Source organism: Peromyscus maniculatus, chromosome 4 (assembly GCF_049852395.1).
Source record: "Peromyscus maniculatus bairdii isolate BWxNUB_F1_BW_parent chromosome 4, HU_Pman_BW_mat_3.1, whole genome shotgun sequence".
Classification (NCBI taxonomy): Eukaryota; Metazoa; Chordata; class Mammalia; order Rodentia; family Cricetidae; genus Peromyscus; species Peromyscus maniculatus.
The window spans coordinates 142,547,059-142,650,968 of NC_134855.1; the positions used below are offsets into that span (position 1 = coordinate 142,547,059).

General features: G+C 50.5%; 9 protein-coding genes across 12 annotated transcripts; 5 read left to right on the plus strand and 4 right to left on the minus strand.

Annotated features, from left to right (window-relative positions):
• Positions 1 to 17,762: 17,762 nt before the first annotated feature.
• Positions 17,763 to 35,292, plus strand: Pltp (phospholipid transfer protein). The gene is made up of 16 exons (XM_006970976.4): positions 17,763 to 17,915; positions 18,516 to 18,626; positions 18,710 to 18,809; positions 20,667 to 20,795; positions 21,322 to 21,477; positions 22,584 to 22,647; positions 22,728 to 22,791; positions 23,759 to 23,850; positions 27,258 to 27,434; positions 27,522 to 27,581; positions 30,035 to 30,199; positions 30,294 to 30,361; positions 34,324 to 34,366; positions 34,465 to 34,528; positions 34,612 to 34,688; positions 34,988 to 35,292. Exons 2-16 carry the CDS (start codon positions 18,527 to 18,529, stop codon positions 35,108 to 35,110), a joined length of 1,482 nt encoding a protein of 493 aa, XP_006971038.1. The 5' UTR covers positions 17,763 to 17,915; positions 18,516 to 18,526; the 3' UTR covers positions 35,111 to 35,292.
• Ctsa (cathepsin A) lies at positions 35,226 to 41,207 on the minus strand. Its single transcript, XM_006970975.4, has 15 exons — positions 41,055 to 41,207; positions 40,702 to 40,880; positions 40,477 to 40,588; positions 39,985 to 40,035; positions 39,811 to 39,897; positions 39,428 to 39,583; positions 39,023 to 39,114; positions 38,474 to 38,558; positions 37,878 to 37,969; positions 37,718 to 37,793; positions 37,495 to 37,637; positions 36,833 to 36,908; positions 36,142 to 36,231; positions 35,884 to 35,988; positions 35,226 to 35,663 (listed from the first exon to the last, which is right to left on the minus strand). Exons 1-15 carry the CDS (start codon positions 41,106 to 41,108, stop codon positions 35,580 to 35,582), a joined length of 1,482 nt encoding a protein of 493 aa, XP_006971037.3. The 5' UTR covers positions 41,109 to 41,207; the 3' UTR covers positions 35,226 to 35,579.
• A 12-nt stretch (positions 41,208 to 41,219) lies between these two features.
• Positions 41,220 to 43,799, plus strand: Neurl2 (neuralized E3 ubiquitin protein ligase 2). Its single transcript, XM_006970977.4, has 2 exons — positions 41,220 to 42,207; positions 43,339 to 43,799. The coding sequence occupies exons 1-2, from the start codon at positions 41,466 to 41,468 to the stop codon at positions 43,452 to 43,454; spliced, it is 858 nt and encodes a 285-aa protein (XP_006971039.2). The 5' UTR covers positions 41,220 to 41,465; the 3' UTR covers positions 43,455 to 43,799.
• Positions 43,800 to 44,976: 1,177 nt separating this feature from the next.
• Positions 44,977 to 46,164, plus strand: Spata25 (spermatogenesis associated 25). The gene is made up of 2 exons (XM_006970978.4): positions 44,977 to 45,143; positions 45,516 to 46,164. Exons 1-2 carry the CDS (start codon positions 45,089 to 45,091, stop codon positions 46,136 to 46,138), a joined length of 678 nt encoding a protein of 225 aa, XP_006971040.1. The 5' UTR covers positions 44,977 to 45,088; the 3' UTR covers positions 46,139 to 46,164.
• Positions 46,165 to 46,745: 581 nt separating this feature from the next.
• On the minus strand, positions 46,746 to 50,719 carry Zswim1 (zinc finger SWIM-type containing 1). Its single transcript, XM_006970979.4, has 2 exons — positions 50,486 to 50,719; positions 46,746 to 49,272 (listed from the first exon to the last, which is right to left on the minus strand). Exon 2 carries the CDS (start codon positions 49,123 to 49,125, stop codon positions 47,755 to 47,757), a length of 1,371 nt encoding a protein of 456 aa, XP_006971041.2. The 5' UTR covers positions 49,126 to 49,272; positions 50,486 to 50,719; the 3' UTR covers positions 46,746 to 47,754.
• Positions 50,720 to 51,589: 870 nt separating this feature from the next.
• On the minus strand, positions 51,590 to 69,889 carry Zswim3 (zinc finger SWIM-type containing 3). The gene is made up of 2 exons (XM_006970980.4): positions 69,516 to 69,889; positions 51,590 to 53,969 (listed from the first exon to the last, which is right to left on the minus strand). Exons 1-2 carry the CDS (start codon positions 69,668 to 69,670, stop codon positions 52,040 to 52,042), a joined length of 2,085 nt encoding a protein of 694 aa, XP_006971042.1. The 5' UTR covers positions 69,671 to 69,889; the 3' UTR covers positions 51,590 to 52,039.
• Positions 69,890 to 70,052: 163 nt separating this feature from the next.
• Acot8 (acyl-CoA thioesterase 8) lies at positions 70,053 to 83,766 on the plus strand. The gene is made up of 6 exons (XM_006970983.4): positions 70,053 to 70,273; positions 71,762 to 71,898; positions 77,076 to 77,301; positions 80,987 to 81,144; positions 81,687 to 81,881; positions 83,526 to 83,766. The coding sequence occupies exons 1-6, from the start codon at positions 70,146 to 70,148 to the stop codon at positions 83,642 to 83,644; spliced, it is 963 nt and encodes a 320-aa protein (XP_006971045.3). The 5' UTR covers positions 70,053 to 70,145; the 3' UTR covers positions 83,645 to 83,766.
• On the minus strand, positions 82,797 to 91,750 carry Snx21 (sorting nexin family member 21). Of its 4 annotated transcripts, none has more exons than XM_006970982.4 (3): positions 91,169 to 91,750; positions 90,624 to 90,781; positions 82,797 to 84,838 (listed from the first exon to the last, which is right to left on the minus strand). In XM_006970982.4, exons 1-3 carry the CDS (start codon positions 91,425 to 91,427, stop codon positions 84,164 to 84,166), a joined length of 1,092 nt encoding a protein of 363 aa, XP_006971044.2. In that variant the 5' UTR covers positions 91,428 to 91,750; the 3' UTR covers positions 82,797 to 84,163. The 4 variants fall into 4 exon arrangements, with proteins under 4 accessions (XP_006971044.2, XP_076427288.1, XP_076427287.1 ...); XM_076571173.1 differs by having other exon boundaries at positions 90,631 to 90,781; positions 91,169 to 91,744; XM_076571172.1 differs by lacking the exon at positions 91,169 to 91,750 and having other exon boundaries at positions 90,631 to 90,771.
• Positions 91,751 to 97,259: 5,509 nt separating this feature from the next.
• Tnnc2 (troponin C2, fast skeletal type) lies at positions 97,260 to 100,062 on the plus strand. The gene is made up of 6 exons (XM_006970984.4): positions 97,260 to 97,372; positions 98,931 to 98,982; positions 99,069 to 99,212; positions 99,309 to 99,423; positions 99,592 to 99,728; positions 99,889 to 100,062. The coding sequence occupies exons 1-6, from the start codon at positions 97,370 to 97,372 to the stop codon at positions 99,918 to 99,920; spliced, it is 483 nt and encodes a 160-aa protein (XP_006971046.1). The 5' UTR covers positions 97,260 to 97,369; the 3' UTR covers positions 99,921 to 100,062.
• The last annotated feature ends 3,848 nt before the right edge of the window (positions 100,063 to 103,910 follow it).

Below are 103,910 nucleotides of genomic sequence, written 5' to 3' on the forward strand. Positions count from 1 at the left end.
TGGAGTAAGGGTAACCCTTGTATGCATCTTTCTCAGGAGGAGTTTACCAACAGCCCATTAGACTGTTGAAGGATGCTGACCCTTACTCCTTAGCGGCCTCCATACCCAGCGCTGGCTGACAGTGTTCGTTTGATGACCACGAACAGGCCATACAGTGTGGAAAGCCGAGTGTCTGGTTTAGGCATTCCTGTTTCTAATCCAGGCTCTGGTTTCTGCAAAGGAAACATGGAAGTGGTTCCCTTGGGGAAACTTAGCAAAAAATGAGCTGTATGCTAAGGCCCTGTGGTTGGTTTAATGTTCTATCACTATGCCCCCCTCCTCTCCAGATGCTGGGGATCAAACCTAGGGCTCTCATACTCTTGGGAGAAACACTCACTGAATTACACTCAGCCACTGAGACAGGAGTGCTTTTCTAGAGGATCTGAGTTTGGTTCCCTGCACCCAGGTCTGGTTGCTCACAAATACCTGTACCTCCGGCTCCCGGGGAACTGATGCCCTCTTCTGGCTTCTGCAGTCCACACACACACACACAGAATTAAATAAATCTTTCAAAAAGCCAGTTTTGTTGACACAGTTTCAAAAGCCTGGAAAGATCATGCCTGTGAACCCAGCACTCAGGAAGTAGAGGTAGGAGGATCAGGAGTTCAAGGTCAGTCTAGGGCACCAGAGCAATTTCAAGACCAGCCTGGGCAACTAAGACCTTGTCTCAAAAAAAGACCAGTGAGATGGATCAACCCCTAAAACCAGCTTTAAAAATTCTTACAAGCCAGGTGTTGTGGCACATGTCTTTAAATCCCGCCACTGGGTAGGCAATGGTAGGTAGATATGAGATCAACCTCGTTTACATAGTTCCATGACAGCCAGGGGCTGTGTAGAGAAACCCTGTCTCACCAAAAAAAAAAAAAAAAAAAAAAAAAATTAAAAAGCCCTATATGAAAGGGACTTGCTCTGTAGTTAAAGTCACTTGCTATTCTTAGAGGACCCAGGTTGGGTTCCCAGTAGCAACACAGTAGTCACAGCTACCTGTGACTCTGGGTCCAGGGGATTTAATCACCTCTTCTGACCACCATGGGCATTAGGCACGCATGTGGTGCACAGATCTACATGGAAGCAAAACACAAAAATTTAAAAATGGACTAGCCAGACAGAGTGGCGCATGCCTTTAATCCCAGCACTGAGCTCGAGGTCAGCCTGGTCTACAGATTGCCAGGACAGCTGGGTCTACACAGAAAAACCCTGTCTTGAAAAACAAATGAGCTGGGGCTAGGGAGATGGCTCATCAGTTAAGAGCACTGGCTGCTCTTCCAGGGGACCAGGGTTCAATTGCTAGTATCCCCTAGTAATGGCAGCTCACAACTGTAACTCCTTTTTCAGGGGATCACATACCCTCGCACAGACAATGCATGCCATGCATGCAGGCAAAACACAAATGCATGTTTAAAAAAAAAAAACAACTGGGCCTGGAGAGACAGCTCAGAGGTTAAAAGCACAGTGCTCTTCCAGAGGTCCTGAGTTCAATTCTCAGTAACCACGTGGTGGGGCACAACCATCTCAGAAGGATCTAATGCCCTCTTCTGGCATAAAGGGATATATGCAGATAGAGCACTCATACATAAATATTAAAAAACAAAAAAACTGTATGAAAGGCCCGGTGTTGTGGAATATTTAACCATGTAAACCGGTGTTGTGGAATATTACTTTAACCATGTAAAGGTGTGTTGCATTTGTTTAACTATGTAAAGATGTGTTGCTGTTTTACCTTGCCCGCCTAAGGCACCTGATGGTCTAATAAAAACCTGAATGGCCAATAGCTAGGCAGGAGAGGGATAGGCAGGGCTGATGGGCAGAGAGAATAAGGAGGAGGAGGAGTCTAGGCTCCAGAGGCGAGAACGAGGGAGACACCCAGGGACAGCCAGCCAGACACGGAGAAAGCAGGAAAGTAGGAAAAAAGGCCCCAAAGTAAAGCATGGATGAAGAGAAATGGGTTAAAATAGGTTATAAGAGCTAGTGGGACAAGCCTAAACTAAGACTGAGCATTCTTAACTAATAAGTCTCCACGTCATGATTTGGGAGCTGGTTGGTTGCTACATCCTGGTGAGGTGGTACCTTTAATCCCAGCATTTGGAGGCAAAGCCAGGCAAATCTCTGAGTTCCAGGCTGGAGACATCATAAAAATAAAAAGTGACACCTGTAATCCCAGCAGGTGACCAGAAGAGGAACTGGAGTACCGGGACTCGAACCTGGGCCCTCTGGAAGAGCAGCAAGTGATTTTTAACTGCCGAGTTAGCCCCTTTCATAGAGGTTTTCTTTTTTCTTTTTTGGTTTTATGAGACAGGGTCTCTCTACATAGCCCCTGGCCATCCTGGAACTCACTATGTAAACCAAGTTGGCCTTAAACACACACACACACCACACACGGCAGGTGAGATTGAAAACACACACACAAGTGCATGCAGCAGATTAGATGGTAAAAGTCTTGTTACACAAGCCTGAGGACCTGAGTTCATTTCCCAGAACCCATGGAAAATGTGGAAGGAGAGAGCTGACCTGACAGAGTGGTCCTCTCACCTTGTATGTGGGCTCACACACACATCATACAAGAGTATAATAAAAATAATATCAGCTTGTATGAAGAAAGCTGTGCCTGCTCAGGCTCCCATGCATTTTAACCTTGTTCTCTCTCCCTGTAGCAAGAGCCCCTGAGAGGGAACAAGATTTCGTCCTGCCTCCCAGGTCCTGGCCATAGCGGCAGGGAGACTCCAGCAGGATCCTACTCTGGGCTGGCTGCAGCTGCCCCGGCCCCCGTTCCGTGGTTTCAGTTACACTAAGGCGGTTTCCAAAGCAAGTGGAGGGCAGGCTCCTCCTGCCCTGGAGTGCGGTTGCTAAGGGAGTGGCTCTCTGGCCATTCTGGGATCACATAAGAGAAGTCCTTTCAGCCAAGAATAGACCAGGGACAGGAGTGTCTCCCTGGGTCTTCCTGCCCCTGTGTGATGTGGTGGGAGGGTCCCTTCGTTTCTTCACTGGGCTAGGCAGGATACGTGTTGAGGTTTGTACTAGGGCCTTGGGAACAAGCAATAAATAAGTCAGGCTTTGTGTGCAGGGAGCCCCCAGAGAGCCGTGGGGGAAGCAGACGCATAAACAATCCCTCTGTGCAGGGAGATAAAGCTGCAAGGGGATACCAGGCCAGGGAGTGTGCCAAGGAGCCTTAAAAAGAAATGACAAAGGAGAAGTCTCCAGGTAGCCAAGGGAGGGGACAGCCTGTACCGGGGCTGAGAGGTATGGCAGGGATGGTGAGCTTGGAGAACAGGCCAGGCTCAGCGCAGAAGAGCCAAGGGAGAGGTGCAGGCCTTAGCAGGGCCTGGTTTGTAATAAGGTTGCAGGTTAGCCTCAGCATACCTGGAGGGCACCAGTGGCAACCCTCCACCCTCCACTGGATCCGGTCCAAGGCCCGTTTTTCTACTCCAGTCAAAAGCCAGCATATTTACACCCAGAGGGGCTGAGCCTGCAGATTTAAACTCCAAACTTCTCCAAAAGAGGAGACCCAAAACAGCTAGTAGCTCCTGAACTCTGAGATCACTGAAAACTGGGTGCTAGAGAAGAGGGAGGGAGGCCACCGGCTGAGTGTTCATAGCTGAAGGATTCCTAGGACACTTGAGTTCTGAAACCAGAGGGCTCAACATTAGTCGGACACACTTTTTTAAATGTTTTTTAACTGCCCTTTAAAGGAGCCTGACTTACACTGAGACTCGCTGGTTTCAAACACACCTATATATTTACCTGTTTCCAACATGCACTCCAATGCTTTCAGCAAATTAGCATCATGCAACCATCACAACTCAGGTTTCTGTGTGTGCACACAAGTGTGTGGAGACCAGAGCACAGCCTCCAAGTCAGCATTCCTCAGGTGCTGTCCTGCTTTTTTGTTTTTTGTTTTTTCTTTCTTTTTTTTTCTTTTTCTTTTTCTTTTTGCCACAGGTTCCCTTACTGGCCTGCAGCTTAACATTTAGGTTGGGCTGGGTAGCAGTGAGCCTCAGGGCTTACCTGTCTCTGCCTTCTGAATGCTGGGATTACAGATTCATTCTAGGGATCAAACTTATACTTTCAAGGGCAGAACTTTACCAACTGAGTGATCTTCCCAGGCCCCTAGGGTTTTTATCTATCTATCTATCTGTCTGTCTGTCTGTCTGTCTGTCTGTCTGTCTGCCTGTCTAGTTAGTTATTGGTACAAGTGTAGTGCGTTGAGCACATCCTCCGTGTTTCCTTGTGTCAACTAGATCCTTCCCTTAAGTCCCCTTTGTCCTTAGAGACAGTTTCAATTCTACTCCCCCTCCCCCTTGGAGACAGGGTTTCTCTGTGTAGCTCTGGCTGTCCTGGAACTCATGCTGAACCAGACTGGCCTTGAACTCAGAGATCTATCTGCCTCTTGCTTCCCAAGTGCTGGGATCAGAGGCTTGCGCCACCGCCACCACCACCACCACCTGGCTTCAATTCCGCCTTCTTTCTCCCCTTCCCCCATTACATTCATTAGCCGTCTTGTAGGCCTTACTTCCACGTCACATACACAAGCATGATTTTGTGTAGCCGTATACAATCTAGACCAGGCCAGCTTCTAGCTTACTACCTCCGTTCTCCAGTGCAAGGATTAGAGGCTTGCCCTCCACACAAGTAAGAGAAAACACGGTATCTCTTTGCTCGGTATCTCCAGGTGTATCCACTTTCCTGCAGACGACATAACTTCTTTATAGCTAAAAATAAAGTCCATTGTGAGCTGCACGTTTATCTATTCCTCTGTTCACAGACACCCAGGCTCGTTCCTCCCTGTTTGCTTTCCTGCTGTGTTCAACAGCATGGCTGAAAGCAGTCTGGGGAGGAAAGGGTCGTTTGGTGTACAGGTTATATCCCAGGACGAGGGAAGCCATGGCAGGCGCTGGAAGCTGCAGAGGACTCTGCTCGCTGCCTGGATCTCCATGCCTGTTCAGCCTGCGTTTGTGCACCTGCTCCTGGGGCTGAGGGCTAAACTCATGGCCTCATGCTTGCTGGACAAGCATTCTGCCCCAGAGTAAATCCCCAATCCCTCAGCTGTCTTTTTTTTTTTTTTTTTTTTTTTTTAAGATTATTTTATTTTGGGGACACGCCTGGATCAAACCTTCTAGAGAGTCTGATGCCAGGCAGCTTATTCCCAACAAATTTAAACACAGTATAATTTGGAAAAAAGTTTCCTAGCATAATGCAGTTCCCAGTGCAGAAGGAAGAATATTGAAACTCGACTCAGGGTACATGTCATTTCTTCCAAAAAGATGGGTTCTAGAGATAGGCTACCTGTACTAGCTTAAGGGCCTAAGGAAGGTCTGGTCTCTGTCATATAAATAGCATAGAGGTCATCTGGGATGTTAGCCACCTCTGGTCCTGGTTGTGGGAGTTTGGGAAAGCCCCTGGCTATACAGATAACATAGGATCACTTAGACTACTGGGTGTCTCTTGTCCTGGTTGTGGGGGCTTGGGGAGCCCATGGCTGTAAGGGTCATTTAGATTACTAGCCATCTCCGGTCCTGATTGTAGGAGCTTGATATGGCCTGGCCCAACAGAGAACACAGACCACCAGGCTATTAATCACTTCCAATTCCCAGATTTCTGGATGGAAGAACAGGTTTTACATCTTTCCCATTGGAAAGACAATCCTGCCGACTTAACATTCCTGGTTTCTGTGTGCAAGACCTTCCTCTGCACTCCCAACACTATATAAAGGTTCTCCTTTGTTGCTAGCTCTAGTTCCCGATATCCATCCCTCCCTCCCTCCCTCCCTCCCTCCCTCCCTCCCTCCCTCCCTCCCTCCCTCCCTCCACTCTCTCTTTGGGTGTATGTGTTTGTCTGCGTATTCACATGTGTGTGGATGCATACCTGCGTGTGAATGTGGAAATCAGAGGTTGATATTGGGTGTCACTTGATTCCTGAGGCAGGGTCTCTTGCTGAACTGGAGCCGATGGATCTGACTGACTCAGCCAGTCTAGCAAGCCAGCTGGCCCTGGGATCCCCTGTCTCAGCCTGCACCCGCCAAGCACTGGGGGCATAGGTGGTTGCTATGTCCACTAAACTTTCACATGGGTTCTGGGATCCAAACTTCTGAAGTCTGGTCCTCTTCACTTAGGAAGCAAGCGTTTTATTCACTGAGCCATCTCCAGCCTCTGTTTTTTTGTTCATTTGTTATTGTTTCTTTTCTTTTCTTGTTTCTTTTTTTCTTTTTCTTTTTTTTTTTTTTTTTTTTTTTTTTTTGGTTTTTTCAAGACAGGGTTTCTATGTGTAGCTTTGCGCCTTTCCTGGAACTCACTTGGTAGCCCAGGCTGGCCTTGAACTCACAGAGATCCGCCTGGCTCTGCCTCCCGAGTGCTGGGATTAAAGGCGTGTGCCACCACCACCCGGCTTGTTATTGTTTCTTGAGACAGGATCTCACTATAGTGCTCTGGCTGGCCTGAAACTCACTGTGTATACACTAAGCTGGCCTCTTACACAACTCTCTGTCTCTGCCTCTTGAGTGCTCAGATTAAAGACTGAGTACCACCACAGCCAGCTGACTTTGATTTTCTAATCCTCCTGCCTCAGCCTCCTAAATACCAGGAGTATACTACTGCAGCGGCTTTTTTTTTTTTTTTTTTTTTGTCAACTTGACACAAGCTAGAGTCATCAGAGAGGAAGAAGCCTATAAGATCCTATAGGGCATTTTTGCCAGGCGGTGGTGGCGCACGCCTTTAATCCCAGCACTTGGAAGACAGAGCCAGGCGGATCTCTGTGAGTTTGAGGTCAGCCTATTCTACAAAGTGAGAACCAGGAAAAGCGCAAAGCTACACAGAGAAACCCTGTCGTGGGAAAACAAAAAACAAAAAAGATACTATAGGACATTTTCTTAATTAGTGATTGGTGTGGGAGGGCCCAGACTAGTGGGAGGGGTGCCACTCTGGGCTGGTGGTCCTGGGTTCCATAAGAAAGCAGGCTGAAATTGATGTGAGAGAGATTCTGCAGGTGAGGAACGTCGAGATCATGATGGGAGGACGTGCAGAGATGACCACCACACTAGTGGACGCCCATGAACTGTAGTCTGGTGGCTGTGGAGCCCCCACGGGACTGGACTAGGCCCTCTGGACATGGAAGATGGTTGTTTGGCTCGAACTGTTTGGGGGGCACACAGACAGGGGGATTGGGATCTGTCCCTGGTGCATGGGCAGGCTTCTGGGAACCCAGTGCCTGTGGTGTGACACCTTGCACAGCCTTGGTGCAGTAGGAAGGGGCTTGGACCTGCCTAGGCTCAGTGTGTCAGGCTCTGCTGACTCCCCATGGGAGACCTCGATTTGGGGGATGTGAGGATGTGGGGTGGCTTGAGAGAGAGGGGTGGGGAGTGGGAGGAGGGAGGAGGGGGGATCTGTGGGTGGTATGTGGAGTGAGTAGAAAATTTCTTAATAAAAAAGATGAAAAAAGAAAGAAAAGCAGGCTGAGCAAGCCTTGAAGAGCAAACCAGTTAGCAGCACCCCCTCCACGGCCTCTGCATCAGCTCCTGCCTTCTGTTTGAATTCCTGTTCTGGCTTCTTTTGATGATGAACAATGATATGGAAGTGTAAACCAAATAAACCCTTTCCTACACAACTTGCTTTTTGGTTATGGTGTTTCGTGGCAGCAATAGAAACCCTAAGACAATTGCCTTGTTTTCCAGTTCCTTTCCCCTCCCCCCTCTTTCTCTGGGACAGGATCTTTCTGTGTAGCCCTGGCTGCCCTTGAATGCCCCAGGTAGACCAGGCCAGCATTAAGTCCTTCTGCCTCTGCCTCCCAAGTGCTAGGACTGCAGGCTTGCACACTGCGCCCAGCTTCTCCACTTTGGGATAATGAATGCTATGAACATCTACACACAAGCATTTGAGCACACATTTCCCTTTGTTGGTGAGTAAGGCTTAGGAGTAGACATCTCTGTTTACTAAATACACCTTAACTTCAGGAAACTGCAGAGCTGACCCCTGAAAGCAGTCGCACTGTTTATATCCTGCCAACCCTTAGATCTAGTCAGTTGAAGGTCTGTAATCCCTCCAGGCAGGAAAATCAGATTCTCAAGGACATCCTTGATGACAAGTTGAGTTCGAGGCCAGCTGAGTCATTTAAGACCCTCTCCAACAAATGTCTACCTCTGTTCTAACCCAGTCAAGACAGGATCTTGGTCTTGGTTTGGACAAAAACTGTATCAGCCTTCCTCCCTTCCTTCTTTCCTTGTTTATGTTTGGTTTTGGCTGGGCTGTTTTGTTGTTTGTTTTGTTTTGTTGAGACAAAGTGTCACGAATCCCCAAAAATCACTATGTAACCAAGGGGACTTTGAACTTCTGATCTTCCTGCCACCACCATCTCCAGTGTGCTGGGACAAGTGTGTGCCACCACCACCTCCAGTGTGCTGGGACAAGTGTGTGCCACCACCACCTCCAGCGTGCCACTATACCTGGTTTATAAGCCACGGAGAATGAAATCTACAGCTTTGTGCATGCCCGGCAAGCGCTGCACTGCTAACAGCCCCTTGTTCTTTCTGAGACAAAGTCTCATTGTGTAGGACAGGTTGTCCCAGAACTCATGGCAATCCTTTGGACTCAAGCTCCCAAATGCTGGGATTACAAGGATGAGCCACCACACCTAATTTAATTAAAATCTACCTATTTTAAAAACTATTGAAGCCGGGCGGTGGTGGCGCACGCCTTTAATCCCAGCACTCGGGAGGCAGAGGCAGGCGGATCGCTGTGAGTTCGAGGCCAGCCTGGGCTACCAAGTGAGCTCCAGGAAAGGCGCAAAACTACGCAGAGAAACCCTGTCTCGAAAAAACCAAAAAAAAAAAAAAAAAAAAAACTATTGAGATGGCAGGTAAAAGTGTTTGTTATACAAGCCTGAGGACATGAGTTCAATCCCTGGAGTCCACACAAAGACAGAAAAAGAGACTACACTCCTCAGAGTTGTTCTCTGGCCTTCACATACATGACACAGCACACCCATGCCCCCATACGCATGGCACAAACATAATGATAAATAAATTGGCTGTTTCTTTTGAAATCAAAGGAAGGAAGGGAGAAAGGAAGAGGGGAAGAGAGAGAGAGGAGAGAAACTGCTGTTGGGTCTGGAAAGATGGCTCAATGGTTACGAGCATGTACCGCTCATTCAGGGAACTAGTATTTGGTTCCCAGCACTCATGTTAAGCAGCTCAACTGCCTGTAACTCCAGCTCTGTGGTACCTGTTGCCCTCTTCTGGCCTCCACAGGGACTGCACTCACATGAGCATATACACATAGATACACATAAATAACAAAACTTTATAAAGAAAGAAAGAAAAACTGCTATATTACAAATTGTTTGGGAACTAAATTGGTCTAAGGTCAGGCCTGAAGTTCTGCCCTAGAAGATTGCAAGCAAGCTCAACAAGGCCAGCAGCCTCTCCCACACCAGGAAACATTTGAGTTTTGAGCAGAAGACAAGTTACTTCCCTCACAAAGAAGGCAGACATGCTGTTCCAGGGCAGCTTAATGTGTGGAAAGGGATGGGAGTGGGTTGGATCAAGAAGTCCAGATTTGTGTGCAGCCAACTGAGATCCCAAGGGGACACCTCCCATGACCATAGGGATCTGTGGGCCTCAGAGGAGATTAGGAAAGTATGACATTCCTGGCTGCAGACCAGCTCCACATAACCCTGGAGAAATTCAAGGAGATGGATGGTGCCAGCAGGAAGCAGAAAAGAGCTTAGAGTCTCAGCAGGAAATTAGGGCAAGGCCCACACAGCCAGCTACTGATTCTCCTCCCTTTGAGGGGTTGCTGGTAGTTAACATCCACCCATCCTTGGATTCAGCAAGTGTTTATGGAGTTAGTGTAAACATGGGCATCAGTCCTGCCTGGCCTGAGGTCGAGTTTAGAGTGTGTTGGAAGACATAGGCAGTGAAGAACCCAAAAAACAACTGGGTGTGGTCACCACACCAGTGACCCTAGCCGTCCGGAGGGTGGGGGCAGGAGGAGGGAAGCTCAAAGTCATCTTCAGCTACATAATGAATTCAAGGTCAGCCCGGCCTTAATGGGACTGTCTCAAAAGGGGGGGCAAAAAAAAAAGAAACCAAGTCAACACAATGACAGTTGGTGTCGGAAGGGACTCTCTCACAGAGCTCTGAATGGCAGGGAAAAGTCACGAAAAGCCTGAGGTTATCAAGCTTGTTGTGCAGCCCAAATAGCGGCAGATTGATGGAATTCCAGGAGGAGGTAATCAAGAACGAAGACCCTTCGTGTGTGTGGGGAGTCAGGATGTTGCTTTAGTCATGTGTGTGTAATGGGGGACCAGTAGAGAGTTTGGAAAGGGTAGAAAACCACTCCCCATTATTTTGAGGCACACTGGCTTTGAATTTTGATCCTCCTGTCTCAGACTTCCACACACTAGGATTATAGGCAGGTGCCACCATGCCTAGCATCCTTATTTTCCTCTTTCTCTCTCTTCCGCTTTATTTATTTCTTCTGTTTTAATTTTTAGAGACAGAGATTGAAAAAGCCCAGGTTGACTCCAAAGTCACTATATAACCAAGGATGACCTTGAACTCTGGTCCTCTTGTCTGCGCTCCCCTGGGACTGTAGGCATTTGCCACCATAACTCTCATCTTCTCTTCCACTCTCTGAAAGGAACTTTAGTTGCTACCGAGAGTCTAGACCTTTAGGGAAGAGGGTGAAGTCCAGGCAGACTACGAAGGTAGTTTGATGTTGGTACTGACAAAGACGGGTCTAGTATGGAACATCTTTTGGAAACACCAGGATTTGCTGATGTGGGTGAGGATGATGGACTCCAACTTGGATAAAGGAGGGTGTCATGATCTGAGATGGAGAAGATGGAGAGGGGAGCAGAGCTGGGTACCAGTCAGGTAGGGGTTGACAACTTAGATCTAGAGAGGAGGAGGGCTGGAAGCTGTGAGTTGGTGTCCTTGTTAGATCAAAGCCTAGGTTGTCTGGCCCCAGAGATGTTGAGATTAGTACATCCTGGAAATCTTCAGTAGTTGGAATGTGTTGAGTGTTTTTGTTTTTGTTTTTTTAACCTCCAGGAAGGCCCCGAAAAAGATACAAGAAGCTTAGGCTGGCGATGGCAGCCCAACTAGAGAGAAAGTCCCTCCCTCTGCTGCCCCTTCCTTCCTCCAGTTGCTTAGCTATTTTACCACCAGACACCCAAACTGCCCTGCTACAGATGCCCCACCCGCTTGTCCCGAACGGTTAAGGCTAGAAAGTCCGTGTGGGGAGTAATGAATCCCAGAGAGTCAAAAGACCCAGGACCAGGGAGGGCGGAGGCTCGGGTGAGTCAGCGTCAGGCCCACGAAAGAGGCCCAGAAATGGGAAAAGAAAGCAGAGCACTCGGAGTCCGGGAAGGCGGGATGGAAGCTGGCTCACCCCCTGAAGACCTCAGGCTGCACCCCAGAACACCTTTGAAAATGCTGGGCAGGCATGGCGGCAAGACTTGTTAATGCTGGGAAATGGAGACTACAGAAATCTTGAGGCTTGCTTGATGTGTAGACAGCCACTAGTGAGATCCTGGTCAAGTGAGAGACCTTGTCTCAGAAGGAGACAAACAAAAAAGCAAGGTTGAGGCACCTGATACAGAAAACCTGAAGTTGATCCCTCCCTTCCACACTTACACACACACACACACACACACACACACACTCTCCCTCTCTCTGTGTGTGTCTCTTTTTCACCTTACACACACACACACACACACACACACACACACACACACACACACACACACACACGAAGGGTCAAGTGGCATGGTGGCCCACACCCTTTAATCTCAGTAGTTAGGAGGCAGATCTCTGTGAATAGGAAGCCAGCCTGGTCTACACAACAAGTTTCAGGATAGCCAGGGCTACATAGAGAGATCTTGTCTCAAAAATAAATAAATAAGGGGGTGGAGAGATGGCTCAGTGGTTAAGAGCATCCGCTGCTCTCCCAGAGGACCTGGGTTCAATTCCCAGCACCCACAAGACAGCTCACAACTGCGTGTGATTCTAGTTCCAGGGAATTCAACGCCCTTTTCTGATCTTCTTTGGATACCAGTCAAGCAAGTGGTGTGCATATATACATGCTGGGAAAACACTCATTCCCACTAAATAAACAAATATTTAAATGAGGAGAGGAAGAGAGCTGGAGATCAAAGCTCTGTGTAGAGTGCCTGCCTAGTACAGACAAGGCCCAGCACCACCATAAGAAAACAGCAAAATTAATGACCGAAATAAGGAAGTGAGGGGCCGCTCAAGGTCAACACCCAGGTCAAGACAGAGAGGCCCGGGTGAGCAGGTAGAATGACTATGATCTGAGGAAACAGCACCTTGAAAGAGAGTTTCAAACCTGGAAAGGCCTCTGGAACCAGGCACACGGCTCTTTCCCCCAGAAAAAGGAACTGGCTCAAGGAGGAAATGGGAGAGAAAAGAGGAACACAACACTCTATCTGCAAGCGTTAATAGCCACAGAGATTCAGTCAACACTTCTTCCCGGCTGAACTCAGAAAGCCCTTGCCCTGTGTTTCCCTTTTCCCTATTTGGTAAACATCCAGACTCCATGGGGACTGTTTTGTCCAACTGCATTCTGGAAACAGATGTAAATCATGGTCTTTAAGGTCAAAAGGCTGCCCTTTCCTGGGTTCCCCACCCTGGGTCTCCTGTCTTGTGCTCCCAGGCCAGCCTGTGGTGACCCACACAGGCACATGAGCTGCAGCTCGTGCTGGGGATGGGGTTATTTCCTGCGGAGCAACTTGGGTGGGCACTGGGGTGGGGGTGGGCAGGAGGGGAGATGGCTGATTCAGCTTCCCCAAGCTGGGCTACAATCCAAAGAAAACACAGCTGGAGATGACGAGAGGCAAGCGTCAGGCGAAGACCGTACATGCTAACTTCTTGGGCAGAAATCCAGCTTGTCAGCCCGTGGCCAATGGAGCTGGTGTTTCTCTGCTTGGACCAGATCTCCACCCCTCCCTCACCTTGTACCTCAGTTGCTCAATCTGTTTAACGGAGAGGCAGTAAGATGGGCATGGTGGCACTCCCCCGTCATCCTACCTACTCAAGAGGCAGAGGCAGGAGGCGCACAAACTCACAGCCTCCTGGATTACAGCGTGCGTGCAAGGTCGGCCTGGAAAACTTAGGAAGACCCTGTCTCCAAGTAGAAAGAGGGCTGGGGAGGCCGGTGGGATGGCTCAGTGGGTAGACACTTGCCGCCTTGATGTCCTGAGTTCAATCCCTCGGACCGTGTGTGGGAAGACGAGAAAGGACTCGAGCAAGCTGTCCTGCAGCCTCTGCACACTCGCTGTGACACACACTACCCCGTCCTAATCAAGACGAAAATGTGCTTGTAAGAAGACTGGGGGCGTAACTCAGGGCATGAGGGCTTGCCTGGCATGAGCAATACCACCCATCAACACCAAAAGAACAAAAAGGAGAGAAGGTGGACAGTGTGAGCATGTGCTCTGGATCAGACTGGCTTGAACTAATTCCTAACCACCTTGGGATCGATGATGTCTATTTTATAGCAGACCACATTAAAGTTGTGTTGTGTGAATTCACATTTTCAGGGCAGTCTGAAATAGTTAATACTAATTATCAGCTCAATTTTTGAGTCTTTGGCCTGCATTGGTAGTTTTAGCACTTTGTATACTTTATCATAATAGCCCTCATTGCCACTTAAACCACCCCCATTTTGTAGATGTGGAGACTGAGGTTCAGGATCAGATTTGCTATTTCCTCTAGAACAGTGGTTCTCAACCTTCCTAATGCTATGACTCTTCAATACAGTTCCTCGTGTTGTGACCCCCAACCATAACATTATTTTCATTGCTACTTCATAACTGTAATTTTGCTGCTGTTATGAATCATAATTAAATATCTGTGTTTTCAATGGTCTTAAGCAACCCCTGTAAAAGGTTGTTCATCTGTGAAAGGGGTCAAGACCCCCAGGTTGAGGACTGCTGCTCTGGAGCAATGGCCCCCATCCTCTTAGGCGTCGGTCGTGTCTGTACATGCTGCAGTGGTAGCGATGAGCAAATCCTAAACGTGTTCCCTCTGGCCCATTCCCAGAAAAACTGGCTGATGGGCTCCAGCAAAAGCCTGGAACCAGGTCTGTGTGGACACAGAGCACGTGACTAAAGGGCTAGCCTGGTGTTAGTGACATGGCCGGGATGGCCACGCACAAAGGATTTCCTTTGAGTTCCAGGAGGCCTCCAGTTTCCTCAAAGCCACGGGCAAAGGCAGAGCTGTGACACTCGGGGAGACTGCCAAAGCCCTCCCTGGGCAGCATGACCGAGGGGTGAGACTACAACACACTGTGAGGGAAAGAGGGAACCCACACACCCGAAAGGGGAGGCTGAGCCTGCCAGTCCCCAGAGTCAGGGTGAGGGCGGCACCTTCTCCTGTCCCACCAGGTCACACCCATGCCTGGGTTAGTGAGTTCAAGGCCAGCCAGGGTTACAGATCAAGACCTTTTCTCAGAACAAAAACAAAAGAAAAGGAAAAGAAAATCAACCGGGCTGTGTGGTTGGGGGTAAGGGTTAAGTAGACAGGGAAGGAAGGAAGTTACTAAAAAAAAATGTCCCCATTTAACTAGAAAAGAGTTGACGAGAGCCAGCCTTAGGAGGTGGAAGAGCATTCTAGGCAGAGGGGACTGCAGATGCAAAGACCCTGAGCAAGGAAAAGGTGTGTGTTCAAGGACTAGAAGGGACAGTGTGTAGAGGTGGGATGGAGGACGAGTGACGAGACCAGAGAGCATGGCGGCAGGAGCCACTGGTGGCCGAAATGTTAGCGACTGTACTTAACACTTTCAAGCAACACAGTGGCTAAAAAAGAAGATGGCAGGAGAGGATGTGGCTGGAAGAGATGAGAGGAAAGCCAGAAGAACAGAAAGAGAGTCTCTTCTTTTTGGAGGGCACTGGGAACTGGGCCCACGGCCTAGGGTATGTGAGGAAAACCTCACAGCACTGAGCTGCGCACCAGAGCCGGGTTTTGTTTCTTCTTGTTTTTTTTTTTTTTTTTTTTTTTTTTTTTTCTTTTTTTTCCGAGACAGGGTTTCTCTGTGTAGCTTTGGAGCCTGTCCTGGATCTCACTCTGTAGACCAGGCTGGCCTCGAACTCACAGAGATCCGACTGCCTCTGCCTCTGTCTCCAGAGTGCTGGGATTAAAGGCGTGCGCCACCACGGCCTGGCTTCTTCTATCTATCTATCTATCTATCTATCTATCTATCTATCTATCTATCTATCTATCTATCTAATGTTTTATAAAATCTTTATTGACAAATAATTCACATAGTATACAATTTGCCTGTTTGCACAATTTGATAGACTTTAGTCCAGCATCCTCATAGGCCCATGACACCATCACCACTTGCTATTTTAGAACAATGCTGTCTTCAATTTCATACACACATATAATGTATGGTGATTACACTCCACCTTATTTTTTTAATGAACATATTTGCAATTGTAACCATTTTTAAGTTCACAATTCAGTGGCATGAATTATATTCAAGATATTAATTACACTCATGATATTCATTAATTACACTCATATCAATTACATTTGTGGTATTCATTGATTATATTTGCAGTATTTATTCAATAACTATATTTTATTCATTAATTACATTAATTGTATTCATTTATTACATTCATGATATTATGTCCTGATACTACTGTCCATTTGTGGGGCTTTTCCATCACACAAAACAGAAACTCGGGGCTGGAGAGAAGGCTCAGCAGTTAAGAGCACTGACTGCTCTTCCAGAGGATCTGGGTTCAATTCCCAGCACCCACATGGCAGCTCATAATTGTCTGTAACTCCAAGATCTGACACCCTCACACAGACATACATGCAGGCAAAACACCAATGCACATAAAATAATAAATAAAAAGACCCTTTTAAAAAAAACCAGAAACTCTGTACTTAGGGAATCATTGCTCTATATTCCTTTCTTCTCCATCTTGAGATAACATCTAATCTTTCTGTCTGTATGAATTTGTGTATTCTATGTATTTCATGTAATATATATGTATCATGTAATTCTATGGTATTTTTAATTATGTGTATGTGCCTTTGTGTGGGGGTGGGGGTGTGACTACCGTGCCTGCCAAGGCCAGAGGTGTCAGATCCCCTGGAGCTGGAGTTTCAGGCTATGAGCCACTGGATGTGGGTGCTGGGAATTGAACTCAGGTCCTCTTCAAGGGCAGTGGGTGCTTAACCTCTGAGCCATCTTTCCAGACCCCAGGTTTGTGTCTTGAGTCAGAATCCAGGAAGACTACTTGCCTCAACTCAAAGCCTTGCAGGCCTGTAATCCTCTGGATGGCCTCCGTACTCTGCTCCCTTTCTCTGCTCACTCACAGTGTGTGCCCTTAATCATAATGGCATTCATTCCTTGCTGATGGTATGGCATAGGCTGTGCCCAGCACTTGCAATAGACCCATTTATATTTACAATAACCTTCAATTAAGGTAGGGGATGTAGTTCACTTGGTAGAGTATTGCTTAGCATGCACAAGGCTCTGTGTGTACCATCCCAGCACCACATAGACCAGGAGTGATGGTGTACACCAGAATCCCAGCACTCTGGAGCCAGAGGAAGGAGGATCCAAAGTTTAAGGCCATCTTTAGTTGCATAGAGATTTCCGGGCCAGCCTGGGCTACATGAGAACCTGTCTCAAAAACCCAAAACCACTCCTCCTCTCTAACTTCTAACTTAACTGTTGCCATTTTAGGAGGAGCAAATAACCTGAGTGATTAAATAAGGGACCGAAGACTGATATCCTAGCATGTAAACTCTGGTCCCTCAGACAGAATGTTCTGGGCCTCTTCTTGAGCTAACCTCACCCATCTCGCACTGTTTACGAACAATCCCTGAATTCTCCAGTAACAGTCACAGAATTTGCCTCAACCTCCAGTTTCCTGCCAGAGAGAATTCCTAAGAGAGCCAGCCTCACAGACTATAAGAAGGTAAAACCAGATCTAGGGTGGTGATTAGTCACTCTGGTTTGTCTGAGAATGAGTGGATCCCCATGCAGCTCTGAACCCAGGAAGGTCCCGGACAAAACAAGACTGCTTGGTCAGCTGAGCGGGCTGAGTGCTCAGGAAGCATCATCCTCAGTTTCCGCTTTCTCTTTGGCCCACCCACAAGGCTATAAAAACGTAGCATCTGCTCCTCTACCTTCCACGTTGGTCCTTGGAACTATGGGGGCACTGCATGGGGTGCAGAGACACTGTGCGGAGCAGCCAGCCCCAAGGGTTCACGAAAGAATTCACAGTTCCCCAGGAAGGAACCTCCCTCTGGGGTGATTCTAGTTGTCCCTGTGCTGTCCTCCTGGGCTTTAAATTCTTGCTAGGACTTGCTTCCCCAAGAGAAGGTCCCAGGGCCCTAAAATTCTCTGATAGATTGGGGTCCCATAACAAAGCCAGCGAGGAGATGGTTATGAGGGAAAGGAAAGGGAAACTAGGCTCGGGCCTTGCGTGGATGCCGAAGCGGGAGTTCCCATAATGATTCTGTGCTGGATGAGGAAACTGAGGCTCCGCAGTCAAGTGAAGGGGTTTGCCGAAGAGCGCGCAGGAAGAGCTGCTTTTGACAGCTGTGGCTTGGCAAGCCGCCTTCGGCACTTTTCTCGCTCTTTTAGGAGCAAGTCCCCCCACTTGTCCGGGCTTGTCACAAGCTCGGTATTGCTCTCTCCACCCTCCCGGCTGCCAGCGTCCCGCCCCGTCCTCTCCCAGCCCCCAAGGAGGAGGGGAGAACAGCAGCCAGGAGGGGGGTCGGGAGGCCCAGGCTTATAAAGGCTGCTGGACCCGCGCTGCCCGCCAGACCCCGCCGCCCGGATCCCCTGCACTGCCTGCCGTCCCGCGTGACCGCGCCGTCCCCCCAGCTCCAACACTAAGTGAGTTGGGGCGCGTCCCCATCGCACCCCTAGACCCTCCTGAGCCGCGTGGCCCACAGAACCCAGGTGGAGAGGAGAGCGGATGTCCTTAAGGAGGGCGTTGGGATGGGGCACCAGGCCGAACGGGAGAGATTTAGGACCTGGGAGAGCCAGGGGAGACGGGGAACCCAGGAGATAGCGGTCAGCCGGGCCACCCCTGCGCGCGGCCTGGGAGACCGCAAGCACTCAGCAGGAATGCGCGTGTGGTGGTTGCCATACCAACATACAAGCCAGCACACGCCCTCCTTTTACGGAAAAGGGAAAGTGGTGGTGGGGGGATGGGGGGTTTCATCCTCCTGAGGTCCAAACTCGTCACGCGGATGTTGCACGAGGGAACGGATCCCCAAGTCCTCTGACTGCGGAGGCAGAGCGCAAGTCGCATCGCGCTTCGGAGCCTCGGTTTCTGCATCTAGCAAACGAAGACAAGATTATTGGTTCCGAGTGCCCCCGAACAGTTTTATGGAGAGTAACGGTCCGGGCCAGCACCCCGTTCTAGTTGCCCGTCCAAGGAGTGGTTTTGAGCCCCCCCAGATGACACCTGCGACCCCACCCCGCCCCCAGGCCTGGTCGCCATGGCCCTGCTCCCGGCCCTCTTCTTAGCGCTCCTGGCAGGTGCCCATGCCGAGCTCCCGGGCTGCAAGATCCGCGTCACCTCCGCGGCGCTGGAGCTGGGTAAGGCACGCAGCGGGCAGCGTGGACCGGGTGGGGCGCTCTGGCTGTGGGCGCAGAAGCTGAGGGTCTCCGTACTACCTCAGTGAAGCAGGAGGGGCTGCGCTTTCTGGAGCAAGAGCTGGAGACCATCACCATCCCGGACCTGCACGGCAAAAAGGGCAATTTCTACTACAACATCTCGGAGTAAGTAGAGCCTTGAGGCGGGGCCTCAAAGGTGGGCGGGATGACCTTGGAGACCCCGGGGGCTGGGCAGGTCGAGGCGTGGCCAATTAGACTGGGTGGGACTCTAAGGAACCCCTGGGGCTGCTAGGTAATGGATAGAGGTAGGCGGGCCCAAGAAAGGGGAATATGAACCAGTAGAATTGAAGCTTGGATCAATGAACTCTGTAGAGATGCGCTGGAAGAATTTGCCAGTGGATGCGAGTGGAGTCTCAGCATAGGGTGGCGCTAACGGGGAGGAAGTTTAGGATGGGAGATCTGTGCTGTGTGAGGAGTTAAGGTGTTGGAGGCAGGGTCAAAGGACCAGGTGGAAAGCTAAGTGTGGCACACGCTTGTGGTCCGTGTATTCGGGGAGAGGGGAGGGGGTTGGGGCAGAGTCACAAGTTAAATGCCAAATTGGGCTTTAAAACTCAAAACAAAGCCGGGCGGTAGTGGCGCACACCTTTAATCCCAGCACTCGGGAAGCATAGATGAAGTGAATCTCTGAGTTCGAGGCCAATCCGGTCTACAGAGGGACTATGCAGAGAAACCCTGTCTCAAAAAACATAAAACAACAACAACAAAAAAAAAAAAAAAAAAAAAAAAAAAAAAAAAACACAACGAAAACAGGTCTAGCAATCACAGTTTGGGCAGAGGATGAGCTGCAAGCAATAAGATTATAGATCTTTTATTTTACTTGTTTTTTTAAAGATTTAATTATTTTATGTGCATTGTTTTGTCATTATTCATGTTTGCATGAGGGTGTTGGATTCCCTGGAGCTGTAGTTACAGAATTGTGAGCTGCTATGCGGGTGCTGAGAATTAAACCCAAGTCCTCTGGAATAGCAGTCAGTGCTCCTAACCACTGAACCATCTCTCCAGGCCCTATTTATTTATTCTTGGGCAGTGTCTTATCATGTATCCCTGGCTGACCAGGAACTCACTCTGTAGACCAGACTGGCCTTCAACCCACATTGGCTGGTCTGCGTCTGTTTTCTGAGTGCTGGAATTAAAGGCGTGTGCTACTATGCCCGGCTTTTTTTTTCTTTTTTTCTTTTTTTGGTTTTCCAGACAGGGTTTCTCTGTGTAGCTTTGGCGCCTGTCCTGGAACTCGTTTTGTAGACCAGGCGGGCCTCAAACTCACAGAGATCCGCCTGCCTCTGCCTCCCAAGTGCTGAGATTAAAGGTGTGCGCCATTTTTTTTTTAACCAAATCCTCTGTGTGTGTTTATATGTGTGTGTGTGTGAGTGTAATTTAATATAAATACATATGTAGTTCCTGAAAAGGATCCCTTGGGCTCACAAATTCAAGATCAGTCTGAGTAACAAATGGAGACTCCCTGTCTTTTGTTTTTTGTTTTTTTTTTTCAAGACAGGGTTTCTCTGTGTAGGCCTGGCAGTCTTGGAACTCACTCCATACAGCAGGCTGGCCTCAAGCTCGGAGATGGCCTACCTCTGCCTCCCGAGTGCTGGGGTTAAAGGAGTGTACCACCACATCTGGTGACTCCTTGCCTTTTAAACATAAATAAATACGTAAGAAAAGAAGGCTGTTTTAGCCCCTGGGTCCAGAGAGCAGATCTCTGAGTTACCCAGTGCAGGGGCAAAGGAAAACTCCATCCCTCCCACCCAGCTTCCCAGCTGGCAGCTAGAATCCCACCCACCAGCTTCCCCAGCCTGAAGCGGGAAGAGGAGGGAGGAGTCCCCGTGTTGGGCGACTGAGTCCCCGTGTTGGGTGACTGAGTCCCCGTGTTGGGCGACTGAGTCCCCGTGTTGGGCGACTGAGTCCCCGTGTTGGGTGACCAACCCGACACCCGCCCGACACCGCCCTCCCGCCCTCCCGCAGTGTGAAGGTCACACAGCTGCAGCTGATCTCCTCGGAGCTCCACTTCCAGCCGGACCAGGAGCTGTTGCTGCACATCTCCAACGCATCCCTGGGGCTGCACTTCCGGAGGCAGCTTCTCTACTGGTTCTTGTGAGGACCCTGCGCGCTGAGGGGCGGGGTTGGTGCCTGGGGCCCAGTATCCAGGAGCCTTCCCAGGTTTCCGTTTCCCCAGTCAAGAGAGGGGTGTGGGTGGGGTGTCTGGTGAAGACAAGAAGGACATATGAGGAGGATTTATGAGTCTCCACCCCTAGCTGAGGAGCTGTGGGCAGCGAATGGCTCTGTGTGTGTGGGTAGGTGGGGGAGTCATTTTTTCTAAAGTGTTGTAGATGCTGGTACTTTGAGCATACTCCAGTTAGTAGCTCCGAATCCATGCTTATGCAAACAACACTAATTAAACTCATTGGATCATAAAAAAACGTCCTGAATGTCAGGGCGGTTCATGCTGGGGTGAAGGGTTCAGGCACCGAGTGGGATGAGAGGCAATGGGGACATATATGATCAGAAACAGTTTGTACACATGTGAAAAAAGAGGTGTCATGTTGTATGGGGTAAAGAGAAGGGTAGGGACACGTCGGTTAATCTCCCAAAGGGGTGAACACGAACCCCCCTTTGGCAGCTATGATGGGGGCTACATCAATGCCTCGGCCGAGGGTGTGTCCATCCGCACGGGTCTGCAGCTCTCCCAGGATCCCACGGGTCGGATTAAAGTGGCCAATGTCTCCTGTGAGGCCTCTGTCTCTAGAATGGATATGGCCTTCGGGGGAACCTTCAGGTAAGTCCGAGCCCCGGTACCTGCCCACCTTTGGAGCCCCACAGGCTCAGGAAAGGAAAAATGCAAAGCTTGGGGGATCCCACTGAATGTGTCCAACCCTTGTCCCCCGACTTCCTGGCTGTGTGAACTTGGGCAAGTCGCCAAAGCTCAGTGCGTCAACGTCTTCTGGAAGATGGGGAGAAGAATGGGAAGCTATTTTGCTGGATCATCACGAGCAATTGTTAGGATTAGTATGCCTTGGTCTGGAGCTGGCTAACATTCACACAGCCCTGGGTCCCGTCACCAGCACCTGAATTTAGACAATATAAACTGGAGCCAGGCATGGTGGCGCACGCCTTTAATTCCAACACTCAGGAGGCAGAGGCAGGAGGGTCTGTGGGTTGGAGACCAGTCTGGACTAGGCCATGAGTTCTAGGCCAGTCAGGGTCATATAATGAGAACTTGTGTCAAGCAAAACCCAGAACATCCTGAAACTGACAGGATCAGTGTGCACAGCTGGGCCTGTACTTCATTCTCAACAATAATAACACAGAGTGACATCTGGGGGGTCTGGGGTCCTTGGTGCTGATTTTTTGACGGGAAATGGGTTAGATTTGTCACCTGGTGTTTGTTCCCTGTCAGGTTTTGTTTCTTCAACAAGTGTCGTGGATCCCGGACCTTGAAGGTTTAGAAAGTTAGAGCTCAGGGAGAAGGATTTAAATAGTTGTTGTGAGGACCCAGGAAGTGGAATCAAGACAGTGTTCCGGGCGGTGGGATTTTGATGGAGGGTGATCTGAGAAGGCTGCCTGGAAGAGGAGGCAGTTGAGCCCAGTCAGGAGGCCACAGAGGGTGGGAGCACTGGGGAGGGCATTGGGAGTGTACAGGTTAGACATGGGGGGTCTCTGAGCGGCTGTGAGGATGTGGGGCATGTGGCAGAGGAGAGAGTCTTGAGGGTCAAGCTGGAGAGGGGCCCCCGGGGCTTGGGTCTTGGAGAATTCTGCTGAGGAGCTGGCTGGGGCTAAGGAGTACCTGCTGTAACTGTTTCTTTGGGGCCCTGTCATTTTTCTGGGGCCTGGCTTGTGGTCGGGGCAGAGGCTGGGCTGACCCAGGCTCTCTTCTCCTTGCAGGGGGATATACAACTTCTTCTCCACGTTCATCACCTCTGGGATGCGGTTCCTCCTCAATCAGCAGGTGTGGATGGTGGCAGACCCGGGTAACAAAGTAGGGGTGGCCTGGCTCTGAGAAGCCCTGACTCCGGCCTTGTCCCCCAGATTTGCCCTGTGCTCTATCACGCCGGGACAGTGCTGCTCAACTCTCTCCTGGACACGGTGCCCGGTGAGTCAGTGCGGTGGGCCCAGGAGACTGGGCCCGGGGTTGAACCTGGGGCTAGGGCTAGAAGGGAGCTGTGTGCTGCCGTCATACAGCCTTGTAGAACAGGTCCCTCCCTGTCCAGCCATGCAACAGTCCTGGGTTCAAATGTGTCACTGACCTGTGGTCTAACCTTAGCTAAGAAAACTTCTCTCTGGGCTTTCGGTTTCCTGGCTTGACTGGCAATACCTCCCCCAGGAGTTGTCAAGGTCTTTAGTATGTGCTTGCTGGTCACGGGGCCCCATTTGTCTCCAGCTTCCATTTCATGGGTGCTCAATTAACATAAATCCCTCCTTCCAAAGTCACCGTGTCTGTCACTGTGGATCAGCCATTTTGTCCCGTCAGGCTCACTGGGTAAAGGGCATGGAAAAGGGAGGAAGCAGAAATGACTCCTTTGCCATCTTAAGCATTTTAAAACATTATTATTATTAACTCTGCGTGTGTGTGTGTGTGTGTGTGTGTGTGTGTGTGTGTGTGTGTGGGCGGGCGCGCTTGTGCATGTGCGTGTGCGCTCATGGGTGTGTGTGTGTGTGTACCCATGTCATGGTGTATGTGTGGAGGTCAGAGGACAACACTGTGGAGTTGATTGTCTCCCTGCCTTTGTGTGGGTTCTGGCGATTGAACTCAGGTCGCCAGGCTTTGGCGGCAAGCTCCTGTACCTGATGAGCCATTTCACTGGCCCCTCCTTTTCAATCTTGCTTAATGATTTGATGCAACCTTTCCAGTAGTCACGGTAGCAGGGGGAAGGAGCACTCGCTTCATTGCTGCGTGTGTCCACCACCCCAGGCTCTCGCTGTTTCCCACTTTAAGCCAATCTGATCCTCATAAGAACCTTGTGAGGGGAGGAGTGTCACTGTTGATGAAGGAAAGACGGAGAGGTTGAGCACCAGACCGGGGTCACCCAGCCTGGAGTGACTTGAGGCCCTTTCTGCAGTGCGGAGTCCTGTGGATGAGCTTGTCGGCATTGATTATTCCCTCGTGAAGGATCCTGTGGTCTCCAACGGCAATCTGGATATGGAGTTCCGGGTGAGCTGCCTGGGTTGGTTGCTTGTGACCTCTGACCTCCAACCAGCTTCCTTTCTCTCTGTGGCTGAGCAGGGCTCTGCAGGGCTAACTCTACTCTGTTGTGGCTCCCTGCTGCTGCTGCTGCTGCTGCTGCTGCAGGCTTGGGTTCAGCCTCCTGGATCTGGAGATCGAGCCCCACTTTTCGAACTGCATTCTGGGTCTCTATAGCTCTTGCCCAGCTGTGCCTCTCAAAGGTCCTTGCTTCAGGGACTTGCTGATGCCCTGCCCATCCCCTGCCTCTCCCAACCCTGTGAATCAGGTGCCGACAGTCTTCTTCTGGCTTCTGAGGGGGACTGAGTCCAAGTCCTCCATGGGTACCATGGTCTGAGGATGTTCAAGTTCATCATTTAAAATGGTGTCATATTTGAGTGACACATAGCCTGTACATGTCCATTGATAGATACAATTGTGTGTGTGTGTGTGTGTGTGTGTGTGTGCGCGTGCAAACACACGCCATGGCACACATGGGGAGGTCAGAAGACAACTTGTGGGAGTTGGTTCTCTCCTTCCACCTGGGGTCCTGGGGATCAGACTTAGGTCCTTAGGGCTGTCGGTAAAAGCTCTCTTACCAGATGAGCAGTCATGCCAGCCAGACAGTGCTGTTTGTTTGTTTGAGACAGGGTTTCTCTGTGTAGCTCTGGCTGGCCTGGAACTTGCTCTGTAGACCAGGCTGGCCTCAAACTTAAGAGATCCACCTGCCTCTGTCTTCTGAGTGCTGGGATTAAAGGTATGCATCACCATGCTCAGCAACCATGTTTTGTTTTAAGATTTATTTTTATGTTTTGTATATAAGTGCTTTGGCTATCTGCATGCGTGTGCACTGCATGTGTGAAGAGACTGTTAATACCTTAGACCAAGACCTACAGATAGCTGTGAGCTGCCACATGGTTGCTGGGAACTGAGCCCACATCCTCTAGAAGAACAGCTGGTGTTCTTAACCACTGAGCCATCTCTCCTTCCCCTAACTGCTGCTTTTAATTAGAGTTGAATTTGTGGGTGTGAAAGTCTAGCTGTATTATTAAAACATTTTTTTTAATTTTAGAAATATGTATTTTATTATAGAGAACTTAAGAGATGAAGTGAAGAGTTCCTGGGTAGCAGGGGGGGTCCCTGGAGGTAGGGTAACACTTAGTGGCTAGTCCGGGGCCTTTTTTGAGGACTGATGGTGGGAACTGGGGGTGGGGTGGGGAGGGGGTGAGCTGCTCAGTCCAGTTGGCCTGCCCACCGTGTCCAGGTGTTTCAGTCACTTCTGTAGCCATGGCCTCCCTGGAAGCAACAGTGACTGAAAACCAGGAAGCTGGGAGCAGAGCACACTCCTTGGGTCTCTCCTCCAGCCAGGACATTCTCGTAACTGCGGCTTTGGGGTCCCTGCCCTGCTTGGCCTGTTCCTACCTCCTATTCTCATCCCCGCACCCCAAGGGGGGACTTAACTGCCTTTAGGGAGTTTGGGTAGCTATCAATCTGGTTTCTTTGAGCTGAGTGGATTGTCAGGTGGGCAGTTGGAGTACCCCTCCAGTGGGCCCTATCTAAGGGAACTTGAGAGTTCCTCAGTAGCTCCACTTGTTCCACAGGTGGATTAGTGAGGGTCCTTGACTGGTACCTGGATAGAAACGTGATGGGGGGTAAAGGATTGGGGAGAAATGGATCAGGGGCACTTGCACGAGGAAACAATCCCCTTCCGGTGGGAACAGGCAGGAATTTCTATAGCTCAGCATTACAAGCTCTCGGCAGAGGACCAGGACAGGGCTGAAAAGAAGGGCATGTTAAAATGTTTGAATCAAAACCCATTAGCATCTTTAAAAGGTTCAGGCTGCATCCATTTGTGACTGGCTCGGTGGACTTTTTTCCCTCCGGCCTTCAAGGCTTGATTGGAGAGTGATGAACCCAGACTCAACCTTCCAGCCTTTCTGACAGCTGGAATGGCTGGAATAACAATGGGAGGTCTCTTCCCGATGGGTTCTCCCTTAGGTTCCTGCTCAGGAAATCATCAAGACACAGGAAATACTGGGGCGTCTCTGAATTTGATGGAGGCCTTTCTTTTGCCCAAGGTGGGCTTAGATAGGGGGCTAGAGAGAAACTGGACAGCCACCAAAGCCACCCTGAGCCAGCAGGTTTCAAGGTCTGTTTGTTTGTTTTTAGACTATGTAGCCCTAGCTGGCCTGGAACTCCTTTGAAGATCAGGCTGACCTTTAACTCACAGACATCCGCCTGCTTTTGCCTCTTGAGTTCCGGGATTCAAAGTGGGCCCCACAGTGCCTGACGACTTTCAGGTTATCTCACAAATTTGAAGAATGAAATGTGTGGACCACAGGAGGCGACTTTTATAAGTTTAAGTCTTTTATTATAGGGAGGGGAGAGCAGGCAGGGCTCCTGTTGAGCAGAAGGTCCCAGGAAATAGGGCACCCCAGCCGGGTTCATTTGATGGACGTGAAGACTTGTTGCTGTGTGACCACCTTTGCTCCTTCCTTTCTGTGGTCGGTGGCACAATATTCTAAAGCCTCTGAAGCTCAACTGGCGTAAGTTCAAATCCCGATCCCACCCTGGGCCAGCAGCATGACCTCAGGCAAATTGCATCACCCATCTGAGCCTGTTTCCTAATAAGTGCAAAGAGCACAGTGAGATAACATGCCTTCCAGGGCTGTGGTGTGGACCAAAGGGGCCTTCTGTTAGACAGACCGAAGGAAGCACCATGGTGGCCCACGCGGGGATATTCCAACACACAAAAGACTGAGGCAGAAGGATTGCCATGATGAGGGCAGCCAGGGCTACAGAGGAAGACCACATCTCAAAATTATACAAGCAGAGGAGGGCCCTGAGTACCTGGAACTGGGTGGCCATGATGGATATGTAAATGCAGCTGTGATTACTTCTGGCTAGTATTCAAGACCACTCAGACCTGTTCTGTGTCATGTTATATAAAGATCCTCTCTGCCTTTCTTTGCTCTTTGTTTCTCTGCTTCTTTCTGGGCTTATTTGTGTGTATGAATGTTTTGCCCACTCACATGTAAGTGCAGCGATGTGTATGCAGTGCCTGTGGAGGACAGAGGAGGGACTCAGATCCTCTGGAACTGACAGACTGTTGAGCGACCGTGTGGGTGCTGGGAATTGAACCCCAGTCCTCTGGGAGAGCAGTACATGCTCTTAACATCCGAGCCATCTCTCCAGCTCCATGCCTTGCTTCTTGTGCTCCCTGCCACACCCCTCCTGTGTCCCTAGCCTCTTTGCGATGCTTTTTGAGATGGGCCCGTGACCCCCAACCCCACCACCACCACCCAGAACAGTCACACAGTCCAGTTCTCCATGGCTCCTGACTACGCCTGGCACAAATCCAATCTGCCTTGCCCCTGACCCTGAACTCCCAACCCCAGGGAACATTCTTCCCCCTGACTGAGGGGAACTGGAGCCTCTTCAACAGGGCAGTTGAGCCACAGTTGGAGGAGGAGGAGCGGATGGTGTACGTGGCCTTCTCTGAGTTCTTCTTTGACTCTGCCATGGAGAGCTACTTCCAGGCGGGAGCCCTGCAGCTGACGCTTGTCGGCGACAAGGTATACCAGGCTTGTCTGCGGCTGGGTAAGGAGGGCCCATGAGGGAGAGGCCGACAACCCTGTCTCATTCCTAATTCCCTGGTACAGGTGCCAAGTGACCTGGACATGCTTCTGAGGGCCACCTACTTTGGGAGCATTGTTCTCCTGGTGAGTATTGGCTAGAGGCAGGGTGTGGCTGGGGTTGGAGGTCACTTCACCTACACAACAGTGAGGTGGTAGGTGGAGGGTGCATTGGAGATCTCCAGTGCTGGCCATAGAGGAAACGGAAGGCCTGACCTTTTGCCTGTGGCCGAGTCCCCTCACCTTGCCAAGCCTGTTTCCCACTCTGTGAAGCAGGGTTGGCACTTCTGTCCTGTCGCCTTCACAGAGCAGCTGTGAGGTTGGGAGAGAACCCAAGCCTTCCGAGTGTAGGGGCCTTCAGGGTGGTTAGCACACTCCTTTACTTGCTTTTATTTAATGGGGCAGGAGAGAGGGAATGAAAACCCTTAAAAACAGGTTTAGGGATACAGCTCAGTTGGTAGGATGCTTGCCTCTGAGTTCTATCCCCAGTCTACAAACATTTTTAAAAATATGTTTATCTCTGTGGGGCTGGAGAGACGGCTCAGTGGCTCGGGGTACTTACTGCTCTCAAAGAGAAGCCAGGGTTTGGTTTCCAGCACCTACACAGTAGCTAACTGTCTGTAACTCTAATTCAAGAGGACCAATGCCCTCTTCTGGTCTCTGAGGGTACTGCATGCATATGATACACAGACCTACAATTTTCTAAGTGACAGCAATTTGAGGCCCCGTGACTCCAGGTCACGTTGGCCTGCTCTACACACATAACTGTAGCTGGAAGTTTTCCTGTGTCCTGCCTGGCCCTGAGGTCCCACAGCTGCTTATAAAATAATCTCTCAGAGGCTTAATATTAATGACCAACTGTATGGCCTGTGGCAGGCCTCTCGCTAGCTAGCTCTTTCATCTTAAATGAACCCATTTCTATTAATCTATGTATCGCTACGTGTTCCTTGGCTTGACCTGCGTCCCATTACATGCTGCTCCTTGGATGGCGGTTCGGCGGCGTCTCCCCTTACTCACCTTTCTCCTTTCACTCTGTCTTGGATTTTCCCGCCTGAGGCCATCTTGCCCTGCCATAGGCCAGTGCAGATTATTTATCAACCAATCAGAGCAACACATATTCACAGCGCATAGAAAGACATCCCACAGATAGTCATGAGTTTTCTTTTTTGTTTGTTTGTTTTATGAGACAGGGTTTCTCTTGTGTGACAGCCAGGGCTATCCTGGAACCTGGAACTCACTCTGTAGACCAGGCTGGTCTTGAACTCAGAGATCTGCCTGCCTCTGCCTCCCCAGTGCTGGGATTCAAGGCGTGCGCCGCCACCGCCTGTCTGGTCATGAGTTTTCAATGAAGTAACACCATGTAATTAGAACAGCACTTGCTATGGAGCACATGTTCAACAAAACAGCTGTGGTCATCGTCATGGTCAATGCAATGGCTGAGTAGTTTACAGGCAAGACTGTATTTCCAGACTGTCTGTCAGCTCTGCAGCTGAATAACCACACAGCCTTGCACAACCTTGGTCTGTCTGCCTCAATTCCCTGGAGGGAATGGTTCAGTTAGCAAAGTGCTTGCCTTAAACCTGAGGACCCGAGCTTGGATCCCCAGCACCCATGTTAAAAGCTGGGAGCAGCATCCAGTCACAGCTCTGGGGAGGACACAGGAGGACCCCTGGGCCTTGCTAGGCAGCCAATCCAGCTGAATCAAGTCCAGTGGGAGGCCCTGTCTCAAAAAATAAGGTTGGAAGTGATAAAGAAAGACACCAAAGTTGACCTGTAGCAAGAACATATGTTCATGCACACACGTATGTGCGTGTGCACACACACACACACACCACAGGCACATACACAAATTAAGGATAATAATACCTGGCTCATTTGGTTGAGACTTAAGTGAGCTACTGTGTATGTATGCTGTGGTCAGAATTATACGTAAGGGAATGTTTGTTTTTGAGACTGGATCTCATGTAGCCCAGGCTGGCCTCAAATTTGATATATATATATATATATATAAATGTGAACCCCTGAGCCTCCGGCCTCTACCTCCCAAAGACTGGGATTACAGGTTTTGCTACCACACCTGGCTCAGAATCACGTTTAGCAATGAGTAAGCACACACACTTAATAGTGTTACGTGGCCTGTAGAGCAGCTCAGAGATGAGGAGGCAGGGGTTGGCATGCTTAAGCAAAAAGGTCATCCCTGGGGCGTCCCGACTGGGACTTGATTCTGGATTAAATGTAGAGGAGGAAGGAAGGGGGAGTCAGGTGTGGATACTATAACTTCAGCACTTGAAGGCTGGAGTCGGAGGAGCTCTGGAGTCCAGGGTTTGAAGCCCAGCCCGGCAACATAGCGAGAGCCCGTGTCAAAAGAGAAGGAAGGAAGGACACTATTTTGCCCAACTCATGGGGGCTGGGTGTAGGTCAGAAGGGCGTGGGGTGATGCCACACAGGTCTGTACGTGCCATGCCTTGCTTCTCACCCTCCCCAGCGCTCACCAGGTAACAGTCTGGGGCAGTGACCTGCCTTCCTTGCTCTGTCCCCAGAGCCCCTCGGTGATTAACTCCCCACTGAAGCTGAAGCTGCAGGCCATGAGCCCTCCGCGTTGCACCATCAAGCCCTCGGGCACCACCATCGCCGTCACGGCCAGTGTCACCATCACCCTGGCCCCGCCCATGCTGCCGGAAGTCGAGCTGTCTAAGATGATCATGGTATGGGCCCCGGAATGAGGGCGCCTGGGGGGGTCGGCGGGAAGTGGGCCGTGAACCTTTCCAGTCCGTCATGTCTCCTCGGGCCCTTCTTCAGGAAGCCCGTCTCAGTGCTAAGATGACCCTCCGAGGCAAGGCGCTGCGAACGAAGCTGGACCTTCGCAGGTATGCAGTCGATAAGGAGCCCGGTGGGCCTCCTGGGTCTTAACATCTCCAGGGTAGTGACACCCGCCCTACAGAGCCATGGGGCTAAAACTGAGCTGTTCCTGTAAGCCTCCTACCAGCTGGGGGCTGACCTTGTTAGTACGTACAAAATTGAACTCGAGTCTGGGTGTACACGCCTTTAAACAGAACATAGGCAGGAGGATCTCTGTGAGTTTAAGGTCACTCTGGTCTACACAGTGAGTTCCAGGCTAGCTAGAGTAACATAGTGAGACCCTGTCTCAAAATGAATGAATGAATAAAGAAGATTTTAACTTGGGGCTGGAGAGATGGCTCAGTGGTTAAGAGCACTGGCTGATTTTTCAGAGGACCCAGGTTCAATTCCCAGCACCTACACGGCAGCTCACAACTGTCATAGCTTCAGTTCCAGATGGTCTGGTACTTTCATAGACATGCAGGTAAAACACCAATGCACATAAAACAAAAATAGATAAATCTTAAAAACAAAAGATTTAAACTCAAGGATGCAGAGATGGTTCATGTGGTAAAGTACTTGCCTTGCAAGCACAAGGACCCGAGTTTGAATCCCCAGGATCCCTGGGAAAAGCTGAACACGGTGGCACATGCCTAATCCCAGTGATGACCAGACATAGGTGGACCCTTGTGAGCTCACAGGAGAGCTAGCCTGGCCTATGTGATGAGATTCCAGGCCAATGAAAGACCCTGTCTCAAATAAGAGTTGGGAGGCACCTGAGGACCAAGACCCTGGAGGCTGTCCTTAGGACCTCCCCATGCATGCCATGTACACACATACGCACACCTACACATCCACCATCTACCTTACTATGTAGCCGATGATGATCCTGCTTTCATCTCGGAGTGCTGGGATCACAGGCACACACCACCATGTCCTGTTTATGCAGAGCTCAGGAACTGAACCCAAGGCCTAGGGCATGCGAGAGGACAGCACTATACCAACTGAACTACATCTCCCCCACCCCCAAAGTGCTTCGATCTTTTTTTTTTTTCTTTTGAGACAAGGTCTCACTATGTAGTACTGGGTGGAACTGGCACTCGGTGTATATATACCAGGCTGACCTCAAAGTCAAAGAGATCAGCCTCCCGAGTGCGAGGATTACAGGCATGTGTCACCATTCCTGGCTAACAGTGATTTCTTCAGGCAGTTCCTCTGCACTCTCCGGGCATCTGGAAACAGGCAAAGCAGGTATTGTTAGAGATGAGCAAATTGGTTCAGTAAGGTCGGGTGACACAGCGCAGTCACACAGCGAAGAGGGGAAACACTGGCTAGGGCCTCCACCTCTGCTCAGCGAGCGCCGCTGAGACCTTGGAGCAAGTCATTTTATCCTTCCAAGGCTCATTTCCTGCTGTGCCACATACGGGGAAATACCGTCTACTCTCTAGGGCTGCGTATTTAGCGTCGTTCCCCTGGCCATGTGCGACTCTGCATGTGGAGCGTCATAATGAAACAGCACTTGGGCTGCAGTCACAGTTCATTAACTGGTTAGTGGCTGTACTGTAGACAGTGCAGAGCCAGGGCACTCCTCAGGTTGAACGACCTTAGGCTCCGAGGCTGCAGTGAGTCCAAGGCTGGGTAGCGGGGAAGTGGGGCCTTGGAATCTAGAGGCGGGGTCTAGTCCACACAGCCACGTGACTTCAGGTGACTTATGTCACCTCTCCAGCTTCGGTTTCCTCATCGGCGACAAGCAGTTTCTGAAAGTCCCAGATTCTCAGGGCTGTGAGTGAGGACTGAGTCACCCTGTGAGGACAGTGTTGCCGCTTGGCCGGGTAATTCTAGCACCTGGGAGGCTGAGGTAGGAAAACTGCAGAGGGTTTGAGGCCAGCCAAGGCTAACTAACCTACATAGCAAGACCCTGTCTCAAAACATCATCGACAACAAAAAATCCCAAGGACTGGAGAGAGAGCTCAGCTGAATGAATTCAGGGATGGGGACCTCAGTTTGATGCCTAAAAGCCTGGGTTTAGAGACAATGGCTTGTAGCCCCAGCACTGGGGAGAACGCAGAAGGAGCCTGGAGATCCCCAGCCACCTGGCCTAACCCAGGAGCTTCAGGCCAATGAGAGATTCTGTCTCAAAACAAGACGGTGGATGGTGTATGTGGAAAAAGGACCTGAGTTTGACCGCCAGCCTCCACGTGCACATGTGCATACACACCCCTACACACATGTGCACCTTTACCCATGCAAACACACACACACACCACACATGTGTGCCCCAGCAGCATATATATATATGTATATTTATATGTGACGTTGGGAATGGAACTGGGCTTTATACATGCTAGGAAAGGGCTCTGCATCTCCAGCCCAGCATTTCAGCGTTTTGTTTTTTTTTCTTCCTTTTTTTTTTTTTAACCCCCTTCTTGAGACAGGATTTCTCTGTGTAGTCCTGGCTGTCCTGGAACTCACTCTGTGGATCAGACTGGCTTTGAGCTCAGAGATCTGCCTGCCTCTGCCTCCCAAGTACTGAGATTAAAGGCAGGGTGTTGGGAGTAAAGGCCTGTGCCTCTGTGGCGGCCCCCAGCTTTATTTTTTAAGGTTTATTTTAGTCATAGTTTGTTTTTATTTATTTATTTTGGTTTTTCGAGACAGGGTTTTTCTGTGTGGCTTTGCACCTTTCCTGGGACTCACTTGGTAGCCCAGGCTGGCCTTGAACTCACAGAGATCCACCTGCCTCTGCCTCCCAAGTGCTGGGATTAAAGGCATGCGCCACCACCGCCCGGCCTCATAGTTTGTTTTTAATTACACATATGTGTGAGAGAGTGTGGGTACATGCATGGGAGTGGGGTGCCCAGAGGCCAGGAGCACTGCCCCCCTTGGAGCTAGAGTTCCAGGCAGGTGTAATCTGAGGTGGGTGCTGGTTCCCTAGAGCACTATGTGCTCTTAAGTGCTGAAGCCTCTCTCCAGCCCCCTGGTTTTTATTTGTATATGTGTTGTGAGTGTATGCCATGTGTGCGTGGATGTCTGAAGAGGTCCAAAGAGAGCTTCAGATAGATGTCCTGAAGCTAGAGTTACAAGCCACGCGAGCTGCTAGACATGGTTGCTGGGAATTGAACTGAGATCCTCTGGAAGAGTAGGAAACACTCTTAACCCGAGCCACCTCCCAGTGTTGTGCCCCCAGCCCCTTTTTGATAGAAGGTCTCACGATGTAGACTAGGCTGGTCTGATACTCCAAGAAAACTTCCTGCCTCTGCCTCCTGAGTGCTGGCGTTAAAAGAGCGAGACACCAGCCTGACTAGCTTTTCTTTTTAAAATTAATTTGCATATGTGTGCTCCTATGTGCACATGCACTTCTGTGTGTGGGTCGTCGAGTGCATGGAGTGCATCGATGTGGTCAACAGACAATCTGTGGGAATCCATTGTCTCCTCTATCACGTGTCCCTAGGGCTCAGACTCAGGCAGTCAGGCTTGGTGGCAGGCATCCTTACCCACATGTGCCCTTTTGCAAGTCCTATTTTTTTTTTTTTTCCAGACAGGGTTTCTCTGTGTAGTTTTGGTGCCTGTCCTGGACTAGCTCTGTAGACCAGGCTGGCCTCGAACTCACAGAGATCCGCCTGGCTCTGCCTCCCGAGTGCTGGGATTACAGGCGTGCGCCACCACCGCCCGGCGCTGCAAGTCCTATTTTAATCTTTTGAATAAGCTTAGTATCTATCTGACAGGGAGTCAACATTGTTGAATGTCATTGGATAAAACAAACCGTACTTGCTGACCTAGTCTGACAAGTAGGCCTTCTTGATAAATGATAAGTAGCAGACTTAATGAAAAGGGGCTCCAAGGAGTCCCTCAGGGATGCACCCCTGGGCAATGGCAGCCACAAGATGACTCTGTGGGACCTGGAAGGCTGACACCTGGGGCCATCTCTTAGGTAGGGACGAAGGAAAGGATGTTCCCAGGTTACATGGACACAGGGCACGTTTCTCTCCTACAGGTTTCAAATCTACTCGAATCAGTCTGCGCTGGAGTCTCTGGCCGTGAGTTGGGAATGGCGGTGGGTGGGTCCGGGCCCTGGTCTGGGCTGGCAGCTCACACAAACCCACCACCCATTCCCGTCTGTGCCTTTTCCCCTCAGCTGATCCCACTGCAGGCCCCGCTGAAGACACTGCTGCAAATTGGAGTGATGCCCATGCTCAATGGTGAGGGCTGGAGGGTGTGAGGAAGGATGGGGGCAGAGGCTTGGCTGGGGGGACCCCGCTGAGCTTGCCTCTCCCACCCACAGAGCGGACCTGGCGTGGGGTGCAGATCCCTCTCCCTGAGGGCATCAACTTTGTGCGTGAGGTGGTGACGAACCACGCTGTAAGTAGACTGTGTGGGAGGGAGGATGCACACCTGGGCCTCCCCCCACCCCCCCACCCCCCGCAGCACCCCAGTGCTATCTGCCCCCAAAGCCCCTTCTCCACAAGTTGCTCCTTCCTATTTTTTTTTTTTTTTTGAAGTAGTAAGGGATTTTATTCAGAAGCAAAGCCCAGGTATGGAGGAGACACACTGCAGAGGAGCTGGGGCCCCTGAGATGTGCCGAGTCTCTTTGTGTTTGTTTGGAAAGGCTGCCTCCAAACTACTGAGGGAATGAGTGAGACTCCCTGTCCCCTTCCCAGGGCTTCCTCACCGTTGGGGCCGACCTCCACTTTGCCAAAGGGCTTCGAGAAGTGATCAACAAGAGCCGCCCCGCCATCGCTGGGGACTCCAGCGTCCCTCCACCCTCTACAGCAGCTGCCTGAGTCCTTCGTCCCACCCGGGAGCTGGCGTTGAGGAACTGAGTCTTCTCAGCAGCAGCCCTTCCCCCCTTCCCATCCACGGCCAGTAGTGTCCCCAGTGCCACAGAGAAGAATTCGGTTTGAAGCTGTACCCGATTTAATTTCATGATCAGCCAACCGACAATTACAATCCATCCACCCCTCTCCATGGGCTGCCCTAGAGCTCTGTTGGGGTCCTGGGACGGGGCATTCATTAAAGCAGGTTGGGGGAGGCCAGGCCACTGCACTGTGGCGGGGGACAGAGTGCTCACTGCTCCGAGGCTGTCTCTGTGAAGCCCTGAGGCCCAGGCTGGGAGGCACAGGGCTGTGGGAAGTCAGAGACAATGTTAGAGCAGGACCTGCCCCACGGGGGCATTTTCCATAAAGGACGACCTCTCCATTGAGAGAGGCTGGGAGGGGCTGAGTGAGGTTCGGAGGACTCCCGAGGGTCTCTTCAGTACGGTTCCTTGTTCAGGAAACGAGAGAACATGGTGAAGGCAGCTCGGGGTTTGTCCGTGGGAACCATGTGTCCAGCACCCTGGGGAGCAACGCTTTGTGAGATCTGGATCCCCAATATTTATCACCCTTCACCCCTGGTATTTCATCCCAAGACCTTTCTTCTTCTCCTCTTCACCCTGAAAGCCTGCCCTGATGCGCTAATTAGTGACCCAGAAAAAACAAAAGCCAGAGGGTAAAGATGGGAGGCCCCGCCACATTCCCTCTGGCCTCAGCGTCCCTCACGAGGCTCAGAGTCCTACCTTGATGGTGAGGAAGGTGATGTGGGAGAATTCCTTCACAAAGCCGGCTACCTGCTCTCCGCTCTCCCCGTAGTCCACTAGCCAGGGCCGGCGCTGTACCTCCATCTGTCCCATCGGGGAGACATCAGCCAGTGGCTCCCGCCATCCTTGTTCACAGCTGCCCTCAAGACCTCAGGACTGGAGAGTCCTCCAGGTTTGCCCTCTGCAGACTACAGTCCCTCCCGGCATACCCGCCCCCACCACCCAGCACAAACTTACCTTCTGGTTGAGGGAATCCACAAACCACTCATCCCCCATGAAATTGCAGGCCATGTCCACATCGCCATTGTATAGTAGGATCTGGTATTTCTGGAGCAGAAGGGGAAAACAGAAGTGTGGTTTAGGCCCAGGCCCTCAGCCCCTCCCTGGTTTAAGCCCTACCTTCCTGGGAATTCGGAAGCCCAGCTAATAACAGGAACCTGAAATTCTGATTGCATACTACATGTCCAGTAAGCACCAACCAGACACTTTTACTATATTGGGAGGAAGATATCCCCATACCCCAAATGAGACAGTCTCATCATGAGCCCAGACTGTCTTAGAACTTGAGGTTTCTCCTCAGTCTCCCCAGGGCTGGGCTTACACGCATGACTCACCACGCCCAGCTTATTAGGCTCATTTTTACAGACAGAAAACGCATCTGAGAACACCTATGACACTTTCCCAGAGCTGGGCGTGCTGGCTGGCACACACCTCTAATCCCGGTACTGAGAGAGGATTGCTGTGTTCAAAGCTAGCCTGGGCTACATAGCAAGACAGAGTCTCGGAATAACGACATAAAACAACAGCGGGGTGGGGGTGGGGTGGGGGCAAGATCTAACGGGGCGCCCCATTTGACACGTTGCCCTAGAGCTTACGGCTACCATGACGTAAAGCCGTGGCTGGCTCCTGCCATGCTGCGCCCACATACCTGTGAGCTGAGCAGCTTCAGGTACTGGGAGTTCATGCTCTGGTAGAGACGATGGTACTGTAAGTTCACCACGAGGCTGCGGGGAGCACGAGCACAGGACACGGAAAAAAAAACAAGAACAGAGGAGGACAGTCAACAGTCGCCCCTTTCCAGTTCCCAACTGTGGGCAGACCACCTCTCTTGGACTTATCTGAACGGAGCTGGCATTCAGAGATTCTCAGCCCACCCAACTTGGAGATGTGAGGGAGCATCCTTTGGAGGTTACAATGGCTGGGATACAGCTGGCATTTGGTGTGTAGGGCCCAGCAGGTGTGACAGAAACACCAGGCAATGACAGATTAGAGCATGGGCACTGGCCGGTCAGGAAAGACCCCATGAGGCTCTGATGAGCTAGGGTTATCACTTGAAGGGGGGGTCACAGAATGAACTGAGCAGCTCTGGGTGGCAATGGAGGTCAGACAAGGCTCATCTGATATTAACCAGTGTGGCTACGTCCAAGTTAATTGAATGCCAGTCAAGATGGAGGTCAAGGCCCTTAAACACCCTGCACCACCAATTTTCACCCTGAATGTCCACACCCCCCGCTGGAGGAGCCCTGGCTGTGAACCCCGCGAACCCTGCTGATGCCACCTCCTGCACCGCGCGTGGCCACGGGAGCTCACTTGCACATGTCCCAGCGGGGCAGCTTCTCAGGGATGTGGAGGGCCTTCCGGACATACGGGTTGTTGAGGTAGGTGGAGGGGGCGGTGGTGTTGGTGCAGGGGGGATCCAGGCGGACCTTGTTCCCAGAGCGCAGCAGCAGTGCCTGGGGGCGCGGGCACAGGGTGAGGGCCTTTACTCATCTGCCACCCCCACTCCCTGGGGAAAGCCCATGCCCCTGCATACCTGATGAAACGTCTTCTTGAGTGGCAGGCGAGTGAAGAGGTTGCCAAAATCCTGGATCACAAGCGTGTCTCCATACCTGGGGGGGGGGGGGTAGGGAAGATGGGTGCTGGGCCTCTAGAGGCTGGTGGGATTGGCCCAAGGCATAACCAGCAGCACCTACCTATCACTGCCGGGCACCCCACCAGCACACGGGGCGTAGAGATTGTATATGTTGAGGCCAGATCTGCTCACAATTTGAGACACTTCCTGGAGCTGTGACAACAAACCATTATGTTTTTTGGACCTCATGGTTCTCCATGACCTTACCCACTCCCCCTCAAGATTAACTGCTCTCCTACCTCATCTGCTGTCTCCACCCTTCACCCATTTCTTTTTTTTTTTTCAACAGAGAGAGAGCCCAAAGCTCACTGGAAGCAATCTTCCAGGCCTGGGTCCAATCCTAGCACCACTGTTCCCTGCCACGTGACTTAGAGTAAGTGGCTTAAGCATCCTTGGCTTCAGCTTCCTTGCTGGATCTGGCAGAGACCACCACAGTGTCGGGAGGTCTGAGACAGAAGGGCTGGGGGATGGGCTGGAGCTACAGCCCAGTTGGTAGAGTGCTTGTCTCACATGCATGAGGCCCTGGGTTCAATCCCCAGTACCACCACAGAGAGCGGCAATGGAGCTGGAGAGATACGGGGTTCCCCAGAAGAGGAGTGAGCGGTGTCTCAGGACCAGAGAGGAAGGGCTGACGCCCAGGAAGGGGCGGGGCCTCACATTGTTGATGCATTCCTGGTCTCTGTTGTCGTAGAAGTTACACTTGTTCTGAGAGCAGCAGTGAGTCTGCAGCTGAGTCCAGAGCCTGTGGGTCGGAAAGGGTGCAGGGTGCTGGGAGATCCCTCCAACCTCTCATCAGACCCTGACCCCAGGGGAGAAGAAAGATAAGACAGAGGGTATGGTGTGCAGGCTAGCAAACCCAACCCCCAAGAACCTGCCCCCTCGTCCACACAGAGAGCCCTCCTCAGGGCCTTTTTAGAAAGAAAAAAAAAAATAAATGTTTTTGAGACCAGGTTTTTCTAGGTAGTCTGGGTTCAAGTAAGTCCAACACTCACAGCTGCCCGTGTCCAAGTGCTGGCTTACGGGTGTTTATCACCATGCCCAGCCTCCTTACTGCCTGTGAATCTTCGTCTCTATTCCTGGCCTTTAACCATCAAACCGTTTGGCCAACCCTACCTACTCATAAACCAGAGCAGGAATGTCATGTGCCGGAGGACAGTGCTGAGATCTTATGACCTGCCCCACCCTTGACATTGCCCTCTCCCATACCTGTTCCCCAGAAGACCATGGTAGTAGGCAAAGTAGACCAGGGAGTTGTCATTCTGTTCATAGGAGGCAAGTCCATTGCCCACAGCCAGCCCCTGCGAAACACCCAGGGTTCTCAGTTCTTCCGAAGGATGAGAATGAGGGGGACCCTCCCTTGACCTACACCCAGACCTGCAATCTAGAAGCTGAAATCCGGAGTGGTGTGTGGGGGTGGCGGGCGGGGGAGGTCAGTCAATTGAAAGAACGTAAGTGGTAGCCTGACAGAAAGCTTCCGGTGGTAGGAGGCATGCAAGCTGACAGAGTAGTCAAGGGCCAACTAGTAGGCTATGAGGGAGCACCTGGGCTGACCTGACTAGTCCAAGGTCACGGCCCCAAGGTGCCTCCCTTCCCTCCCTTCCCGCCTTGCACCTGGAGGTTCATGCTGGGATCTTGCATGACCAGTACAGCCAATGTGGGGATGTAGATGCCAGCATAGCTCTCTCCCGTCAGGAAAAGTTTGTTGTTCTTGTACTCCGGGAAGAGACGGAAGAAATCTTTAAGAGCTTCAAAATTGTTCTGAGCCACCTGGGGATGGGGAGATGGAGGAGTCAGGAGACCTGATGTTTACTCTGTAAAGGTCTTCAGAGATGAGTCCAACCCACTTTATTTTGTGCAAGAGGAAGTGACTTTGTTATGAGCCTACCACAGAGCATATGACAGAGCCAAAAGTGGACTGTGAGGCCATACCCTCCCCCGCCCCCATTGTGCCACCTTTGGGGAAATGGGGAGAAGGGTGCAGGCACCAGACTCACCTCCGTGTCATTGGTCACATACGTCTTGTCATCTGAGTAGGAAAAGCCCACTCCCGCTGGGGACTCGATATACAGCATGTTGGCAATCTAGAGGGAGGAGGGAGTGAGCAGAGGAGGGTCCCCACCCCTTCACGTACCCAGACACCCCCACAAGACCCACAGCTGCAGATGTACCAGGTTCCAAGAATAGGGGTTGTACTCCAGGGTGATGCCATCTGGCTGGATCTAGGAGGAAACACAACTGTGTGAGTCCCAGTCAGCAGCTGGGTGGAAAGAGCCACACTGCTAGGTTCTTTACAGCTTGCCACACTCGTCGAGAGGTACAGAAAGGTAGTCAAGGGTCAGAGAAAACAAAACAAAATAGAATGTGGGTTTTTCTTGTTGTTGTTGTTATTGAGACAGTTTCTCTGTGTAACAGAGCAGTCCTGGAACTCGCTTTGTAGACCAGGCTGACCTTGAATTCAGAGATCCGCCTGCCTCTGCCTCTTGAGTGCTGGGATTAAAGGTGTGCGCCATTACCGCCCGGCTCAAAAGTGTTAAGAAAGAAAACACACTTGGGAAGCCACAGGTCCCTTCTTCCTCCCTCTTCCTGCGCTTTCCTTGTTCCCTGCCTCTCCCGAGTCTCCCGCCCTCTCTCACAGCGGGAGAGAACAGAGGTCAACTCACCAGGAAGGGGCCGTGCTCTGTAAGGAACCCATCTAGGGAGCTGCAGCCAGGACCCCCGTTGAGCCAAAGCACTACGGGGCTGTTCTTTGGGTCTTTCTGCGACTCCACAAACCTAGGAAGGGTACAGGGCAGGATTGATGCAAGTAAGAGACCCTGTCCTGCCTGGGGTCATCAGAATTCGCCCGCCCAGTTACCATGCCCTCCTCGGTAGGCAGGGCCGCATACCAGTAATGGAAGTGCTTGGAATCCGAGGCTCTGAGGTAGCCGGAGTACTGCTCGAAAGCGGGCTGCTTGGCCAGGCCGGGGAGGCAATCGATTTTATCCTGATCCGGGGCTGCTTCGCCCCGGGACACCCAGGACACGAGCAGCAGCAAGAGCGGTGGCGACAGCGCGGCTCGCAGCATCTGCGGGAGGAAGCATCGGCAGAGGATGTTTACCGGTCACCCCGCTCCTCGGCGCTTTGGTGCAGCAGTCCCAGGGGGGGAGCTGGTGCGCATCTCCCCGGGCAGCCCTCACCCGGGTTCAGCCCCCTGCCCCAGAACCTCGTTCACTGCCCATCAGCCCGGGAATCTCCTTACCTCTGCTTCCTTGCGTCCTTGCTCTCCAGGAGGCGCCGGTGGACTGGAAGTCATGTGTAGGCCTAGTCACGTGAACTTCTGCATCACGTGACAGTTTGCTCATGTCCACTTTTTTTTGTCAGCGGGCCTGAGGGTCGGGAGCGGTCAGTTACCAGGTCAAAGTGCACTGCCCCGCGGATTAGTAGCTAGGGTGTCAGAGATCAGATGATCTTGGTGTTGACAGCAAGGTTTCCCGGGCTCCTGGGGACATGCTACTGGCGAGATGCCAAGAAAGCGGCGCTAGGACCCCCGGGCCGAGCAAGGGTTAGGTAGGCAAGGGGGAAATGCCTTACATGGTCCCCCGAGGTCACCATCTGAGCCTGCTGCCCAAAATAGCCCTTGGCATGAGCTCGCTTGCCTCATGGCGGCGAGATGGCTGCTGTCTCCGAACTCGTAGGGTTGGGTGGCCCACGGGACCCTGTGCGCCCGGAGCCCCCTCCCACCCGCTTCCATCATGTGCACGGAGCCAACATCCGCGTGGACCCGTCGGGGACGCGAGCCACACGCGTGGAGAGCTTCGCCCACGGTGTGTGCTTCAGTCGCGAGCCCCTGGTCCCGGGCCAGGTATTCCTAGTGGAGATAGAGGAAAAAGAACTGGGCTGGTGCGGGCATCTGCGTCTTGGCCTGACCGCTCTGGATCCGGCCACTCTGGCCGCTGTGCCCGAGTTTTCACTGCCTGACCTGGTCAGCCTTGGCCACAGCTGGGTCTTTGCCATCACACGCCACCACAACCGCGTGCCCCGGGAGGGTCAAGCAGATGCAGAGTCGGCGGCCCCCAGCCGCCCCCAAGCCCTCTTGGTTGAACCCTACCTGCGCATCGAGCAGTTCCGAATACCCCGGGACCGCCTGGTGGGCCGCAGCCGGCCAGGCCTCTATAGCCACCTCTTGGACCAGCTCTATGAACAAAACGTGCTGCCTCCTACAGCGCGTCGTAGCCGCCTGGGTGTTCTCTTCTGCCCGCGTGAGGATGGGACCGCCGACATGCACATCGTCATCAACGGGGAAGACATGGGCCCCAGTGCCCGGGGGCTGCCCACTGCCCGGCCCCTCTACGCTGTGGTAGATGTGTTTGCCTCCACCAAGAGTGTGCGCCTGGTCCAACTGGAGTATGGCTGTACGTATTCCATCCCTCTAGCTCAGTGTAGGACCAGGCACCTGCTAGGACTCCACAGCCAGCTAGTAAGGCCTTAGATTGTCCAGCACTAGTTTTGAAGATGGAGAATCTGGCTTCGCTTAGGGCGTCTGCTTGTGATTTTGCTCACATTACTCTCTGGCTGTCGGCCTACCTCAGTACACTCATCTCAACTGCTCAGCTAAGACCCTACAGGTCCCCTTTAGTTTGGACGATGTTTCAATAGGGATTTTGTTTGTTTGATGTTTTCGTCCTGGAAACCGAGTCAGGGTCTCATGCATGCTAGGCAAACATTCTTGCTGTGTTGCACACACCAGCGCCTAAGACAGGGATTCTAAAACCAACTTTAGACCTGGGGCTTCTTGAGAATTTTGTACATTTTTATTTTTCGTTTTCTGAGACCAATTCACTCTGTACCTCAGGCTGGTCTGGAACCTGGTAGTTCAGTCAGGCCTCAAACTTCCATGACAATCCTTTCTGTCTCAGCCTGCTGGGGGTTGGGATTAGAGTCATGAGTCACCACATTCAGCTAGGAGTTGTGTCTTTCTTTTCTTTTCTTTTTTCTTTTTCTTTTTTCCAAGACAGGGTTTCTCTGTGTAGCTTTGCGCCTTTCCTGGATCTCGCTCAGTAGACCAGGCTGGCCTCGAACTCACAGAGATCTGCCTGGCTCTGCCTCCCGAGTGCTGGGACTAAAGGCGTGTGCCACCACCACCTGGCGAGTTGTGTCTTTCTTAGATGTTCACAGATTTAGGACCTATCGGTGTAGAGCCGTCCCAGAGCCCAGACTGAGAACTTTTAAATTCTGAGGTCTGGCTCATTGCAGCCCAGGAAACCTTTCACATATACCTCTGGTCATGTGTCATGAATTTGTTGAGCTGGAACCTGCTCTGTACTGAGCTGTGAGTAAAGGCAGGAGTTGGGCTGTGTTATAATGGAAGCAGGTGTGGTCAGAGTCTCAGGGAGAGGTGTATGTCAGCTGTACAAGCAGCCCCACCAGGCAGGCTGAGCCTGAGTAGAAAGTCATTCCCAGGCTGATGGCAAATAAGGCACTGAGACGTAGATCTTCCCAGTCCCAGTGTTAACTCCCCCAGATTGACAGACATCTTTCCACAGTGCCGTCCCTGCAAACCCTGTGCCGTCTGGTGATCCAGAAGAGTGTGGTGCACAGGGTGGCCATTGATGGGCTCCAGCTGCCCAAAGGACTGAAGGATTTCTGCAAGTATGAATGAAGACCTGTGGCCACGGGAGCAAAGCCACAGAAGTGCATCCTGCTTCCAGAGCCGTGGCTCATCTGAAGCTGGCCACACGGCTAACGATCAGGGCCGGAAATAAATAACTGGTGTTGATGTTCTGAGCACTGGAGGTCTCCTTGCCTCTGCAGCCTTGGAAGAGGCCCTTCTGGAGCCACCAGGTCAGAGAAAGTGTTTTAGAACCCATCTAGATCAGGGCTCCCTGGTGTGTACGCCCCTTTGAATTGTCTGGGGCACTTGGTGAGTGCCAATGCACCGCACACGCCCCTCCATATTCTCCTTTGGTTTGTGGTTTGTCAGGGAATTAAACCCAGTCATCATGGCTTTTTGTGTTGTCTTGTTTTAGACTAGGTCTTACCTGCAGCCTAGGCTGGCCGTAGACTTCTGAGATTAAAGGCGTGAGCCTTCATGCCTGACTTGACACTGTTTTTTTGTAAAGGAGTCTCTTCAGAGAGTCTAATACATGGTTAGAGTGGAGAGGCATTTCTCTAGATCAGAGGTTTCACCTTTGAAAGACTATGTATTGTTTTTGGAGTGTTTGAGACAGGGTCTTACTCTGTAGCACAGGCTGGTCTTGAACTGTGGCAGCCCTGCTATCTCCACCTGAGGGCACAGGCATGACCTCCTGGTTCTGGCTTCTGCCTTTTGCGGTACTAGGGATTGAGTTTAGTGCATTCATATATATAAATAAATAAATCTTGGGAAAAAAACCAGGAGGGTCACCTGTGATCCAGTTTGCCTTCCAACTTGCCATAAATGGAGGATGATCTTAGATTTCTGATCCTCCTGCCTCTACCACCTGAATGCTGAGATCACAGGCATGTGCCCTATGCTCGGTTTATGTGGTAGTGAATGATTGGATACCTTGACTCATACCGTAAGGCACAGAGCACCGGGCTCATTTATTTGTATCTCTGGTTATTAAGCTTCCTTAGGGACAATCTCATCTCACCTCACAACTCCTGGTGGGGTTGGAGGCAGTATCACCCCCACTTTGTAGATGAGGATATTGAGGAACAAAACTCTAGGTGAAGCCATGTGTGGGGGCACACACCTACATTCCCAACACCTAGAAGGCTGAGGCAGGAAGATCAAGGGTTTGAGGCCAGTCACACAAAAGCAAAGACAGGCTGGCCATGGTGGTTCACGCCTTTAATCCCAGCAAGCTAACAGGAGATAGGCCCGGGACAGGAAGTAGATCACAGGGAGCCCAGGCCAGCCAGGGTCATGTAGCTTGATCCTGTCGCAAAAACAAAAACAAAAACAAAAAAAAAACAATAAAAAGCAAAAAACTAGAATGTAGTTCTGAGGCAGGGCTCACTCCTAACATTTGCAAAGGCCTGGTTTCTATCCCTAGCACCAGAAAAAAGCAAAACAAGACCACCTGTCCAAGTTGATCTTGACCAAGATAGCGCCAAGAGCCCAGAACATCCTGGTCCCGGCCAGGCGCCCGTTCAACGCTCCCATTGTGACCTATATGTTCTATAATGAACAGGTGAGTATTGTGAGGTAGGGTCCGGGGTAAAGGGACTATGAGGTGACATTGCAGAAAACTGGAGACAGGGCAGGAGGGATAGGGCTGTTCCCTCACACACAGGGACTTTGGGGCAGCCATGTCCTACTTCATGTCTCCACAAACTCATCTGGGGCTTCTGCCTTCTGGCCAAGGTGAGAGGGGGTCCTGGAACTGGAGGGCACCACAGCTTCCCATGTGGAGTTGCTTCCTGGCTTTGGGGAGGAGGTTCTGCTGGATGCTTTGGGGCTGACCATGGAATCCATTTTCTTGGAAGAGAAGATTTCCAAAAGGCCTTGCCAATTACTAATTACCCACTTACTCACTTATTTAACAAACACTTTTCCATCACCTGCAGTATGGGAGTCCCATGGCTGGAGTTATAGAGATGAGTAATGCTTACATTCCCAACCTCTGACAGTCCTCTTGGGCTGCTTCTGACTGCCCCTGCTCCCAGGCCCTGCCCCTCAGGGCCTCTTCCTCCGAGAGACCAAGAATAACACTCCGTCTCATTCCTGTCTCTGCAGGTGGGGCCGCTGCTTCGGGTCCGTCCCTTGGCCTCTATAGTGCTGCAGAGCCAGTGGTGGTGGCGTCTGGTGGATTAGGTCCACTCGGCCAGAAAGCCGAGCAGGTGGTACCTGCTGCTGCCCAGGCCTGGGGCCCTACCTTGGCAGTGCCCGAAGCCAGGGGCTGCTCTGGGGGTGCTAGCTGGGAGACACCGCGGAGGAAGGAATACAACCGATACTGCCCCAAATTGCCCCCCATGAGGCAGCTGGAGACCTTGGGCTGGCCAGACCCCTGCTCCCGAAGCAGAGCTCCTCACCTGGGTGGCCCTAACAGGCCCAGGCCCGTGCTGCTGTGTGGGCTGTCACCAGGGGTTCTGACGATGTCCTCCGAGGCAGGTGGGAAGGAGGCTGGCTCCCAACCTGACATCTGCATCCTTACCTTAGCCATGATGATCGCTGGCATCCCCACAGTACCTGTTCCAGGCCTGCGGGAAGAGGACCTGATCCGGGCAGCTCAAGCTTTCATGATGGCCCATCCAGAGCCAGAGGGAGCTGTGGAGGGGATGCAGTGGGAGCAGGCACATGCCCACATGGCCTCTGGACAGATGCCTCTAGTGAGATCCAGGAGGGGCTCCTGCTTGTAGCCAGATGAAATAGCATGAGATACATAGGGTGGCTTCTCCGTATGGTTTTTGGGCAGATAAGGTTCGGGATGGCTATGGCAGGGATGGGAAGAGGGTGTGGGTAACTGAGCCATCCTGATAAATTGCACTGCTTTGTTAGGACCACCCCCAGAAAGCTCTTGATACCATTAAGAGATCTGACAAGGTTAAATCAAGTTACCTAGGTGGGAAGCTCTGTTGAGAGAGTATAGAGGCTTACTTTGTACTGAGGAACCTGAGAAATTGTTGTCTAAAGTTCTAGACGACATGGATTTTCCTCCTGCCTTGTGTCCCAGCTAGGACTGTAGGCAAATGATGGGAGACACGTGGCTGAGCAAACGCTACGAATCCAGACAAATAGAAACTCATTCTTTTATATGACCAACCCTGTGAGGATGCCCATTTTACAGATCAACTGAGGCCTAGAGAGCTGCGTGCTGGGAGTCTCACAGCTAGAAAAACCAGAACCAGGCCTAAAAACTATGGCAGGTCAACAAAGAACAGAGGCAACGCCGCCACGTACACCACCCCACCTGTTCTCTTCCCGCACTGCTCCCAAGGACCACGTATAAACCAGACAAGACAACCGTGGGGTACAACATTCACTTTACTGACCCCATGGTGGGGTGGGAAACACTGGGAAGCCTGGCCGGGCCAGCACAGCAGCCTCTTCCTCTGTGGGAAGGCTCCAGGGCTAGCATCAGGAGAATCATCTCATGACTGGGGCAGTAGTTACCAACACTGAACCTTCAACCTCATCACCCACCATCTCCCTCAAGGAATCCCTTGTTTTCAGAAATTTCTTGAGCTGTACCCCTTTCCCTTACGAAAAAGTTGTCAAAACCTAAGCCAGAATGTATGACAGAGACCATATTCGACCAAAGCCCACAATATTTACTACTGAGCTCTTAACAGAAAACATTGTTTTATGGAGCTTGACACATTCTAGATAGAAGGCTGGGGTAGGGCAAGAGACTTCTGAAGGAAGCATAACTGTGTGGGTAGTGGAGCAGATATGAATGAACATATGTACATGAACATTTCAGGGTGTCAACATAATCAGAAGTTGGGCCTGTGACCCAGGCCTATAATCCCACATACTCAGGAGGCTAGTTAGGAGGCTTACAAGTTTAAAGCCAGCCTGTCAATAGAATGAGTTCAAGACTAGATATAGATGGGCAACCTAGTGAGAGTATCTGAAAAAGAGGCAGTGGAGCCGGGCGGCGGCGGCGCACGCCTTTAATCCCAGCACTCGGGAGGCAGAGCCAGGCGGATCTCTGTGAGTTCGAGGCCAGCCTGGTGTACGGAGCGAGATCCAGGACAGGCACCAAAACTACACAGAGAAACCCTGTCTCCAAAAACCAAAAACCAAAACCAAAACAAAAAAAAGAGGCAGTGGTCAGCGAGAGAGAGAGAGAGAGAGAGAGAGAGAGAGAGAGAGAGAGAGAGAGAGAGAGAGAGAGGATCAGTCTCAGCTATGTGGTGAGTTGAGAGGCTGTCTCAGAATAAGAGATTAAAAAAAGAGGCAGTGGCAGAGTGTCTGCCTGACGTATGGACTGCTCTGGGTTCAGTTCCCAGTCCTGGGTCTGTATGGGTGGTCAGAGCTGTACCTGCTCGTAAGGGCCGATCCAGCTGTCGGCCAGCTCCCTAAGGGTGCTATAGCGGCGCTCGAACTCCTCCTTGCTACAGTGCTGCAGGAGCTGACCTACCTCCTCAGTGAGGAGGGTCACGGCCAGGTGCTTATCCAGGGCGGCACTCCACTTGCTCCCCAGGATGCTGTCGAGACTGGTGGCGCAGCCCGAGGCCCACTGAGCCTGAAGCATGTCAGGCTGGAGGACCTGGTGGCGGGCGCTGAGCATGGCCAGGATGTGGCGGCAGGGCAGGTGGAAGGCTTGGTTAAAGTAGCAGCTGCAGCTGGCCGGGGACTGGGGCTGGACATTGTGCGTATCCTCCAGAATCTGTATGTTCACTTTTTCTGAGCCGGAGCCAATGAGGTGCATGGATTTCTGGACCACAGCAAGCTCACCTAGGCAGAGTTGGGCAGCCGGCCCCGTGCAGATGGCATTGAGGGAGTGCTGGATACGGGCTTCCACCAACTGCTCTGTGCTGGGGTTTTCAAGGCTGGCATCTGGAGGAGTGTGAGTGTTCTCGGGAGTCACAGCCAGGCTGAAGCTTGCTTTGTCAGAAGGGTTCTGCTGCATGTATCGGAACACGGATGCCATGCCTTGTTTCTCAAATGGGGTGGTGCCAAAAAACTGACTGAGGATGTGGGCTGTGACCTCCAGGCTCTGGAAGTATCGGTTGCTCTGGGCTCGGCTTCTCCAGCGGTGGGCCAGCCAGATGCGGTCATTGAGCAACCAGTGTGAGTGGAGCTCAGGCAGCCTGCTGGAGGGGATGCAGTTGCTCAGGAGTGTGTACAGCTTCCGCAGGTTGCCAGCTGTGGCCGAGCACATGGTGCTCTGCAGGGAGGACAGGAGGACACTTTGTACCGGCTGCTCTAGGGACAGCTGATAGAACTTACCCTGGAGGAACTTACAGATGTGGAAGGCTGAGAGCAAGACCTCAGCCGCGGGGAACTCCATGGTCAGGGTGGGCAGCAGGAGGAAGTGGGGATCCACCAGGATGGTACAGACTCTTTCCCATGCTGGGTTAAACTTTTTGAACACCTGGAGCATCTGGGCCAGGCCTCTGGCATCTTCATTGGTAGGGATAGCAAAATACACTGCTCGGGCAAGAGGACCCTCAAGCTGTACCCGGGGTCCGTCTACCAGGAAGGTGTATAACACCTTGCCTCTTGGGTTATAGGTCCGGTGGATAAATAAGACCTCGGGGAAATGAGCAAAGAGATCTTGCATGAAGCAGCTTTGGTAGTTGAAGGCATCTAGCTGAGGGTTCTTGCCAACCTCGTGCAGAAGCGTAGAAGGGCTTGAGTCCTCAATAAGAAGTCCATTCAGCATGGTGAGGGCCATGGAGGAGCCGGGAGGTATCTAAAGCCCACGCTAGGATGCTTCCTCTGCAGGATTGCCTTGCCGTCAGGAAAGCATTACGTTTCTCAAGTGCCACATAATTGGATGCCTGAAGCTAGACTGTAGTTTTAGATTTTTGTTCCAATGGGCCTATGGAAAGGAAGAGACACTTAAAAAAGTAAGGACCTGGCTCTTCACTTATTTATCCAGACAATAATTCAATATTTATCAATTTTTATCAAATACATGGCCCTATATTTTCTAGGGGCAGATATACAACAAGTACATAAGGATACATTGGATAATGGTTATAGAAAAATGAGAAACAGGTCAGAGAGTATGTTGGGGAAGGCAGGACACATTAAAGTGGCAAGGTCTCTCTAGGGAAGATTACCCTGGATATGAGATGGAAATAACAAGCCAGCCATGGAAACGTTTGGTTCCCAGGGACTTAATAGGCATGGAGCCAGTGTAGTGGTACGTACTTGTGATCCAAGCTACCACAAAGGCTGAGGCAGAAGGAGCAGGCTGGACCAGTTTAAAACCAGTACAATTTAGGGAGAACCTGTCCCCAAACACAAAACCCCTAACAGCAACACAGACACACACACATACATACCAAAACCCAAACCCAAACCAACGGCCTGGGGAGTTGGGTGTGGTAACACACACACCTGAAATTCCAGCACTTGGGAGGTGGAGGCAGCTGGGTCAACTCAAGGTCATCTTGGATGATATGTGATCCTGTCTCAGGAATAAAGACTCTGGGCTGGAGGATACAGCTCATTGGCAGTACAGGGGATTGAAAACATATGGCCTTTATTCTTTTTCTACACAAGGGCACTGCTGTGTGGACCTGGCTTGCCCCAGGTCCTAAGAGCTGGGATTCAGGCATGTGTCACTACATACAATTCTTTTTTAAAATGACCTTCTGGATGTTTGTACAGCCTTTACGTTCACAAATTCTTGTAATTCTTAAAAACTCTTTTTGTCCTGATATATACCAGAAAAAAAAGCAATCACTCAAAATTTGCTGTGAAATACTGGGCAAGCCAGTGGCCCTCTCTGAAAACCGAATTCCTTTCACTATAACCCGGGGCTAACAGTTGTGTTTAGCTTTTCCTGTTTCTACATATATCCCGATTGACTGCAAGGCCTTATGCAAATGTTTCCTGTTTGGCTCCATGTACTGTCCCCATTTCGCAGATGAGAGTCTCAGGTTCAAAGACAGATGAGAGACAGAGAGGTTCAAAGACGTAGGTTCAAAGACAACTGGAAGCCGAGTCTTGGGCTCCAGATCCTGATAGCATCCTATAGGGTCCAAAAAAGTGGACCAGGAAGGGAAGGCGGCCTCTGACCTCACCTGAGTCCGGGTGTGGGACGCGGAAGCTGAGGTTCACGTTCGAGCCCAGCGGAGCCGAAATCTACCTCCCACTGGCGGGAGCTGTATGCCCTAAGCGCTGCACCCGGGGTCCACGCCTCTCCTGCTGAGACCGCTCACCCACCGGCAGACAGCAGACGCGGCAGCCATTTCTCCCACTGGGCCCGCCTCCGACTGACTGACGCCCTGGCTTACCAATCACCACGCCAGCTTCTCAAAGACTCAGGCCAAAGGACTAAAGAGCACGCCGTCCAACTTGGGAGCTACGGACCAATCCTGGACTGGCAGCTCCTGGGCGGGCGCTGTTGCCAGGGTTACGGGGGCTCGGCCGGAGGTAGCCAATGAGAGCCTGTGGAAGGATGTTCGCTCCGGGAACCGGCGGCCCTAGGGCGGAACCTCCCTTCGGTCTAAGGGGGTTGGAAAAACCGCACCTTTCAAAGGTCAAAACGGAAAATAAAAAGCCCTGTTTTATAAGGGAACCTTTTTGTTTGTTGGGTACGGAGCTGTCGAGCTCCGAGGAGACAGATGGATGGGAGGAGGTGCAAAGGTCGTACTCCGTTCTCCGCCTCGTGGAGAAACTGAGGCCTGTAATTCCAGCTCTTTAAGGATCGAGAGTTTGAAGCTAGCCTAGGAAACCTAGTAAGACCAAGTCTTAAAAAGCTGGGTGTGGTAGTACACGCCTTTAATCCCCCCCACCCCCACCCGCGCTCGCGCTCAGGAAGCAGAAGCCAGCCTGGACTACTTATCAAGTTCCAGGCTAGGCCTTTCTCAAAAATAAAACAATTTAAGTTAGGAATTTGCCAACAGCGTCCCAGAAGTGTGGCTCGAAGTAAAATCTAGGATTTGGGTCTCCTCCCTCCCGGTCTTGTGGTCCCTTTCCTGAACAGAATGAACAAGGCACCCTAACATCACTGTTGCAGCCTTAGCGGGTAGGAAGAGGGCAAAGTGGTACTACATTGCTAACTCTGAAACGCCAGGTCCCACTTGGCACCACACCCCATTAGGGAATACTCAAGTTTCCTCGAGAATGAGGACGTTTGAAGCCAGCCTGGGCTACATGAGACCCTGCCTCAAAAAACACAAAAGTGAAACAAAAACAAAGTCACTTTATTAATGTGAATAAAAATACATCACAGGTATTTTCTGAAGAGCAGCGACAGTCAAGGGCCACCCTCCTCCCCTCCGTCTCAGAAAACAAAGCTCACTTTGTTTTATCCTATCCTGGGCAAGGGTTCATCTCTGTAGGGTCAAAGCAATTCGACCTCTGGGGCTGGGGAGGAAGGGGCATGACCTTTCAGTGTGGAATAACTTTGGCTTTGAACGATGAATGAGCTGTCTACAGCATGTCAAAGGCAGGCCGGAAAAGGGGCAGGTCAAAGGACTGACACAGAGGCGTCCCCATCCCTCCGCTTTAAGATCTTCTTAGCCCTTTCCTGGGAAGACACTTGATTAAAATACTGCCCTACAGTGTGACCCGCCCGCTTTGAACCCTCAAACTTCCAAGGTTTTGAGACGCAGTGTACTAGTACAAACGCTTCAGTCCTGAACCATGGCTTCAGCAAGAGAAAGGCTGTCCCCTTCCTCCAGCTTTCCCCAGAGGAAAGGGAGGCACCCCACATCTTTGAAGTCCACCGGCTGCTGACTGGACTCGGGTAGCTGGCAGGGGTCAGCCCAGATGTCCACAATCTTGCGCAGGGTGGAACAGCGCTCCTCCAGCTCTGGGCCCTCAGTCTGCATCAGCAGGTTTGCCAGCTCCCTGCTTAGGTCCTGAATCCTGTGGTTCTGACCTTGCGCTTCCGGCTGGTCTGTGTTCGGGATTATGCCGCGGTCCTGAAGCTCCCCATTGGGCCCCAGGAGGTGCTGGTACTTCTTCTGCCACCGGCAGCCCACCATGGCTTCCCCTACGGGCTGCTGGCTGGTATGCAACAGGGCCAGAATGTGCCTGCAGGGCAGATGGTAGCACTGCTGGAAGGAACAGCTGCAGCTGCAGCCATCCTTGCTCACCTGGTGCGAGTCCTCCAGCAGCTTAACCGCCACGGAGGAGCCGGCCACGTCCACCAGGTGGGTGGAGTTCTGAACCACCTCCCACTCATTGTGGCACAGCTTGTAGGCTAGTTCAGAGCCACTTTGGTGCAAAATGTCCAGCATGCCACCTTTGCAGGGTTGTTCCTGGGGCTGTAGTGGTTGAGACTGCTGTGAATCTGGCTTTGCCTCTTCCACAGGGAGCCTGGGGACATTCCCTGCACAAATTCTAAAAGGCTTCTTGGGCCTCGGGGGCGTGCTTGGGAGCAGAGTTCTTTTTAACTTGGGAGAGTTGGTGGGCAAGCTCTTCAGACCTTTGGTATTAAAGAAGTCTATGTAATCCACAAAGTGAAGGATGCAGTCCAGGAGGGACCGCTGCTCCCGAAAGAGGCTTGACACCTTGCTGGTGACTATGTCCAAGCTGTCCATGTAGGTGTTACATGCATGCAGGCCCTTCCTCACATGCATGTACCAGAGAAGTTCACAGGAGAACCAATGGGCCTGGAGGAACATGAAGAGTTCCTCATCCAGCAGGGCTTGGGACATCTGACAGAGTTTTTTCAGGCTTGTATCAGAAGAGACAAAGACGGCCTCCCGCAGGGCTTCCTTCATGAGCCTTTTAAAGGATGCATTTGCAGAGCTTTGATGTAACTTCTTCTCCAGGAGCCGAGTTGTATGATAGATAGAAAGGAGAATGCGGGCAGCGGGGAAGATCTCCTGAAGAATAGCTCGGTAAGGGAATGAAGGGTCCACAAAGACCACCTTGACCTTGGGCCAGTCAGAGTTGAATTCTGTAAAGATATTAAGCATCTTGGCCACAGAGGGGTCTGTCTCAGCCTTGAGCACAGCAAAATGTACCACTCGACTCTCTCGCTCCTTGTTTTCCACCAAGAAAGCATACAGAATATGGCCCTGGCTATTCTCCACCCGGTGCAGCAAGAGATTCTCTGGGAATCGGGTGAACAAGTCGCTCATCTTGCTGCTCTGGAAGCTGAGCCGGTCCAGGTCTTGACTGGTACCTACGCTGAAGGAAGCCATTGAACCCTCATCCACTGTAAGGAAGTTTTTCATCACCTTTGCTATCTTGGCCAGATCGGAGGGACTGATGGCCTCCTGCTTTGGGTTTGCGGGCAGGTGCGTCTGATCCAGGCAGAGAGATGGCGGTTCTACTGGGAGCGTCTCTGCCGCATCAAGGTCTTGCTTGATGCTGAGCGGCAACGGCTGGAGTTTATGCAGACACACTGCCTTCTGCAGTTTGCTAGTAGGGGCTCCCCCAGCAGTGTTAGAGTCAACATGTATATGCTGGGTATTCAGTTCGCTGATAAACAGCCTATCTAGGCTCTCGTTGTACTGCAGGAGCAAGTATGCTGGGCACCTGTCCACCTTCCGTGTTCTCTTCCTGTTTGACTGCGTCCGAATACAGACAAATTTCACCTGCACATATCTAGGGAAGGTAGAGGTGACAATGAGAAAGGTGTTGGCTGCCCCTCTCTTACAAGATAAGACCTGGTAGCCATTTACACTGACCAATGTTTCCCAGAGACCACAAGGTAGCCTGGAATGTAAGGAAGAAAAATTTACAGTAACTCCCTGGCCCCAACGTTTTCAGCTCCCTTCCTCAAGACTATCTCATCACAACACCCCTCCATTTCCTCCATACAGTTCTAAGGCCAGCTTATTTGTTTGTGGTTTTTAGTTTGGGGACGGGCATGGAACTCATGATATATAGTCCAGGCTGGCCTTGAACTTGCTGCAACCTTCCTGGTGAAGCGTTACAGAGGTGAGCTATTTACTGTACTAGGCCTAAAGGCCCCTTTGTTTTCATTCTGCCTGCAGCCATTTGTGGCTGCCAACAACCCAGTCTGAGGTGGGACGGAAGGAGAAGCTGACACAGCGACAGAGTGCCTGGCTAGTTCCTCCTCCTTGAAACAACCCCAGGCCTATGATGCTAGCCTGGAAGGCTATGGCAGAAAGGCTGGAAGCTCCAGGGCAGATAGGGCTAGCTATGTGGCAAGGCCTTGTCTTAAAACAAAAAAACCCAAAAGTCCTCCTCATTCATCTGGGACACGACTGCCTGACTCTCCTCGACAGCAGCTTTCTGAGGACCGGTGCTGTCCACTGAGCTCTTCAGAGTGCCCCGGAAGAGCATGTGCTGGGCCTATCTGTAGAAGAGAACATTTCTGGTCGTTCCTGTAAAGAGAAACATTCACACCCTGAGTTGCTTATGTTTTGGTCTATGATGGAGAGTCTGAACTATCTAAGAAAGTCCCCACCCCTGGAGCCTTAGCACTTTAGGTGGAAATGGATTATTCCAAGGGGATGGTTATCAAATTATTTGCTCTTTCTTTCTTATTTCTATTCAACTCTTGAGTTCAAGGCCCAATCAAATCTTCTCTTCTCTTCTCAGCCTTTATGGATGACCCCACGCTACAGTAGTTAATCCTGAATCTGCTTATAGACCTGTAGGTATCAATACAACTAGAGGAGAGAGGGGACACTGAAGGCCAATTTGAGTTGAGTCCTTTGCATCCTGGCTGTCACTGGGAAGCTGCTTGACCTTGGGCAAGTCCCTTCACCTCTGTGGATACAGTATGCCCATTATAAAATGAGACAACCTCATTAGGGTTATCATAAGACTCAATGAACCACAGATAAAACATTTAGCCCAGAGCCTGCCTTGGCCTTTTGTTTATGTTAGAGCTAAAGTTAGCTGCTTTTACAGTTCCCATGCAGGAGAACATTTAGTGGGAATGTCTCCAAGTGCCAGGACTAAATCATTCCTCAGAGTATTCCTAGCTCCAAACACAATGCTGCTCCTTCAGCAGATGCTTATTAGTGATATCATAGGTGAATGAATCACGGACCACCAGTGGGTGGGATGGGTCACACCCCTGCCTCCTCTGGGAGTGGCCCAGCTGAAAAACCCAGGGAGAGGGGCAAAGCTCAGCCTCTGGTATGACAGGCACAGCCTGGGAGCTCCACCTCACTTTTCCAAACACTCCTATCCAGCTGGTCCAGTTTGCCCACCCTGTGGGGCAAGTTGAGGAAAACAGGACATGTCAGTCTTATGATAACAGGGTGGAGGGGCCCGGGGCCGAGAATGTCTGCATCTGTTGTGAGCACAGTGCAGGGGTGGCGCCATCTCTAGTTTAGGTCGGGAAGGGCTTGGAGCAGTCCAGTAGAATGGCAAGGCCAGCAAGTGAGCACCACTGAATCATGGTTTCCACCGTTCTCCACCTGGTTTGTGTCTTGGAATGACAAACCGCCGCCCACAGCTTCCTCTGTTCACTATGAACTGCCTCCTGGCAGTTGCTTATGGATTTTTTAAGATTTATTTATTATGTATACAGTGTTCTGCCTGCATGTGTGCCTGCAAGCCAGAAGAGGGCACCAGATCTCATTATGGATGGTTGTCAGCCACCATGTGGTTGCTGGGAGTTGAACTCAGGACCTCTGGAAGGGCAGCCAGTGCTCCTAACTGCTGAGCCATCTCTCCAGCCCCATGCTGCTTATGCTTGTGCCTTTCTTTGAATGACCCTCCTACCCTTCATACCAACGTGTATTCATCATTTGGGATACATGCAGCCACCATCTTTTCTAGAAAGCTGGCTCTACCCTTCTGCTAGCTCAGTGTCTCAGCCCACCTCTAGTCATCAGATGATATTGACTTGCCATGTATTCAGTGATGGTTTTGGGGAGCCACGGCCAACCACAAAGCTCTTTTCACTACTCTTGGCTCTATTAGCATCTGCAGCCAGCCAGGGTGGAGTCCTGGGCTTCTGTTAATCCTTCCTTCATATCCAGTTTCCCTCCTTTCCTTGCTTCCATTTTTTGGGGGAGTGGTGTTGTGGGGAACAGGGTCTCACTTCATGGCCATCTTCCTGCCTTAGCTTACCAAGTGCTGGGAGTTCAGGTACCACCCTGCCCAGCATCTTTCTCCCTCCCTTCCTCTTCTGTTATGCTAGGGTTCAAACCCACAGCCGTGACCAGCCAGGCAGGTATTCTGCTACCCGACTCCAGCCTGTATCTACTCGGTGAACAAGTCTTTGCAACGTTTTCCTACCTCCACTCCATGCACTGGAGATTATGTGCCAGGCAGCGCTGAGGCCCTAATGTCTCACTTTACACTAGCAAGAATTCTAGTGTCGGGCTGGAGAGATGGCTCAGAGGTTAAGAGCACTGGCTGCTCTTCCAGAGGTCCTGAGTTCAATTCCCCACATGGTGGCTCGCAAAAATCTAAAAATGAGATCTGGTGCCCTCTTCTGGCCTGCAGGCAGACATGCAGGCAGAACACTGTATTCATAATAAATAAATCTTAAAAAAAATTCTAGTGTCATCTCCATTTTACAGAGGGAGACAGGCTGAAGGATAAGAATCTAGGGTTCACTCTTCCAGCACACTAGCACATCTGAGGTTTAAGCCAAGTTTGCGTGTCTGTAGTCTAACTACTTAACCTATATTCTTTAAAAAATATTCCTGTCTCTGAGTTCCCTTTTTATCTTCCTCATTTGACCCTTACCACACTGGTTAGGTTCAACCATCTTCTTGCAGACAGATCTCTAAACAGGGCGAGATGGCTGAACAAGTAAAGGTGTCCAGAGACCTGAGTTTGATCCCACCAGAAGGTGGAGAGAACAGACCTCACAAAGTCGTCCTTTGATCTATACACACGTGTGCCCCACCCTCCCACCACACTAGCAGTACACCAGTACCTAAAACTCAGTTAAGCTGGGTGTGGAAGCTCATGGCTGTAATCCCAGCCCTTGGGAAAGTGAGGTAGAAAGGCCGACATGTTGGACGCTAGCCTTACCCCGGTTGTGTGACACCCTTGGTTTAATTCCCAGTACAGCCCAAAACAAGAAGCAAAACAAACTGTGCTCGTACTGAATATACACAAACACTTCCCTTGTCCTCAGTCACCAAACAATACACTGTAATGACTGTTTACACGGTATTCAGTATTGGAAGTAATCGAGAAACCAAAGTAGGAAGGGTATGGGGCATACGTAGGTACGATGCCATGTTATAGAAGAGGTTTGAGCATCCCGGGATTTTGATGTCTGGGGGGGGGGGCATCCTGGAACCCACCCCCTGACACTGAGGGACAACCACAGATGTAACTAGCCTCCAACTGTCCCTTATCAGCTCTCCATCCTGCTGCCCTCCTGACAAACAGAGCCAGTTTTACCCAGGCTGCCATCCCTCCCCAGCACAACTCCATGCTTGGAGTAGCTGGTGCTCCCTAAGCCAATTAAGGTAATCTTGTGAGAACTGGGCATGAACACTTGCCCAATGATGGAGAAAGAGCCATGCTAGGAAATCTGCAGGAAACCAAGGAAGTGTTTGGACATCACGTCTGTATTTGTGTCACATGGGGAGCTGTCCCGAATACAACAAGCTCGAGCACATAGAGTGGAAAGACCCAAGAAGCGTGGCCAGTGACACGACCACATTTGGAGGCTCACTCTGAGCTACGGACTAGCAACTCATAAACCATTTTCAGTTAGACTTGTTAGTTAATTGAGGACAAAAGGATCCAATAAACTGGGTGAAGTAGCACGTGACTATTTCCAGCACTCAGGAGACTGAAGCAGGAGGACTGTCAGGGCCAGTTTGGGCTATGTAGTACATAAAACAAAGAAACAATCCAACCCCACCCCACCCACAGCCGCCACCCCGACACACAAAACCAACCCCCCCCCAAAACTACTGCAGACATTTCATATAAATTAATAGAAAAAAAAAAGGATCTGAATGGAAATTTACCTTAAAAACTGAGGCTACAGCTGGGCGGTAGTGGCACACGCCTTTAATTCCAGCACTCAGGAGGCAGAGGCAGGCGGATCTCTGTGAGTTCGAGGCCAGCCTGGTCTACAGAGCGAGATCCAGGACAGGCATTAAAACTACACAGAGAAACCCTGTCTCAAAAAACCAAAAAAAGGAAAAAAAGAAAGCACACACACATAAGTGTACAAACACACATAAAAAAGTACATACACACACAAGTACACAAACATATAAACAAGTATACACACACAAAAGTGAAGATTTCAAGGCAGTGATACAGGCCTGTAATTTAAACACTCTGTAACGTGAAGCAGGAGAGCTGGAGGTGGAGGCCTGTGGGCAAGATCCTGTCTCTCTCAGACAAACAGACGAGTTGGGTGTTTTGCACAAATTTGTAATCTCAGCAGGCAGAGGCAGGAAGATCCTTGAAATTCAAGGTCAGTGGGTGACCACAGCTAGCCGGGGTTATGGAATGAGAACTACCTCAAAAGAACAGGAGCAGGCGAGAGACAGTGTACTAGTGGGTTGTTGTCCACTTGTCTACATCTGGGGAGAGGGCAATTTTTGTTTATTTTATTTTTGAGACAGAGTCTCTCTGTGTAGCCCTGATGATTCTGGAACTTGATATAGAGACCAGGCTGGCCTCAAACTCACAGAGCTCCACCTGGCTCTGCCTCCTGAGTGCTGGGATTAAAGGAGTGTGCCACCACCACCCGGCAAGGAAGAGAGGATCTTAAGTGAGAAAATACCTCCACAAGATTAGCCTGTAGGCAAGCCTGGGGTACATTTTCTTGATTACTGTGAACAGTGCCACCCCTGGGCAGGTATAAGATCCTGTATGGTATAAGAAAGCAGGCTGAGTAAGCCAGGATGAGCAAGCCAATAAGCAGCATCCTCCATGGCCTCTGGATCAGCGCCTGCATCCAAGTTCCTGCCTTGAGTTCCTGTCTGACTTTAGACTGTGGTGTGGAACTGTAAGTGAAATAACCGCCCCGCCCCCCCTCCCCCACCCACCCCCTGCAAGCAGTTTTTGGTCATGGTGTCTTATCATAGCAATAGAAACTAGGGGTGAAGAGTGCTTGTTGCTTAGTTATAGGGGCTAGAGTTCAGATCCCAGTACCGATGGGTTGCAGACTCCAGTTCAGAGGGATCCAAGGCAGACTTTTGGCTATGGCACACGCAAAGGCATGGGGAACCTATACAACACATGCTCACACACACAAACATTAAAAACCAAAACCCTCAAACTGAGAAGGCCAGGCAAATAGCATGACAGGCTCCAGATAACTCAATTAAGAACTAGGCCTCAGATCCTGCCTCTTGAAACTGAACAGTTTCTGAGGAAGCCATGATCAAAGGGCAATCAATCACTAATATCGCCAACAGCAAGGACAAGAGCAACTGCATGTACTAGGCCTGAGCCAGCCCCTACAGTGTCTCTAGGCAATAACCAAGAGGACAAAGCCTGGGACTTGTCCAGACTTGCCCCAAACTATAGCCTTAGCCACCTGCTCCTAGCCCTAACCAATCAGGAACATACTAATATGATTGCCACTTGTGCAAGCCAATCCTAGACAGAAAGACCTCACTGCCTTCAGACTTCCTTTAGCTGTGTATAAAAGAGCCTTCAAGCTTCTCTAGAGGCCATCGTTTTGTCTTTGTGTCACATGTGTGGCCAGTGTGCTGGAACTTTTACTCTGAGATAATAATGATTGCATACATGTATGGTGGTTCTTTGTGAGATTCTCCAGGACCCTAACAGACACAAAAACCAAAACCAACTTCATTTTCTTGTTCCTGGTGCAACTTCCCCAAAGTCTATGATGTTTCTCAATTAATGCTTTGTTTTACAAAACTATTTCTGGCCTTTATCAAGCTTCCTAGGGTCGAATCCTGCTATACAAACCTCTGCTCTTCAAGCGCCCTGTCTTCCTGTAGGCTCCAGTCTCCACTTGTCACCTCAGGAGGCTGGTGGCTTACCTCATTACTTTTAGAGATTTTACCAGTCCATCAGCTTTTGAGAGCTGTGCGTGCAATTTCAGTTTGCATGGTTTTATCTGCATTGTGTTAATTCGATGTTTAACATTTATTCATCAGCTAGGTAGTCAATGATGTCAAGGATACTGCAGGACCGAGCAGGAAAGAATAGTTAACCAGAGACGAATTTTATAAGTGATTAATTTACTGGCAAGATTTTTGTTTTGTTTTGTTTTTGAGACAGGGTCTCACTGTATAGCTCTGGCTGGCCTCGAGCTCACAGAGATCTGCTGTCTCTGCCTGCCAAGTGCTGGGATCAAAGGTGGGTCTCACCATGCCTGGCTTACTGGCAAGATTTTTGCGTCATGACTTTTGCTTGTGACACAGCCTTGTCACCCTGATAACAATGGTCTAGTTCAAAGGTGTGTGTTAAGGATTCAGTGAGATAATGTCTGAGAAGCTCCTGGCCGAGAACTTGGATATGGAATGTTGGACACAATGTGTGAAATGGTAGTTACTGAACTGAGCACCAATGGAGAGAGCCATCAGAGTAGATCAAGGACTCTGAAGAATATGAACACTCAAAAAGAGAGGCTAGGAGAGCTCAGTCTGTAAAGTTGATTAAAAAAAATAATCAGACTTTCTCAACTCTCTCATTTGATAGGGTGTTAAGGAAAAATAAAAGACGGGTGGTGGTGGCACACAACTTTTACCCCAGCACTTGGAAGGCAGAGGCAGGAGGATCTCTGAGTTTGGGGCCATCCTGGTCTACAGAGCAAGTTCCTGGACAGCCAAGGATACACAGAGAAACCCTGTCTCAAAAAAAATTAGAACAAACAGACAAACAGAAAGGAAGGAAGGAAGGAAGGAAAAGACAAAAACCAAAAAAAAAAATTTTTTTTTTTGTTTTTTTGAGACAGGGTTTCTCTGTGTAGCTTTGCGCCTTTCCTAGAACTCACTTGGTAGCCCAGGCTGGCCTCGAACTCACAGAGATTCACCTGGCTCTGCCTCCCAAGTGCTGGGATTAAAGGCGTGCACCACCACCGCCCGGCCAAAATTTTGATATGTTTGTGATGACTGTGAAATTTGTATTTGGTCTTTGTCTTGCTTCCTGGTATACACATGCCCTGAACTGCTTTGACCTTTCAGAATAAGCAGCATCTTTATGTAGGCCAATGAACCGCCTGAAGGATGGAGGCTACTCACTGGAAACATCAGGGCAGAATTTGTTACAGGCCAAGGTGTTCTGAAACTCACTGTCAACAAAACCCAGCTCTCCTGTACCGCATGGTGGCAGGTGCTTGTACTCCTAGCCCCGAGCAGGCAGAGTGAGGAAGAGCGCCCCTCAGATTCAGGTTCAGCTTATTGTACACATGGAGCTCCAGGCCCGCTCCAAACCCTATCTCAAAAGCAAAACCAATCCAAACCTGACAAAGACAAAACAGCCTTACTTCCTGTAAAAAGAATGTTAATAAATGATAACCAGTCAGGGAAAAGTTCAAAGTGTTTTCTCCTCTACAAACTGCCTCTATGACCTGTAAGGAGTTCTTACAAAGTTGGGCTTGAAGAAGTCTTTATTTATTTGTTTTGTTTTGGGTTTTTTTTTTTTTTTTTTGGTTTTTTTTTCAAGACAGGGTTTCTCTGTGTAGTTTTGCGCCTTTTCCTGGAACTCACTTTGTAGCCCAGGCTGGCCTCAAACTCACAGAGATCCGCCTGCCTCTGCCTCCCGAGTGCTGGGATTAAAGGCGTGTGCCACCACTGCCTGGTTTGTTTGTTTTTTTGAGAAAGGGGTTTTACTGTGTAGCCCTTGTTGGCCTGGAGGTCTCTATGTAGACCAGGCTGGCCTTGAACTCACAGAGATCTGCCCATCTTCCTAGTGCTCGAGTTAAAGGTGTGCGCCATCACACCTCCATTCTTAAATTCTTGGTCACAATAAGCCCTTTAAGAATTTTCTAGCTGGAGAGTGAGATGGTTTCAGGGTATAACAAACTACCTGAGTTTGATCCCTGGGACCCACATGGTGGAAGAAGAAAAATATATCCCGAAAGTTGTCCCCTGACCTCCACATAAATAGAATTAAAAAATAAAAAATTAAAAGAATTTTCTAATTACACACACACACACACACACACACACACACACACACACACACACACACACACACTTGAAACATAATCTCAGTATGTGGCCTAGCCTAGGCTGGACTTCAATTTATAACAATCCTCTTTCTTTGGCCTCTTGGGTGCTGGGATTAAAGGTATGTGTCACCATGTCAGGTTTTGATTTTATATTTTGTTTCTAGTTAATGTATAAAATAGTGGGGATGCCATTTTCATGCATATGTGTGCATGTATGTATCACACTGATTTTATTTCTATATGCATTTACTGGTGTTTCCGAGGCTGTGTCTTACACTGTAGCCCAGGCTAGCCTGGAACTTGCAGTAGTTTCCTGTGTTAACCTCGCAAGCGCTGGACTTAGGTTTAGGCTGGACTAGAGACTGAACGCAGAGCTTTGTGCATGCTAAGCAAGCACCCTGTCACCCGAGCCACATTCCCAGGCTGCCTCCTGCCCGTTCATAAATAAAGGTCTCCATCTCATTTTTGTTTTCTGCAGTGCTGAGTAGTCAGGCACGTGTTCTAGACCCACAGCTCATAAACGATAGTCGCCATTTCCCTTCTTTCTGTTGTGACGGCATTAAAACCCAGAACCTTGCACACGGAAGACACAAGCTCTACCACTGAGCATCCTCCCTGCCTTCCCACGTCTCCCTCCTTCCCCAATTTTTGAGACAGGATCTTACTGTGTAGCCCAGGCTGTCTTTTAACTCATTATATTCTTCCCAGAGTTGGGTATCAAACCCAGGGCTGTGCATGTTAGGTAGGCACTCTACCTCTCAGCTATACTCCCCAGCCCACCTCTCTCTCTTTTTTTTTTTTTTGTAATATTTACATTTAAGACTAGAGAGATGGCTCAGTAGTTAAGAGCACTTGCTGCTCTTCCAGAGGACTCAGGTTCAATTCTCAGCACCCACATGGAAGTTCAAAGTTGTAACTAGTTTCAGGGGAATCTAATACACTCTTATAGTCTTCATGGGCACTGCCTGCATGTGGTGCATAGAAATACACCCAGGTAAACATACAAAATTAAAAAAATATTTTTTTTTTGAGAGAGGGTTTCTGTGTAACCTTGGCTATCCTGAAACTTGCTCTGTAGACCAGGCTGGCCTTGAACTCAGAGACCTGCATGCCTCTGCCTCCGGAGTACTGGGATTAAAGGCATGTATCACCATCTCCTGGCCTCAATTTTTTTTTAAAATACTTACTTTTAGTTTTAGTTATGTGTCTGTCTCTGTATATGTACATGCATCTAAGTGCAGTGCCCCAGCGTCCCTCGGAGGGCATCAGATGCCCCCAGAGTTGGAGACACAAGCAGTTGCGAGCTGTCTGACAAGGGCGCTGAAAACCCAATTTGAGTCCTCTTCCAAGAGCAGCAACTGCTCTGAGCTGAGGTGGAGGCACCTCTCCAGCCCCAACTCCTCATTTTATAAACGCTAAGACTTAGCCATGGAGGTCAAGGGCAAAGGCCAGCTGATTCCAGAGTTCTCAACCTTTAACCCATATGTCAGCTTTTCCTGATCCTGAATTGCTAACTTCCTGGGTGTATACCTGCCATTGCTATCCATATAACATCTACACGACTATTTTCAAATAGAAATTTTATCTTTTTGGTTTTTCAAGACAGGGTTTCTCCATGTAGTTTTGGTGCCTGTCCTGGATCTTGTTCTGTAGACCAGGTTGGCCTCAAACTCACAGAGACCTGCCCAGCTCTGCCTCTCGAGTGCTGGGATTAAAGGTGTGAGCCAGAGACGCCTGGCTTCAAATAGAAATTTTGAATTATTTATTTTATGTGTATGAGTGTTTTGTTTGCACATATGTCTGTGCACCACAGGCATGTAGTGCCTATGCAGAAAAGGGAATCAGATGCCCTGGAACTGGAGTTACAGGCAGTTGTTAGCCACCATGTGGGGGTGGAAATTGAACCTAGATCCTCTTGAAGAGCAGCCAGTGCTCTTAGCCACCGAGCCATTTTCCAGCCCCCAAATATTTTCTTTAAATCAGCTTGCTGCTTTTACTCCATTTAGTAAGGAAATTCGTGTGAATATACTTGTATAAGTTGTTTATTATTAAAATCATCTCTCCGTTAAGGGTATATACTTGGCTGTGAAAACACCTGTTAAATTATTTCCTAAAAACATTTTCTACTACCCGCCCTCCAATTCCTCCAACACAAACAGTGGGTTCTACACAGAGTCGGTTTGCCATACACGATCCAAAACATTCCATAGAGCCTGGTGTGGTGGCGCACGCCTTTAATCCCAGCACTCAGGAGGCAGAGGCGGGTGGATCTCAATAAGTTCGAGGCCAGCCTGATCTACATAGCAAGTTCCAGGTCTCTCTACAGAGAGAGACCTTGCCTCAAAAAAACAAAGAACATTCAACGTCCAGTGGAGCCAGGCATGGTGTGGGAAGAGGCAGGAGGATCTGCTTCCAAACAAACAAGCAGACAGACAGACTGTTCTAGCCAGACAAGGTGGACTCACATTTGCAATTTCAGTCCTTGGAAGCAGGTAAAGAATCACCGCTCGTTCAACGCCAGGCTGGCATAAGGGTGAGAGCCTGCCTCAAAAACCAAACAAAAACCCACCCTTTTGTCTCTGCTGAGGGTGAAGGTCAGTGGTGCTCCTGAATTCTTAGTCCAATACCATCCTCAGGGGCACAGCCTACAGTGCCCTGCGGGAATGCCCGGCCAGGGGTAAATACAAGTGTGTTGATGGAAGGAGAAGTGACATTAGACAGTCTCTACAGCCAGTAGTTAAAACACCACAAGCTGGTGCAAGTGAGGTCCAGCTTAACACTCACCCTTTCTGAACTCTGCAGCTCCTACCCTTCTCCCTGCTCCCACCTTTCTATCACTTGCTTTGTGTGCACAAGTCTCAGACACCCCCTGGCTCACACCCACTTTAGGAGGAGAGTGCTTTGGCGTGCTATATTCCTCTTCCGGGTCATCATCACTGCAGCCCTCATAGCTGCCCTCCTTTTGACATCTTCTGAAGCATGCCCAGTTCAGGCAATCAGGTCTTCAAAGAGGAGAGCAGACTGGGAGGCAGGGACAGGAGGGTGTGTACACATGTGCACACACATGAATGTGCATGTGTTTGGAGGCCAGAGGTCAACACTGGGTATCTTCCTCTATTGCTCCTCGACATACCCTGACTGGTCTGCAGCAACTTAAGTTTTTTTTTTTCTCTCGAGACAGGGTTTCTCTGCGTAGCTTTGCGTCTTTCCTGGAGCTCACTTGGTAGCCCAGGCTGGCCTCGAACTCACAGAGATCTGCCTGACTCTGCCTCCCGAGTGCTGGGATTAAAGGCGTGCGCCACCACTGCCCGGCTAGTCTGCAGCAACTTAATATGTAAACTGGCTGCCTCAAACTTACAGAGATCTGCTTGCCTCTGTCTCTGGAGTGCTGAGATTAAAGGTGTGGGCCACTATGCCTCACCTTTCTACCTTCCTTTTTTCCCCCAAGATGGGGTTTCTCTGTGTAACAGTCCTGGCTGTCCTGGATCTTGCTCCGTAGACCAGGCTGGCCTCGAACTCACAGAGATCTGTCTGCCTCTGCCTCCTGAGTGTACCACCACCTCTTGGCATCTACCTTATTTTCTGAGATAGGGTCTCTCACTGATTCAGCTCACAGATTTAGCTAGATTAGCTAGCCAGAGAGCCCTGGGCTTACAGGAGCACACAGCAGTGCCCGGCCTCTACACAGAACTGGGCATCTGAACTCGGTTCCCTATATTTGTGTGGCAGACATTTTACTGACTGAACCACTTCCCTAGCCCCTATTTACGTTTTAAACCACAAAACCTGGGGCTGGAGAAATGGCTCAGCAATTAAGAATACTTGCTGCTCTTCCAGAGGACCTGACATCAGTCCCCAGTATACACATCAGGTAGTTCTCAGCTGACTATAACCACAATTCCAGAGGATCCAATGTCTCTACACACACATAAATATAAATAAAAATGAGTCTTTAAAATTTTAAGATTAAGAGCCGAGGCAGAGGCGGGTGAGTTCAAGGCCAGCCTGGTCTACAGAGTAAGTTCCAGGACAGCCAGGGCTGTTATACAGAGAAACCCAGTTATTTAAGATTAAAATAAACCCCTAATGTTGTTTTTAACTAAGGCTCTATCATTCTATCCTATCAATAAAGACTTGGGAGCCAGATGCTGGGGTGAAAACCTGCTAGCTCAGAGAGGCCGAGAAAGCAGCTGCTTCCTCTTCCAGCATCATCCTAAAGAGTGTTCTCCTTTGCCATCTGAAACAAAACACCTCCAACTGGATGTCCCCCCTTCTACTTCCTGTGCATCTCTCTCCACCCTCCTGACTTCCTCTTACTCTTTATGGTTTTTTTTTTCCTGTCAATTGGTTGTGTGCTCCGCCTCTTGACCTATGGTTGATTTTACTTAATCCTGTTGACAATATTCAAGCAGAAAGCTCTTGGATTAAAGGTATATGCTAGGGCTGAGCCACACCACAACCAGAAACCAGTTTTCCCAGTAAATAATGCAATCTCGGGGGTTCACGGTGTGATCAAATATCCCGCAACACCCTAAACTCATAAATTTTTTTGGAGCAGCAAGCAGAAAACTAAATTCCCGCAGCACCCATTTCCCTAAATCATGATTGTCACTTGATAAGTCGTTAACACAAGAATTATTAAGGCCTGCTATGCTGGACAGCACAGCATCTGCCATGCTGGATGACCTGCCTGCAGGGGGGCTAGGCAGGGTACCACCACACAGCATGGAGTCCAGGTATCTCAGTCAAGAATGCTCTTGCTGACAGATTGCAACTGGCCTCACCTTCTGCCAAGCCGGCAGCCCACAGTTTCTCCAGCATCCTTCTTTTTTACAATCTGTGCTCACTCCCATTGGCACGTCTCATCAAACTCCTCCGGAGTAATTCACCACGGATCTCCTATTCTTGGCCTCTATTAATTCACAGGCCCAGGCAAAAACACTCATTTCAGTGAGAAGCCTTGCCTGATTTTCCAGCATCTGTTACTTAATCCTCCTGCCTCATCCTCTTGAGTGCTGGGATTACAGGCAGAGCTACCACACCCACCTTTTTATTTATTTATTTTTATTTTATGTGCATTGGTGTTTTGCCTGCATGCAGTCTGTGTGAGGGTGTCAGGTGCCCTGAAACTGGAGTTACAGACAGTTGTGAGCTGCCATGTGGTACTGGGAATTGAACTCAGAACCTCTGGAAGAGCAGTCAGTGCTCTTAACTGATGAGCCATCTCTCCAGCCCCTAAATATCTTTTTGAAGGCAATTACCACATAGAGTCATGGTTTCCAGATCCCACAATATGCAGCTCTTCAAGTATCTCATACAACATAGGACAGTGTTTGCATATAGTCTCCTATATACTTTATATCATCTCTAGATTATAATATCTAACACGATGTAAATCCTGTGTAAATAGTTTTATTGCATTGGGTAGGGAACAATGACAAGGCAAAAAGTCCCAGTCAGACATGGTGGTTCATGTCCATAATCCCAGCACTTGGGAATCTAAGATAGGAGAATTGCCATGAGTTTGAGGTTACCCAGGCTATACAGAAAGGGCTTGTATCCAAAACCAAACCAAACCAAAAAAAGTATATTTGTTTGGTAGACTTTTATTTTCTTTTCATTTATTTTTGATTTTTTGAGATAGGTTCTTACTATGTAGTCCTTGGCTGCCCTGAATTCACTACTTAGACCAGAAGACTGGCCTTGTACTCACAGGCAGAGGCCTGCCTCTGCCTCCCAAGTGCTGGGACCTAAAGGCATTCACCACCACACCACATGCATTTATTTAATATGTATGTGTGTGTGCATGTGTGCCTGAGTGTGTGCCTGAGTGTGTATGTGTGTATCATGTGCATTCAGGAGCCCTTGAAGACCAGAAGAGGGCACTGGAGCCCCTAGAACTGGAGTTAAAGGTGCTGGTAATCTGCCCTGTGGGCACTGGGGACCGAACCTGAGTCCTCCTCTGCAAGAGCAGTAAGTCCTCTTAACCACTGAGCCCCGTTTGTTTATTTTAGTATTTTGATCCTTACTAGTTGCCTAGTCCAAGTCCATCTCATCTTTAACTCCTTAGTGGCACTTACTCATCTTTACGTGTAGCCAGGAATGGCCCTGGACTTCAGGAGAGCCAGAACACAGTCCGGCTCCTTGGCCTGGGAAGTGCTGTCCAAATAGCTCAATCCTGATCTCCGATTCCGGCGTTCTTTGACTCGGAGTTGGTCCCTATGTTGTAATTAATACTTGAATTGACTGTCAAATTGATTGGATTTCTCGACAGAATTCTGGCCTTCATTGTCACAAGAGTCATTAGCTAAGTGGACTAGTTGGGGCCTGCTTCTCATTTTGTCCTGTATTTTTAAAAAACTGATTTATTTGCCTTAAATTCATGATCCTTCTGCCTCAGCCTCTCAAGCACTGGGATTATATACCTTATCATTCTTTTTCTAAGTAAAACTAAAAGCTACATTTATAGTGTTTCACTTGAGCCCCCAAACCACTTGAGCTTTCAACAGCCTTTAGTTCATAAAGCCAAATGAGTTTAAGAACAGCTACCCATAGATTCTGGCACACACCCCTGCAGGGCAAAGCAGGTGTAAAAGGGAGAGACGGCCCTGGTCGGAAAGGTGTTTGGAAACGGTTGTATCGGGAGCTCAAGAGTCACTTGCAAAATGAATCAACGGAAGAGCGAACCAACCAACGGATGAGCACATTACTGCTTTGTAAAGAAGGGACTAATGGAGGAAATTACCGAGGCGTTTGGATCCATTCCTCAACAAGCTCTGAGCTTGAGATAAATGCTCTCAATAAGCAAGCGGACAAATAAAACAAACAAACAACAACCAAAAAAAAAAAAACCCAACAAAAAAATGCAGTTACTGCGAATTCCAGAAAACCTTGTGAATGAAGGAGTGGGAAGCAAATGCACCTGGTGGCACGGGGCCACGCCGGTGAGGTTTCCCTCGCTTTTCAGCAGGCATGCCGCAGATGTCCTGCCGAGTGGCCCTAGGTAGCGTGGCCCCAGGCAGCGTGGCCCCATGCACGCCCTCCTCCTCCAGGAAGCCCTCCTCCCCACCCTCCTGCCCCGCCCTTACAGGATATCCTCGCGGAAGGAGGTGCCGTGGTTGAGGTTGTGGAAGCGGACGGAGATGCAGTCCCTGACAATGAAGGAGCACCTGGTCTCCTTTTTGTAGGCGCTGAAACACTCCTTGAAGTCCTCGTAGGTCTTAAAGCAGCTGCCTAGCTCCATGGCCGGGGACTGGCCCTCACCACAGCCCAGAATCACGCCAGGGGTCACAGGTCACTGGGCACCGGCTGGCATGGGCCCAGCTGGGGGGCCCGACTGGGTGGCCTATAGGGAGCTCCGGAGGAGCCGGAGAAGACACCGGCAACAGCAACCTGGGGGCGACTCTGCTCTGTGTCAGAAGGGAAATGACACTCATCCCTTATTATTCAGCCCCAAGGCTCCGCCCCCTTGCTGATTTACCCAATCACAGGCAGAACTCCCAAAGTGGCACAAATATTCTCCAATCGTAAGGTAGATGCAGACCCGCCCACCCTGCAATTGACAGACACATCGACCAATAACAATCTGCATCTTACTCCGCGAAGCCTTCGGGATTTCCGGCCGCTGGGGCGACCTGCCGGAAGCGCTGTGCGCCTATATAAGTTTCCGCGTACCTGGAGAACCGTAGTGTCTTCCGCGCCCACAGTGAGAGGTCAGGATGTCAGCGCCAGAAGCCCCGGGGGATGCGGAGGGCGACGCCGACCGCGACGACCTTTCCGGAGACCTCCGTAGTGTGCTGGTCACCAGCGTGCTCAACCTCGAGCCGCTGGATGAGGATCTCTTCAGGTAGCCGGCTGCACCCTGAACCAGGCCCGCACCCCTGTGTCAGTATAGAGAGTTGCGATCACCGCCACTTCCCGGTGACCCCCACTTCTGGGGTTAAGAGTTCTGTTCAGGCTTCAAGCTCTGCGGCAGTTAGGAGAAGGCGTGTCCCTGACACCCGCCCTTGCTGTTCACCAGGAAGCAGGGTCACTGGGTTACCTTACTACAAGGCAGCTTAGCTTGGTAGAATCAATCCATCGTGGGCAGTGATTTGCCTTAGGGTACTCAGCGGATCGGTTTTTAAAACCAATGCACAACTCTAATAAGCTCCCTGCCTTTTTTCCTCCATCCTGTCCCAGCACCATTAACTGGGGTCTGCTAAGTCATTACTTATCCTGGAGTATGTTTTCTCCCCGGCATCACTGGAAGTTGGTGATTGCAGTACGGGTTTATAACAGTTTTTTGTTTTGTTTTGTTCTGAGACAGGGTGCCACTCTATGATCCTGGCTGTCCTGGAATTCACTGCATAGACCAGGTTGGCTTGGAACCCACAGGGATCCACCTGCCTTTGCCTCCTGAATACTGGCAGGACCTGGTTGGTTAGTGACAGTTTTTTTGAGACAGGGTCCTCTGTATAGTTCTCCTTGGCTGCCATGGAACTCTTTGTAGCCCAGGCTGACCTTGAACTCACAGAGATCAGCATGCCTCTGCCTCCCAAGTGCTAGAATCAAAGGAATGCACCATCATGCCTGTTTAATGATAATATTGGCCTCCACAGTTCTCTGATTTTATCAGAAGCTATCTTAATTTTGATCTTTCTTTCTTTCATCTAGGTAATTATAGCTTCCTGGGCCAGGAGTGGTTTTCAAAATGTATTGTAATGAAAAATGGTATCTTCAGGGCTGGGTTGTAGGACTCAGGGTTCAGGCTCTAGCACTGAGCAAGCCCTTTCACCTAGAAGGCCAGGCCAATTTGTTCATCTGTGTTACATTTCACAACCTCAGACCCTTGGACAGTTTTTTGTTTTGTTTTGTTTTGTTTTGTCTTGTTTTTTTTTTTTTTTTTTGTCTTTTAAAGAGGTAGATGGGATGTCTCAGGGCCCTTTTAGCACTGAAGCCAGTTCTTGGAAGACATGCTTGTCAGTTAAGGGGTGCCAGTGGCAAGCCTTCATCCATACGATCCAGCCCCAGACCTGCTTTTGGGTGCCTCGTGTCCGTTCAAGGCCTCAAGTGACTTCTGGCCTCCGCCTTCCCCTGGTTTGGGGAAGGGAAGAAACCTTGGACTTGAAACTGCCCAGGACTGGTAATGGCTGAGTTGTGTGAAGTTGCTCTCTGTACTCCTGCTGTAAACCGAGGGAGCTCGCTAGTTATGCTTGACTGAACCAAGTCCACAGAAGGCTTGGGCAGACATGAAAACTGAAGTTTTGCTGTGACCTAAGAGTGTTTGAGAGCAGAGTCCTTGGCTTTCCTCAGGTCTCCTCCTCAAGTCTTTTCCACTTTCCTCTCCCCACAGAGGAAGACATTACTGGGTACCCACCTCCCAGCGGCTCTTTGGGGGTCAAATTGTGGGCCAAGCCCTGGTGGCCGCAGCCAAGTCTGTGAGTGAAGACGTCCACGTGCATTCCCTGCACTGCTACTTTGTTCGGGCAGGTAAACCCCCTACCCTGTTCCTTGCCTGCAGCCACCCCTGATGGCCCAGCAGTCACTTCTTCCTGGTTCAGGCAGGTAAACCCCCTACCCTGGTTCCTTGCTTGTCACTTCTTCCTGGCTTTGAAAGCTGACTCAAGAGAATGGAGAAGAAATGGGAGACTCAGAGAAGAGGATGGAGAAGGGAGAGGGGATTCCCTGAAAGGTCCCTAGGGGGCTGAGGATGTAGCTTAGTAGTAGAGCACTTGGCTAGCACATGAAGGGGACTGTGTTCCATCCCAACTACCAAAAAAAGCAGGGAGGCAGCCCATTGTGTTGGTTCAGGTCTCTGGTCTTGGGAGGCTGAGAAAAGCAACCTAGATCCTTAGCACACTCCCTGAGACCCACTAAATACTTGTTCTCTGGTTCTTAATGCCACAGACTAATGCTTATCCGCTCTTGGTGGGCCTTTCCTTGTAGCTTTCCTGTTTTTTATTTTCTGTTGAGATAGGGTCTTATTTTGTATAGCCCTGGCTGGCTCCAGCCTTCATGACACCAGGCCTGGCTCTGTTCTTCATTCATTCTTTTTGTTTGTTTTGTTTTTTGAGATAGAGTCTCACTGTGTATGCCTAACTGACCTGGGACTCACAGAGATCTGCTTGCCTTTGCCTACCAAGAGCTGGGATTAAAGGCATTTGTCCTCTTTTATTTAAAAAAATATATGTATTTGCTTATTTTTTAAATGTATGTGTATATGTATATGCCTAAATGAATTTATATGCACCACATTGCTTTCCTATTGTCTGAGGAGGCCAGAACACTGGATACCCTAGAATTAGCAGTTTCAGGGGATTGTGAGACACCATGTAGGTGGTAGGAACCAAACATGGGTCTTCTGCAAGAACAAAAAGTGCTCTTGCCGGGCGGTGGTGGCGCACGCCTTTAATCCCAGCACTCGGGAGGCAGAGGCAGGCGGATCTCTGTGAGTTCGAGGCCAGCCTGGGCTACCAAGTGAGTTCCAGGAAAGGCGCAAAGCTATACAGAGAAACCCTGTCTCGAAAAACCAAAAAAAAAAAAAAAAGTGCTCTTAACTGATAAGCCATCTTACCATCTCCCTTTTCACTTTTTTGTTATTGGTTTTTTTTTTTTTTTTAGATTTATTTATTTATTATGCATACAATGTTCTGTCTGCATGTTTGTCTGCAGGCCAGAAGAGGGCACCAGATCTCATTACAGATGGTTGTAAACCACCATGTGGTTGCTGGGAATTGAACTCAGGACCTTTGGAAGAGCAGTCAGTGTTCTTAACCTCTGAGCCATCTCTCCAGCCCTTTGTTATTGTTTTGAGACAGGGTCTCACTGTGTAGCCTGGCTAGCCTGAAACTCACCATTTAGACCAGGCTGCCTTTGAACTCACAAAGATCTGCCTGCCTTTGACTCCTGAGTGTGTGGGACAAATGGCTCTCTTCTTCAGTCTGTATACTCTTCTAGGGTCAAAACTGCTAAATCTTTAGAGTACCGTCAACTGCTATTGGGCTAGGAGGTGGGCAGTTTGGGTTGGAAATTCAGTTTCAGCTTTATAATAATTACTAGGGTCGTGGAGATCACCTTCTTCTGCTGAAATTGAGGAGAGGCAGGACCAGAGATATTTCAGTAGGATCTTTTAAACTGTGAAAGCTCTGGGCTCAGACACAGGGCAGTTTTTATTGCAGACTCTTGGTCTGGGCTGGTGATGTAGATCAACAGTTGCGGGGCAGCTTGTAGCTGGAAGTTTTCCTGTGTCCCACCCAGCCCCGAGGTTCGCAGCCACTTATAAAATAATCACTCAGAGGCTTATATTAATTACCAACTGTAGGGACTATGGCAGGCTTCTTGCTAGCTAGCTCTTTCATCTTAAATTAGTCCATTTCTATAAATCTATGCTTTGCCACATGGCCCGGGGTGTTACAGGTCTGCTGGCATCTTGTAGCTCCTTGAGCGGCCGGCTTGAGTCTCCCCTGACTTTGCCCTTCTTCTCACCATATCTCTGCTTGGATTTCCCACCTGCCTCTAAAGCTGCCTTGCCATAGGCCAAAATTAGCCAATGGGAGCCACACATTCACAGCATACAGAAAGACATCCCACAGTAGCAGCTTGCAGAGTGGAGACCCTATGTTCTTCCCAGGACCACCAGGAAAAAACAAAACAATGGAACACTCACTGCCTTGTGCTCTCCTGGAAAAACAAACACATGTCCTTCTAGGTGACTCAGCATGGAAAGGCCCTTGTAACCCGAGGAAAGGTAGAAAAGAACCAACACCATTGAGTTGTCCTCCATCCCCAGCATGCCTACATGGCAGGCCACCCCTCCATACAGTCATATATACACACAATAATAATCAATTTAAAAATACGCGCCCCCCCCCCCTTAAACAACACTTACTTTATACTCTTTCCCTAGTTTTAGGGAATCACTGTATTCCATATAGCCTAACCAGCTGGTAGTCGCACATGCCTTTAGTCCCAGCACTCGGGAGGCACGGGTAGGTGGATCTCTGTGAGTTCAGGCTAGCCTGGTTACAGAGTGAGTTCCAAGATAGCCAAGGCTACACAGAAATCTTGTCTTAAAAACAAACAAACAAAAAAGAAAATATTGGGTGACTAGTGACCAAACCTGAGGACCTGCGTTAAATCCTCAGACCCACATGGGAGAAGGACAGAACGGACTCTTGTGGTTGTCCTCTATAGCTCAGTTGGTAGAGTCCTTGCCTGATGTGCTGAAACCCTGGCCTTAATCTCTAACGCCAAATAAACTGGGTGTGGTGGTTTTTAGGGGCCTGGAGAAGTCTCACTAAAGAGACTTATGTAGTCAGCAAGAGTGTTTATAACCAGCATGCTGGGGCAGTCCATCTTACACAAAGGCAAAATGTCGACAACCCCCAGAGGCTCCCAGGCTTCTTTTAAGCACAGTTAAGGGGAGTTCCTAGGACAGTTAGGTCATTTCAGATATGATTGGTTTAAGCAAGTGGCAATCATATTAGTATATTCTGATTGGCTAGGGCTGGTCAGGGGCTGGTTAAGGATACCATTTTGGGACAGGCCTAGACAAGTCCCAGGCTTTGTCCTTATTTGGTTATCACCTTGAGCTCAGTGTGATCACTGGGGTTCAGGCCTGGTACTGCATGTACCAGGCCTCCTCATCCTTGTTGTCTGTCAGGGTGTTGGAGATTGATTGTCCTTTGTTCTCTGCTCTTCGTCAGAAACGGCTTGCTCATTCTCAGGAAACTGAAATTGAGGCCTGATCTCTGACAGAAGGCTGAGCAGCCTGTTATGGCGTCTGCTCAGTCCTCTCACTGGTGTGTTCTTGTAATCCCAGAATTCCAAGAAGTCTAGGCACAGAGATCAGAAGTTCAAGGACATTTTACATAATGATTTTACAAGACCCTGTCTCAAAGAAAGAAAAGAAGGGGCTGGAGAGATGGCTCATCTATTAAGAGCACTGCCTGTTCTTCCAGAGGACCTGGGTTCAATTCCCAGCACCCACATGGCAGCTCACAACTGTTTATAACTCCAGTTCCAGGGGATCTGACACCCTCACACAGACTGCATGTAGGCAATGAGCATAAAATAAAAATAAATAAATCATAATAATAAATTAATTTAAAAAAAAAGAAAAGAAAAATTGAGAGTTGAGGGTGTGGCCCATTGGTAAAGCTCTTACCAGGCATGTGACAAGCTTGGGTTCCATCCTTGGTATTAGGGAACATCAGGAGGACCCACCCAGGGCCCTTTACAAATATGGAGGTGATGGTGATCTTTCCCTTCCCAGCCTTCCTTTTGCTTTTCAGTGCTATAACGTGTTTGAGTGGTTACTGGGCCTGGCCCAGTCCTTCCCTGTATGCTAGTTGAGAGGGATTTGTGCTTCATTTCCTCACCTTCACTGTAAGGTTTTTTTGACACAGCCTCATGTATCCCTGGCTGGCTTCAGACTTGCTATGTAGTCATGGGTGACCCTGAAGTTCTGATTCTCCTGCTCGCACCTCCTGGGTGCTGGGATTACAGGCACACATCACCACACCGTGTTTACTTGGTATTGGTTAGAACCCAAGGTTTCCCTCATGTTAGGCAAGTACTATACCAACTGAGGCATGTCGCAGCCCAACATTGGCCATGCTGTGACTCTTCCAGCCTACTGAATCCTTGACCGGGTTTTATTGTCTTTAAGCTAGATTATCTAGTCTGTCTTGGAATTCTGATCCTTCTGCCTCAACCTCTTGCAAGTTGGTATTACAGACTGATCCATAAGTATAATAATTGGCTTTAGTTTTGATTCTAAAATCAGGGAACACTTAATTTAAAAAATAGAGTAAGTGTGGGCCCAGCAGGTGGCACATGCCTTTAATCCTAGCGTATCCTCTGCAGAGTGAGTTCCAGGCTGGGCACGGCTACACAGTGACATCTGACTCAATCAAATCAAAAGGAAAAGTAGAGATACTCGAATAAGTGTTTCAATGAGCTGAGCAGAGGAGGTTGGTATCTACACACAGAGAAAGGCTAGAACCATAGAAACAAGAAGCGAATGGTCGTCTCAGTTACTCTCCTCGGGGCTGGAGGTGTGCTTCGGTGGCGAAGCACTTGCCTAGCATGCATGGAGACCCTCGGCAGCTCCAAACAGCAAGGACTTGGCTACTAAGTGACAGCTCTTCTAATGTTCTGCCTGTTTCAGACTTTGCATTAAGTGGAGAAAGCAAGTGTGTGTCCTAACCAATCACCTAGACCGTCCCCTTTCAGTTGGTCCTTCTGCAGCATCCCCAGGCTCCCAGCCCCCATCAGGGCACACCTAGCACATCTGTTTTCTATTGTGGAGATGCCACACTCCCAGCCCCCATCAGGGCACACCTAGCACATCTGTTTTCTATTGTGGAGATGCCATACTCCCATGCCTATCTGGGTCTCTGCCAAAAGCAAGTGATAGCAACATATCGAGAAGTCTGTCTTTAAAAAGAGATCACACCTGTAATTCCAGCACTTGAGAGGCAGAGGCAAGAGAATTGCCCTGAGTCCCAGGCCAGCCTAGGCCATAGGGTGAAACCTTGTCTCCAAACAACAGCAACAAAAAATGAGGATGAGTAGAACAGAGGTGTCTGCTTACCAACTGTGATGATGACAGACAGGGCCCATGGACTTACTCAGGGTCACCTTGTCCCTTCTGTCCACTGCAGGGGACCCAAAGGTGCCAGTGCTGTACCATGTGGAGCGGACGCGAACAGGAGCAAGTTTCTCAGTGCGCTCCGTGAAGGCTGTGCAGCATGGCAAGGCCATCTTCATCTGCCAGGCCTCCTTCCAGAAGCTGCAGCCCAGCCCCATGCAGCACCAGTTTTCCATGCCCGCTGTGCCCCCACCCGAGGAGCTGCTGGACCACGAGGCCCTCATTGACCAGTATTTAAGGTGAGACCTGAGGACTCCAGGGAGGTGGCTTTTGTTGTTTTTTAATTTTCAAGCTTGTTTTATTCTTTAGTTTTTATAGTTTTAGGGATCAAACCTAGGGGCCTCATGTGTGCCAGGTAAGTGTTCTACCACAAAGCTATACCGCAGAGCTTACAACATTTACTACTTTGACCTATAGTAAAAATCACATTTAGGCTCTGGGTATGATCCACATGCCTTCAGAGACAGGCACATCTATGAGAATTCAAAGCTAGCCCAGTCTACATGGGGAGTTCCCGGCCAGCCAGCTAGCCCTATGTAGGGAGAGCCTGTCTTTCAATAAAAAGAAAACAATCCCTGGATGGCTAGATTTTAATGCTTTCTGATATTTCCATACTATTGTCTATTTCTTCCTAACAATTATTACCATGTGTGTAGTGTGTATGGTATGTTTGTGTATGTGCATGCCACAGAATATGGGGCACTCAGGATGACTCGAGTTGGTTCTCTCCTTCCACCTTTATATGGGTTCTGGGGAAGGAGCTCAGGTCGTCAGGTCTGTATGCCATCTCACTGGAGCCTCATTTCTTTTATTTTTAATTAGTGTATATTCTATCAAGTAATGGGTTTCATTTGGACAGTTTCATGGATGTATATAACGTATTTTTATTATTATTTCCACTTATTACCTCTCTTGTTCCCTTTCACTTCCCATATAATCCCAGGGCAGTGTTCTCTCTCTGTGTCTCTGTCTCTGTCTCTCTCTCTTCTCTCTCTCTCTTTCTTTTGAGACTGTTTTCTCTGTGTAAACCTGGCTGTCCTGGAACTCTCTGTGGACCAGGCTGGCCTCTGCCTCCCAAGTACTGGGTCTAAAGGCGTGTGCCACCACCACCCAGCAGTGTTTTCAGACTCTGGCTCTTACTCATGAGTGGGCCATGGAGCCCCTGAGTGGGTCCTGACTATCTACTAAAAATATAAACTAGATTCCAGCACCTGGGAGACAGAGACAGGTGGATCTTTGTGATTCCTAGGTTAGCAAGGGCTACATAGTGAGACCCTATCTCAAAAAAATGGGGGTGGGCTGAAGAGATGGCTCAGCCATTAAGAGCACGAGCTGCTTTTGCAGAGGGCCTAAGTTTGGTACCCAGCACCCACAGGGTGGCTCATAGCCACCTCTAATTCCAGTTCCGCAGGCTTTGACATCCCCTTCTACCCTCCATGCGCACTAAACATGAATGTGGTACACATAATACATGCAGATAAACGCTGATACACAAAGAGTAAAAACAAATTATTTAAAAATTTTATGTACATTGGGGGCTGAGGGATATACTCTGTGATGGAGCATGTGCTTAGCATGCCCAAGGCTCTAGGTTCAACACCAATGCTGCATATATATATATATATATATATATATATATATATATATATATGTATATATATATATGTATGTATGTATTTTATATACAGTATATACAAGCAGAAAAGGAGATATTAGAGTCTAATGTGCAATTTCAATTTCAGTTGTGTTTCTTGTTTGTATTAGCATATGTGCATGTTTATGCTGGGTCCTAATGTAAAAGGCACAGCTTACACTCACCCTGCAGCCAGCACAGGCATGGGATAGCTTTACTGTTATGAAGATGTTGCCTTGGGGCCGAAGAGATGGCTCAGCAGGTAAAGGTACTTGCTGTTCAAGTCTGATGACCTGAGTTCAGTCCCTGGGACCCATAGAAAGGTGTAAGTAGGAAGCTGATTCCATGTATCATCTTTGCGTACATGCTGTGGAACATGTGCACACTGCCCCTATCATCCATAATAAATGAAATAAAATATTTTAAAAAGTTGAACCTGGGTTCAATTCTTGTACTTGAATCCAACAATAAACATTTTTGCAGACACTGGGTAAATAAATAGCCTCCAGTCCTCTGACTGATCCCTCCTACTTCAGGCCTATGATGCAGCAGCTTTGCAGTTTATGTATGGCAGGGTGAGTGTCCTCCTCTGGGACCCTGTTGCAGAGAATGGCCTCCTGGTCAGTATCTTCACTTTAGTGTCTTCTAAATATTTTGCAGTCCCACCCCACCCCACCCCACCAGACGGGGGTTCTCTGTGTAGCTTTGTGCCTTTCCTGGAACTCACTTGGCAGCCCAGGCTGGCCTCGAACTCACAGAGATCCACCTGCCTCTCACTCCCGAGTGCTGGGATTAAAGGCGTGCGCCACCACCGCCCGGCTCTTCTAAATGTTTTGACTCTACCTTGGTAAGATATATTTCTCACTGAGATCACAACAAATAAAGTTTGACAAATGCTGGACTATGGGGAAGAGCTCTGGATACAGACACGGACACATGGCTTCTGGCCAGGGCTGTGGCCTCTGTTAGTGTGTTAGTGCCTACCTGCTATGGGACTTCCCCATCCAGCAGCCTCTCAAGGCCCTGACTTCTTCATCTAAAGTATGGGAGCAGCCATTTCCCCGGCTGTGCCGATGGACGAGAGGTCCTGCAGCATGTGCTGGACACTGGGGTAGCAGCAGGGCATGTGGAGTGGGGGTGGGTTCAAGAGCCTGAATAGCCAGGATTCAAGTCTAGACTCTGTCTCTAATATCTCTATGAGCTTGGGCAAATGCTTGCCCACTCTGAGTTCATACCTTTGGTTATAAATGGAGCTAGCTAATCATAACTCTCACCTCATAAGGCTGCTGTGAGGATTAAATGAGGTAAGAGGTATATAGGCACTTAGCAGGTGCTCTGTGAGTATTATACCACTAACAGACAAGAATAAAACACAGGGCTTGGTGTGCACAGAAATAGAAATAATGTGTTCTTGTTAAAGGATCCTGAATTTAGGACTGTGCTCATCAATAAGGTAGCTACTAACCTTATAGGCTATATTAAATTAATGAGCTAGAATGAACAGTTCTTTTTGTGTGTGGTGCTAGGGATCGAATCCCCGGGGCTTTGTGCATGTAGCTCTCTGTCATGGAGCTGCATCCCCATCCCACATCCCTCATCAATGTTGTTCTTTAGTTACAGTAGTCACATTTCAAGTTCTCAGTCTCATGTGACTAGTGGCTGCCATGGTGGACAATGCAGATGAACAGTCCACCAGATGGAGTGGGAAGGGCAGAGCCTATTAAGAGCAATGAGGGGTCCATGGAAATGGTGTCACCCCAGCACACAGGCTCCTGACTGCTCAGGATAGAGAATGCAGACACATTGGGAGACTTTTCTTCAACGTTCACAGTAACGAGTGGTTAGATGTGTGAACTGTGTGTGTGTATCCAGACTGCCTGACATCAGATCCTTCATTCTCTGAGCAAGCCACCTGGGTTCCCTGTGATCATGTCTCTTATCAATTGGAGTGAGGACCACACTTGTCATGTGACATCCTGGCAGGGAAATGGGATATGGTCGTGTGCACTGTTTGGGTTGGTGCTGAGGTCTAAACTGTGTGTTTGCTGTATGACAGGTCACATCATCTTTCTCGTGTTTCAGATGGGAATAGGTTTGGAGACAGAACTAACTTGCACAAGGCTGCCTGGCTGGAGTGATGAGGAAGGGGTTCAAACACTACACTGCTTTGCCCGCTCCATGAGGAAGCTTTGCAGGACAGCAGCCCCTATGGACAGATGGCGGGGACCAGAAGAGGCAGCACAGAGAAGCTCCCTCTCCTTGGGCCTCCTTGTCCCTGTCTTTACTTTCAGGGACCCTAACCTCCAGGAGAAATACCGAGTGGGGCTGAACCGAATTGCTGCCCAGGAGGTACCTATTGAGATCAAGCTAGTGAACCCACCCACCCTGAGCCAGCTGCAGACACTGGAGCCCAAACAGATGTTCTGGGTGCGAGCCCGGGGCTATATTGGTAAGAGGAACCATGAGTTGGAGAAAAACACTCCAGGTGTCTATTTGCCCTTGTTGCTAGAGTATCCCACTCTCCCTTTGGGCCCATTTCCTAATCTGAGTTCTGCAGAATTTGGCCGTTTCTCACCAGAGCCCTTACCCTTTAACATGAGAATAATGAGGTGACTGTAATCCCATTGTTGGCCCTTTCTGGGGGAAGCAAGGTACCTTTCTGAGGTTCTTATCTAGGTCAGCGGCTAACCATGGACGTCTTTGTGTAAACTGGAAGGTGCCTGTTCCAGGACTGCAGAGTGGTTGGGGGTGAGAGACTTGGGAAGAATGGATTTGCATTTGTCTTACCCCTGGCCTCCCTAGTCCCCACCTCCTTTATCCTTACACACACACACACACACACACACACACACACACACACACACACCCTGGGCCAGGTGTCCTTGCACAGTGACTACTTTGTGTGTGGTAGTCCTTTTCTCCCCACCCCCCTGCAGATCCTGAGCTGGGCGGCCAGGAGCCGAGGACTAATGGGGTTGGGACCTGTTGCAGGGGAGGGCGACATCAAGATGCACTGCTGTGTGGCTGCTTATATCTCTGACTACGCCTTCCTGGGCACAGCACTGCTGCCCCACCAGTCCAAGTACAAAGTGAAGTTCATGGTCTCGCTGGACCACTCCATGTGGTTCCATGCCCCGTTCCGAGCTGACCACTGGATGCTCTATGAGTGCGAGAGCCCCTGGGCTGGTGAGTGTGGGCCTGGGGGCCAGTGTCCTGGGGATGGTAGGGAACCTGCTTTATTTATAGCTCTTGCTGCCTCTTCCTGCTTCCTGGGGATGCTGCACAGGGCCCTTGCACTGCTGCCCCTCAAAAGTATCCAAACATGCCAGGAATGATTGAGTTTATCTCAGAGACCCATTGCAGGTGCCCAGACCACTTTAGATTCCGGTAGGAACTTGGGAAAATCCTGTCTCCTTTCTGAAGCCTTTTCTTTCGCCTGAGTTCCATATCTCTGCTCAGTGAATATTTGTGTGCTCCTGCACCCCAGCTCTCTCTTTTTTTTTTTTTTAAACCAACCAGGGTCTCATGTAACCCCTGTTGTCTTGAACTCTGTGGAGTGGAGTCTGGCTTGGAACTACTGATCCTCCTGCCTCTACCTCCCAAGTGCAGGAGCCTCCATGCCCTGCTTCTCAGTTTTTCATCTGAATAAACAGGGTTATATGTGACAGCACTATCTAAACCTAGTAAGCTATCCGGCTGCCACTTGGGGGAGCTTTTTCTAAATGGATTGCACTCTGCCCCAGCAGGTCCTGGATCAGGTCCAGGAAACTGCCCTTTTTGTTTGTTTGGTTTTGGTTTTTCAAGACAGGATTTCTCTGTGTAGCTCTGGCTGCCCTGGACCTTGCCCTGTAGATCAGGCTGGCCTTGAACTCATAGAGATCCGAATGCCTCTGCCTCCCAAGTGCTGGGATTAAAGTGTGTGCCGCCATGCCTGGCTGTGAACTGTGTTTTAAGGAGCTCCCTGAGTGACTCCATGAGTTGGCAGGATCTGGGAGGGCACTCAGTGGTCTCTAAGGATGCTCCTGTAGCGAACGGAGAGAAACCCAGACTCACTGATGGCTACTTTAGAGCCCTGGCTCTTTTATAATCAAGTACACTTCAAAGGAAGAAAAGCTTTGCTTTATAAAACGGACAAAACTTAAGCAACCCTTTACAGTCAGGAAAGGGTTACTCAGATACCACCAGCATCACAGGACAAGATTCACGACCTTGAAGTTAGGACACTCAGTCAGCTTTGGCCTGATCCTTGGGGCCGCGCCTGAGCCTCTTTGTACTTTAGTGTCATTGTCTGAAAAACAGTACAAGAAACAAAGCCCATGTTCTCTGGCCACAGTTAGGACTGGGTGGGCTCTGCTGCTGAAGAATAACTGTCTCGGGCCAGAGCCACCAAGGTGAAGAACCTCTAGATGGAAAGGAATGGGAGGCCATACCTCATGGTCTCAGGTCCTCTCGGCACTCCCCCCCCCCCTTGGTGGTGGATGACCAGCCGGGAGGACTTGCTTGGCTTGTTACAAAAGGAAAGAATGGGATTTCTGACCAGTGGCCTGAGAAGTGACATCTGCTTGGCCAGGCCTGTGGAGACTGTTGTCAGAGTGCCCTTCTCTGGTCTTTGGAGGAAGTGAGCACATACATGAAAGTGCTTTCAGACCATCTAGTGGAGGGGGGCCCCCTCCCCAGTGACTATAACAGGCTTACACGGGTATTTGGAGTAGTCATGACGTTCCAATGTACCCTCGTGTGGGGCAGCTCTGCCCGCTGTCAAACCCCTCCGCAGGCGAAGCAGGCTTGTGCTGAAGCAGAGGCCATCCTCCCCCTTCTCCTCGCCCACAGGTGGCTCTCGAGGGCTAGTGTATGGGCGGCTGTGGCGTCGGGATGGGGTCCTTGCTGTGACCTGTGCCCAGGAGGGAGTGATCCGATTGAAACCTCGGGTGTCAGCGAGTAAGCTGTAGTCAAACGTAACTGGCTTGGCCTGGGGCTTAAAGAACTCTTTTCGACTGCCATTTCTAGGGCAGGAGTCTCAGCTGAGAGCTGGGCTTCCTGCCTCTCACATCCAATAAAGAGATTGCTAACACTGGAGTCGCTGATCCTTAATTCCCCTGGGCAGAGCTACAGCCTTCCTCCTGTCTCTAAACTCCAGGACTCCACTAGTCCCCAGCCCTTCAGCCAAGCTGTTTGACTGCTGTAGAGGCCCCTGGAAAAGGAAACGTTGATCCTGACCTCTCGGTAGGCTGAAGAGCCAGTGCCAAAACTTCCTCCTCTATCATCCTAGGGTAACCCCAGCCAAAGCTTGTTTGGAGTCCAGCCCCACAAAACGAATTCCTCTCAGTCTCCTGCAGACTCTTTCCGGAACTACTTTAGGGGCTCCCATAACCCCTTTCGGCCTCCGGTTGCTCACTGTGTCCTCTACGGCCCCCAGCCCCCTGACTGGGGCAGCCCCTTCCCCAGAAGTGGCCTTAAGACAGGGGAAGTTAGTCCAGCACCTCCTTGATGAGCAGCTCCTTGAGGCTGGGGGGTGGGGTAGGGGTGAGGCCTGCCTCCTGTAGGGACTGAAGCTGGGCCTCTGTCTGCCGTTTGTCTAGGCCCAGGCGCCAGGAGAGCCGGACATGGGCCTCTAGAAAGGGCGCCAGGAAAGGATGAGGCCTCTTGTCCCCCAGCAGCTGCAGAGCCTTCTCACTACATGCTCGCGCTTCCCCAGGATCCTCCAGCTCCTGATGGCACACAGCCAACCCAGCCAGAGTCACCAGGGGGCGGTCTGGGCCAGAAGGGGTGCCCAACTGGGTCTGCAGCTGCCAGGCGTTGGCCCAGAGTGCCAGAGCCTCGCGATAGAGGCCAGTGCAGGTGAGACTCTGCGCCCGCCGCAGCTCGGGCAGCACGAAGAAGTCCTGCAGGTCTGGAGCATGGCGTAGCTCGGGCACTGCCTGCAGGTGGCTCAAAAACTGTTCAAAGGCCCGGCTCCGGCGGGCAATGGTTTCTGCGGTAAAGTTCCGGCGCAGGCGCTTACGGGGGAAGGAGATGGCAGCCATGGGGCCCCGGAATTGCCGCTGCAGGTTTCTGTGCAGCCGCTCAAAGTCCGAGTAGCGGCGGGAGATCTGGGCCGGCTGGCGATCTGGTGGCCCTGGGCCCATCACGGCGAGGGTGTAGAGCTGTAGGGAAGGTGGATGTCAGGACTGATGGAAACCATCTGTGGGTCCTTTCCCTCCGTTCCGCACTCCTGGCTTTACTCTTCCACCTCAGCTCCCCCCTCCCGCCCCCCCCCCCCCCTACCCCGGGACTGTCTAGGAGGGAGGACCCTGCAGAGCAGTGGCCAGGAACCCACTCCCACCTTACCTGAGGCTCCTCTGAAATGACCCAGGCCCAAGGCAGCACAGGAGAGAAAAAGACAGAAATGAACTTCAGTGTCTGGGGCTGCCACCTGCGTACTGCCTCTGGGAAAGTTTTCCCTGCCCCTCGGGAGTTCATTCTAATGGTTCACTAGACCAGGACTCATAACCCCAAGTCAGCCTCCTTCCAGTGATCTCAGTCAGGCAAAGCAGGAACCCTCACATCTGTCTGTGCTCTAGGGAAAAGTTCCTGGGTCAAGGTCATCGTTTGCTCAGGTAGGGGATGTCCAAGTATTGGTGCTGAAGGATTTTAGGTGGTACACACTGGAGCACACTGCATCATAAACAGGGTGGGTCCTGTTTCTGTTGGCTTCCGTTCTTTTTGGTCCTCATCCATGATGGCCCCTAATTCACTAATCTGGCCCAGCCTCCTGAGTGGAAGGACTTTATAAAGGATGTGTCACTATGCCCAGTCCCTTTAAGTCTTTTTTTTTGGGGGGGGGAGGGCGTGTGTTGTTTGTGTCTTGTGTTCGGGCACACATACCTGAGCTTGACACCATAGCTTACAAATGGGGGTCAGAGGCTAACTTTCGGGATTCGGTTCTCTCCTTCCATGATGGGATTGGAGGACTGAGCTCATGTCATCAGGTCATGACAAATACTGGGCTGTTTTACTGACAAGATTGTGTTTTGTTTTTTGAGAGTCTCCTGTGCTCCTGGCTGATCTCAAACTTGTTATGTAGTCGAGTGCTGACATTACAGGAATACAGCACCACACCCAATGTATGAGGAGCTGGGGATAGAAGCCAGGGCTTTGTGCATGCTAAGTAAGCCACACCTCCAGTCCTCTGGGATACACTGAGTCCAGGACCTCTGTAGCCCAAGCTAGCCTTGAACTCCTGGTGATCTTGCCTCAGCCCTGAGTGCTGAGATTACAGGCACAAACCACCAGGAATGGCTTTTCTTCTCCTTTCTTTCCTTCTTTCCTTCTTTCTTTCCTTCCTTCCTTCCTTCTTTCTTCCTTTCTTTCCTTTTTTTTGAGATGGGGGCTCGCTTTGTTGCCTGGTGGCTTTTGACCTTCTAAGCTCAGGTGATCCTCCTGCCTCAGCCTTCTAAACAGCTGGGCTACAGTCATGTGCTGCTGTGCTCATCCTCTCTACTCCTTTTTTAAAGCACAAGTTGGTGCTGCTTTAACACCACTCATCTTTGTTTTTAGGAAAGCCAGAAATCTCAGTTCAGAGCACTCTTCAAGGAACAGTGTCTGGCCCTTCTAGGCACGCTGTACCACATCTTTAGCCTCAAACTGTGTGTGTGTGTGTGTGTGTGTGTGTGTGTGTGTGTGTGTGTGTGTGTGTGTGTTTCTGGGGATTGAACCCAGGGCTTTGCCCACGTTAGGTCAACATCTACTACTACTGAGCTCTATCTCCAGTCCCTGCCCCCATTTGTTTGAGACAGGGTCTCATGTAGCCCAAGCTGCCTCAGACATGCTAGGTATCTGAGGATGACCTCCTCCTAATCCTCTTTTCACACATTATAGTTACGCCTCACCATGCCTAGCTTGTGTGTGTGTGTGTGTGTGTATTTCTGTAAGACAGGGTCTCACTAAATTGCCTGGGATAGCTTTAAATTCACTATGTAGCAAAAGCAAGCTTCCAACTTATGACCCGAGACTCCCAAGGAGATGGGGTTACAGGCCTGAGTCACTGGCCTGGCAACTCTGCTTCTTCTCTTTCTTGACAAGTAGTGCTATAGAGGTGGTTTTAAACTTCTTTTAGAAAAAGAGGGTTCCTTTCTTTAATGAACAATGTTATGAAAGCAGGGCTGAGGCAGAAGGATTGAATGCTCAGGACTGCCTGGGTTCAATGCCACCCTGAGGCACTTAGTGAGACTCTATCTCAAAACACACATTAAAAAGAAGATTGAGAATATAACTCAGGGGTAAAGCACTTGCCTAAGCATGCACAAGGCCCTAGTTTCAGCGCGCGCGCGCGCACATGCGCGCACACACATACACACACACCACCACCACCAAAAGGTAAGCCAAGAGTGGTATGAGTTATATTTTATTTATTTTTAATTGTATCTGGTGTGGTGTGGCATGGTGTGTGTGTGTGTGTGTGTGTGTGTGTGTGTGTGTGTGTGTGTTATATTTGTGCATATATGCCACAGTAACATATGGAGGTCAGAACAACTTTGGAGGGGGGTCACTCTCCACCACAGGTTCTAGGGATCAAGTTGTCAGACAAACACTTTACCCACTGGGCCATTTCCCTGGCCCACCAGCAACATTTTAAAGGAGACAAAAGCTGTAAGGATGTAATCATTCCTGTTTGGATGTCCTGAGAACCACAGTAAGGATTAGTTAGGACTAATGAGGATTGACACAAGCCGAGGGTTTAAAGGGGCGTCTGCAGGTGTTCCATACGAAAGGGCTACCCAGCAAACCCAGACATTTCCCTCAAATGTGTCCAGTGCAACTGCTAACTGTCCCATTATTCCAGTTAGGTTTACCTAGCCTTTCTTCTTTTCAAAGTTCACAGTGCATTTTATAAAACCTGTTCTATACCTATCAACTCTGCATTGCTCAGACACACTGCCTACGGAACTTTTTCTTTTTTCTCCCAGGCTGGCTTTGAACTCTCCTCTTGCCCCTATCTCCCAAGTACTGAACATACAAGTCTGCACTACCAGGCCTCACTCTTTTCTTGTTTTCTACAGTTATTCACACTCCAGAAAAGCGGTTTTCCAAAGGACATACTTTAGGAAGAGCTGCTCTGCGGTAGCCCTTTATGCATCTAGGTTGATTTTTAAAATTTTAATATTTTTATTCTTTGAGAATTTCATATATGTATATGACATATTTTGATCATATTTACTCCTTTCTCCCCTCTTTTTATTTTTACTTTTTTGCCAAAGACTTTTTAATATCCATTTATTTCACCTGATGCTCGTAAGGAGGTAATGGTGGTTGTGGTTGTCGGGGCTCAGCTGTCCCTCAGTGGCAGAGTACTTCCTAACATGCATGAGGCCCTGGGTCCCATCCGAAGCCCCTCGACCCCGCTCCACCCACGGTGTGACTGTTCTGTTGACTGCCCTAAGTGCTGGCTCGTGCTGGACCAAGTACTTCCCCAGTTAAGTGTCCCTTCGTCATTGTCAACAGCGCTGCACGGAAGGTGTCTTGTCTGTCAGCTGAGGAAGCAGGCTCCAGCAGGGAGTGAAGGGTACAAAGACTGGCCCAGGGATCTGATTCTAAAACCTGTGCTCGTGACCTCCGGGAGAAGAAATGTGGAGACATGGGGTGCCCCCTGCACAGAGGAGGGGGCTTCACTTTCTAGACACAGCTCAGGACAGGAGATGGCCCCTGCCCTTCCTTAAGCCTTTCCACCTAGGTCCCCAGAGTCACCCCCATTCTTTTCTGAGAGCTGCTCTTTGCTGACTGATCCGTGGTGTCTCATTCCTGTGCATGACCCCTTACCCACCCCAGAGCTCTGGAACGCTTGCCACTGAAGACTGGACCATCAGGGGCCGGGAGTGTAGAGCTCAGTGGTAGAGAGAGCATCTGCTTAGTGTGCATAAGGACTTGATCCTTAACAAGATATAAAGCCTGCATCATCTATCAGTCCCTGCACTAAGTGGAACAGTCACCCCATGGGCGTGGTCCTTGTTACCAACAGCAACAGAGAGGGGTAGAGGGACCCAAATATGGGCCAGGGCTCCAGGGCTCCAGGCCCCCTGTCTTGCTGAGTCAGGGGTGGAGGAGGGTGTGAAGAGGAGGGAAGTGACAAGCTGGGAGCTACCACTGCCAGGACAGGACCAGCTGGCTCAGATGGGGGTCAGACTGGAGGGAGCAGGACCTGGCCAGTCTCTCCTGCACAGCTAGCTCAGATGGGGGTCAGACCTGGAGGGAGCAGGACCTGGCCAGTCTCTCCTGCACAGCTGGCTCAGATGGGGTTCAGACCTGGAGGGAGCAGGACCTGGCCAGTCTCTCCTCCACAGCTAGATCAGATAGGGGTCAGACCTGGAGGGAGCAGGACCTGGCCAGTCTCTCCTGCACAGCAGGAAAACAGGGACTCCAGGCCCAGCTCCGTAGTCCTGATGCTGCTGGAGGTGGGAATGCTGGAGAACTGATTGTCAGGAGGTTGCTGCAGGCCCTAGATACCTGACATTTCCGACCTAAAGTTAAATAAGAATCCAGGCCGAGTATCCCTTATCCAAAGTGCTTGGGACCAGAAATATTTCAGATTTTGGAATATTTGCAACTATACAATGAGATTTCTTAGAAATGAGACCCGAATCTAAATGCAAAATCTACAAAATAAAAAATATTGTTTTGAGACAGACTCTCATATATTCCAGAAGACTGTCCTTGAGCTTATGTAGCTGAGGCTGATCTTGAACTCCCGATCCTCCTCCCCATTCTAAGCTCTAGGACCAAGGTGTGTGCCACCACACCCAGTTTATGTAGTGGTGGGCATACATTCTACCAACTGAGCATTACATCCTGGCCCTTAAAACTCATTTATATTTCTTCTGTACTTTGGGTTTTTGTTTCTGAGACAGGGTTTTATGTGGCCCGGCTGGGCTTGCTATGTATCTGGACTGGTCTGGAGCTCCTAATACATCTGCCTCTACTTCCCAAATGCACCAGCACACTCAGCTCTGAAGGTAGTTTTATATGACTTGGGGGATAAAGCTCAGTTCCAGAGCATGGTAGGCAAGTGCTGTATCAATGAGCTACATTCCCACTTGGTGTTTGGCCCGTGTGTGTGTGTGTGTGTGTGTGTGTGTGTGTGTGTGTGTGTGTGTGTGTGTGTGTTGCGGGGGTGGGGGTGGGTGGGGGTGGTGGGGTGGTCTAGATGTGTAGCCTTAGCTGGTTTGGCACTCATTCTTTAGCCCAGGTTAGCTTTGAACTTGTGATAGTCTTACTGCCTCAGCCTTTCAAGTCCTTATGCAATATTTTTAAATGGGCCTACATGTCAAGCACACTTCACATGAAGTTAGATGTGGAATTTTCCACTTGTGGCATCATGTTGACACTCAAATGCTTAGGATTTTCAAGCATTTCAGATTAGGGAATCTGAAACTAGACAGCTACCATTTTAATATTTCACAATGCCAGACAATGCCAAGGGTTCTTTGTGCCTGGTCTCATTTACCTCCCGCTATAATCCCGTGAACTGTTCTACTGCTCAAACGAGGGAACTGGGGCCATCAGGGTTCCAGAACCCACCCACGGTGAAGCCACTGATAAAATATATGGGGTGTGAATGAAGGCTGACCTGGATCCAAAGCACATTCCCTTAATCCTGACCCGTGCAACTGGGTCTCAAGTCTGTGCCTTGCTGCGGGTGACAAAAATCCACGGGGTACCAGACAGCACACACCGGTTGTGACAGGAGGCAGCTCTTTAAAGGTCACTTTCTCAGTGTCGTTTGCCTGAGGACTTGCTCAAGCTAATACATCCATCCCCTTATCCTGCCTCAGTTCCCCCTGGGTGTAAAATTAGGACAGCCATTTATAACTGCATAGCCAGAAAGCTGTAATGTTCAACACTTTCTCAGTCAGACTTCCAGACACACTGCCTAAGGGTTCCTGGAACCTCACTCACCACGTACTTGGAGGGAGGGTCCTTGACAACATTGGCGCTGGTCACCTCAAAGAGCAGCCGCTGTGGAACTAGGGTGTTCCGAGACTTCTTCCAGAAATCCTGCAGCTGCCGAGCCAGGAGTTGACTGCCCCGTTGTCCATCAGGTGGGGGACTTCGTTCTGCACAAGCACATGACCAGTCATGTTAAGGGGCTAGCTAGCGCCGGGGTTAACGTAAACAAAATGCCATGACCTCATTCACGCCAGCGAGGTGGGCTTTATCCCAGCGCCTGGCTTACAGTAGATGCTAAAAATCTCCACCCAAATCAGATAGCACACCATACATTTGTTTCCCTGGTCCTGTGCATTTAATATCCACAAAAACCCTGAGATGGGGTGGTTCCCATGGTTGTGACTCAAGGTCACACAGCCAAACGGTGTCTGGAAACACTTAAGGTGTCAAGAGTTTCAGGCAGATAACTCAGCCCCCGGGATGCTCTCGGAACGCGGCCAGCGGGGAGGCCTAACCGAGCCCGGAGGTTCCTGTCTTCCATCTCCCGCACTCGCCTGCGTCTTCTCCCGATGTCCCGTCTCCGGAGGGCAGCGAGTCGGGGCCGGCCTCGTCCTCCTCGTCCTCCTCGTCCGGGTCATCCTCGGCACTGGTGAAGCTGAGGGTGCCGCTGAGGCGGGAGGACAGGCCCTCGGCGTCGTCATCCTCCAGCTCGGAGCTTTCAGGGAACTGCTCGGCCTCGGGGCCTGCCGCCGCCTCCCCGGGGCCATCGCTAGCCAGGGCGTGTCGCAGCCGGTGCAGGAGCCGCGAGGCCATGGCACCCGGGGGGGAGCTCGCTAAGCTGGGTCCAGGGCCGGAGAGGGAGGGGACCCCCGCCCGGAGAGGGGCCCGGGGGCGTGTCAGTGGGTGGGACAGAGGAGGCCACGCCCAGGGGCAGCCGCCGCCGGGGACGTGCAGGAGGCCGGGCTCTACCTTGCCCCTCCCCGCAGCCCGGGCCGCGCCTCCACCCACAGCGTCCCGAGTGCGTCCAGGGCGGGTTCCCCGGATCCGGTGCAGCGACCCGCGGCTTTAAGGGGCTCTCGACCCAGGGTGCTCACAGCGCCGCCTAGCCGCTTCCTGTCGCCGCCCAGCCCGGCCCCGCCCCGCCCCGCCCCTGGAACTGCTAGAATCCCGGGCCGCTGCCTTCGGGAGGAACGCAGGCGGTGGCCGGGCTAGCCCAAGCCTCCTCCCCCCCCCCCCCCGAAATCGTCCCCGATCGGGCTGGCCTTGCACCCTCTTGAACTTGCCTCACCCCTACCGGACTCCCGGGGCAGCCCCAAGCTTTCCCCCTAATTTCCATGCAGTGCTGTGTAACTTTACAATGTAATTTCGGGGCATTTGGGAGCTCGGTTCTCACGTGAGAAAAGCCTGAAATCGGCCTCGCCCAGCCTAGGTTTTCTCCTATGACACAAGAATTCTAATACTAAGACTACGTTTTCAGCTCTTGTAAGACCCTTACTGCAGTGCCTGGTGTGAGCGTTCGAATGAGCTTCACCTAATGGAAGCAGTCAAACAGGAAAACAGACGCAGAGAGGCTGTTACTTGTACAAGGTCGCACAGTTTGCCAGAGTTCTAGTGTGAAGCTCTTGGATTTGACTTCTTTTCCCACGCGCGCAGGGTCAGTCGGGTAATTTCTGTAGCGCTCGGACAACTGCAGTTTTATCTTTTACTGCCGAGTAACAGTAGTCAAGAAAACTATTGCTGCTTCCTGTCGCAAGGCCTAGCAGGGCAGAGTCGAAATCGGCCAGCTGGACAATAAAACAAGGTACCTCAAAGACCAAGCATGGTGGCGTGGTGGCGCATATCTTTAATCCCAGCACCCTGGAAGCAGAGATAGGGGGATCTCTCTGAGTTCAAGGCCAGCCTGCTCTATGTAGCGAGTTCCAGGATGGCCAGAGATATATAGAGAAATCCTGATTCAAAATAAAATGTCTCAGCCGGACGGTAGTGGCGCACGCCTTTAATCTCTGCACCCCGGAGGCAGAATCAGGCGGATCTTTGTGAGTTCGAGGCCAGCCTGGTCTACAGAGCAAGATCCAGGACAGGCTCCAAAGCTACACAGAGAAATCCTGTCTCGAAAAACAAAAACAAACAAATAATAATAATAATAAAAAGGTGTCTCAGAAGGTATCTCCTACCCCGTTTCAGGGCCCAGGGACGGATGAGAAGATACTTTTGAATGGAAAACCTGGCCTTCATTGAACAGAAAGGTCTCAGTTTTTAGAACTCATGCTGTCTTCTTGTAGGCATTTCACACACTGTCACATGTCAGTCTCATCAGATGCAGCTACTGGACAGTAATGATTCATTTTCAATATGAAGAAACTGAGGCTGGGGCTGGAGAGATGACTTAGTGGTTGAGAGTGTGTGCTGTTTTTGCAGAGGACCAGAATTCCGTTTCCAGCACCCACAACTGGTGGCTTATAACCTCCAGTAACTGCAGGGGATCCAATGCTCTCTTCTGGTCTCCAAGGGTATCTGCACACATGTGCACAAACCCAAACACAGGCACACATATACATATAATTAAAAATAAAATAAGTCTTAGGAAAAAGCCAGGCACGGTGGTACACACTTTAAATCCCAGCACTTGTGGGTGGGTCTCTGTGAATTCAAGGCCAGCCTGGTCTACAGAGTGAGTTCTAGGCCAGCCGGGGTGACATAGTGAAACCTGAGGAAAGAAGGGAGGTATTCCCATCTGGTGGAAGGAAAGCAGGGAAGCTGGGACTGAAGCCTGTTGGTGATTCCAAGCCTAACCACTCTGCATTTGCATACAGGCATACTGTGAAGACAAAAAGACTCCACCCATTCTCCTGCTACTGGCTGGTTGTTAACTTTCCCTTCAGTATATGGCACGCAAGTCAGGATGCACAGCTGAGGTTTGGCCAGGCGTGATCGTGCACACCTGTACTCTCAGCACCTGGGGAGCTGAGGCAGGAGGTTCCTAACTTCAAGGCCTAACTCAAAACAACTCCAGCAGCAACTAAACAAACAGGAAGGAGTGAAGGAAAAAGAAAGAGCTGATGTTCATAACGTGGAAAGAAATCTGGTCTGTCCAGGCAGGCAGGAAAGACAGCATGCCGGCAATTGTGGCACCTGGGAGGCTGAGGCAGGAGGATAGTAATTTAGAGGGCAATCTGAACTAGGTAGTGAGGCCCTATTTAAAAAAAAAAAATCCCGCATTGCCCAAATAAGTGGGCCAGTGAGATGGCTCAGTGGGACCCTCCAGGAAGCCTGACAACCCGCATTCAGCTCCCGGGATCCACAGGTGGAGGGGAGAACCCGCTCTGCAGCCTGTCCTCTGAGTGTCCCATGTGCACCGTGGCACTTGAGTGTGTGTGTGCACACAAAATATTAAAGTTTTAAAAAGTGGGCCATCGCTGGGCAGTGGTGACACACCCCTTTAATCCCAGCACTCGGGAGGCAGAGCCAGGCGGATCTCTGTGAGTTCGAGGCCAGCCTGGTCTACAGAGCAAGTTCCAAAACAGCTAGGACTTACACAGAGAAAGCCTGTCTCGAAAAACAACAAAATATGAAGCAAACAAACAAAAAGGTGGCCCATCGCTTCCATTGATGTATTTCTCATGTAAATAGTGTCAGAGTTAGGAGTGCTCTGTCTGGTTGTGTGTGTGAGTGGTGTGTGTGTGTGTGTGTGTGTGTGTGTGTGTGTGTGTGTGTGTGTTGTAGTGTACACGTGTGTGTATGGAGGTCAAATGTTGCCATTTAGCTAGGCTGGGTGGCCAGTGAGCACCAGGGATCTGCTAGTCTCCATTCCTGTCCCATCACCCCTTCCATTGCTGGGCTTATGGTCCCACGTGGCTAATGAGAATGGAAACTCAAGTCCTGATGCCTGTGTGGCAGGCACTTTACTGATAGAGACACCTCCCATGGCCTTTTTTCTCTTTTTTTCTGAGATGTATCCAAGGCTGGCATTAAACTCCTTAGTCCCCATCTTCCTACCTCCACCTCCAGATTACGGCTACCACGCTGGTTCTCTGTTTTTATTATGAGTGTCTGAGTGTGGGCTCACACGTGACATGGCTCAAGTGTGGAGGTCAGAGGACAACTTTTGGAAGTAATTTCTCTCCTTGAACCACATAGCAGGAGTGGAAGGGAGAAGGGATACAGGAGGAAGCGATTTGAAAGCTGAGAAAGATGTCAGGGAGCTTCTAGCAAATGCAAAGTCCTGCCCTTCATAGAGGGTGGTGTTTGGGGCAGTACTGAAGTCTGGCCAGAGTGAGGTGGCAAGGTGAGAAGAGAGGCTGGAATGAGAACAGATGATCTGCTTGCCTGCACTTGGGACCTTGGTTCTTACTGTTTCACCAAATAAACAGGAATGAATTAGTGACGGGTGGTTGCTAAGGGTTGTCTTCCTCCTGTTGCAGACAAGCGATCCCAGCGTGCATTGTCCAAGCTGAACTCCCCTGAGTATCATGCCTGATCCTCTGCCTAGCAGAGGGAGGCCTTAGCTAGCCTGGCCCGGCTCCTCTGAGCTTTCTTTGGAATGTCTATATATAGGGAAGAGTGCGGCCCAGCTGCCACTGTCCGTCTGCCTTCCTTGGGGTCTGGTCCATCATTCCCTGGCCCCAGACTTAGTTGTCTCCACGTTCTTTCTGTTGATTTAGCAACTGTCCACGAGCCTTGCTTACCTCACTGCTCAGCCTGGACCCTGTGGATTCTTAGGGTGCATTCCCCCACTTTTACTTTACAGAGGATCAACTGAGCTTCAGGAAAGGGCTAGCTGCCCCCTTTCATATTTTCATACTTTATGTGTATTTACGAATATTTCATATATAAACTTACATTTCAAACCCCAGGGATTTCACCATAGAAATAAAAACTGAATAACTACACCGACAAATGAACGTTTTGCTCATAGACATGAAGCCTCCAGTGCTAGGGCAGCAGCTCACTGGGTACCGTGCTTGTCTATCACACACAAAGCTCTGCTTTCAACTCCCAACATCAAATCAAATCAGGCGTGATGGTGTATGTGTAAAACCCCAGCGTTTGGGAGGTAGAGGCAGGAGGGTCAGAAGAAGTTCAAGGTCATCCTCAGCTACATAGTGGGTTTGAAGCTAGCCTGAGTTACATGAGACCCTATCTCAAAAAATTAATAGTAATAAAGAAAGACTAAAAAAATGAAGGTTCAGCCTTGGATACTCCATGACACAAATAGAAGACTCTAGAACCTAACTTTGTAGAGGCAGGGAAGGTCTAGATATATAATGTCTAGGACAAATCCACTTACTATCTCTTTATTATTTAGAGAACCTGTCTTTCTCACCAAAAAGTGGTTCTAAATGCTTTTTCCCTGGATAAGCATAGCTTGAGAGAAGAATCCTTTTTATTTTTTCCATGTTCATTTCTCCTAATATCAGCCCCACTCTCATAGCTCTGGAGCTTCTCCTGGGTGCGTCCCCAAGGCCTGCCTGTCCTAACTTGATTCCACAGTGAAGGTTAACTGATAAGAACTGGTTAAGAGCACTTGCTGCTCTCCCAGAGGACCTTGGTTCAATTCCCAGCATTCTCACAGGGGCTCCCAGCTGTGGGATCTGATGCCTTCTTCTGGTCCATTTGGGCACCAGGCATGTACATCGTGCACAGATATACGTGCTGACAGAACAATTAAGTTCGAAAAGAATCGCCAGGGCTGGGGGCGGAGCTCAGTCGGGAGAGTGCTTTATAGCATGCACAGAGCCCTGATTTGGTTTCCCAACACTGCATAAATCTGTCACACCTACAGTCTCAGTGATCTGGGAGACTAAGACAAGAGGATTGCTTGAGCCCAGGAGTTCCAGGCCAGCTCAGGTGACAGTGGAGTCTCTGTGGTAAAATCAATCAAAGGACTTAAAAAGGGCTTAGTGGCATATGCCCGTAGATCCCAGCACTCTGGAGGTGGAGGCAGGGGGATTAGAACGTCAACATCATCATAGCTACCTAAGGAGTTCAAGGCCAGCCTGGAACACCTGAGATCTGGCCTCCAAATGGGGGAAAAGAATTCTCTGTAGACCTGTGTGACTTGCAAAGCACTCCAGTCAGATGGGGGTAATAATAGTTACCACCTCACAGGATGAACACCAGATGAGATCATGGAGCTGAGATGCTCAGTGTAATGTGGAGACGTGACATGTTGTGAGAGTTCAGTAAGGAATGGCCTAGGTATCCCTTCCCCGATGGGCCAAGCACCAGCCCTAGATGCCTAGCATAAGCTAGGTGACCTGTTCATCTGGGCTCCCATCTGCCGTTTCTATCTTGGAGGAAGGTGTGCTTTGAGGGGCCTCACCATGGACCCACAGTCACATGGACTTCAAGCCTGGGCTCTTCCCTTTCCACTTCCACTGTGCTGTCTCTATTCTGAACATCCCCTCCCGTCTTGGAGCAAGTGTGCTGGGGGAAGGGAGCCACACAGGACAGTGGGGCAGGGCGAGCCCTTCTCCTAAGAATCTAGGAGACGTCAGAGCCTGCCACCTGCTCAGAAGCTTAAATTTCCCTGTGAAGGCCCTTGGCTAAATTAGGTAATGGGCTAGGACTCTGGGAGGGGTGGGGCTTACTGACCCCCGGATCTGATTGGTCAGGGCATCTAGTTCTGGGGAGCAGGGAGGAGGGAAGAGAGGATGCCCCTACAAATCCTGGGGGCTAGAGAGACCTAGGGCACCTTTGGTGGTGGAGTGCGAAGGAGACGACCCACAGCAGAGGAGTCCCTGAAACCAGCAACCATGGTAAGGACATGTTCGCGGGCTGCTTCTGGGCCTCCTTCAGTCCCAGCACTGGGTGTTCTGTGGGCAGCAGTGTGGACATCTGAAGGACGATAAGGGTTGCTGGAACCCAAGTGGACATCCTGGGAAGTCTGTGACTTCTTTTGCATGGGGAGGGCTGGTCAAGATGTTCCTCAAGGCTGTGATGTCCTGGCTACCTTCTGAGGCTTGAGACAGTGTCATTCTGCAGCCAGGGTTGTGTGGAAAAGGTCTCAGCCCGACTGCTTCATAGGAGAGATGGAGACCCTGAGGGCAGGGAAAAGTCACCCAGCAAGGCAGAGGCAGAGTTGGCTTCCTAGGCCCAGCCGAGCCTGTGGCAGCCGGAGAAGAAAGGCTTCCCTGTACGATGGGAGGCCTATGGGGCCTGCAAGCCAGCTCAGGTGCATCCTCAAGAATCCTGAGGATGATGGGAAGTGGGAGTGTGTGACAGGCCAGAGTTAGAGACCCTGACCATCCACAGAGGGGGTCTAACCTGGGGCTGCCATTTTCTTCTGAGATCCTCCTTCCCACTTCACTTGAAGGAGTAATTGGACTCCAGAGGCCAGCTGCCACTGCCCATGCCCATCTAAAAATAGCCTACCCTCCTGATCAGGCCAAGGGGCAGAGGAGCGATGGAGGATCTGGGCCAGCTGGATGAAGAACACATTGGGCTCATCACTCCTTCCTCACCACCAGGCCACCAAAGCCCTGACCTAGATGGCCTGGCTTGGCTGTGACCTGGAAAAATCCACGGAAACCGTATATTAAGGGTCACACGTTATGCATGTGAAAACCCAGTACTCAGGAGGCTGAGGCAGGAAAATGGAGAACTTGAGACTGGCTTGGTTTACATCATGAGTTCCAGCTCAACCTGAGCTACATAGCAAGACAATCTAAAAACCAGAACCAAAACCAAAATGTCGAAACAGAACAAAATTTCCTTGTTTTCACACCAAGGCAAGGCCCCACCACATTTGACACAGTGCCGGAGGTGTTTTCTTCATTGACTGAGTGTGAAATTCTGCCTCGGCAAACCCTCTGAGGCGAAGCTGCCCATGTCTTCCTGTGGTCTCAGCCTCTGAGCACTTGGCAGGTGTTCTGAGACTCTGCATTCCATTATTTAGTTCAGGACAAATATTTATGGCCACTAGTCAAGCACCAAGCAGCATCACGAGATAGGGGGAACTAGAAAATCACCCTCCAATGGTGCTAACACATCCCAAACCCTCTGCCACCCCTGATTTCCTATTGTCCCCGCAAAGCAGCCCAGGAAGTGTGACTTGCCAAAGGTCACTGCTGGGATGGGGGTGGGGAGTTCCTGGCTCGGCTGTCAGAGGATACGGTGAGAAAACTCTGGGCACAATCTGTGTCTCCTCTCCTCAGCACTGGGGGCGGGCACTGAGGGCTACCTGGGAGGTGCAGCAGATTTGGAGTGGTTCTGGAGGGCCCAGGGGCACTTCCTAACAAGTGGGGGCCATGGAGAGTGAAACTGAGGTAAGAATCCTGCCCTTCTGCGCTCTGATTCTCTCTTTGTTTTCTCCAGACGGACCAACAGGCTGAGGCCAGGTCCTACCTCAGCGAGGAGATGATCGCTGGTGAGTGAGTGTGGGCCACCGGGGGAGGGGAGAAGAGATGTGAGGCTGACAATCCAGCTGGCCTCACTCATCCCTCCCCGCTTTAGAGTTCAAGGCTGCCTTTGACATGTTTGACGCTGATGGTGGTGGGGACATCAGCGTTAAAGAGCTGGGCACCGTGATGAGGATGCTAGGGCAGACGCCCACCAAAGAGGAACTGGATGCCATCATTGAGGAGGTGGACGAGGATGGTGAGCTGGGCCCTCCAGGGCAGGGGGCGGTGGGGAGGGGCACAGTGCGTGCTGGGCTAAGTCTGACGCTCGCTCCCCGCTCCCCGCTCCCCGCAGGCAGCGGTACCATCGACTTTGAGGAGTTCTTGGTCATGATGGTCCGCCAGATGAAAGAGGATGCGAAAGGGAAGAGCGAAGAGGAGCTGGCGGAGTGTTTCCGCATCTTTGACAGGTGCGGGGGTGGGGGGCGTCTGGGATCACGGACTTGGGATCGGATGGAGGCTGCTGGCCTGAAGCCAAGGGGCAGGCTGGCCAGGGTCAGGGTGTGAGCTGAGGCGTCAGGCCCGGCTCCAGAAATTCACCGGTTCCCTGCGTCCTGCTCGGTCCCTCTTCCCCAAAGGAACGCAGACGGCTACATTGATGCTGAGGAGCTGGCTGAGATTTTCCGGGCTTCTGGGGAGCACGTGACAGATGAGGAGATCGAATCCCTGATGAAGGACGGCGATAAAAACAACGATGGCCGCATTGATTTCGATGGTGAGGGCCAGAGGGTGCTCTTAGCTTCGTAGGTGGGGCTGGACAAGGGTGCTCCCGCAGCTTAGTGCAATTTACCCATTAGCGACTGGGCACCCCTCTGCGAGCCAGGTCTCTGCTCCCGGAGTGGGTACCCCTGACCGCGTCTCTCTTTTCTCCGCAGAGTTCCTGAAGATGATGGAGGGCGTTCAGTAAAGAGCCGGCCTTCGCTTCCACCCAGATTGCAGGCCCCCTGGGTGTGGACAACTCCACCCTTGCCTTCCCCTCCCCACCCGGGAAAGGAAGCTCCTTCGGGCCTTGTGGCTGGAAGGAATAAAAGCTGACAATGAATGCAAAACTGGCCTGACTGACCGGGGAGTGATTGGGGGCAAGGGTCCTTGGGGGTCGCCTGGCTGGCTTGGCGCCCAGAGCGTGCCCCGGAGCGGCGGCATAGGACAAGGAACTGGGTCACGCGAGCCCGAGGCACGGGCGGCGGAGTGCTGGGCGGTGCTCGGCCGGCTGTACAGGTTCGCGGCCGGCTACCCGCGTCTGGCGCTGGCCGTGGGCAGCTCGGCAAGTGGGCTGCAGTTGTACCTGGCACTGGAGCTGGGGTGGGGTGGGGGGTGGGGTCGGGGTGGAGTAGGAGGGTGGGGTGGGGTGGAGTGGGGTGGGGTGGGGTGGGGCGGGGCGGTCCGCAGGGTGAGCTGGCCGCCGTGACAAAGGCGCCTGGGACCGGTAGGGTGAAGGTGTGCGGAAGCTGGGACCCAGCAGGGGGCAACGCTTCTCCCCCGCACCCCGCACCATTTCTGGAAACTCTGGGGTCTTAGGTGTAGTCCGTTCGCACTCTGCAGGACCCTCCTGAGGAGGAGGGGTCTTTCCATCCATCCCAGGCAGCGCTGCTGCTGCGTGAGCTACTTTGTTCCCGGCGCAAAGCCGGAAGGGAGCGTCGTTCCTGCTCCCGTCCATCTCCCTCCCTTCAGCCCCCTTATTGCTCTCCAGAGGGCCAAGGGCATGACCTAACTAAAGTGACATCCTATCCCGAAGTATGGTGAAGTTCTTCTCACCCCCAGAATGCCTTTCCCCTTCTTAGGAACCTGGCAGATTCGTCAACCCACAAGCCTGGGCTCAGATACCGGCTCCTCCCTGGATCCCAGCCCCCACTGGTTCAGACAGCGCCATAACCTTCCCTACCACTCAGTTCCTAGCAAGCCGGAGCTAATTGCTGTAGGACATTCGCCTGAGAGTCGGGTTCCTTGGGTTTGAATCCTCACTGCCTGTGACAAATTCAACCAATCTGTGCCTCAGTTTCCTCATCTGTAAAATGAAGATAGCGAATATTTATTGGGGGATAGGCGTTCTAGAATACTTGGGTATAAAGTGCTTAAAACAGCTCCTGACACTTAGCAAACATCATTTAATAAATGCAGGCACTTACGTGGTTCTGGAGATGGGCCCAGGTGCATGCTAGGCAAAGGGGGCCCCACTGGCCACATTTCTACTCTGCTCCACTGCATACAGCATATGGATCTTTTGCTGTTATTAAGATCACCCTTAGGGGCCTGGAGAGATGGCCCAGGGGTTAAGAGCACTGACTGCTCTTCCAGAGGACTGGGGTTCAATTCCCAGCAGCCACAAGGCAACTCACAGCTGTCTATAACTCTAGTTCCAAGGCATGTTCCAACACCCATGGCAAAACACCAATGCATATAAAATTAAAAGATCACCCTTACTGCCTTTGAGACAGGCTCTCTCCATGTAGCCATGACTAGCCTGGAACTCACTCTGTAGACCAGGCTGGCCTCAAACTCACAGAGATCTGCCTGCCTTTGCCTCCCAAGTGCTGGGATGTAAGGTTTGTGCCACGATGCCCTGCCTGCCACCACTCTTGAAACCGGGAACTTATTGTTATTTTATTCATTACTGCAGCTCACCCTCTCCATCCCTGTCCTGTCTTCTTCTCCCATGGAAACATTTGTATTCTTTCAGATTTATGTGTGTAAATGCTTTACCTACATGTGTGTCTGTGCACTACATGTATGCTTGGCACTTGAAGAGGCCGTAGATGGTATTAAATCCCCTGGAACTGGAGTTAACAGAGGGTTGTGAGCCTCCTTGTGGGTGCTGGGAACCGGACCCAGGTTTTCTGCAAGAGCAACAAGTGCCCTTAACCACGGAGCCATCTCTTCAGCCTCTCCACTTACATTTTCTTTCTTTCTTTCTTTTCTTTCTGTTTTTCTGTGTAACAGCCCTGGCTGTTTCTGGAACTCACTCTGTAGACCAGGCTGGCTTCGAACTCACAGAGATCCTCCTGCCTCTGCCTCCCGAGTGCTGGGATTAAAGGTGTGTGCCACCATCGCCCGGCTAAATATTTTTTTAAATTACATTTATACCACGCGTGTTTGCCGGTGTGCACCTACACTGTATGCGTACATGTAGGAGTCAGGGGGCTTTTGGGTGTCATTCTCCCAAAATCATCATGTATGGCCTGGGATTGAACTCGGGCCGACGGGTTTGCCGACAGGTACCTCCCAGCGCCTCCTCTTCCTTCTGTTCCATTCACACACCTCCCAGCTTCTGTTTCCAGCCCATCCCAGTGCTGGGGTTAGGAATCACCGCTGTTTATGAAGTGCCTACTGTGTGCTGTGCCATTGTCCGTCCAGCCTTCCACCCGAGCGGCCACCATTGCTTGCCTGGTTCTTGAGAACAGTTGCTCTAACTGCAGCCAAGAGGATCTTTCTAAACTGGTTTCACCTGGATTCTCCAGTGTGGTAACAGGCATTTTGCCATGGTTGCAAGCCCTGGGAGAATCAACATCCAGCTACCTTAGCAGCCCTACTCCTCCCAGTGTGCACACCCCTGGAGTGCTTGCACCCCAAGAAACACCCTCCCCCTTCCTTCCCTCTGTAGCCCTGGCTGTCCTGGAACTCAATTCTGTAGCCCAGGCTGGAGTTAACTCTGCCTCCTGAGTGCTGGGATCAAAGGTGTGCACCACCACTTTCCGATCATAATCATTTTTTTCTCCCCCCGAGACAGGGTTTTTCTGTGTAGCTCCAGCCATCCTGGAACTCACTCTGTAGATTAGGCTGGCCTCAAACTCGGAGATCCACCTGCCTCTTTTTTAACTTTTATTTATTTTTGTAAGGAGACTGTCTCCTGCCTCAGCTTCCTGAATGCTGGGATTACAGGTGTGTGTCACAATTCCTGGTTCTCCTTCTTCTAGCAATCCCACTCGGAAGCAGTTTTTTTGTGTGATGTGTGTTCGTGCGCACTGCAGTGGTCATGTGGAGGGCAGGGAATGGCTTTGTGGCGTTGATCTTTCCTTTCACCTTTCCGTGGGTTCTGGGGAAGGAGCTCAGGCCACCAGGCTTGCTCAACCTACTCATCTATTGTCCTTATTTTCCTGGAACTCACTTGGTAGCTCAGGCTGGCCTCGAACTCACAGAGATCCACCTGGCTCTGCCTCCCGAGTGCTGGGATTAAAGGCGTGAGCCACCACTGCCCGGCCAACCTTATTTGGTTCTTAACTCATTATAACTCTGGGTTCTTGTGACAGGGTAGGTCAGCTGACCATGTAGAGGACTAAACACCACCACAAGGATGTCACAGCCTTCCAAGGCAGACACAGATAGGGCCACGTCAACATTTATCCGGAGTCGATTTAGTGTGGGTTTCAGAGCTCCCCTGTTCTCAGGCATCCTCTAAGTCTGTTCTAGCTGGCACCTGTGCTGTTTCCAGGACCACACTTTTTTTTTTCTTTTCTTTTCTTGAGACAGGGGTTCTCTGTGTAGTTTTGGTGCCTGTCCTAGATCTTGCTCTGTAGACCAGGTTGGCCTCAAACTCACAGAGATCCGCCTGCTTCTGCCTCCGAATGCTGGGATTAAAGGCGTGCGCCACCACCGCCCAGCCACACCTTTTTTCTTTGCTAGAATTGCAGGCATGTCTCATCATGTTGAACTTATACCTTTTTGTGTGTGTAAAATAGGGCTTTGATATATACTTCTGCCTTAGAACTCTATATAGATCAGACTGGCCTTGAATAATCCTCCTGCCTCTGCCTCCAGGTGCTGGGATTACAGGGGAGTCATTGCCAGCACCTGTCTCAGTTCCCCTCCCCTTTCCTAGACAGGGTATATCTCAGACTGGCCTCGAACTATGAAGTCAAGGATGATCTTGAACTTCTGATTCTCCTGCCTGTACTTCCTGGAG

Bases quoted from the DNA above. Each gene is read 5' to 3' on its own strand.
- Spata25 (XM_006970978.4), top strand. From the start codon at position 45,089: ATGTCCTACTTCATGTCTCCACAAACTCATCTGGGGCTTCTGCCTTCT. The intron at 45,144-45,515 runs GTGAGAGGGGGT...CTGTCTCTGCAG, and splicing joins GCTTCTGCCTTCTGGCCAAG to GTGGGGCCGCTGCTTCGGGT.
- Snx21 (XM_006970982.4), bottom strand. From the start codon at position 91,427: ATGGCCTCGCGGCTCCTGCACCGGCTGCGACACGCCCTGGCTAGCGAT. The intron at 90,782-91,168 runs GCGAGTGCGGGA...GTGCTTGTGCAG, and splicing joins GACATCGGGAGAAGACGCAG to AACGAAGTCCCCCACCTGAT. The intron at 84,839-90,623 runs GTGAGTGAGGTT...CCTTCCCTACAG, and splicing joins ACCCTCCCTCCAAGTACGTG to CTCTACACCCTCGCCGTGAT.
- Neurl2 (XM_006970977.4), top strand. From the start codon at position 41,466: ATGGCTGCTGTCTCCGAACTCGTAGGGTTGGGTGGCCCACGGGACCCT. The intron at 42,208-43,338 runs GTACGTATTCCA...ATCTTTCCACAG, and splicing joins GGTCCAACTGGAGTATGGCT to TGCCGTCCCTGCAAACCCTG.
- Zswim1 (XM_006970979.4), bottom strand. From the start codon at position 49,125: ATGGCCCTCACCATGCTGAATGGACTTCTTATTGAGGACTCAAGCCCT.
- Zswim3 (XM_006970980.4), bottom strand. From the start codon at position 69,670: ATGGAGCTAGGCAGCTGCTTTAAGACCTACGAGGACTTCAAGGAGTGT. The intron at 53,970-69,515 runs GTAAGGGCGGGG...TACCTTCCCTAG, and splicing joins TCCTTCCGCGAGGATATCCT to ATATGTGCAGGTGAAATTTG.
- Acot8 (XM_006970983.4), top strand. From the start codon at position 70,146: ATGTCAGCGCCAGAAGCCCCGGGGGATGCGGAGGGCGACGCCGACCGC. The intron at 81,145-81,686 runs GTAAGAGGAACC...GACCTGTTGCAG, and splicing joins GCGAGCCCGGGGCTATATTG to GGGAGGGCGACATCAAGATG. The intron at 81,882-83,525 runs GTGAGTGTGGGC...CCTCGCCCACAG, and splicing joins GTGCGAGAGCCCCTGGGCTG to GTGGCTCTCGAGGGCTAGTG.
- Ctsa (XM_006970975.4), bottom strand. From the start codon at position 41,108: ATGACTTCCAGTCCACCGGCGCCTCCTGGAGAGCAAGGACGCAAGGAA. The intron at 38,559-39,022 runs GTATGGGAGAGG...TCCGACCCACAG, and splicing joins CATGGTCTTCTGGGGAACAG to GCTCTGGACTCAGCTGCAGA. The intron at 37,638-37,717 runs GTATGCAGGGGC...CCGCGCCCCCAG, and splicing joins TCAAGAAGACGTTTCATCAG to GCACTGCTGCTGCGCTCTGG.
- Tnnc2 (XM_006970984.4), top strand. The intron at 99,213-99,308 runs GTGAGCTGGGCC...CGCTCCCCGCAG, and splicing joins TGAGGAGGTGGACGAGGATG to GCAGCGGTACCATCGACTTT. The intron at 99,424-99,591 runs GTGCGGGGGTGG...TCTTCCCCAAAG, and splicing joins TGTTTCCGCATCTTTGACAG to GAACGCAGACGGCTACATTG.
- Pltp (XM_006970976.4), top strand. From the start codon at position 18,527: ATGGCCCTGCTCCCGGCCCTCTTCTTAGCGCTCCTGGCAGGTGCCCAT. The intron at 18,810-20,666 runs GTAAGTAGAGCC...GCCCTCCCGCAG, and splicing joins TTCTACTACAACATCTCGGA to TGTGAAGGTCACACAGCTGC. The intron at 20,796-21,321 runs GTGAGGACCCTG...CCCCTTTGGCAG, and splicing joins CAGCTTCTCTACTGGTTCTT to CTATGATGGGGGCTACATCA.